Source organism: Gymnoscopelus braueri (genome assembly GCF_963280865.1).
Source record: "Gymnoscopelus braueri genome assembly, chromosome: 1".
Lineage (NCBI taxonomy): Eukaryota > Metazoa > Chordata > Actinopteri > Myctophiformes > Myctophidae > Gymnoscopelus > Gymnoscopelus braueri.
Window position 1 is genome coordinate 20,693,665 of NC_137603.1, and position 144,179 is coordinate 20,837,843.

Genomic DNA, 144,179 nt, shown 5'->3' on the forward strand with positions numbered 1-144,179 from the left:
TGGCGTGTTTTCGTAGTTTTTGGCGAATAACATCGCAATAGTAACGCGTAACGTCAAAAAACTTCCGAGCACATTATTCCCGGCAAAGGCGCACGTTTTGATGTATAGTTTGCCGCGGTGGTGTAAACCGTGCGGCAGTTACGGACGGACGAAGTTTTGCGGCGTGAAATAAATAAATATTAATTATGGCGGAATACAATAAGTGTTTTGCTATTACATGGCAAGCACACTTAATAACGGCAAGGTTTGAGACACTCTAAAATGGGGTGGAAGAACATTCCACAGTTTGGGCGCTACAGCGGAAAATGACCCACCCCCTGGTCTTCAGCCTTGTATTATATTTTTCAATTCTGAAAAATATATTTCACATGCATATTTCAAGATTTGAAAGAATTGTTAAAATAATACATTTTAAAATACATTTTGGACCCTAAGATACATATATATTTTGGACCCGCATATTTTCAGCATACAAAATATATTCTCACCCATATATTATGCCACATATATATATTTTTTGTGAACTTTTTGAATATGGAGAAAAGTATTATGTTTAGTTTTAGGTCAGGTTAAGTGCTTTGCATGATGTAAATAAAATGTAATGTATTATTGATTGATTGATCAATGTATTTAAATTACACTGAGTAATTAAACTCATTTGCAGTGTCGTCGAGTAATACAATACAGTGAAAATTCAACAACATCACAGTTTAAAAATACATTACATCTGGGAATTGGAAAAGAAAAAGGCATACAATACATGTGAGATATAAAAAGTTACAAAAAGAAATCAAGACAGCATTTTTCAGAGTTCTAAAAACAATTACACATTCTGGTGACCTGTTTGGTCACCAGAGTTCTAAAACGACTGAAGGGTACTAGAGTGGTTAATTTCAATGTAGTCTGCAGGTCATTCCATGTGGTAGGACCACAGAAGCTAAAAGCAGATCTACCAAATTCAGAGTTGACCTTGGGCACCTTAAATGTGAGAAAACTACTTGAACGGGTGTGATAGGGTCCAGCGGGGCCCATTCCAAAAAATGATGAGATGTAGCTAGGACAATCTCCAAGTATGGCTTTATATAAGAACAGATGCCAATGCAGTTCTCGTCTCTCTGCCAAGGAGAGCCATCCAACCTTGTTATATAAAATACATATATGTTATATATATTTACTTTTGAACTAATCAATTGTGTTTGTTTTCTGTAGTGCCTGGCTTGTCCAAGCCAATGTGAAGACTTCACTGGAGAGAACTGCAATATCAGCATTGTGGCCATAACAATTGACAACCATTAAGCTGTATGCTCACCCTAAAATACTGACACTCAATGACACTTCAACAACTAATAAAAGCATGATGTTCCATTCTAGCATAATCATTTTTAGAATCTGCCTTGTCATGGGTCAAACATGAAATAAACAGACCTCTTCATATTCACTTAAGACATGGCTGTTTTTTATGTCACTTTGAGCTATACTACTAAATTAATTTAGGCTGTCTAACATTACAACTTACATTGAAGTTGGCATCTTGACATTTTTCAGAGACAGAGTACACAAACTGCAAGTGAAAACCTCTGTGATCTTTCTTTTGGCACTATATTTCATTTATTTATTGGGCACATTTTGTAGATAAAGATGTATAGATGGATATGCAGACTAGACAACAACCATGAGAACATTTTGTGGGGGAATTAGTCTTCAAGATTCAATTACAATAACTTGTCATTGTGCATAATGTGCAAGCACAAAGAAAATGAAATTGAGGCCTCATGTGGTGAATTTGTATTTAAAAGGAGGATCTCTGGCTAATAAGCCTTATATGCATTAATACATTATAATTGCCCTGTATAACAAAAATGTGATGCTCATATTAACCTCAGGAAGTATTACGTTGGTTTTTATTTGCACATACATTCCATAAATTCCATAGAGCTATAGACCACACATGGACAAATTACATCATCAACTTGCATAGGGCATTGTCCCGCTTGAGTAAAAGATGAACTATTTCTAGAAATAAATACATATTTAAGGTGGTTTAAATTTTAAATTTTTGTTATAGAGGGCAATTACAATGTATTAAGGCATATTAGGCTTATTAAGACTTTTAAGACTTCACACTATTTACAAAGAATGACATGAATGAGACAATATGAGATTAGAAATATGAAATGTCAGTGACACAGAAGTAGGCTACAGAATCTATAGGCAATGTAAGTACAGAAAATATAAGCAATATAAAGTATAAAATACAAATATATATATACCACTACTAGGGTGCAAAAGCATCAGCAGCGCAAACGCATAGCTAAAATCTTCAGAGGACATAATATTGTTGGATGACATGTGGTTGGTGGAGATGTACTGAAATTACTTTGGCGTAATTTGAATGAGCCAATTGGCTTTCGGGGGGACCTCTATTGACATGGAAATGAGTGTGGCCCCTTGGAACGCCGGAGGACACGCGTCTGGCCCGCGACTCTGCTCTGCCAAACGGCTGGGCGGGGAGCACGGGGAGGGGTGAGGGAGGAATCCCATATAAAAGAAGGCTATTTCTATCAGTCGGGCACATTAGGTCCACTGTCATCACGTCTGGAGTGACTCATGCTGGACATTCAATCCCTGTTAATGCTGCTCTACTTAATTTGTTCAAGACCTGAAATAGAAAGCCTTTTCAAACTTCATCTATAGGTGTGTGGAGATGGCTTCATCCAACGACACTTTGAATCAGCATTTTGCGCAATGTACGCTTCTGATGATAACAGAAAGCCAGACTTCCACGCCTGGCTCCCAGGGAGAAAGATCAAAAGCGCACCACCACCCGTCCAGACCCACGGACGTGGTGCTGAAAGGACAGCGCTCCGCTTCGCCGCTGCAGCTGCGATGCAAAAAGAGTCCGAACCCGATCGGGGCGGGTCTTCCCTCCTTTCTCCCTCGGCAGCAGCCTGCAGTGGCGTCGGTGACACGCAGGAACGAGCGGGAGAGAAACCGCGTGAGGCAGGTGAACGCGGGCTTCCAGACCCTGCGCCAACACGTGCCGAACGGAGCCGCCAACGGGAAGCTCAGTAAAGTGGAGACTCTCAGGTCGGCCGTGGAGTACATCCGAGCCCTGCAGCTGCTCCTGGACGAGAGCAATAACGCGGTGTCGGCGGGGTTTCAGAGCAGTGATGGAGTGCCGTCCCCATCAGGCTCCAGCGGGTCGCCCCAACACTCCACCTGTTCATCTTCTGTGGAGGAGGGAGCGATCTACGAACATTGGAGCCCAGAGGAACAAGAGATTATAGATTTCACCACCTGGATCCACAGGTAAGCAGTGGTGGAACAAGTAGCCTACTCACATGTTTTGCGTAAAGTAAAACTATCAATCTGCAATGTAGATATACTGTTACAAGTAAAAGTCCGGAATTCAAAATTTACTTGAGTAAAACTAAAGTATTGGTGTAAAAATGTACTTAAAGTACCAAAAGTAGATAACCATTATGCAGAATGTCCCATTTCACAAGTTTAAAAAAAAAAAAAGATCTACAAGCTCACAATGCATTGCGCATTGTGAGCTTGTAGATCGGCTATTTTCAAATGGCCGAAATGTATATAGGGCGGTTAGTGGTTAATGTATGTTTTGTAATCAAAATCAAAATCTACTAAGTAACTAGTAACTAAAGTTTTCAAATAATTGTAATGGAGTAAAAGTACAATATTTGCCTCTGAGATGTAGTGGAGTAGAAGTAAAAGTATTGAAAATTGGAAATGCTCAAGTTAAGTACAGATACCTCACAATTGTACTTAGGTACAGTACTTGAGTAAATGTACTTAGTTACTTTACACCACTGCAGGTAGGTTGTGAAATGGTCTAAATCTCAACTAGCTGACTTGTGTATCTAATAGGCTACTGTCATTACCCAAATCTGAAATACAATATGTGATGCCATGTCTCTAAATAGTGCTTTGTTCATTTTCATTAACCAGATACTGAAAAGATAAGACTGATGAAGTCGACCATTTGGATTTTGAGTCCTGAACAGTGGAGTGGCCATCGGTCATGACAGTCTTGTATCAAGGCTACAGAGAGCCATGCTGGGACCTGTAAGGACTTTCTGGGATTTCCTTTTTATACTGTACAACTACCAACAGCTTATTTATAAATATGTGCATACTGTGCAACGGCTAGTCTAAAATGTGTATACTACTGTGTGTGTAATTTCCCATGTTAATTTTATATGATGCAATTGATAATAAACACTTTTATTTATACATGTTTATAAATGGCACTCTTTTTCATTTGACCAAATATTGTAGTGTGTGTGTGTGTGTGTGTGTGTGTGTGTGTGTGTGTGTGTGTGTGTGTGTGTGTGTGTGTGTGTGTGTGTGTGTGTGTGTGTGTGCGTGAGTGCGTGCGTGCGTGCTCGCTCGCTCGCGCGCATGTGTCTTCTTATACTCCATTTACCCTGTGAATGGGCCTCAGACTTGTGTGGCCTCAGGGTAAAGCTGCTTCTGCCTCCACTGTTCATATGCCATGCAATCAATTTGCATATACTATTGTACAGGTCTGAGGTCTGCAGGCCTCCTCTAGTATGGAGCCTCTCTACCTCTCCTCATCGGTAAGGGTCAGTGAATGGCCTGCAGGGAGCGGTCTGCACAAAACCTCTTTTATATGTTACAGCCCCTTATTCATTATCTACTGCCAACCAGAACACATCTGACCAGGCAGACACTTTGATACAGGTGTTGTGATTGCCATGCAGCCATAAGCATCTTTGTGATGTGATTGTAAAGTAACACTCTGTAACAAACAGACTTAACTTCTATTCGTTTTCTAGCCAACATGATGATGATGTTGCATTTTGAAGGGGGGGGGGGGGGGGGTTATGTCACTGGAATTGGGATGAAAAGGGAGAGAAACCAATATGGTTCATAGATTTTGTCAATGTTATATGTCAGGCTATATGTTAGTATAAATTGCTGTTGTGTTATAGGAAGTGGTGAAAAGCTGGTTACCCTTGGTTTGCTATTATGAAATAACATGCAGTGACAACAAGTGAAAAGGAACATGCAACTGCTTGAACTAATGATATAAAGTCATGTTTCTGTTTCCAGAAATTAGCATAGATCAGACCATAATACCTATTCTGTTTGTTAAAGAGCCTGTTAAGAATTTGTCTGCTAATTTTTGATATTAATGGGGTATTATCTCATTACTGTCCAAGACCCAGTTTTTCTAAATGTATTTCATATAGGACACATAAAAGGTAGAATATAAAAGGTATATTTTTTGCCATTCAATTACACACTGATTTTTGTCAGTAAGTCCTTGACGTTCTTCTGTGTTGTATACACTAAATAGAGAGGAAAATAAAAGTAAGGTGGAAAATACTTTTTTCACCTTTTCAATTATTCTTGGACAGACATGCTGTTAAAAATTGTCAAACAGGTGGCAGGATTATGGACAATTATAAACTACTGACATTAAGATTCTGTAATCTTAAAGGTAGGGTAAGTGATTTGCGTTGGTTAAAATAATTGTTAAATAGCTCTATATTCTGATAGTACTCATTGCTATAGAGTGTTTGTTCAGTATTAGGAGTCTCCTTATCTCTCCACCTCTTTATTAAACAGAAAATGCATTTTCGTTTCAGTTTCAGTTTCATTTCCAATTTTATCCAACCAGGACAGAGAACTCAATCAGGATACAGATTAAACAAGTGAAATTGGAAGTGATGACACTAAGAAATGAGCATGCAAAATTGGAACTGGAACACTATACAAATTAAGCTTAAAAATGGGTACTTTCTCCTGATTGGCTGAGATTTTGACACCTACCGAAAAATTTATTTTCTGTTTATTAAAGAGCTGGAGAGACAGGGAGACATCTGTTATTGAAAAAACACTCAATAGCAATGATTACTATCAGAATTTAGTATTTTAACCTTTTAACAAAATACTTTTTGTTTTAACCAAAAAATATCACTTACCCTACCTTTAATGTCACCTGGAAATCAGGTTCACACGTGCATTTCACATTGACGGCACAGTTTAACCTACTAAATTAAATCTAGTTATTATCTAGTTATTATTACTATTATTTATATATTTCCCCCAAATGCTCACAGAATCAGAATTGATTACATAATAAAGCCCATAAGTATCCAAATCAACCTGAATCCACTCTTCCAGTGGAATCAAGGTTATCAAAATGGAATCAAGGTTATCAAAATGTATACCTTTGGGGTTTTGAAAAATGCAGAATCAACATTCAAGCTTCATGAAAGGTAGGATCGGACCACCAAATGCCAAAGTGAAAGTACTGAATCTCATTGATCAGTTTTTCATACACATTTTCAAGATTTCATCCAATCCTATCGCTACTCTTTGGGGGGGGGAAATGGGCCCAGGCATCCGATTCCAATCCCTGTAGACCGCCTCATACTCCATATCCCGCCTTCTCCTTCTCACTTTGCATTAGCTCTTTGCAAGCGTGGGGCCAAGGCAGCCTTGCCTTGTGGAAGCTGTCGTCCCTGCTTTGTGTGTCTGTGCCCGGGAGCTACCCTAGGGTCGTAGTCTTTGTGCCCCCTCCATTGATCCCTGACTGGGCCATATTGGGGAACCCCCGGATGTCAAAGAGAACAATAGATGGATAAGGTGTTGTTGTGCCCCCTACTCCATATGAAGCAGCCCTGGGACTGTCAACTAGGAAGGGGATACCCCTAAAAAAAGGACATGGGGTGGGTGTTAATGACTATGTTGTCCAATAAATACAGGCATTATGGAATCTCCTAGGGCAAAAAAAAAAGAAGAAGTAACATTGCTAGTTTGCAGGGGGCTTTAGGGTATACCTACATTGTGCTGGTATGTTACAGGGGCAAAGAGGACCGTACGTGACACTGCAAGGAGGCCTGTAAGGTTATACATATGTATGGTATTTTATACTCATTATGACACACTGTGACACAGGATTTTGTGGGGGTAGTCTCTAGTCTGGGCCAGCATGCTAACAGTGAGACTACATGATGATAGATGTCATCTACATGCCACCATACAGCAGGATAGCACTTTCCTACAATGTTAATAGCTTTATGGCTGTTTCAACCAGCAAGTTAACAAATAACAGACAAGCCAGACAAGCCAGACAAGTAGGTAATGATACAAGAAAAAGCAGGCAATAATGAAATAGAAAACCAGCATAGTATACTATACTGGCTTGAAGTGGCTTCACATTCCACATGATCAATTTCATGTGTAATGTTGCAGTCTTTTCTGTCATATTCTGTGATTACTCTGTAAAATGGTAAATGGTGCATTTATATAGCGCTTTTAACCAATGTGCTTTACATAGATTGTGCATTACATTCACCCATTCACACACACATTCATACATAGATGGCGGAGGAAACCATGCAAGTCACCAACCTGCTCACAGGGAGCAATTAGGGGTAACTCTTCTGAGGGAGCCCGGGATCGAACTGGAAACCTCCCTGTCACTTACTGACTCTGTCAGATCATTGGTATGTTTTTACGGTTATTTTATATTTTTGAGCAATTCACTAGATTGAATACCGGACCAAAAAAGTTGTTGAGGGAAGTTGATCCTTTATCTCTGAAAAGTGTGCATTCAGACTTTGGGTTCCCATTATTTAAATCAAGACCACTATTAAGCCTAATCCCCTCTTTCACTCTGAACAGGGCTAATGCAGACTCCCCTGTCTCCACTTTGAGACCCCCCTAATGAGTCTGAACACTCCCTAACGGTTTCCTTATTTGCTTTCACTGAAAGCTATTTAAGGTACTGAATGATTGAAGTCCTGGACCAGGTTTATACCCAATTTATTTTTGCATGTTGAGATCAGTTCAGATAAAATAATATTCAAGTAAAGGGGAAGATTCAGGAGCTGTAGAAGATACAGTTTCTGCACAAACATCTCTGGCCTTTTCTTTTTGTGCAGTAGATCAGATTTTCTCAATGGGAGTGTAACTTTCTATTATGTAAACATCACATTTCTTAGTCCAGTGCTATTTAGATTGAAAAACATTCATCGCACTCACAGGACTAGATTGAACCTATGTGCTTTGGTTATTAGTGTCCGTTGGTATTAATGCAGCTGCCCAGGTCAAGGGACATATTAGTTACATATTCATAAGCCTTATCTCAGAGAACATCACTCTGTTCTCACACACACACACACACACACACACACACGTATAGTCTCAATAATCTCTATTCATGGCTGAAACTCCGGAATCCGTAAAAGCACCTTGTGCTGCACAGTTAAGAGAAGATCAGACTTGCCATTGATATCAGGGGGAACGAGGACAAGGCAGAGGATTAATATTGAATGAAACGGTACCTCCCTTCCTCAAGCTGACACCCTTATCTCCAACTCCCAGGACTTTCTCTTGACAGAGGCCACATCAAGACGGACCAGCGGAGAGTGTTGTATGTTAGCAGCAGGTCATTGTCTGGACATTCTCCCTCCTAACTAGATTCAGTTTGTTTGTTTTTGGTGGCGGTGGTGATGGTGGGAGGGAACTGGCTGCCATTGTGACGACGAGGCTCCTTGGTTGGTGGCCATGGGCCTGGAAGAGCGGCCAAAGTCTTCCACCATATGGACTGCAGACACAATCAAATTACCCTGGGAGTTAAGGAATGGCAGTGGCCCTGTGACTCGCCCGTCCAGCGGGAGGGCGTAGAGGTCAAAGGCAGGGGCCCTGGTCTCTCTGGGTGATAATTAACTAATGAAATAACACGATCATCTTCCGCTCATCTATCTTAGCTGCCGAGGAGCCTTTGAGCCACAGTGAAAGCTAAGGCCATCGCAGCCCCTCTGCGTTATTTGGCTTGTCTTTCAACCTGCCGTCTCTCAGTCAAAAGGCAGGGAGTCTAATCCAATAACCTTTGCTTCAGTGCAAAGGATAACAAACATTAATGTCACCTTTGACGCTCTCTCTTTACTTTCGTATCTCTTTTGATGTTTTCTCAATCTAATTATTATATGGCACTACAGTATCTGTTTCTTTCTTTCTTTCTTTCTGTCTTTCTGGGTATCTCTATCTATCTATCTATCTATCTATCTATCTATCTATCGATCTGTCGATCTGTCGATCTGTCTATCTGTCTATCTGTCTATCTATCTATCTATCTATCTATCTATCTATCTATCTATCTATATATCTATCGCTAGTTGGGTAGATAGCTATTGGATGATGAAGCAGTTAATACTGCAAGCAATGAACCTATGAACCTGCCTGGCTATCTATGAAATTGTGTGTATGCATGTTTGAGAGAGAGAGAGAGAGAGAGAGAGAGAGAGAGAGAGAGAGAGAGAGAGAGAGAGAGAGAGAGAGAGAGAGAGATGTGTACATGTGGTGGGAGTTGTGTGTGTGTGTGTGTGTGTGTGTGTGTGTGTGTGTGTGTGTGTGTGTGTGTGTGTGTGTGTGTGTGTGTGTGTGTGTGTGTGTGTGTACGTGTGCGTGTGCGTGTGCGTGTGTGTGTGTGTGTGTACGTGTGTGTGTGTGTGTGTACGTGTACGTGTACGTGTACGTGTACGTGTACGTGTACGTGTACGTGTGCATGCGTGCGTGCGTGCGTGCGTGCGTGCGTGGATGCATGCGTGCGCGTGTGCGTGTGTGTGTGTGTGTGTGTGTGTGTGTGTGTGTGTGTGTGTGTGTGTGTGTGTGTGTGTGTGTGTGTGTGTAAAGAGAGTGTGCAACTTTTGTGCTCAGTTCTTTGGGGCACGAGGCCAGCTGCTGTAGAGAGTGTGGTGAATTGCTGTATGAAGGACAATCACATCTCCTGTGAAAGACACCCAATAGTCTTTCCCAACTGGCCTATCAATCGCATCTCTGTGGCCACGGAGCCTATTGTGCTTGTCCAAATTAAGGGGACACAGGGCCCCCCAACAACTATCTACTCCACAACAGAGCTGTAAATGATATTTCCCTCTGGTAGGCTGCTTGTGTTTCTGAACATGTACGGGGGCTGATGAAAATTGTTTTATTTCAAAGAATAAAGCACATACAATTTGTACCCTTTGATTGAATCTCCGCAAGATGTTACAAGTACTAATAAAGTCTTTGAACAAAGTCTTACAACCTTTTCATCAGCTCTCATAGATTTAATTATGTCATGATATAACAATCAACAGCCAGCCACAAACACTCAAACTTTGTGAAACATACACCATTTAGTCTGTGGAAATTATGTTCACCACTGCATAAAATATTTGATGATCAGTAATATAAAATAATAAAATATTATGTATAATATATAAATAATGTGTAAAAAAAAAAGAAAATGTATTAAACCATCATTGGTACAGTGATCGTGATTGCAATATTAGCAAATCACTATTGCATCACTTTAATTACATGCCCTTAGACCATTTGGCATGTAAGCAGCAACACAGGATTCTCCACTCCTGGGCAATCTATCAATGGTACGCCAGGTCTGTTTTAGGGCCTTGAGTTCTCCCTCAGGCCTCCACTGTTCGACGCCAGGTTTCTTTCTCAGGTCTTCCTCACTTTAATTTAGCTTCTGGTGTCTATTGAAGGGCAGTTTGCTTTACAAACTGCCTGCAACTTTATGTGATAATCCCTTAATTCCAAGCAGTAGGACAGTCAGACACCTGTTATGCACAGACAATGTAAACAATACCATCTATAACATAACAAGCCTTTTTGAACAAAACTGATTTGTCTTTTGATCAAGTGTTTTTGATCTTTTTAATTTCCCTGTCACTGCCTCCCCCTTCTTGTTGGTCTGGGGAGGATGCCTCTTCTAATACATGACGTCACCACCTGCTTCTTTTTACCTGTCAGTCTGGAGTATACAGTATGTGACATTTAAGGTTGCAATCGTTAATTCGCCAAACCAGCAAACAGCACTTGAGGTTGAATTTACATACTGTATTATGCTGTAATAAGTCAAAATATATGCTCTTTCCACTGTATACTGTGTTTTGTTATCAAAATGCATAATTGTTCACAGCTGTACTATAACACAGAACATATCGTTTAAAGCAATTTTTGGTTCTATTTAGTATAATAAGCCACTGGCTTAGTTGAGATCTATACCTTGATTATTGTAATGATGCATTTAGACTGGTAAGATATTTTAGAGAAATATTTTTTTTCTATCTACAAAGTATCTACATTTATTCACAACAGATTTCTGTTTAAATGAATGACATCATTGGTTGTAGATTTTTTTAATAATACGTAACCCCATACAAGAAGGCTATCTTGTCACAAGCCAGCACTGACCAAAACAAAGCTCTCTGGCTCTTTTCCCCCAACTATTGTAATAAAGCATCTGGCTTTCTCCAATCCATCTCAGTCTTTTGACAGTATCTGACAAACTAAGAGCAGCAGTCTATAGTGGTCACATCAGAGTAACGGTGGGCTGGCCGGACCTGCCCCTCAGCTTGGGAACAGAAAAGGAGTCACTGGTGGCCAATTAAGCAGCAGAGAAAAGAAGAACAGGGGAACTGTCCCACCCCGCTCTCTTCTGACACTCCTTCCTCACTACTATACCCATCACCTGGAGCTGCAGCTAGCCCTGCCAAACAGAGAAGAAACATATACCATATGGATTGTGTGTAGCCTACTGTATGTGTTTGCTATGAATGATGAAAAGAATCACCTGCTTGTATATTTATTTACTGCCATACCGCTCTTGAAAAGGTTTAACTACCATGACTGTGTATGGCTGACACCTAGTGGTCATTATGGATATCAGTTGTATAAGGTGACAAGGGTGGAGAGAAGACTCAAGGCCCAATTTTTATATTTTTATTCTCGCCAGGCCGGAATGGCTAGGAAGCGGAGATTATGTTTTCTCAGTCTGTGCGTGTCTTGGAGTCTGTGAACAGCTACCTCCGGCATGCTTTACCAATCAATCGGCATGAAACTTTGCAAGCACATGTAGGCCCAGGAAGAACCTCTACCTCTACCTCAAATTCAATTCAATTCAATTCAATTCAATTCCTGCTATTATTGTCATTGCAACAGGTGCAACAAAATCACAATTTGCAACTCCAGAATGTATGGACTAAAAGAAAAGTGAAAAAATGGAAAGGAATAATAGCCGACTGAAAATATGCACATTTAAATTGAAAAAAACTACAGTCAACGGTTCTCTCTAGTCTAGGTTGTCCTCACACTATAGGCCTCCAGGGCCTTTCCAGACATCTTGATGCTCCATGAATCTGGCTAGCTCTGTATCTTTCCTTAGTATGTTGACCTCGGTTGCTGTGGGATGGCCGATGCCTCTAACCTCACTCCGTCAAATGGAAGAAGCTTGCGACACAAACCAAATGCAATGCAATGCATGAGATTTCCGGAGGGAGGGGGTGTTTACCAGGCTACGATGCCTCACCATTGTTCCTTGACAGTGACGGGAGACTTTGATGATGTCATAGTAAATTGATTTCCATTTCACTTTTAGTTGCTTGAGCTCCTGTTCTAGTTTTCCCACTTTTTTTTAACCGACAGGCACTGTGGTACAAAGCCTTCAATTTATCAATAATTTAGCATGCAACAGCCACACTTGAGAGGTATCAGAGTTTCTAACTAAAGTCATTTTCAGGAGCTGTTTGGGAATGTGGATTCTTCTCTGCCTTACAATTGAATTGAAGGCACAAGGTGCTAGATGTGGCATGCTGGAAGTCATGTGATGAAAGGTAACTGGTTGAATGGACACCTGAGAACTTTTATTTATTTGTTATATATATTTTTTATATTTACATTTATTTTATAAATGCCAAATATAAAATAATATTATTTGTAATTATATAATATTTTCACAACTGCTTCAAATTGCTGCAAGACCTGACAGTCATTTTGGGGATAAACAAGAAGTTGATGAGCAAATTTAGCTCTGATAATGATGTACTGTGCATGTTCAAATCATGTTTACATTACATTATGTCCAACTATTTTCCAAAGCATACATTTATTCTTTTACATTTTGGAAAGAAATACCCATTTTACCTTGAGGTGCCGACAATGTTTAGATGCCTACTCAACATGTATCCTGATGAAAGTTGGATCGAGTTGACCTTTATTATGGGAGATGGCCTACCTTGATTAGCTAAGCTCTCTTTTTGCTTTTTAACACACATTGACCTCAGCTTTTTCTAACCAAATGACCAAAGCTGTTTGATATTCTATACTTTTAGATTCTTGAAAAATGTAGACCTATTTTGTTATTTAATGCTGTCCTTTATCAAGATGCTAATTTAACCAAAATGTATGGAAAGTTAACATATATAGGCTAATAACAAAATATTAAGCCCAATAAAACATAACAGATCCAGAACGCACCCCTGAGGCATGTTGGAACTAGTCTCCTCAGCCACTAACCACCCTGTACGGTACGTTATTTCCAATCTGTTAAACTACTTTTTTATATTCCCCCCCAACTTTCAGTGACCTTTTCAATCCCTCAGATGTCAAGCACAAACACAACGGCTCTGTTTGCGATAGTGCCCTCTGTTGGCAAATACATATAATTTTGGGGGTCCTTGACATGAAAAAGTTTGAGAACCACTAATATAGCAACATACGTTTTAACTGTTAGCATTTAGGAGACATTTGTAGATGCGTCTCTGGATTGCATGTGTAGCAGGGCGGTATGAATTAATCTATCTATATAGCCAACTACGCCACCTGGGGAGTTGCACCCCAGGAAATATGTATAATATAAATCAGGAAATATGTATAATATAAATCAGGAAATATGTATAATATAAATCAGGAAATATGTATAATATAAACCAACCGCCTGAACATAGATTGCTCCTCACACAGGTTCGTTGGTACAATTAATTTAAAGGCAGAAACGGTGTTTATACAAAGTACAAAAAGCTTTATTGTATTAAAACATCAATAATAAAAGAGCATGACATTCATTAGCTAAAACAATATGATAATGCACGTAATAATAAAACCTATTTGACTATAGGGCCAGTGCTGGGGGTTAAGGGGGAGGATGAGCAGGCCGGCTGACCCAGAAGAGGGGCACCCCAATATGACACAGCAATACAGACCTAAAACGACTTCACACTAAAAGCACAGCAAAGGGGGGGAGGGGAATTACCACAACCCAACTGGGCAGCCGTCACCTGCTCCCTCGCACCAAGGGGTCCCCAGCCACAGGCCTGCAAGACAGGATATAAAGCTTAGGCAGTGCAGGGAAATTTAACTTATATATATATATATATATATATATATATTATATTATTATAATAGGATGCCGTCTGTAGGCCTATAGTCTCACCAAAGTAAACCAAACGGATAAACAATAACACTAAATAAGCAATAATAACAAAATAATACTAAACTAGAAAATGTGCTCCTCGGAGCACAAGTCTCCGCCAGCAGACTATAGCAATTATATTATCATAGCAATAACTAATGACTGCGAGAGCAGCTTCATTAACTTCTAATTCTTGTGATCTGTACCGTTTCTTCTTACTCGTGTTATGTGCTTGTTGATGTTGTCTTTCATTATTTGAATACTTTGACCAGTTCCTTTTTTTCCTTTCGATGTTCTCTTCAGACTCTTCTACTTTTTCTTCCAGAGATTGTAGCAATCTTTGCTGTGTCATATTGTCAGCATTCATGGCTAGTCTTCGTCTTTTGTCATTTAGCGATTCTTTGTCTCTGATTAATTTCATTCTTTCTTTATGATTCTTAGCTCTGTTTAATTGAAGCAATGCTCTGTTTACATTACAATCTATCATATGGGAGTCGTCGTAATTGACTGGTTTGTTCAAATACTTGTCTGTCTTCTTCATCTTCATTGTCTTGAACAGTTTCAGCAGTTGATTGGTGTGTTTGATCTATGTCAGTTTTCTCTAGTGCTACATAATGTATTTGATCAAGGTGGCCAATTGTTATAGTATTAAGACTTCGGCCTTGTTGTGGGATCAATTCAACTCTAGTCCTCTTCTGTGTTACTGTTGTAGATGAGTATGCTTTCTTAGCTTTGGCCTTCTGCGCCTTTGTTTGACCAATGTTACACACATACGCACGAGGGACACACACACGCACGGACGGGTGATTTGGACTAGAAGATACTGTTCCAATCAAGACTGATTGATCCTGTCTTACCTCGCTTCAAAAACGTAAACGGATTTTTGAAGTGACACACCTATTTATAGAATTGTATTTCGTCATGCATCCCTCTAGCCAATCAAAGGCATTGGTGTCAACATATTAACACGTATTAAGACTTCGGCCTTGTTGTGGGATCAATTCAACTCTAGTCCTCTTCTGTGTTACTGTTGTAGATGAGTATGCTTTCTTAGCTTTGGCCTTCTGCACCTTTGCTTGACCAATGTTAGGTGTTCTCAGAGGGACACACACACGCACGGACGGGTGATTTGGACTAGAAGATACTGTTCCAATCAAGACTGATTGATCCTGTCTTACCTCGCTTCAAAAACGTAAACGGCTTTTTGAAGTGACACACCTATTTATAGGATTGTATTTCGTCATGCGTCCCTCTAGCCAATCAGAGACATTGATGTCAACATATTGACACGTATTAAGACTTCGGCTTTGTTGTGGGATCATTTCAACTCTAGTCCTCTTCTGTGTTACAATTGTAGATGAGTATGCTTTCTTAGCTTTGGCCTTCTGCGCCTTTGCTTGACCAATGTTAGGTGTTCTCAGAGGGAAACACACACGCACAGACGGGTGATTTGGACTTACTGAAGGTACTGTTCCAATCAAGTCTGATTGATCCTGTTTTACCTCACTTCAAAAAGTAAGAGCTTTTTGAAGTGACACACCTATTTATAGAATTTTATTTCGTCACGCGTCCCTCTAGCCAATCAGAGGCATTGGTGTCAACAAATTGACACGTGTCACGTGGAGCTTGCCCAATGTTAACATGGCTAACAATGTTTGCTCACACACACGCAGCGGCGAACACCGGTAGGAGAAACTGTAGTAATAATAAAGGGCCATGTTATTATAGTGCCTGCCTGACATAAAATTAACTTGCTCTACTGCGGAGAAGGAGGACCGCCAACGTACCGTTGTGCAGCGTGAACCAACACAGCACGCCCGGCACAAAACGCCAACAAGAGGGGTAGACACACCGGGGCTATAAAGGACACAAACGGTCATGGTCAAGTTCAAGACCATGCACTACGCAGCATAAGACAATAGCATAAACAGCAAGACGGAGAGACATACCTGCGCTGATGCGCGATGTAGATACAGGCGAGCCCAACAGGCCAGCCTGAACTGATAGTGGACCAGTATGGAGACAGACAGCTAACTGTGTTAGGAGGTGCGTTGCTTTAATACTGTTGCCAATCAGCCCACTGATGAGTGGGCGGAGGATGGGCCGTGGGTAGAGTGGGAACCAACGCCCATCCTGCTACACATGGGTTAGAACACGGGTTCTTTTTTCCATTTCCTGAAAAGTATCAGTTTTGGACCAGGTCTCTACCCAACAGCGACGATATGCTGACCAGTTGCTATATGGTGTTAACTGAAATAAGCTAGCCTTCAAATACACATTTTTTATTGAGCCAAATGTAACTTTATTGTGAAACAGCTGAAAGACAGCCAGTCAAATGAAAGGGAGATTAATTGACTCTGTGAGCCATTGTTTGCTTGATTGATGGATCCTTCAATATTTCACTGGTTCCCAAACTATTTCGCTCGAGAGTCGAGACCCAAAAGAGAAATTTGATGTCTCCCGGGACCCAAACTAGTCAAAATAGCCTATTTGTCTAGGAGTTCACAACGTGTCGCATTGTGCCGCGTTGTGAGCTTGTAGAACCGCTATTTTGATTACTTCTTAAAGGTTTGATAAAATGTTTTCTGAAAACAATTGATATTTTCAAATAATTAAAATAAATTTTTGGAGACAAAAAAGAGGGATATTTGCTCGACCCATAAAATGGGTCCCGACCCAGTGTGCAGCTGGTTTAATTGATTAGCTTCCTGCAGGAGCTGATTGAACGACTGGAGGAGGAAGTGACATTGAAGTACGTGAAGAACCTTCTGAAAGGAAAGAACCTGAAGAACAAGGACAAGCAGGAGCAAGCTGCTGCAGTTGTGTCTGAGAATGGACACAGTCTCCACCAGATGTTTGCTGAAGCGGTAAGAATGAACACAGTCTCCACCAGATGTTTGCTGAAGCGGTAAGAATGGACACAGTCTCTACCAGATGTTTGCTAAAGCGGTAAGAATGGACACAGTCTCCACCAGATGTGTGCTGTAGCGGTAAGAATGGACACAGTCTCCACCAGATGTTTGCTGAAGCGGTAAGAATGGACACAGTCTCTACCAGATGTTTGCTGAAGCGGTAAGAATGGACAGTCTCCACCATTCTTCAAAATAGCCACCTTTTGCTTTTATGACACCTTTGCACACTCATGCATCCTCTAAATCAGCTTTATGAGGTAGTAGCCACCTGGAACAGTCTCGAAGAGTTCATAAACATCTATGTATACTATGTTATTCTGGCATAATTGTATAGTATAGACATATAAAGAATAAAACCAATTGATAACAAAAAAAACTGTAGTTTAAAATAAGACTTTGTTCTTAACATGGTGCAACTGTAGATTAAAATAAGTCTTTGATTTTAATAGGGTTCCAAGGAGTTTTGGCTGGCTGACATTCTGCCCAAGATGGCAGAAGTGCTGAAACTGCAAGACCCTGATGCCATTAAGATAGAAGTAGCTGAACTGGCAACACAATACCCTGACCTCAGGTAAACAACCCCTTATCATTTTGTCTAAACCACTGGTTCTCAAATGAATTCAAATATACCCTAATTACGGCGCAAAATGTTCCATTTGTGCACACTCTTAAATATGACCAGATGATGTTAACCAACTGAGTGTAACCAACATCTGAAGTGAACAGAGCTCCTGACCTCCTGGTAGTTGAGTATAGTAGCATTCTTTTGTTATTTAGCAAGCTGCTAGTAGTGGTACCCTAAGTGCTTTTCTATTAGTATTATATTATTAGCTTGTGTGGTAGTCTGTAGTTTATAGTTGTATTGTTTTTGTGCTTGAAGCAGTAGGCTATTGGCACTGTAGTAGTCGAAGTAGTTTCACCCTGTAGAGGCCACTTGATTGCCTTGTGAAGTGTGTCGTTTGGGCAGCACAGCTCAAGGGATAAGTAGACAGGTTGAGAGTGTTCTATTCAGAGTGTAACCAACATCTGAAGTGAACAGAGCTCCTGACCTCCTGGTAGTTGAGTATAGTAGCATTCTTTTGTTATTTAGCAAGCTGCTAGTAGTGGTACCCTAAGTGCTTTTCTATTAGTATTATATTATTAGCTTGTGTGGTAGTCTGTAGTTTATAGTTGTATTGTTTTTGTGCTTGAAGCAGTAGGCTATTGGCACTGTAGTAGTCGAAGTAGTTTCACCCTGTAGAGGCCACTTGATTGCCTTGTGAAGTGTGTCGTTTGGGCAGCACAGCTCAAGGGATAAGTAGACAGGTTGAGAGTGTTCTATTCAGAGTGTAACCAACATCTGAAGTGAACAGAGCTCCTGACCTCCTGGTAGTTGAGTATAGTAGCATTCTTTTGTTATTTAGCAAGCTGCTAGTAGTGGTACCCTAAGTGCTTTTCTATTAGTATTATAATATTAGCTTGTGTGGTAGTCTGTAGTTTATAGTTGTATTGTTTTTGTGCTTGAAGCAGTAGGCTATTGGCACTGTAGTAGTCGAAGTAGTTTCACCCTGTAGAGGCCACTTGATTGCCTTGTGAAGTGTGTCGTTTGGGCAGCACTCCTGGCAGACGATTAGCAATCAGTTGAAGTGGCCTTATACCACCAGCTGAAAGCGTCAGCTTTTAAGCGGCGTCCAGCGAAATAAGGCGACAGGCGACTTTGTCAAAGTCCGACTTCGTCAATGAACGATAAGCTGTATCATTGATTATTGACATATATAGTAGTGTGATAGATATAGTAGTATATGTTTAGTGATCTACAATGTGTTTTCTTCCTATTCCTGTCCTCTCTTCTTCCTGGTGGTCGCACAAACACTGGGTTACACCCAGATGTCGCGACACAACTAATCTCATCTATCCGACTCTTTCAACTCACGTCGAGCAAGTGGTAACGGGAGGGCTTTGGAATTGCCACTCGGCTGTGGTGGAAGGCAAATCTGCTTTCATCTCAGCCTACGCATCCTTGCTCTCCCTTAACTTCCTTGCTCTGACTGAGACCTGGATCAGACCAGAAAACACTGCTACGCCCGCGGCTCTGTCAGATGTGTACTCTTTCTCTCACACTCCCAGAGCCGTGCGGACAGGTGGTGGGGCTGGTCTGCTAATTTCCAGAAAATGGAAATACTCTCCTGTTTCACTGTCACAATTCTCTCCTACCTCATTTGAATTTCATGTGGTCACTGTTTCTCATCCAGTCAAGCTCACCATTGCAGTTGTTTATCGCCCACCGGGCCCTGCTGGTGGCTTCCTGGAGGAGCTGGACCATCTAGTCTCCCACTTCCTTGTCGATGGCTCTGGATTCATCCTTCTGGGTGACTTCAACCTCCCGACTGAGAAGCAGCTAGACCCACTACTTTCGTTTCTCGCCGCCTTTGACCTAGTTATTTCCCCATCTCCTCCTACCCATGAGGCGGGCAACCAACTGGACCTGATCTTCACCAGAGGCTGCTCTATTGCTAACCTGTCTGTCACTCCTCTTTCCAGTGAAAAGGGTAAGAAACTCTCTGATCACTACTTCATGTCCTACTCTCTCTCTCTCTCTCTCCTCTCCCCCCTCACAGCCCCTCCCTACCCACATGATTTCCTCACGTCACAATCTTCGCTCACTTTCCTCAACTGATCTTTCCTCTTCTGTTCTCACTGCTCTCCCTGCCCCTGAATCCTTTGCTCTTCTATCCCCTGATACCGCCACAGATCTTCTTTTCTCTACTCTATCCTCTTCTCTCGACCATCTCTGTCCCCTCACCACCAGGCCTGCACGCCAAACTCCACCTGCCCCCTGGTTGTCGGACTCAGTGCGGACTGAGAGACGGAGCCTGAGAGCGGCTGAGCGCAAATGGAGAAATGGCAACCTCCTGGAGGACCTTCTCACCTTCCAATCTCTCATTTCTACTTTTTCCTCCTCTCTATCAGCTGCTAAAGCTGCTTTTTTCTCCACTAAAATTCAGGCTTCTGCTTCCAACCCTAAAAAACTCTTTGAAACTTTCTCCTCTCTCCTGCAACCACCACCCCCTCCTCCCTCCTCGTCCCTCCTCCCCGACGATTTCGCCAACTTCTTTGACAAGAAGGTGAACGATATCCGATCCTCCTTCCCTCCTCCCCCGGCTGGTGCCCTGCGCACCACCCACACCCGTCTGCCTGCCACCCCCCCCTCTCTACCTTCATCTACTCCTTTCCCCCCCCCCATCCCCTCTCTATCCCACTTCTCTCCCCTCTCCCCTAACGAGGTCCTTCTCCTTGTTACCTCTAGTCGCCCCACATCATGCTCTCTAGACCCGGTCCCATCCACTCTGTTGCAGTCTATTGCACCTGAACTTCTTCCCTTCTTAACCCACCTTATTAACACCTCTCTGACATCTGGCTACTTTCCCTCTACTTTCAAGACTGCCAGAGTCACCCCCCTCCTGAAGAAACCGACACTTGACCCCTCTGAGATCAAGAACTACAGACCGGTTTCCCTTCTATCCTTCCTATCTAAAACTCTCGAACGTGCTGTCTTTAAACAACTGTCCTCCTATCTCCACCAGAACAACCTCCTGGACTCCAACCAGTCTGGGTTCAAAGTGGGTCACTCGACAGAGACTGCCCTCCTGGCAGTGACAGAGTCGCTCCATGCCGCTAGAGCGAACTCTCTCTCCTCCGTTCTGATACTCCTGGACCTGTCTGCAGCGTTCGACACGGTGAACCATCAGATCCTCCTCTCCACCCTCGAGGGGATGGGTGTCTCAGGCTCTGCACTCTTCCTGTTTGCATCCTACCTGACGGGTCGCTCCTACCAGGTGATGCTGAGAGGGTCTGTGTCAGAACCACACAGGCTCACAACTGGGGTTCCCCAAGGCTCGGTTCTGGGTCCTCTTCTTTTCTCTCTCTACACTACATCTCTGGGTGCTGTCATCCACTCCCATGGCTTTTCCTACCACTGCTATGCCGATGACACCCAGCTAATCCTCTCATTCCCCCCCTCTGATACCCAGGTGGAGGCACGCATTGCTGCTTGTCTGGCTGACATCTCGGAGTGGATGTCGACAAACCACCTGAAGCTCAACCTGGACAAGACCGAGCTGATGTTCCTCCCGGGGAAGGGCTGTCCGCACCGAGACATGGCCATCACCATTGATAATGCTGTGGTGACCTCAACTCGGACTGCGAAGAATCTGGGTGTGACCCTGGACGATCAACTGACGTTCTCGGCAAACATCGCATCAGTGACAAGGTCCTGCAGATTCCTCCTCTACAACATCAGGAGGATTCGCCCCTTCCTCACGGAGAAGGCAGCCCAGGTGCTCATCCAGGCTCTCGTCATCTCCCGCCTGGACTACTGCAACTCCCTCCTTGCTGGTGCTCCGGCATCTGCAATCAGACCTCTGGAGCTTGTTCAGAAAGCTGCGGCTCGTCTGGTGTTCAACCGCCCCAAGTTCTCCCACACAACCATCCTTCTCCGTTCTCTACACTGGCTCCCCGTAGCGGCTCGCATCCAGTTCAAAACCCTGGTGCTAGCCTATAGGGCAGTGAAAGGAACAGCTCCTTCTTACCTCCGGGCTATGGTCGATGCCTACACCCCTGCCCGACCACTTCGGTCTGCCACCTCGGGGCGACTGATTGCCTCGTCACTCAAGGGTCCTTCTGGCCGATCCACACGGTCACGACTCTTTTCTGTTCTGGCCCCACAGTGGTGGAATGAACTTCCCACTGATGTTAGGACAGCAGAGTCACTGCCCATATTTCGCCGCAGGCTGAAAACCCACCTCTTCAGGAAACACTACCCTTCCTCTCTGCCTGACCTACTTGTTGTTAACTAGTTGTACGAACGCTTGTTTTCTATTGCTGTATTGTTTATTGGATCTTGTTTAGTCGATACACTTATTTGTTTTAGCTCATGCTCATTTGATTTAGCTATTTTTGTCTCATCTGTTTAAGGAAATAGGTGGCTGATATATTGCACTTTTACCTTAGCGCTAGGTATACTCTTGGTTGCTTGTTTTTGCAGAAAATGCACTAAAGACTTCTGGTGATTAGTAGTTTTCGTTCCCTACCTATGTTGAATACACTTATTGTAAGTCGCTTTGGATAAAAGCGTCTGCTAAATGACTGTAATGTAATGTAATGTAATGTAATGTTATAGTGTAGATTGAGGTTCTAGTATTTAGTTCAGTGATTCTCACTTTTGAAATAAAATGAAGCCTGTATTTTGGGGGGAAAAGGCATACAGTCAGGGACATGCAGAAGGATTTGGAGAGGCAGGGGCTGGAATTTCAAAAGGGCACTTTTTGGATTTTGTTTCACGGACAATTACCATACTTTTAGGCCCAAAAACCCGAAAAGGGTTCACTGCGAGCTTAATGGACTCAAAGTCACGCACCCAACAAGCTTTGAACTGAGCAGATTGGACATTCCGTTCCAGAGATAATGGCCAAAACATCTTGAAAACTGCCACTTTCGCCGATTTTCGATTGCCGATTTTTGGCCATTGTCGCCCGTTTTTCTTTAACAACACGGGCAAGGAAGGTCATACGGAGACAAACTAGATACCTGAGAAAAGTTCACTTTGAGTTGCATCCAACACATCCACTGGCATTTCCGTCGGCCTTACCGTTAGGCCGCTAGGGGCAGTTGAATTTTTCGTCTTTTTTTTTCTTTTTTTAGCGACGGGTAAAAGGGCAGGGGCTCAAGCCACCTTTCATGTCTATGTGTGCACGTGAATGCATACAGTAGTAGCATACAGAAATTTTGCCCAGAAAGGAACGAAGGGATCAATTCCAATAATTTGCACTCCCACCCTTCTGAAATAAATGGGACCCAGGTGAAACATTATCATAAAAATAAATTCCCCTCTGATTTTTAAGAGATTAACAACGGGTTGATTTTGAAAAGATTAACAGTAATGAATTCAACCTTTTCTTTCGGACCCACAGTGTCGAACACGTCTCTGCCCTGCTAAAGTTGAAGGCCAATCTGTCATGCACCAACAGGAGGCTGGTGAAGGATGCTGTGCGGGATACACTGGCTGATATTGATCATCAGGACCACCAGCCCTTTTTCTCCAAAATACCCATCATATCAATGTACCAGAGAATCGCTGCCACTTGTACTGCTTCAAGACCACCAGATAGTCCCGCCCCACAACCAGGTTCTCTAACACACACACACACACACACACACACACACAGTTTTGGTACTTTTACTTTCTTTTTTGTGCTTTTTCACCCACTTTTTCTTCCCAATATCGTTATGCCAATTGATTCCTCCCCACACACATTATACTGAATTACATACAGTATATGGATGTATATAATCTCTCAAGAACAGATTCTGCTCTGCGTTTGAATCTGTCGGGGGGGGTTCGTCAATTCGCGTACGCACTGGCCTACAAGTGGGTAGGGCTGTCCCCGACTCAGGATTTATTGAGTCGAATCAGAGTCGCAGGTTTAATGCAGAATCGACGGAGTCGTTTTATATAAAAAGGTCGCAAAAAAAGGTAGTTTTTGGGGCATTTTTTCAAGTGCTGCTTTAAACCACGTCAACATAATAGTGCAACAGTAATATGAACATTGTTTTAAGCATTTAAAATGAAATAAATCCACTCATTGCCGTGCATATGAGACTTGATGGCTGACATTACATTAATTGACAATAAGATTGCGTGCATAATTGTGAATCGTGTAGCAGAGTTAAGAACAGAGACGAGAATAATGTATCTCTTTGACAACACAAATGCGCGTCATTTATTATTTCTCCACAAACTGTTAATAAAGTATTCAATCAAACAACACTCTTTTCTGTAAACCAACAGCATGAAGTAACAACAGACGTTGACGTAACGGCGACGGGCGATCATCAGTGCGATAAGCCTACACACGAAAAAGTCCTCGACATGAAAAAGTTTGAGAACCACTGCACCACTAGGCAACATGAATAATACAACTAAAATAATAAAATTTCCTTTAAATTAAAACATATGCAAATTGCTAAAAAAGTGCACATTCACTTCACAGTGATTAAAACAAATGCGACCTGCTGTCATCGTTAACAAAGGCTATGATAAGCTTCACCAGCCTGCAACACTAGGCTATGTAAACATAAACAATGTATTATTCATACATTTAGCAAATGAAACAGTTATTTCGTTCATATAGTCATACTATAAATGCACTACAGGCGTTGAAATTATTGTTGTTACTGACCTTGGCACTTGCCCAAAAAAAAGAAAAAGAAAGTGAGAAAGCCAAAGGTCCGTTCTATTTCTTCCCCAACCGTGGCATGTTGTGGGCGAGGAACACAAGTTTGTCCACGTTCTTTGGAAGAAGTGAACTTCGGGTTTTGCTAACAATGAAGCCAGCCTTAGAGAATATTCGCTCCGACGGCGTGGATGTGGAGGGGATGCATAACACACGTCTGGCTGCCAAGGCCAGTTTAGGATAGTGTTCCTCGTTTTTTCTCCACCAGTTCAGTGGCCCGTCAACTTTAGTTTGGTCCTGCAGGTAATTCCTCATTTCGCTCTTAACAGGCTCCTCTTCTTGTTCATCTTCTCCTGATGACATTAACATGAGCATGGCAATCTCTTTCTCCTTTTCTTTTTTTTTCTTCTTTGGAGAAGGCTCCGGTTCCTCTCGTTCCGAATCAGATTCCGAATTGCCGCCCTGAGCACCCTCAGGTTCCGTTGGTTCCTGCCTCATGTCCTGATTCTCCCGAGCCAAGAATTCAGCCAGATTTGTCACCGTTTCATATGCCTCGTCTCGTTTATCATCCGCCAGGAATGACAATTTTTTGAAACGCGGGTCGAGTACTGCAGCTTGCACGTAAATGCTGTTATGAAGTTGTGTCCCTGTTAAGTCCCATCTCTCATCAAACTCTGCAGTAATCTTCACCTTCAGTGCTTTGGTGGCAGCACTGTCATCCTCGCGCACTTGCAGGTGGCGTGTTTTCATATTGATGATCATTGGTACCGTGGCAGACAAGGACGCATTCAGTTCCTGTGACAGTAACTCAGTAAGAGTAACCATGGGCTTCAGAACTGAAACGATGTCTTCCGCGACTCTCCACTGGGTCGATGTTAAGTCTAAATCACGGTGGGCCTTCTTGGAGACGAGGGGGTCTGACAAAACCGCAGTAACTGGCCATCTCTGCTCGACGAGACGTTCCAGCATGTAGTACGTGGAGTTCCATCTTGTTTGCACGTCTTGGATTAGGCTGTGGAGGTTTTTGTCGGTCGCGGACACGGTCACGTTATGTGACTGTCTCTGTGCGTCTTGCTTTACTTTAAGTGCTCCCGTGGCCTTGGCACTTTTTTTGAAATGACTGACCAGCCGCCTAGCAAATCCTATGGTGCGACAGACCGGCTCCTGTTTTAAAGCAGCGTTAATACACAGTTGCAGGGTATGCCCTGCACAACGGACAGATTGTGCTGTTCCCCAGGATGCATCTGCAGCTATTTTGTTCAAACAGAGAGTCATATTGGATGCATTATCATGCACGATAGCAACCCGCTTCTCTCCTGGAATCTTAAATTCAGCCATGACTTCGCCGAGTCTTACCGCGATGTTTTCTCCCGTGTGACTCTCAGCCATCTCTTTAGTTTCCAAAACAAACGCCTCCAGTCGCCAGTCAGCAGTGATCAAATGGGCAGTCACTGTCATGTAAGCTTCCATTCTCTGTGATGTCCAGATGTCCGTAGTGAAGCTTACTGCTGCGGTCTTTCATTTTCTTCATAATCACCTCTCTTGTGTCGTCATATTTTGTTTCAACTGCGTGCATTACCGTCTCTCTCTTCGGGACAGTGTAACTTGGCTCCAGTGTCTTGATTAGCTGCCTGAATCCTGCACCTTCTACAACGTTCACAGGCCTCATATCGAGTGCAACAAAGTCTGCAATGCTGTTTGTAATGGCTCGTTTCCGAGCCTCTGTGAGCGGCGGTCTGAAGTCCAGCGTTTTCTGTGTTAATTTCGGCCCGGCGCTGTCACTGCTGTCATCCTCGCTGTACGTTCCTGGATGGGCCTGACATAAATGTTTTAAATTAGACTTATTATTGTATTAAAATATTAGGCTACAATTATATTGATACTACTACCCAGCTTAATTGAGTAGCCAAGGTCTAATCATGGCCGCTGCAACTCACCCGCGTCAAATGGTTTCCCATAGTTGATGTTGCTGAATGGTACGCAAATTCTTGCTTACAGAGTAAACACTGGACTTTTTTAGGGTCCGTGTCCTTCATAACTTCGAAATGCTTCCAAACTTTTGACCTCTTTTTTTGAGACATGTTTTAAACTTTTCACCTGCGAAGGCTCAAAGCTGCGACCACTCCTCCTCCACTCCTTACAACGCGTGCTTCTCCTGCAAGTGTACCGCGCATGCGCACCCTCCCCTCCCCTTCCCTCCGCTCCGCTCCCCTCCCCTCCCAAAAAAAAGAACATTTTGACGGCTCGACTCAAGGAATGTGGTCGACGTCAGGCTCCTCGACCGACGCGTCGACTCGTCGACTTTTAGGGTACAGCCCTACAAGTGGGCGTGCCTTCAGATCAGGAAGCAGGCCGTGCTTTACCCAATCAAATGTAGTGGGCGGGATTTACGTGTCTGCCGATCCTTCCCCACTAGAAACAAACCGAAACTCATTTAACAATAGCGTCCTCGGAGCAGACAAAACCACCGAAAGATATTCACATTTTAACTTGCTCTTTCATCATAGAAACGAGTGGGCTTATAACCAAAACGATCCATGTTCTCTGGGAGAAGTGGTGTTAGTGTTCCGTGTAGAAATATTGTTAGTGGGAATGAAAACATAGTCGCACCACCGGAAGTGAAAGGCTGAAGGCAGACCAAAACCCTGGTTTCCTTGCGTACGTGTGCTACGTCGACTTCTTCCCAGAGCCAAGTGAGATAATAAAAAACAGCAGAGGGCGCTGTTTTTCCTTTTCATTTGGCGATGGGTTCCCAGATTGGGATGTATATAACTAGAGGTCCGGGCGCCCTACAGCTGCGCACAGGGCTCTAGTGAGGGCTCTCTTATTTTGGGGTTCCAAAATCATGGGATAAAAAAAAACACCTTGGAGTCTTGGGACCCCCACGAAACATCGTTTGGGGTTACAAAAAATCATGGGATATACCCCCCCCCCCCCCGGGACCCACGCGAAACATCGCGGACCCCTTCGGACCCCCACGAAACATCGCGGACCCCTTAGGGGTCCCTCGAGACATCGCGGACCCCTTAGGGGTCCCTGGAGACCCTTGGGGGTCCCTGGAGACCTACAGACACGGCGAAGGAAAACGGAAAACTGTAAAGCCACAGCCACGCATGCAAGATGTTGCACATGAACTCTGCAGCCGCACTGAGGCGCTCCAACACAAACACTCTGACATTAAGCTTCACACGACAAACATCAGCGCCACACTGCTGTTTGTCCAAAACACACAATATCTCCTCTCCCACCGATGTCATTTATCGACAGCCGTACAGACTCCATTTTTGTGTGTGTGTGTGTGTGTGTGTGTGTGTGGGGGGGGTGCGTGTGTGGTGCCTGTGTGTGTAGCGCAAGGGCTGTTAGCGTTAGCTCCCCGTAGCTCACCCACAGTTTGGGTCAAATGCTCTTCCCTAGACTTAGATGGAGGCTCTAAAGGCGTGCATTTACTTGCATTAAGTGGCGTGTGACAACATACAGTTGATGCACGTTTTTTACTCAACAGACACGGGTGCGAGGCTGTCGTGTAGTAGGCTGCTCTGAGATTAATGGAGTGCAAAAAACGAAAGGGAAAGATGCAAACAAATTGTGTGTGTACTTGCTTGTTGGTCGCGCAACATGGAAACCTGGAAACCCTGGGCCTGTGCGGCTCCTCCTGTGCAGAGACACAGGCACGGTTTTAACTCGAGTCGATAGTACAGCGTAGGACCCCGATGAACGACAGAACTGTCCGTCCGAGGCATGGCCGACCGTGCCACAGGTCGCGCATGCGCCTTATTCCCAATTGTAAGATAGGATACATGATTTGAATACAATGTAATGTCTCTTCCCCTTGAAAAGCTTTTAATACAATACAATAAAAGTTGGTCACAAAAAAAGAGTCTGCACATACAGTATGGACGTATATAATACATATCGTTGCTGTCGGGCAGAAACTTTGAATCTTTACATTTATTTTTACGTTTTTCCATATATTAATGCCCTACTTCATCATACAAGAGTGCCACACAAAAGTAGTGAAAATAGCTTAGAGCTTGTACAGTAGATAGGCTATTTTCACTATTTTCAATCGGTTTTAGTTTTGGACTTAAAGAACAAGTTTTCCACCAAACAGCGATATAAGAACGTGGAGCATCTCTCTCTGTCACCAGCAGGACAGCGGCACAGTGACACAGGGGAGCATCTACATGGCAACGTGCCGCTGGAGACAACGGAACTACTCATATGTGGTGGTACAGACCAGGAAGACCAGTTCTCTGACCACCACCACCACCACCACCATGACCTCTGCAGGGCGGTGGCACAGGTAATCACCAGTGGTGGACAGTAAAGGCAACTACGGTAACAGTACATGCTCCAAATTAACCATTAACCAAGTTGACCCCGCCCCTGGTTCCGAACGTGCCATTGGAGGGGTGGGTGGATGGAGAGTGAAAACAGCTCTGTGTGCTGAGGTGACCACCTTGCCGCTTATTATCACCCCACTGCATTTCTAGGAAGGCAAAAAGTACATTATGAATTAACCACTTAAAGGTTATATGACATTCATTTTCACTTTTTTAATGTTTTTGGGGGGTTTTATGACCTCAATTGGACAAAAAAAACAACTGAACTTTGAACATTCAGTGGATTTTCTGTGGTCTGGGGTTTTCTGAATATTTAGGCTGAAAAGTAATCTGTGATTGGCCCCTGGACTTTGATGTCACAGTCCATTAATCCCGCCCCCTCTCCCCTCCGCCCCTCCCCTATCCATTCCTTTGGGGGGGGGGGGGGGGGGGGGGAGCAGAGGCGATGATTGACAGTCAAAATCCCTCAACAGCGACACCCGCAGGCAAAGATGTATTTTTTCATTGCAGTTGAAAAGGCTTTAGAAATCAGAGAGAAAATATCCTGCCATGGATCACTGGAGATTAAAACTTTTAATAAACGTTTGAAGGACCATGATAAATACTTTTGATGTGTTGTAAAACTGAATGTCATGAAACCTTGAAGTCCTAATTCAAATATGGTGAAAATAGCCGATTGACAAGGTCACAACGCATCGCAGATGTTTTTTGTACTTAGTAATTTGTACTTTTGAATATGTAAGTAATTAGCATTCTGAATACTTAAGTATTTTTAAAAGCAAATACTCCAGTACTTCAAGTCAAGCACACATTTGACTGGGCAACTTTCACTTGTACAGTAGTTGAGTAATATTCGACAAGGAGTATATTTACTTTGACTCAAGTACTGGGGTCGAATACGTTGTCCATTACAGGTAATCACCATACCTTCAGCAGGATGGTGGCACAGGTAAACATCTTTGGACAGCTTACAATGCTCCAAAACACTACTGCCACAATATGCTACATCACCGCTATCCTTGCCTCCTTGCACTGGCTCCCTGTAAATCTTAAGATCCAAATTAAGGTTCTTGTAATCACTTATAGAGCTCTCCATGATCAGGCACCCGCATGTATAGGCAACCTCCTCCATTCTTATGACCCCTGCAGGTCACTGAGATACTCAGCTGCTTGTCCCTCACACCAGGCTAAAGACCAAAGGTGTCCAAGCCTTTGCGTGCACTGCCCCTCGATTGCAGAATAATCTGTTATATTAAATAAAACATACAGTATACAGTATAAATGTATAAAAGACTAACCTGTTTAGACAGCCGTTTACTTTGTTGTTTTGTGCCTGTGACTCTTTTATGCCATGTCCTGCCATTTTTTCATATCTTTAATGACTGGGTGTTTGATTGTTTTAGTTTCACTCATTTATTTGCTATATTACTGATATTTAAAATGTATCTGTAAAGCACTTTGTGACTGTTACTGTCTGTGAAAGGTGCTCTATGAATCAAATGTACTTCATTAATAATTACAGGCTCTGGACCCAGGGAAGGGAACCATGGAGGATTTAAAGTCCACCCTTAACGCTCTGCGTCAGGAAGGGAAGCAGGACTGGAGACAGATGCTACAACACAAGCTCCAGAAGGTGGTGGAAGAGAGAATGGACACGGCTACAGTTCCGGATCAGGAGGGACGGTCGTCTGTTCAGTTGGAGATAGACGGGAAGGGAAAGATGATCAAAGAAGACCTTCAGAGGGCGGTGGAGGTGTTGAAGGATGTCTTCCCAGTGGAGATGGATATCTGTAACCTCTTGGCCAGGCTGTACCACCAGGCCTTCAGCTCCACACTGAGGAAGATTTCAGGCTCTGAGCTCAAAGACAAAGACTGCGCTCATGTCCTGCTTTGGGTCAACGATCACTATCCAACGTAAGCCATGATTAATATAAGTATAATCAATAAAGTCTTATTGAATAGATCATAAAATCATCATATCACTTCTAACAGTGTTAGGAAGGGTGCTAATGAGACAGACGTGGGAGGTGGGTAGAGTAGCCAAAAACTGTTAAAGGAGCACTTCACCCTTATTTCAACCTTATCTTCATATAATTGGTCCTCACTAATGCTCATTATAAAATTGCACAATTTCTGTACTCGCTCTGTGTCTCATTGGTGGACTGGACAGTTCCCCTACCAATGACATCATCTGTGAGGATTCCAAGTCAACATAAACTACACCCTTTATCTTCCTGTAAAGTTAGTATGCTCAATAGCAGCCATTGTTCTTGCATTAAATAAAAACGAAAAAAGTTTGAAATCTGAAATCACTGTTAGACTGTTTCTGAACAGTCCACAGCCCTTCTTTGAGACAGAGCAAGGAGACAGAAATTGAACCATTGTATAATGAGCATTAATTAGTATCAATGATATGAAGATAAGGTTGATAATGAGTATATAGCTCCTTTAAGTCAAATTAGTCACCCAAATAATTTCTTAAGAGTAATAAAATTACTCTCTCTGTGCCAGTATACTTAAAAAACAGGAGAAAGACATCAACTATGAAGCACTGGGGAAGCTGTTGCCTGAGGAACTGTATGAACAAATGGAGAGAAAATATCTTACCAACACAAAGGTAATCCATATCTTACCAACACAAAGGTAATCAATATCTTACAGACGCAAAGGTAATCACAGATAGCTTGGTCAACATACAGTACAAAGAGATGCAGTTGTTAATTGCAAATGGGAATATACAGCAGTTAATCCTAGTTAGTGTCATGTCAGTATCATGGTCAGTATCATGTCAGTATCATGGTCAGTATCATGTCAGTATCATGACAGTATCATGTCAGTATCATGGTCAGTATCATGTCAGTATCATGGTCAGTATCATTGTTAGTATCATGGTCAGTATCATGTCAGTATCATGGTCAGTATCATGTCAGTATCATGTCAGTATCATGGTCAGTATCATGTCAGTATCATGGTCAGTATCATGTCAGTATGATGGTCAGTATGATGGTCAGTATCATGTCAGTATTATGGTCAGTATCATGTCAGTATCATGGTCAGTATCATGGTCAGTATCATGGTCAGTATCCAGGGGATATGGTAATTACAATAAGCATATGTTAATATCATCCAGGAGATATAGTAATTATAATTAGAATATAGTTAATACCACCCATTACCGTTAGATATAATAATTATAATTACTGGGCCCATGGAATGTTGTAAGTTGGAATAAAAGGACTGTCTGTAAAAACCTGTACATGGAAAGTGAACAGATTTTGTGTGCGTGCGTGCGTGCGTGCGTGCGTGCGTGCGTGCGTGCGTGCGTGCGTGCGTGCGTGCGTGTATAGGAGAGTGTGCAGACTTACATGGATAAAGTCCTGGAGAGAGAAGAGAAGTCCTGTGAGCCTGAGCGCACAGAATATTACTGCAGTCCACTGGCCACCGATGTAGTTCAGGTAGAATATCCTCAACATTCAAAACATTGTTGTACTTTTTTCCCACGTTAACACAGTTGTTGAAAACAATTGATTCAACATATCATCGTCGATGTTGTCTGGCCAAACCTTTTATGTCCAAAACTGTTACTTTTCAGGAAATGTTAAAAAGAAGAACTTGTGTTCCAAAGCATTCCAATGTAGTTAGTATTTTGTCACAACAAGCTCTTGTTTTTATTATTTATTTATTTTTATTTATTTATTTAACAGGGACAGTGCACATTGATCAACATGTCAGTTATTCACATCCACGTAAATGAGCCAGAGTTAGCCAGAGTTGGCTAATTTTCATCCGTAGTCCCTTAGCAGGCTGTTAAAAAATGGTGGCATAGTTACAGTATTTATACAAAAACAGACATCAATACAGTACAAGACAAATAAACATAGTACAGAAGACAACAGTAAAATATGAGAAGAGACACCAGTGATTAATGGAGCTGATAATTACCCATGATTACAAATTTGGTTAGCTTTAAGCCATCTCTTAACGTTGAGTTTGAAGGTTAGATAGTTGGTCTCTCTTACACTTCGGTAGGGAGACTGTTCCAATGATGGGAGGCAGAGAACAGAGAAGACTGTTTTACCAAACACACTCTGTCTGAATGGTACCTCACAGTCCCCTCGTTAGTCCCCTTGTTAATACTTGTTATTGCTTCAATATTTATAAAACCCACAGACACACTTTCCAAAAAATGTGAAAAGAGTAAAAAGAATAGTAGATCTACAAGCTCACAACAAAAGCATACAAACATGCAGAGAATTCTCTTTCTGGGAAGATTGGAATGTTTCTGACATATCGCTGTCAGGCAGAAACCTCTTATCTCCATTTATCTCCAACGTTTTATGTTTTTTTCGTAAATAAATGCCCTACTTGATCATACTACAGTGTCACACAAAAGTATCTAAAATAGCAGATCTACACCGCGATGCAGCGGTTTTTAGCTTGTCAGTAGCTCTTATTTGAATCCTGAAAAGTAACAGTTTTGGACAGATATGAGATTATTTCAATACTTTATTTAGTTTATTACCTGAATGTTCTTTTTATTAAATGTGTTTACTATTTCTGTGCATTCAGCATATAGACGATGCCATGCAGACAGCGAGGTTTATTTAGGAGGCCAGCAGAAGGGCCAGGCAGTACTGTACAGTACAGTACTGTACCTGCTTAAAGACTTCCTACAACGGTAATATTATATCTAACCTAACATTAATATACTGTAGCACAGTGGTGGATTTTTTTTACTTAAAGCTGCACTATGTAACTCTCCTGTTCTACCCAGGATTTGAACCCGGGGTCTCCTGTGTAAGTGCTGAATTTTCTTTCTTTTTTTTCCTTTACCACTGAGCTAATTAAGCCTGTACTGTACAATTTTGAGGTATTTTTTACTTTATTGGAGTATTTCCAATTTTCAGTACTTTTACTTCTACTCCACTACACCTCAGAGGCAAATATTATACCTTTACTCCACAATTATTTGAAAACTTGAGTTACTAGTTACTTTTGAATATTATTACAAAAACATTAAGCACTTCAGCCCTATATACATTTCGACCATTTGAAAATGGCCGATCTACCAGCTCACAATAGATCTGCTATTTTCGAAAGATTTGTATACATCTGAAAACGTGTGAAATGGTAGAATAAGTCTGCAGAATGCGTACTTTCTACTTTTGGTACTTTAAGCACATTTTTATACCAATACTTCTACTCGAGTACATTATGAATTCCGGACTTTTGCTTGTAACACAGTATTTCTACATTGCAGTATTGATACTTTTAACAGGATCATGCCAAAGGTCGTGTCCAACCTACTGTAGACACAACTGAGTGTTTGTTCAGTATCAGGAGAATCCCAATCCCAGAAAATACATTTTCAGGTGGGACACCAATTTCATCCAATCAGAAGAGAGAACTCCGCTTCAGTTTTGTAATGTTCAGGCTCCAATTTTGTCCATTTCCTGTATCCTGTATGAGTTCTCTCTCCTGACTGGATGAAATTGGTGTCCTGACTTGAAAAAATTGCTAACCCAGTAATCCCCTGTTACTGAACAAACAATATACTGTAGCAATGATCACTATTGCAATATAGAGCTTATTTATTTTAACAATAAATAATGGCATTTTTATCACTTACAGCACCTTTAATAAGTTGCTTTTCACTGTCCTTTTAACGTTCTGTTCATTATCAAATTACATTTCATGACAGATTTAAGACGTTCCATGAGGATGTAATGAAGAGAAGCGGTGCAAACAGCAGAGCTAGAACCATGGCTAACCTCTTCTGTGTACAACAGTTTAGGTACACACACACACACACACACACACACACACACACACACACACACACACACACACACACACACACACACACACACACACACACACACACACACACACACACACACACACACACACACACACACACACACACGTTTAGGTACAGTAAAGTACAGTATGGCTCTTAGATTATTATTATTATATCTACCTCTGCACAGGGAATACATCGATATGAAGACAAGTCTCTTTCCAGAGGAATTAAGAGAAAGCTGTTTGTCAACTGTGGCCGATATGAAACAATCAGGATATACATATCTACTGAACCCCACGCTCACCAAGCTGAAGGTATTCTTTATCTGTTTGGGTCTATAAAATTAACACAGGATTTTACAGAGGTCCCAGACATTAAAAAAAAAACGTTTCAAATGGGGGTCTGTGCCCTAATGCATATCAAACTGGGGGTCCTTAAAACGAAAAAGTTGAATCACTGTGACTGAACAAAACTATACTAGAACCCCAATCTTCACTTTACGATCCTTTTTTCCATTTGGTTCCATTAGTACTCTCTGAGTTACAGACCCATAAGGGTCCATTTGGGCCCCTGGTGGTCCCCGGACTCCATAGTGAGAAACAATGCTTTATACTTTTAGTCCCTTCTCCCTAATGTATGTGAGTTGCTTTGTTCATCATGTACTGTATATTGCAAAAGTATAGGAAATGTATCCATTGTCTATTCTTCTATTACTGTACAGTATCTATTATAATAACTTTTAACTGTGCACGCGCTCTCACACACACACACACACACACACACACACAGACTCAGTACAGAAAAGTGGGACCCCGTAAATGGCGTAAGGATAAAACCGTTTTCACCGACCTGCTGGACGGTTTGGAGAAACAGATTCAGGATCTCAAGGGTCTGAACGAGGCCTGTCATCAGGTAGATCAAACTTATTTCTTCTACTCGGTCTGTGTCTCAGAGGAGGGCTGTGGACAGTTCAGAGTCCCGTCTACCAGTGACATCATCAATGGGGAATCCAAGCTAATAGAAACTGCAGGCTTTGTATTCCTGGAAAGTTGCAATGCAATAAAAGAAGCCATTGTTCTCGTGTTAATACAAATCTAAATAAAAAATGTGAAATCTTGTTGGGAAAAAAAATCATGCGTAACGATGATGTCACTGGTAGACGGTTTTCTGGACTGTCCACAGCCCTCCTATGAGACAGACCAAGTAGAAAAAAAGGTACCATTTTATCATGAGTATTAGTGAGGACCTATTATATGAAGATAGGTTGAAAATCGGTGAAGTCGTCCTTTAACTGAAATAAGCTCGCCTTCAAATAAAAAAAATTATAGAGCCAAATGTAACTTTATTGTGAAACAGCTGAAAACAAATGAAAGGGAGATTAATTTAAGAGAGAAATTTGATGTGTCCCGGGACCCAAACTAGTGAAAATAGCCAATCTATGAGTTCACAACGTGTCGCATTGTGCCTCGTTGTGAGCTTGTAGATCCGCTATTTTGATTACTTCTTAAAGGTTTGATTTATTTTTTTCAGAAAATTGTTGATATCTCAACCCATACAAATGAGTCTGTGACCCAAAAATGGGTCCCGACCCACTGTTTGTGAAATTGTTTAATTGATCAGCTTCCTGCAGGAGCTGATTGGACGACTGGAGGAGGAAGTGACATTGAAGTACGTGAAGAACCTTCTGAAAGGAAAGGATGACCTGAAGAACAAGGACAAGCAGGAGCAAGCTGCTGCAGTTGTGTCTGAGAATGGACACAGTCTCCACCAGATGTTTTCTGTAGCGGTAAGAATGAACACAGTCTCCACCAGATGTTTGCTGTAGCGGTAAGAATGGACACAGTCTCTACCAGATGGACACAGTCTCCACCATTCTTCAAAATAGCCACCTATTGCTTTTATGACACCTTTGCACACTCTGCATCCTCTAAATCAGCTTCATGAGGGAGTAGTCACCTGGAACAGTCTCGAAGAGTTCATAAACATCTATGTAGCCTATACTATGTTATTCTGGCATAATGGTATAGTTTTTCTTACATATAATGAATAAAACCAATTGTTAACAAAAAAAATGCAGTTTAAAATAAGTCTTTGTTCTTAACATGGTTCAACTGTAGATTAAAATAAGTCTTTGTTTTTAATAGGGTTCAACTATAGTTTAAATTAAGTCTTATGGGTTCAACAGAACGGTAGTTTAAAATAAGTCTGTTTTTAACAGGGTTCCAAGGAGTTTTGGCTGGCTGACATTCTGCCCAAGATAGCAGAAGTGTTGAAACTGCAAGACCTTGATGCCATTAAGATAGAAGTAGCTGAACTGGCAACACAATACCCTGACCTCAGGTAAACAACCCCTTATCATTTTGTCTAAACCACTGGTTCTCAACTTCAAGTTTGGGGACCACCAGCGGCCTAAATGGACCCTTTCTGGTCTGTAGGGCCAAGAGTGTACAAAATGGATTCAAATATACCCTAATTAAGGCGCAATGTGTTGGGCAAAATGTTCCATTTGTTCACATTCACACTCTTAAATATGAACAGATGATGTTATAGTGTAGATTGAGGTTCTAGTATTTAGTTCAGTGATTCTCACTTTTTAAATAAAATGAAGCCTGCATTTAGGGAAAAAGGCATACAGTAGTAGCATACAGAAATGTTGCCCGGAAGGAAACAAAGGAATCAATTCCAATAATTTGTACTCCCACCCTTCTAAAAGAAACAGGACCCAGGTGGAAACATATAATACAAATAAATGCCCCTCTGATTTTGAAGAGATTAACAACGGGTTGATTTTGAAAAGATTAACAGTAATGAATTCAACCTTTTCTTTCGGACCCACAGTGTCGAACACGTCTCTGCCCTGCTGAAGTTGAAGGCCAATCTGTCACGCACCAACAGGAGGCTGGTGGAGAATGCTATGCCGAATACACTGGCTGATATTGACCATCAGGACCACCAGCCTTTTTTCTCCAAAATACGCATCATATCAAAGCGCCAGAGAGTCGTTGCTGCTGTACAGAAAGTTGTAGCCAGGACTTGAATTTCCTCATTTGTCATTCGTTTGTTTTTTGTCACCTGCAATACTGTCCACTTGTATATCAGACATGTACAAAGTCCGGTCCAGGATGCCAATCGTGAAGCAGATTTTATATGGCTCGCTGCCTTCCTTACGAAAATGTAGATCCTGTAGTACAGTATCTTGATTTGAAAACACCACTGGACATAGACACCATAATCCTAAATGTAAAATGTGTTTCATATGACCAGTATGGTCATATGAAACACATACAGTGAAGTTTCTGACTGTTAAGGAATTAACCCGAGCAGATACCGTATATTCAGTAGAATTTGAAATGATTCCGAAGTGATTTTTACTTGTGTTGTTTCATTCGCAACATGTGATTTTTTCTTTTTTGTAGTGACCTTTTCACACCTGGTTACATTTGGTTACACTGCTAGTTGAACAAAATACAATAAATATAATAGCAATGCAGTGCATGCATGTGAAAAAAGGCTGGAATTTTGTATTTAGTTTTTGTTCACAGCAGTAGATTAGTAGCTTACATTTGGCAACACTGCCAACAAAAGGCTATTGATATTGCACTGTAGTTAAATAAAATTGTTGTAATGCGATGCATTCGTAAGTGACTTTGTTATGGTCCAGAGTTAGTATGTCAGGAGATGCTGTCAGCCCTATGGTATTTTCATACTTTCAAATATGGCCTCCTTTGAAAAAACGTTTGGACACCCGTGAGTCATATTATGGTCAGCAGCAGCAAAGAATAAGACAAATTAGAACTAGTTCAAAACTGAGCAGCCAGATTGGCACGCCACAATTACAGTATAGCATATTTACCATATTGTTGCTGTTGGGCTCGGGCAGAAACCTTGTATCTCCATATTAAAACTTTTTGTTTTTGTTTAAATAGTGTCATAGTAGAAATAGCAGATGTACAAGTTCACAACGTGTCGTGATGCTTGAGCTTGTAGATCGGCTATTTTCACAATTCTTTTTTTTATAATAAAAAAGGAATGATTGGACATAATAGGCTTCCACCCGACAGCGACGATATCAGGAGGTCATTTAACACTTCCAACCCCAAGAACAAAGCTCCTCAAAGCTCCATTGTTCGATAATGTCCTAGAACTCACAAAAGTCACACACTAAACTCATTTGGCATAAAGAAATGTATTAAAGGCAAACTTAATGCCGCTGACCATATGACTGCCATATCTCCTCCAGGCCGGAGATTGTTTTCTGCCGTTTGTCTGTGAACAGCTAATCTCTATAGGTGTGAAACCTAGCGAAATGCAAATGAAAAATCCCACTGCTGTTCCATTTACCGACTAAACAACAAACTAAACTAAAAATGTGATTATTACAAACTATGAGAGTTTGTAGATCTGCAATTTTTGCTATTGGTTCTATGATAAAGTATATGGGTAATAATACATATTACTGTACATATTACAATACAAGAACAGAAAACAGATCTTTTCATTTTGAAAGCATTTTATTAGTTTAAAATGATATATAGTACAAAATGTATACACCAATACCCTTAAGTTTCTCAGTTCCCCAGCATAAAATATTTCAATCTGTTCAGCTCGTGCCACATATTAGTATCTATAAGATACATTAGATTGTAATTTGCTCATACACAATAGTTGATGACAAAGATATGGCAATAGTACCTTTGTAACATTAAAAACTTATCAGCAATTTTTTGGTGGACACATTTCAAGACTTCAATACAATAAAATTATACATTGTACTGTAAAAGTTGCATTGCAATCTGCCCATATTTTTACAAGATTTTCAAATTCATGTATATCTTTTCATCGAGTATCAACAAAAAAAAAAAGGTAATGATACATGTTTTTTTTTATACATTTATAAAAATGATGTGTGAATGTCAGCAGGCTTTTCCCTTTTTAATACCTGCTGTAACAGAGTTGACATACAACACCGGTTCTCAACGCCTGGTCCGGGACCCCACTAGGGGTCTAACAGTGTACAAACGGAAATAGTTTTGAATCTTTGGGACCCCAATCTAATAAACATTCTCAGGTGTTTATTTAACTCTGAGAGTGTACAAATCCATTTGTACACCCTCAGAGTTGCAGACCCCGTAAGGTTCCATTTGGACTCCCTGTTGGTCTGCGGATCCAAGGTTGAAAACCAGTGACATATAGGTTTTTGTTTTTTAACTTATTGTATTTATTTTTTACAAGGCAACTTTTCATAAATCAATAATAATAAATACTAGACCCTCCGCAGTGATATTGTACCTGTTTATAAACATTTCATATATATATATATATACACATATATATATATATATATATATATATAATATATACTCATAACATATAAACTTGTAAAAAATATCTTTTAAAACTTTTTTTTCCTTCCTAATATGACATATAAAGTGGTGAGGGTAGTTGTGATTTGTGTGATTGACAGCATCTGACGGGACCAAGAAAAAAAACAAAAAAACAAAGTAACAATAGGCATGCATCATCAGTTTCCATGGAAACACAGGGTGTGTGGCTCTTCCAGTTGATTGGCTGTGGCATTTCGCACTTAGCTACCTCGTCCAATGGGGGCTTTGTGACCAAAATGGATCGTGAATAATCAAGTCAAGTCCCGTCGACTTGGCGGTTTCAAACCCGAACCAATCACAGCATGAGTCTCATTGACTGGCGGGACTCCTTGACTCCGCCCCCGGGGTCATGGGGGGGGTCGTCTTGGGGAAAGGTCACCTTGTCCGGTGTGTATTCGTTCCGCTTCAGATCTAAAATACCACAGAAGAAGAGAAGGTCATAACCGTCGCTGTCGGGTAGAAACTTTTCAGGAAATGTTAAAAAGAACCCTTTGTTCCAATGGATCCAATGTAGTTATTATTTAGTCACGAGCTCATGTTAATACTTTTCAACGGTTCAACAGACAAACTTAAGCGGTTTCATTTTCACTTAAATATTGTGGCAACAATAGCAAAAATAGCCGATCTACAAGATCACAACAGGTCGTGTCACGCTGTGAGCTTGTAGATTGGCTGCGGAAATGTGGTAAATTTAGACACTGTTTCTGCGCCATTACTTGCAATAGTCCAGTGTTTTTTCATTTTTGGCCAGGCATTTGCCTAAAGCCTGCCCTGTACATTACGCCGGGCCTGCGTACGCATTGGTTGCTGTGGTAACAACATAGGTGCTTAATTTATCGTTGCTCTCGGGCAGAAACCTCCTATCTCCATATTTTAACTTTTTGTGTTTTTCCGTAAATTAATGCCCTACTTGATCATATTACTGGAGTGTCACACAAAAGTATCAGATCTACAAGCAACGCATTTTGAGCTTGTAGATCTGCTACTTTTGCTATTTTTGGACATATGAGGTTTCCACCCGACACAGGCGTTATACTCTGTCGCGTGACGGTCGCTTGGCTGAAATAGCAGATCTACAAGTTCCCAGCACGGAGCATTAGCTATTTCCAGGCGAGCGACACAATCGTACGACAAAGTATGAATTCATGCTTCAGAGTGTCCAGACTGAGACATGTTTAGAAATCAGATTCAAATCGCATGTCAAACCACCTAGGACACACGGACGGACAACCGGACACACGGACTGGATTCCTTGGATCATGACGCAACTTATAGGCCATGTTTGTGCCCGATTAAGTTTTCTGCCATAGTGCGTTAAAACAGTGGTTCTCAAACTTTTTCGTGCCAAGGACCCCCAAATTGATATGTATGTGGCCGCGGACCCCTACCTGAAAATATGTTGTGCCAGGAACCCCCAGAAGCAAAGATTTGTGTTAAAAAAAGATTTTAAAATGTGCACACATTTTGAAGATTTTTCAAAAAATGCAGATCTACAAGCTCATAGCGCGGCACTCAGTGCCACGCTATGAGCTTGTATATCTGTTATCTGTATCTGTATTAACACATTTTGCTGGGGACCCCCTGGCATCCCCCCAAGGACCCTTGGGGACTTTGAGAACCTGCGTTAAAACACACTTTTTGCTACTACCCCTAGAGATTTTGTCCAAAACTCACACAACTAACGGTGCACATTATCTCTGGGGTCATGTGATCAAGAGTTAGATTTTTCAGATCCCATTCCAAGTGGGTATAAGTTATAACCCAAGTTTGTGGGCACTGGGTAGGCAACCCGGCTAGAGTAGACTTTTCAAGTTCCATGTGTTTTTTTCCAATGTTCATACTTGATAAAAAACCAATCTGGAGAGGTCAAAAATCTGATTTGAACATAACCAGTCTGAACAATAACCTATGTGCTATACCAGTGGTTTCAAACTTTTTCATGTCAAGACCCTATCCTATATGATCCGGCCTAACTGGCCCATGCCCCCCTCAACATAATCCCCCTCATACCCTCTACCCCCAACTCCACCACCTGCAATACTCCCCCACTCCCACAAACCCCATATCCCCCAACTGCCAGCCCACACCTCTCAACCCCCCTAACTCAAAACCCCCTCCCACTTCAGGAGTCCCGAGTTGGTGTTGGCTAGACCACACTCTCGCATCGCAAAGACCCTATCCTATATGATCCGGCCTAACTGGCCTATTCCCCCCCATAACATAATCCCCCATAACCTCTACCCCCCAACTCCACCACCTGCAATACTCCCCCACTCCCACAAACCCCACACCCCCCAACTGCCAGCCCACACCTCTCAACCCCCATAACTCAAAACCCCATCCCACCCCATACCCTCATACCCCCAAATCCCACCCCACCCATTACCCCCACTCCCAGAACCCCCGGTCCCCATGCCCCCGACTAGCACACCACAACCCCCAAACCCCACCCACCCAAACCCTCATGCACCCCCCACCCCCCCAACAGCCACCCCACACCCCATGACTCCAAACCCCATCCTACCCTCATACCCCCCAACCGACACACCACAATATTCTCACAGGGTTGTTGGCTGTCATGGTGTTCACGTGTGATTTTGATCTGCAATTAATAAAAAATCACCACAATGACATTCACATCTAAGCAGCAATGACAACCTCTAACCACAAGTTCAAAATGTTCAACGCCAAATCTACGTTGAACCCTCGCATTAGACCACGGACAGCCTCTCAGAGTTACAGCCCCCTTAAAAGGTCCATTTGATTCCCAACTATCCATCATTTATCTGGGGACCCCCTGGAATAGCCAATTTAGCCAAACTATAAAATCGTTAAAGTGGTTAAAATTATTGTGACACTATATTAACACATCGATTGCCAAGATCGCATTGATGCGTTCTTTCAAATCCATCGCTTGAGTGCCAGCAATTCAAAAGAACGCATTGATGCGTTCTTTTGAATTTTCATTGTTTAATCTGTGATCGCACGGCTCTGTTTATTTCTGTTTAACACTTTCGTTTTCCACTTACGTCACACTCACCCGGAGCCGGATGTAAAAAAAAACAATCATTTCCGGGTCACATTGTTTTTCTCCCGTCATTTTCGGCCAGAATAAGGAAAAACACGTTTTTTCACACGGTATAAAAAACGAACGGACAGCTCAACTTCTATTTTATTTGGTCCGGGTGACTAACAGTCATCGTCGTAGTGTATCACATCGTTTTCAGGCCGATCAGCGGACCAGGGATTGTCGAAAACGTCACATCCTGTGAATGACCGGATATGACGTGGGCCTGTTTGGGAGGGGGCGAGCGAGGTGATCAATGTGTGGATTTGCTGCTCTCTACTGGTGGAACTGTCGTATGTGCTTAACACCATAATCAGATAATTTATTTGAATGAAAAATTACAAAATTAAAAAATTAAAAAACACGCAAATTGCTGGCACAGGGGTGAGTACATTATGAATAAACTCTGGCAGTCAATGTGTTAACAGACCCCACTTTGAGAACCACTGCTATAGGCTAGCGTGTTTCATCTGTTGGGCTGTCAACACTGGAATTTGCTCAGAAGCTACATGGGATTGTCCCTCACCAGGAAGTTTGAGTTTCCTGCAGCAGGAGTTGCAGTGGTGTTTCGCACGGAAGTTCCTGATGGCGTCGTCCCCCAGGTTGGCAGGCCCAAAGATCATGTCATATGACCTACACAGCATCAACACAACAGTACTTTAATAGTAGTAAATACATTCAAATAAAATCAGGTGAAAAGGGTTTAATAAGCAGAAGGGCTGCAAATGGTCTGTAAAAAGGTAAGTTTGGTAATTTAGGAAATTTGCACGATAAAAAAACAACAACATTGCACCTTTTAACTCATTCACTGCCACAATTATTGCTGGCCGCGTTTGCCCACTGCCAGAGATTTTTCATTTAAAAAAAAAAGTACTCAGGAGCCGAGATACAGAATTTTTAAGTTTTAAGTTAACAAGGAAGTGGATGGGAGTGTAGATCTTTAAACAATCATATCTCCTTGGTCTTTGGGTCAAATTTGAAAAAAAAACTAAAAAAAAAAAAAAAAAAAAAAAATTAATTTTTTTGAAAAAAAAAAAATTACGTTTTTTACGTCAGTGGCAGGATTGGTAAACGGGACGAATTACGTTTTTTACGTCAGTGGCAGTGAATGAGTTAATAGTGATCTTATTTTCGGGGGAAATACATATAAAATCAATACTAGGTCTTATGGCATGTTTTGGTTAAAAGCAGGCCACGCCCACTGCATAAAAAACACGCCCCCCTTAAACGCCATGCCCCCTAAAACAGCATGCCATGCCCACACCAAAACCAAACAAGGTTGTTGCACTTTGTAAGTTGCTCTGGATAAGCTGCACTTCCATTTAAATTGAGTTATGGATCCGAGGGACTTTCAAAACCCTATTGCCTCCATCGTCCTAGCGCTTCACTCTCCCTGTACTCCTTTCTTGGCAACTTCTTTCTCGATTGATGCTAGCGACTGACCAAAATATGTCTACTATGCACACATCTGTTGAAAGGTGCAGTCACTAGGTTTGCCAAGCGCTAAAATAATTGTCCCCCATCCTGATGAATATACAAGGTGAAATAAAATAAAAAATCGAAGAATTGTCAAAAGCAGCTAAAATAGCAAATGTAGCACATCACGATGCATCACATTGTGAGCTTGTAGATCGGCTATTTTCAGTATTTTTTCTAATCGGACTAAAGTGATTAAGGGTCCCGGTTTGGGTTTTTGATAAGGTCACCCTACACCAACATCAGCCGCTTCCGAGTGCAACTGGTCCCTGTTTGGGAACACTCACACCAAGGTACACAACAGGCTGACCAATGCAAGGGTTCAGAAAGCAGTGGCAGTTGAGGTAAACTTGCGGCTTTTTGAGCCTGACCCAGAGCCATCCTCAACAAGCTGGGATGCTGAAGATGAGGCACGAGAGTCAGACATCCACCAAGTCCGTGGAGAGGATATGGAGCCCTGAGAGTAGGGGTGCAACAGTTAATCCAACTATCCATATGAAGAATAATCTATTTTAATAAGACTAGACCGGTCTAGTCTTGGACTGGGCGGCGCGCAAGTCGGGATTACTGTACACCCGTTTGTGCAACACTCCACATGTTGTCTGACATGTTAGAGTCTCAGGCTTGTCTCGCATTTTCTCACAAGCCGCCATTTATATTGGCCAATCATTGAAGCCGACGGGTCGGGTTAGCCAATCAGGCAGAGATATGGGCTCCAATGACAACACCTTTGTCATTTCTCATAAATTCCCGTTAATTCTACCCTGAATATTGATGTTAAGTTTGCAAACCCTAGAGCCACATCATGCTTATATGTAATGTCAGACTACTCACCCCTTCTCACCGCTCTTTATGACGGATGGATCCGTCAGAATCTCCCCAACACCTATGAAAGCACACACATATCATCACTGTAACCAATGGTGGAAGAAGTACTCAGACGCATTGTGAGCTTGTAGATCAGGTATTTTCACAAGAGAGTACCCATTTATCAGCTTAAATTGTGTAGTGTTCCAGTTCCAATTTTGTCTGCTCATTTCTTTGTGTCATCACTTCCAATTTCACTTGTTTATCCTTTATCCTTTGTGAGTTATCTCTCCTAATTGGATAAAATTGGTATCCGGCTGAAAATGCATTTTCTGTATTTTAACAAAAACCCTACCTTTAAGTACAGTACTTGAGTATTATGTACTTAGTTACTTAGTTACTTTCCACCACTGACAGTAAACTGTATATACCGCAGGGTTATAGTAAACTGTATATACCACAGGGTTTCTCTCAAGACAAGTCAGTAGACATGGTGGCAAGTATCTTTTGATGGGAGGAGGGGCCAAATGTCAACAGACAGATGGCAGCATAAATCATAATAGTTTCTATAATAACAGAATCACATGGCAGCATTAAGCATATTGTTTCTATGATAACATAATCACAGACAGAAGTTATAATAATAAATAAATAAATAAATAAATAAGAAGTTATGCGATCCCAGCATCATATATTTTTCACAGCAAGGTCAACCTTGACTAGAGGTATGCATAATGAGGCCTTTGCCTTGCATCAAATGTCAACTATTGCATTGGGGATCTCATATAACAAGTTTATTACAAGGCTTGGTTGAATGCTTGATTCTGATGGGTCAATCACTGAATTCAGCAGTCTGTTACTTTTCAATAATGGCCGCCGTTATCATTAACAGACCACTGCAGACAATGCACCTCCATCAATCAACTAGTTGGACTACTACTAGACCTCACACCTAGGACTCGCCTAATCACTGCTCAATTTGTAAGGGTGGGATGGTTCAGGGTAGAGGACAGAGTACAGCAACTTGCAATTGGCCTGGTCTTCAAGATACTCAAGGGACTAGTGACCATGTACCTGTCGAACTATGTCACTAGAGTGAGTAACGCCCATGGGCACAACACAAGAGGGAGCTCCACTGATCGCGTTTCCCCCCAAATTCGGCACAAACATGGGAATTAATGGATTCTACTATTCTCTATTCTATGCATTTCTGGTGATGAGCTTAGACTTTTTACAGGGGCCAGTTACGAATTTAATTTGAAAGAGAGTAAGTAGTCACACTTTTGTATGACTGTTGGTAGGGCGTTCCACTAGCCTGCTAGCGTTCCACATTTTGGTGGCATAGCAGTAGCAGTTTAACCCCTTGTTTGAGCCAAATCTGGGTTGTTGTTGAATGGAAGCCAGGTGCGTGTGGGGCTCACCTTGCAGGTCCAGCACCAGCAGCTCTCCTCTGGTGTACTCGTAGGTCCAGTGGCTGAAGGCCAGCATGGTCTCCTCCAGGAGGTTGGTGGGGACGATCTCATCACCGTTATTATTGTTGAACTTCCTGAACTCTCCGGTGATGCATTCCTCAATGGCGAACCACTGGCCAGCCGAGTGACAGTACAACAGAAACACCTCCAGGAACCTGTGTGTGGACGCAAGAATAACAACGGCCTTCAAAAGAGGGAACACACACACACAAACTCGTCAAAAGCTTTTTTTTCCATTGGTGCGTTTTTTCTTCTTCTTTTTTTCGGATACAGGATAATTGCCCCTAAACATTGTGGGCATAGATATAGAAACCTAGATACCTCATTGGCCTCTGCAGTTCGTTGGAGTGACCTGTTTGGTATGGTGGCCGCCATACGCGCTGTGATTGGCCAGTGCCCGTCCCCCCCGGAAATTGGGGGAACGGGCACTGGCCAATCACAGCGCGTCTTTTCCAGGACTTGTCAGAATCTAGCTGTCCCACCCCCACCTGCCTCTCATTGGCATACTGAACGCCCCTTTCTGTGACGCACGCGGAAATTTCAAGCTGCCCCCCAGGAACAAAAGCTTCCTTGCCCAGGAAGCGGAAGCGCGCCCGCCGTGCCGAAGCTTCAGAGCCAGAGGAGGCGTCTACCTTTATATGTCTATGATTGTGGGCACCTCAATGTTAAATTGGCTTTTTTTTTTTTTTTTTTTTTTTAACAATGCTAATATTTCATGGTCATTATGGCCATAAACAAGAAGTTGAAGGGTAAATCTAGGTCTGATAATTATGTACCGTGCATGTTCAAATCATGTATACTTCAGACCATTTTCCAAAGCATAGATTTATTCTTTTTGGGCGGTGAAACCGCCCCTATAAGTGAGGTTTGTTGGGCGGTGAAACCGCCCCTATAAGTGAGGTTTGGATATTTGTACATCAAATCCTGCGCTGTGATAGGCCAAAATGTACCCCGCCTAACCCTGCACCGTTATTGGCCAATCACAGTCTATTCAGGACTGTGATTGGCCAGTGTCACATGACACATGTGCATAGCCCTATATAAGAAACCATAACTTAAAAAAAACAAAAAAAATGTTTTTTTAAAGTTATGGTTTCTTCCATCATAAAGAGTGTTTCAATAAATGTATTTATTTTTTGTAAATACACTAGCAAGACACCGCCCACGTGATTATTATTTTTTTTTTACATTTTGGAAAAAATAGCCAATTTAGTATCCCTTTCCACCACTGACAGCTCCATGTACCTGGGGGAGTAAGGGATGGTCTTGGGTCTGATTTGGTTGAAGGCAAAGGTCAGCTTCTGAGCAGCGCGCTGCTGTTGAATTTCCTGTAATGACAAACATTTACACAAGGTCACATCAAGTTAAGTTGAGTGTGTGTGTGTGTGTGTGTGTGTGTGTGTGTGTGTGTGTGTGTGTGTGTGTGTGTGTGTGTGTGTGTGTGTGTGTGTGTGTGTGTGTGTGTGTGTGTGTGTGTGTGTGTGTGTGTGTGTGTGTGTGTGTGTGTGTGTGTGTGCGCGTGTGCATGTGCATGTGCATGTGCATGTGCATGTGTACTCTTAGGAGAAGGATTAGACATTTAGAGGTTATGTTTAGGAGTTAGGATTGGAGTTATGCCTGATTTATACTTCGCTATGGGCCAGTGTCGTGCACAGATCTGTTTCTATTTTTGGCTTTATGGTCAGGGTTAAAAATGCCATTCATAAAATCACCTTCCTAAATGATTGATGTCTTCACAGGTATAGTAATACAAATGCATGTGTGTGTGCACACGTTCGTGTGTCTGTCTGTCTGTATGTGTGTGTGTGCATGCGTGTGTGTGTGTGTGTGTGTGTGTGTGTGTGTGTGTGTGTGTGTGTGTGCCTCCTGAGATCCCCCATGAAGTTATACATAGGCCCTCACCCTGAGACAAAGGTGCAGCACGGTGTCATCTTTGTAGATGCTCTGCCAGGTCTGGACCACCTCCGGCAGGAAGGACTTGACGATGTAGAGGTGTCCAGGCTTCAGGATGTCGTACTCAGACCAGGTGCAGAGCACCTTGAGGGCCCGCCGCAGCCCACCACCCATCTCCTCCTTGCTGAGGAACTCGATCTTGGCACAGAGGCCCCGCTGGGCCCAGGAGGACATGCTGTTGTTGATGGTGTTGGGGGAGCTCTCCTCCAGGCGGTACACTGTCACTGGCTCACCTTGAGGGACGCAAAGCACCCACAGGGTTGGTTGTGTCAGGGCTCACAATTGTAGGTATCGTCGCTGTCGGGTGGAAACCTTGTATATCCAAAACTGGTACTTTTCAGGAAATGGAAAAAATCCAAAAATTCCAATGGATCCAATTGGTGTGTGCATTGCTTGTTAGTCGCGCGAAACCTGGCAACCCTGTGGCTGCTCCAAACCTGGCAACCCTGTGGCTGCGTGGCTGCTCTGTTGCAGACAGGCAGAGGCACAGGCACGGTTTTAACTCGACGTAGGACCCGTATGAAAGACGGTGCACACGCACAGCCTCGCATGCACGCCACTGCCAAATGTATAATAGGATATACATGTAAGTGTAAGTGATAACAAATTTGCAAGAGCAAGTCTCCTCCTGCTTTAACTAAAGACAGGACAGCAAGATTATCAACATGAGATTTAAAAGAAAGGTTTTTGACTATACACCTAAATATGTATAGGTAGTCACAATCTCAATGCAAGTCCCTTGAAGAGTTAGGATAGAAAGGAGAACAGCTGGAACCTTCTTTTTGTTAGGGAAGGTTCTGGAATGGCTTTGTTTGCATACAACACCAGTAGATGGAACAAATGCGACTGAATAGTATTGAATGCAGACTGCAGGTTCTTCAAAGCCAGGGCAACATTATACTGCATGTCTATTGAAGCAGGAGGTCTCTCCACAATTACCATCATAATAACTCACTAAATTATAAATTCTCAAGCCGTTTGGTTCGTTACAAAAGTCTCAAATTTAATATATAGCAGGGTCTTACCTCTAGGGGGCACCGGAGTAAAGGGGATACTCTGAGAAAGCCTCATGAGGTTATTACGCTCCACAGCTAGAGGAATAAACACACAACATGCATATCAGGAGAAGACCCACACACAAGCATAATTTACATATATGGAGAGTGCATTACAGTAAGGAGTCTTTACAAAGGGCAGTAACTTTTATTCACCTTGGGTGCTGATTGTTTAAAAAAAAAACGAATTGCCCTTCTTCCTATTTTTACCTAGAGATTACAACAATGGCTGCTAAGTGGTAAAGATTGGCCAGTAAGATAAATAAACTAGCCATCCATTGTTGAAATACTGTTACTGTTAATTTCCAACCCTTAATTTACACTTTACATAATGACGTATAAATAGATTTATAAGTGCTTAAACCCTACATATACTTCAATAAATCAAGTGATTACGGTATATGTGACTCACCTGAGTACTGGTAACTCTCCATGGGCTTAAAGGGGGAGCCGATAGCTGGAGTGGAAAGGAGAGATTACATACAGTACATTAAATGTGTATGCTCAAGCAATAGGCCACAAGAGGCCATGGTTTACCGTGGAGTTTACCACAGCTAAGAGGCGTCGGACGCCTGAGGCGGAATGACGTCGACCCACTTCGCTGTTGTAAACTCAAGGTAAACCACAAAATCATGTGGCTTATTGCTTCTCTAAAACATCCAATCCTCAGAGTTGGGCAGGTGCTGGGCGAAAAACTATATATATATATATATATATATATATATATATATATATATATATATATATATATATATATAATTAAAAATCACTCGCACACTGATGGGCTCCATTGCAGTGCAATAAAACCTGTCCGCAATGGAGCCCAGCAATGTTTGTAACACGAAAAACACAGATACACTGTAGACATGATCTTTTCCAGGTGATTTGCAAAAAGAAAAGTCAACTACAGTGTTTCCAGATGCACATCCTCAACATTAAAACCAACCCAGGGCTGCTTTATATTTCACACAATTCTTTGCATTGAATGAGCATGTCAACCAACGTCAGTCAATGATCTGTAGTGCCAAATGCCTCAGTCCACTTGAGGGACCAACCCCCTGATCCGTTACAGCACCTGCCAGTAGATGGTGTTATTCCACTCCTTTACAAGAAGACCTGTACAACAAATTGCACCCAAGGGTGCAGGTGTTGTGCACCGAAAATAGCCGATCTACAAGCTCACAACGTGCCGCATTCAGCTATGGCCACCCAAAAAATTGACAGTGGCTCACTGCTAGGTGCCAGCTGGGCCTGATTTATACTCTGTCATTTGATGCTCACTTAAAATAGCTGATCTACAAGCTCACAAGTGTGAGGCGTTGTGAGCTTGTAGACGGTTATTTTTGGCGAGCAATTACATTTTTTCATAATGACAGCTGAGAGATACGGGAAATGCAGAGAGAAAAGGGGAATGACATTCAGCATGGCTGGCTGGGAATGGAACGTGGTGCATTATGTGCCCATGTGGTACTGTATGCACCCTAACCACTTGTCTATCGGGACACCCCGACCTTAAATCCTTTAATAGAACACAAATACAATTTCAGGCTCCAGAGTTTAACAAGAAAAGGTTAGTAAATCAAGGATGACTCACAGTCCTTCCTGGATCCCAAGTGGCCATGTCGGGACGTGTAGAGACACACTGCAGCTGGAAGCACACACAAACATTATCATCCCACACACACACAAATATCATTTTGCTTGTAGATCGGCTATTTTCGGCTTCATGATTAGGGTTAAAATGGCAAAAAATGTGTAAAGATTATATTCATAAAATTGTCGTCCTAAAATGCTGATGTCCTCATAAGTATAGTAGTGTGTGTGTGTGTGTGTGTGTGTGTGTGTGTGTGTGTGTGTGTGTGTGTGTGTGTGTGTGTGTGTGTGTGTGTGTGTGTGTGTGTGTGTGTGTGTGTGTGCGCGTGCAGTCAGACTACGTCAGTGACAGTGTTTCTCTTACCATTTAGGGCCTCTTCCCCAGGGGCTCTTCTGAGACACACATGGACACAGAACAAAATAAACATACACTTAGAGAACCAACTAAACACAGGATTCATAATAAACCACTCTATTTTCTGTTTCTTCTTTAGAGCCTGAAGTTTTACGATATGCGTGTTGTATATTTGTATTGCGTGTGTGTGTGTGTGTGTGTGTGTGTGTGTGTGTGTGTGTGTGTGTGTGAGTAGTAAGTAAGTAATTGGCTTGTAAAGCTGCCTTTTTGTTGCAGAATGTTCACATATTATGACATGCCCAAAATAGGGACACTAGGGCAGTGGTTGTCAACCCTTTCTGGATCAGGGCCCATTTGAAAATCTTGAAAGTATTTGCGGCCCACCCATCTGCCCACTTGTTAAGTGGTCAGATGGGTGGTCCGATCAATGGAACTAACGTAGTATTGTTTAAGTTATCTATATCACAATGAAAACTCATTTTTCAAGGTTTTAAAGAAACAATACCATGACATATTTGTTTAAATTAATGTAATATTATCATTAAAATCGTACTGTTTTGCCAAATATTGGGGGGGGGGCGCTTGCAATATCCTCATGGCCCACCAGTGGGCCCTGGTCTACAGGTTTGGAATCGTTGCATTATAGGATGTGCATGTTGTATAGGAGTCACATGTGGTTTCCAGTTCAAACCTGCAGCTGAGACAATGAAATGAAGCTATGGGGAACAGGAACAGAAAACAGGTATTCCACCTTCTGAAAACTGGGACTACGGTTATACACAGAGCCTAATGTGTGGGTTGTTTATGTGCGTGTGTAGGCGTGTGTGTGCATATGGCAGGTGGTGTTTGTGAATAGCAGAATACTCACAGGCTGCTGGCTTGGGCCGACTTCACCTGAACCCTTTCCTGCAGTAGAACGAGAGAAAACACACGTACAGTCAATTACAAAGGCTTAAGTCTTACAGTAAACACCAGTGGTGGAAGAAGTACTCTGATTTGTTACTTAAGTAAAAGTAGACTGAATTAAAAAACGTTACTTAAAGTAAAAGTACAAAATAATTGTACTTAAAAGTACCAAAAGTAAAAGCTCTCAACATGTCACGATGCAAAGCGTTGTGAGCTTCTAGATCTGCTATTTTTAGTAGTTAGAATTGGGGTTTTGTATTAATAATAAAAATAATGTTTGTACATAATTGTGATGTGGGTGTGAAGACTTAGACTGTAATAAATCCTTCAGTTTAACATACATCCTTTTGTGTTCTGACTGGAGTGGACATTCTGTGGAGGTTGCCACCGGTAATAAGTAATCAGCTCATCAACATATTATTAATAATTCACACAATTCGTTAAAATCAGTATTCTGACCAGCATAGCAGCTCTGGGGTCCTCGTGAACAAGGATGTCTTCAGCCGACACTCGGCTCCTCTCTTTCTTTTTCAGAGCTACAGAGAAAGACAAGAATAATCCTAATCAATAGTCGTGAAAGCTGAAATCCATAATTTTGCGTGTGAATAAAGCAGTATTTTCTATTGCAGGCTCTACCTTGTTTACCCCCGGGGAAATTATTTATATTTACAAGCCAAGTAGACATACAGGTTTGTAACCCTGAGAGTGTACAAAGCCCCCTACATGCTTCCCATGCAAAGTAAGAACTAGTTCGGACAGGGTAGGTTAAAACTTTTTTTTCAGAAAAAAGTTCTTAGGTTGGATGGATTATGACTTAATGCATACTAACTCAGGGGCCTTGAAATTAAAAAAGTTTGAGAACCACTGCTCTATTGGCTCAGTGGGGGAACAAAATTCAACAGTTGTGCGGGGGACCCGGGTTGGAATCACCACTGGGCGTGAAAGTTACAGGCCCCTTGTTACCCCTTTACTTACTAGAGTCGGGGTGGAGGAGGGCAGGACTTCTGTCAAACTCTGTGAAGCCAGCGTACGAGTTGACCACCCTGATATGACCCTGACCTTCAGAATGACCCTGAGAGAGACACATTCACGTTAAGGGGATAGGAAGTTCTCCCAACTGTTGATTTTCAGTGTGAAACACATTTTTTGTAGCAGTTATAATGTTAATGAAATATAAAAAAACAATTTCACAGGTGAAATGAGAGAAGACTGAATTACTGGATTACTCACTTGAAATTCAGTGTACCAAGAAAATATATTTTATTTTTGTTCCATTCTTTTTTTAAACTGTGTAATTTATTTAAGACTTAAATGTGATATTTCACAATTGTAATCTTTTCATCCAGGACCTGCAGATGTCCTGTTAAATGGCAAAGCACTGCAGGACTCAAAGAAAAAGGCCTTGATGACAGAGCACACAGTGGTATAGGGACAAAGTAACAGATTCACACACGCACGCATGCACCAAACAGTACCTGTTGTCTGTGGCGTATGACTGGGCTCTGCTGTCTGCTGGAGGTGGACAGGTCTTTAGGAGATGAATGCTGGAGTTCCATACTGTCTCTATGTCCTGAAGAAAATTAAAATAACACTGTGATGAGCTCCATACTGTCTCTATGTCCTGACTACATTAAATAATAACATTGTGTGCACGTCAGTGGTAAATTGGCATTTATTTTTCCAAAATGTAAAAAATATTAACAATTTGGAAAATGATCTGAAGTCGTGTAAAGTATATACACTTTGAAAATGCTTGAACATTTGACATTTAAGGCCTAATATTTCTTCAATTGGTACAAATTGCTACAAAACCTGTGGCTAGCCAGTCATTGTGGGCATAAACAAGAAGTTGAACAGTAAATTTAGGTCTGATAATTATGTACCGTGTTCAAATCATGTATACATTACATTATTTCAGACCTTTCTCTTTTTACACAATGTTTAGGTGGTAGAAATGGTCGAAAATGTGTGGATTGATGTTTGCCACCATGCTTATAGCTAGAATTCACAAATACTAAGATATACATTTCCATAAGTTTGTTTTAGTCTATTTCGAGTACCGCAGTTGTAGGCTTTATATATGAAAGTCTAATAAAAAAATGTCAAAACTTTTTTTTTCCAGAAATAGATAAAATAGCTGATTTGTATTGTGATGCATTGTGAACTATAATGCCATATGATGAAGTATATAGGAATTTGTGGTTAAGTTGAATAGAAAAACTAAATACAACTACATGATCTTTTCAAATCAATTTCCCTTTGATTTCTATATGGCAAAATGGCACCCATGTGGTACAGTACTCTAAGTAGATAAAAACACACTCATGAAGAACTCATGTCCTCATCTTCAAATGTCAGACAAATCCATAACCGATCATATTAATAGGGTAACAAACGTACAAACAACCGATCACTCATGCTCCAGTCAGGTCACAGCCCTTCAGAAACACCCAACAGAGGAACAGAACACACAAAGCCCAGACAAAGACAGACAGAAGCTTGGGAAAGGAAACCGGAAAAGGTCCCCTGGGACCCTGATGATCTAGGGGTCCCATGAGGCCCCAGCACCCAGCATACGCAGCCCTGCGCTTCATCGTCTCAAACCTCTGGTCCCGTTTGGCTCTCTGGGCCTCGGTGTCTTGGTAAGCAGGTCCTCTGACCTGCTCTGCCTCAGTCGGGAGGCCGTTGGTGGGGCCGCCGCTTCAGACGCACTGCCCTTTTTGTTCTGCCGTCGTCCGCGGTGTCTCCTGGGCACCGCAGCAGGGGCTAGGGCACCACCCTGGGCCGATGACAAGGTCATCGGACAGACAGCCTCGGGAGCCAATGGGGCGTCAGCGACTGATCTGCCCTCGTCGTCCACGTTTACCAACCCCCCTCCCCCCTTCCTCACCAGGGTTTCTGCAGGTTCAGGTAAGTTACATTTAAGAACTTTTAAAACTTCTCAATGCCACTCAGACTTAAATTAAAGCACTTAAACCCTAGCATCCCTATTCACGGGGAGGGGGGCTTTGGCCTTGTAGCTGATCTACAAGCACACAACATGTGATCTATTTTCAAAGAGATTTAGTGTAGCAATGATAAATTCATAAAAATAACATAACTGTCGTTCATGGATTTGAACTACCGGTAATATAAAGTGGTTAAGACCACTTTATCAATAACAAAAACATTACAAAATAAAAAATATATTTGACCTGTCTGTGGCATTTTAAGCATGTATTTAAGCCTTTTTAAGGCCTTATTTTTTAAATGCATTCATTTATAGACTTTTTTGTGGGTCCGCAGAAACCCTGCCCACTCCCCTGTCTGTCCTGGCAAGGTTGTCAGTGCAGCAAGCAAGCAGAGAGGGGTAGCAGACACAATGACAACAGTAGAACAGTGGCTCCCAACCATTTTTCCTTGGAACCCCCCTTTCTTACATCTGACACGAGCTGAGAACCCCCACACATACACGCACCCACAAACGCATGCACACGCACACACACACAATCTTGTGCATTTCAAACATGTTATGCACCTATGTACTTCTTGTATGACTAATAGTAATTAGGGCTTTCACGACTACAGATTTTTACAGGTCGACTAATTTGACCCAGTGGTAGTCGACTAGTCGAAATTTACATAAAAAAAAAAAAATGTTTTTTATTTTTTATTTTTTTAGGGGGGCATTGTTTTAATGCCATCCTACTACTATATTACTATTATTATTATCCTCCAGCCCTTATTTTTATGGCGTTTTAAGGGAAGCGCTTCTGGCACAGCAGCGTCTCCAAGGATCCCCATTGCCCAATAATAGGCTTTTATTGGGCATACTTTTGACCCCCTTTTGATAAAAAATAAAGTCAGGAGGATAATAATAATAGTAAGATGGGCCATTAGCGTAAGTTCAGCATGTGCTCTGAAGCAGTTAAGATCACTCTGTTCAGAGCTTACTGCACACCATTCTACACTGCCCACTTGTGGTCAAGGTACAAAAGAGCTAGTTTTCAGAAACTGCAAGTTGCAATGAGAATTTTACTCAAAAGGCCTAGATGGAGCAGTGCAAGTGAAATGTTTGTGGCTGCAAGAGTCAATACTCTCCAAGCTGTTCTTAGGAATCTAATGCACAGATTCATGTGCCGTTTGGATGAGTCTGAGAATAGCATCATTGTCAATATAAATAATCCTGTGAAGTCTTAGGAGACATTGGCTTAACTGCTTGTATTTATAACCGTCCCAATTTATTGTGAAAAGGACTCTTTTTAATTCATGTTTATTGTTGGAGTCTGTATCTGTATGTATCTATGGACCTTGAGTCTGCAATAAAGCATTCATTCATTCATTCATTACTATGGCATTAAAAATATATATATATTCAACTACTCGACTAGTACCAACAAGGTCGACTAGTGGTTATACTAGTCGACTAGTTGGTGAAAGCCCTAAAGTAATACAATAATTTTTCTTTAACCTTTTTGGAAAAACTTTGGAAAATGTTTAACGTTTTTACACGACCCCAAAAATGTTTAAAATGTTGGACTATCTCCAAATAAAAGGCCTCACGTCCTCTTGTGATCTTTGACGCCCCCACCCAAGGGGGGGCCGGACCCCAGGTTGGGAACCACTGCAGTAGATGCACGCACGCACGCACACACACACACAACCACACACAGTGTTCATTCTTCCACCGCTTTCTCTCCACCTCCACATGCTCAGCCTTCCCTTTTATACTCACCCACAAAAGCCCCGAATTCTACCGTGGTGCTGTCTGGCTGGATGGGATGCTGGTACAGCCCAGCGAGGGCCAGTTCTGGGTGGCTGGAGCCGCTGGGCTGGGATGGGGTGCTGCTGACATAAAAATGAGCCCCGGGGGAGGAGGGCACGTTGGGCAGGCTGGAGGGGGAGTCGGAGAGGCCCGGCTCCTGTGGACGGGTCAGCTGCCTCTGGGTGAAAGAGTGGCCTCTGAGACGCAGCTCTGGAGGGGTCAAACCGGCCACTGTGGCACTGTGGGCAAAGGCACCGGCGCTGCCCGAGGAGCCAGCCTCCGCAGCTGCTGCGTGCCCCTGCCCCTGCCCGGCCAGCCCCCTCCTCTCTGGGCTAAGCGTGGGGTTCGGGTTGGGGTCCAGCCCCAGTCCCGCTCTCCGGCTGCTGCTCCCCACGAGCATCCCTCTCCCTGCGTTCCCGCTCCCGAACAGAGACTCCGCAATGCTGCCTCCTGCCTGCGGGAAGGAGGAGGAGGCAAAGGAAGAGCCAAAGTAGGCCCCTACGCTACGTTTGCCCCCTAGCAGAGAGGTCTTAGAAAGAGGCCCGGCGTCTGTGCTGGAGCCGGGGCCAAGGCTGGGGACCACGTTCTTGGAGAGACTGAGTTCCCTGGTGATCTGGTTATGGACGTGGCTGGCTTCAGAGGCTCTCTGTGCCGTTAGGGCCTTCAGCGTGTCCACAGTAAGAGCGGACAGGTCCTGGAGGTGTCCGATCTGAGAGTCCAGTGTTTGCAAAGAGCGTTTGATGAAGTTAACTCTGTTTCCGACCTCTTTTAGCTGGATGCACATTGTCTCAACCCTGCGAGCAGAGAAAGGACATGGATCAGATTTCCACACCACAGAACACAGAGGAACAACACTTTTTAAATTGAAAAATGTGAAATAAGTCATGACTGTCCTGTTAAACGGTGCAGGAGGAACGGTTTAGCAGATCTAATGTTTTATTTAAGTGTATCAAGCCACATAAATACAGTCCAGGCTCACAAGTTAATCTTGGTGTAGTACCGCTTTGATCTTGTTGGTTTAAAATAATGTAAACTCTCAAAGCGGGGTATGGGGACCCCCCTGGGGTCCTTGAGGGGGTCCCCAGCTAAATTAGTCAATATTTGGCACCTGTCTGAAGTGAGGCGTATGCGCTCGTCGCTCCCTGAGTGGAACTGATCGTCTTTCTCGTGGAAGTAGCTCTCCATACACTGCTCCTCAAAGTCATGCAGCTTCTTCTGGTCCTCCTCAGTCAGAAACAGCTCTGTAGGACAGAGGAACACAGCCTTACCATTATTTTACTACAAGTAAGACGCGCGAACGCTGGAAGCGAACGCAGCTCGAAAATAACAATAAGAAGAATCGAAAGGAATGAGCAATTGTAGAGAAGTGGGTGGTACAGTGAAATTAGTGAGAACAGGGCCGCCAGAAGAGTTTGTGAAATGTGTTTGGTAAGTGGAGCTTACTATGCAACCGTGCTCGTTTAGGCATGTTGCAGGCTGTTGTGCATTTTAATCAGAGCATCGTCTACATTCCTGGTTTTGCACTCTGGCGCACTCTGGCGGCTGCACACAGGCAGTGCACGCACGTGAGTCACATGGGGGCGCGAGCCAATGAGAGCGTGGCTGCACACAGAGACACACACACACAACCCGAGCACGTGGGCGGAAAGTGGCATGTCAAGTGGCATGAGCCTGCAGAGAACACTACTAGCCATCATTGTGGTAGGCTTTCATACAAACAGCTGATCTGAATCTGAATGTGAAACCTCTGTGTCAAGTCCAATCTTATCACAGATCGATGAGATAGAATTGTAGCGCAACCCAGTACTTGAGTCAAAGTATAGATATTCCTGGTCAAATACAACTCAACTAAAAGTGAAAGTTGCTCTGTCTAATTTGTACTTGAGTTAAAGAACTGGAGTACTTGCTTTTAAAAATACTTAATAGTTTTTAAGAATGCTAAGTACAAATTACTATATACATTTTCTTTCTCTTCTATTAATGCGTTTTTTATTTATTTACACAAAACATTAATATTTTCTAGAAATCTCCCAAAAATTATAATAGTGAAATGAGCAGATCTACAAGCTCACAACACAGTGCGATGCGTTGTGAGCTTGTAGATCTGCTAACTTCCCTATGTTTGAAGCTACCACGTACCTGCCTTACGTACCCACCAATCTCACATGTCATTTCACATGTCAAGCTCTCTGATGGTTTGTTATTTGTCCAAGAAATGCTAGTTAGTTAATGAATCCATCCAGGAGAGTTACAGCGGTATTGATAATTACCAGACTGTGGTGGACGGCTTATAACACAGTGACTTACTACTAGGGATGCAACAACCTACCAAAAACGCATGATACATAGGGGAAAAAAAGGAAAATAAATGACTAAAATCTGTAGGACACAACAATTCATTTCCCATTCACATGTCATAACATGAGCTGTGAGTGTAATATAGCTGAGTAGCTTTTGAAGTCCGACCATCTGAGGTTAATGAGCTGTACTCTGCTTGTTGGAGGCTCTGTGTCACTTGGTACAGAGTTGGTAGCGCTTGATGACTAAAACATATAATGTCTGAAATTCAGTGTTTGTTTTCCGTGAAAGATCGCTACATTCCATGCAGCTGCCATTCCCAATGACAAAACAAACATAACATAATGGATGCAAGACTGGGGGTGTAAGAATGGGGAATGTGGTGATGGTGGACTTTAAACTTGTGTCACATTGTGCTGTGTTTAGTTTAATATTGAATAAAACTTGCAGTGAGGCTGGAGTTAGCCTGCCCTAGAAGCAAGCGTAGTGCCACAAGAAACTAGGATCCAGGTAAACCAAAAACGTAGCATCAGTCTAAACAATAATACTAAACGCGCCCTCAAAGGCAAACTTTTTATTTATTTAAATTTTAAACGTTCTTTAACGGAATGGGTTCCCAGATTGACCAATTGCTAGCATCAATCGAGGCAGAAGGTGGCAGGAAGCGGTACGGGGAGAGTGAAGTGCTATTGGATGGACCAAACTGGGGTCCTTGAAATGAAAAAGTTTGATAAATCACTGTACATACTTGGTCCGTAGATCCTCTCCTTCTTCCTCTTCCGACACATACAGTAGAAAAGAGAGTAGACGTGGCACAGCAGGATGAAGGGGGGAGGGAGGACAGGCTTCTCATGGTAGGCCATGATGAAATGGTAGCGCTGGTACTTCCACACCAGGTTAGATATGGACTTCACTTGCAGATACACATTACTGGAACCAACAAACAAGAGGATAACATCATGACCACAACACGGGAGAGAACACACTTCTTCCAATCAGCACGGGACAGAACACAACACAAATAGTCCGATCCATAAAGTCAGTCAGTATTGTAGGGCTATTATTAATTCATAAATAGACATAGTCATCGTTGACCGATATGAAAAACATTCAGGAATCAAGGTCCCTTGGCTGCTGGCAGCCTGCACAAGAAATATGATGCTGATGATCGCCTAGATAATAGGCATTTACAGTAGCGTTCCAAGGCGATCAGGTGAAACTAGGCCCTAGTAGTTTGGAGGTTGATCTGCAGACACACAGACAGGAGAACAGACGGGACTGAATGCAATTATTTATGCCTGGTCTAGATAATTAACCACTTATGCCCCATTTTATACTTTAGCGATTCGAAAATTGACGAACTGCAAGCTTGTGATCAGGCTTGTGGTCGTTGTTAGCTTGTATATCTGCAATTTTCGGGCAGGCCCAGGGACCCCCAGGGGTCCTTGAGAGGGTTCCAAGGGGATCCCCAGCTCAATGATCGATAGTTAGGAACCAAATGGGATTTAATCTCATATAGTAGTTCTCAACGTGGGGTCCAGGGACCCCCAGGGGTCCTTGAGAGGGTTACAGGGGATCCCCAGCTAAATAATTGATAGTTAGGAACCAAATGGACCCTTACAGGTCTGTTACTCTGAGAATGTACGAATGGAATCAACTGGAGCCTTACTGGTCCATTTGGTTCCATTCATACACGCTCAGAGTAAAGGGGATCCATGGCCTCTAACGCATACCAAACTTAGGGACCATGAAAATAGACTCATTTGAGAACCACAGTCGTTCATACAGCATTCTAGCGGTCTTTGCGTACACGCCAGGGTCTTACTTGAAGAAGGCGATGAGCAGGTTGACCATTAGAATATATTGTACAAAGAGGTAGACTGCTTGTAGCAGAGGAGTCAGCCACACTCCTGCCGTGCACAGAGGCTTGACCGCTGCCTCACTGTTATTGGCACACACTGTGGAGAAAGGGCACATTATACACATTTATAGAGACACACACAATCATCGACTTGAGGTGTGAGCACGCTGATTTCAAAACAGAAGCTCCATCAGGAGCGGTGCACAGGCAAACAATCGCATGGCTCGACAAAATGGGTTTCTACTTTCTACCATTTGGTTTTGAGAATGAGGGCCGGGTGATACGGACAAAAATCAAATATTTCGTTATTTTTGACCAAATACCTTGACATACGTAGATAATGTGGCGATATTGTGAGTATGATCATTGGTGCTTTCACACAATTTTTATAATCATCAGTAATGCCTCTATAATACCTAAGTGGGGCAAGGCATATAATAGAACGGCTATCAGTCAGGCAAGTTCAGAAAATTGCATAACTTTACTAATACAGTCTTTAATAATCAGCAAAAGATAACATATTACGACGATATCCAGACAATATCTAGTCTCATATCACGATCAGGGTTTCCGCTATAGGCAATGTTTTGGCCGGCCACCGTGACCGGCAAGATTCAACTTTTCTGGCCAAGAGGATAAATTAAATCGGCCATAATATAATAAACGCATATACTGTACGTGCAGTGAGTGAACCACCCAACTGAACACCTTGTTGCATTTAGCGCAGCGCTTCTTTCCACTTTATCACAGATACAATCTGCATTTATAGTGTCCTAAAGCATATCTACTCCATCATGTAGAGGTGTCTCTTGCCAAAAAGAACAGAATAAGTCAGGAGGACAGATGAGTGATCTGCTTGCGTGAATAAACAAGCTTGTCCAAATAATAATAACAATGATAAAATAATAAAGTAGCATTTTCCCAGCCGGCCACGGTGGCCGGCAATGATTATATTTAATGGTCAATTAACATTTAAATTGGTCAATGGCCGGCAAATACAGCCTAACGGAAACCCAGGTCACGATATTGGTATTATGTCGATATACTGCTCAGCAGCCCTACTTGAGAATAATTTGAATTACCATCTAGTTGATATTTAATAACTAGCATTTGGTTAATTTTCCCCATTCGATACACAAAGTGTGACTTGTCTACTGCCCGATTGTTACTTGGTTTCGTGCCGTGTCTTGTACAGAAAATAGCAGAGTTACAAGCTCGCAGCAAGTCACAGCGCGATGTGCGCTTGTAGATAGGCAATTTTAACTATGTGATACCGCCGCGCAAACCAAGTAATAAATTCCCCTTAATAAAAGCATGACGAATGGTCGCTTCCTCACTTCTGATCTAAGCTCATAATGCCTGCGGTGCTGTGGTGAGTGTGAGTATGTGAAACCTCAGGTTGCCAACTCGGGTCATGGAGCAAAGCCAGGTGTTTTGTTCTAGCCTTAGCTTCAAACGCTCCCGATTCAACTGGTGATCACTTAATCGCAGCCTTTTATCCAGATCACTTAACAGTTGAGTCAAGTCCGTTGAATGCTGCGGTGAAGCAACACGCCCTCTGCTGCCCCCCCCCCCACCTTACCCGAGAGACCAGAGTTGGCTCTCTCTTCTCTCTGTGCAAACCTTGTTTTGTGAGACAGAAAGAGACCAATGTTGTCTCTCTCTGTGTGTATGTGTGTGTGTGTGTGTGTGTGTGTGTGTGTGTGTGTGTGTGTGTGTGTGTGTGAACCTTCTGAGAGAGAGAGAGGTTCTCTCTGTGTGAACCTTGTTCTGTGAGACAGAGAGACCAGAGGTGACCATCCCTCTCTCTGTGCAAACCTTGTTTTGTGAGACAGAGACGGAGAGAGAGAGAGGCAGAAGGAGTAGTGCGGGGGCGCGATGATGATTAGGTCGTCGTGGTTTTGATTTGATAGTGGGGTATTTTCAGTGACAATCAGCTGCCATGCTGTGGTGAGAAGCTTTGAATAAAAGCGTCCTTACCATCATAATCTCCCTTACCATCCTCATCAGCCTTACCATCGATTTCATAGGCATACACTTCCCCGTACATCATCCAGTACGGTTGGAAGACCACGTCTTTAGCCAGTGTCCAGCTGGGCTCCTCGTTTGGGTACAGAATGGCTTTCCTTGGCACACCATAGCTCAGCAGGACTATGGCCATTATTACTACAATATAAAACATGTTGGCGACCTGGAACACATGTTAGATGTTATTGCCAGTACTGTATGTAAACGTGTTAGTGTGAAGTGTTAGTGTGAAGCGTTTTAACTTGAGTAGAACATTTCTGTTTTTAATATAGTTCACATACCTCATATAGGACTTCAACTGTTGGTAACCACCAATATGGCTGAGCTAGGGACCCATAATCAGGACTGAATTCTTAAGATTTGTTTTGAAAACCTCCGGAAAAAAACTTACTTTGTAACCAATACACGGGTGGTTTTTGGTAGATTCTGGAAATATTAGACTCAGATATGGTCTCATTATTGTTTCGTCTTAGATGCTAGTATTTTGAGTTGTTTCTCATCTTTTATTTGATCTGTTACCTTATTATCAATATTAAGGAGATTTATAAATGTTAAATTGACAGTAATGACTCTGGATCCCAGACTTCTAATCAATAGAATCTAATGGAATGAAACCTCACCGAATGGAAAGGAAAAATGGAGCCTAAAACAGAATCCACAAGTCAATGTTCGGTTCAAGCAACATTTCAAGCGGTGGCACTGAACATGGATGTGTGAATTCTGTCTTGGTTCAACTAAAGCTTATGATGATGACTGTCTGTACAAAACCCACAACACGGAGGGGATTAGACCTGAGAATTAGTGGTCAGTGACTGATAGTGGTTGGGCTGGTGGTAAAGTCTGGTAGTTGTTAACGGGTTAGGAAAACACAATGCTTACAGTACCTGGTCACAGAATGCGCACGAACAATGCTGTCTAGAGTGCAAACGTCCAGATTAAGATGATCAACCATTTTGTGAACGCACAAACATAGCGACAACTGGACAGTAAAAGTAGTTTTCTATATCGTCAGATAAGCTCAGAACATTCAATGGCATTTGAAGAACTACACTAGATGTAGGGCTGGGCAATTAACCGAAAATATATCGAAACTGATATTTAGAACCGATAACAGACTTAATCTTGCTCATGTAGGATAATCTAATAATCCAGAAGCAGCTTAATTAAAACATTTTTTTTAATAATTTCTTATCCTAAACCCATTAAGACCTGAGGCTGATTCAACATATGCCTTCTAAATCAGTAGTTCTCAAAGTTTTTCGCGGCAAGCTCCCCCAAAATGATATGTATTTGGCCGCGGACCACCAGCTGAAAATGTTTTGTGCCAGGGACCCCCAGAAGAGAAGATTTGTGTTAAAAAATGTATTTAAAATGTTTCAAACACTTTTAAAGATTTTTCAAAAATGTTCAGAAATAGCAGATGTACAAGCTCACAGCGCGGCACGAAGTGACGCGCTGTGAGCTTGTACATCTGCTATTTTTGAGAACCACTGTTCTAAATCCTAAGAGTTTTCTGAAAAACTCGCTATACAGCAATATATACAGCTAAGATCTAAAATGACACAGATGTGTTCCCGGTTTTAATGGGTAAAAAAGCAGAACGAATAGATTTTTTATAATCAACTAATTCGAATTAGTCTGATTAGCCACTTAACCTTGTATTATCCTTTGTCTTACAATGTAGTACAAAATAATTGTGATATTGAATTGAAGTCATAAAGCCCAGCCCTATAAGAAATTATACACATGTATCGTACATGGCTGATGTTAAGGCCAACTCACCATTTTGGCAATCATCATAACGTATGGTCCTGCTTGCTGGTTGACGGCCAGGATATCAAGGAGACGCACGTACCAGAATATGATATTAAGACAATAAACTGTCCTCCCCCCGACAAAAGTGTCGTCTCCGCCCAACCTCAGGCCAAAGCCCAGGAAGAACGTCAAAATGGCCAGAAAGTCAGAAATGTTGAAATAGTCACTGAACCACACTTTGATCTTCTGACTTATCTTTCCCGCTTCAGACATAAACATCTGGAAAGAAAAAAGAAAAAAGAAAAATCAGTATCAGAATCTGTTTAATGGTTTTCTGTTTAATCTGTTGATCTTCCTCAGTCTGAGGAAGATCTACCAGGTTCGAACATCACCTAGGTGGTAACCAAAAAAAGCTTGATCCAGTGTGAGGACCTCTTGTTCTCTTTCAGGTGTTGGGTTGAACCCACCTCTCTGATCTTCTCCACGGCAGCGGTGAAGATGTAGAGGATAACCACCCACTCCTGAGGAGAAGGCCAGTCTGGTGGCATCTTCACCAGAATCACATAGGAGTAGAACATCAGGAAACCCAGGTAGAAGAGCTGCTCAGAGGAGACACACAACCAGAAGGATAAAAACCTAGAAGAAGTACTCAGATTATACAATCGAGGTGGTTGTATTTGGTCTCCCTGCTCTTCTATTGAGACGTTTAGATCCTGTGTCTGGTTTGACAAGGCTGGTTGACACGAGGTACTGCCTGAAGGTCAAGATTCAATTTCACCCCTGAGCAAGCAGGTAGACGCCATCATCTCAGTGGTTAAAATTTCAGCACTCACGCAGGAGATCCGGGTTTGAATCCAGGGTTTGAAGGACAGGAAGCTTATAGAACAATGTACTTTAGTGAAAGTGCAAAAGTATTTCTTTTTTCTTCATTGATCATGAAAAACATACATGCAATATGTGTTTTGCCCAACTTGCACATACTGCCCACTTGCAATATCCTTGTGGCCCACCAGTGGGCAGGTTGGGGAATCGCTGAGCTAAACAAGCCAGACCACCGGTATGGTCCTTTAACACAATACCAGACCTGATGGAAATAAGAACATACAGACTTGTTGTTAAGAAGTATATCATCATAAGCTAGTCCCATATGTTGACACATTGGGCTCAAATACATCAACAAACATTGTTGCTGTCGGATGGAAAACTTATGTGCCCAATACAGTTAACTTTTCAGGGGAAAAAAAAGGAAGAATAACCTCTATTCCAATGAATCCAGTGTAGTTATAATTTAGCCACAAGCCCTTGTTAATGATTTTCATTGGTTAAATATTTATAAAACCCAACATTTCAACCATGTTCAACTGGTGTCTCTATTTTGGCCATGTCAAAATCCACTTAATGTGGATTCAGTCTATAACAGGGGGGAAGTGACTGTTGTTGTGATGATATAAAACAAAACTGAGCAATCCCAGAGTGGGGGCCTCCCTTTCTAAGATATTTATAGAAGAGGTCAACAGAGCCGGTCTCCAAAGGGACGGGATCCCATCAAGGCACTGTGAGGCCAGGACAACATTGCCTGCCTGTTCCGTTGGACCTCTGTGAGTGTGTGAGTGTGAGAGAGAGTGTGTGTGTGTGTGTGTGTGTGTGTGTGTGTGTGTGTGTGTGTGTGTGTGTGTGTGTGTGTGTGTGTGTGTGTGTGTGTGTGTGTGTGTGTGTGTGTGTGTGTGTGTGTGTGTGTGTGTGTGTGTGTGTGTGTGTGTGTGTGTGTGTGTGTGTGTGTGTGTGTGTGTGTAATGCGGTTGTGTGAAGAGAGCTGTGTGGGAGAGACATTTTTCTCTGCTTTCTTCCAAGCCAGATTCACATTTCTCTACAAAACACATTTTGTCAGTGGAGAGAGGAGGGAACAATACCTCATTATGTTGTTGTTTTTTTAAACACTATTTTACAACATTTGTGAATTCAATTGTACTTGTTCTCCACACTTACGTATGCATCTCTGTGCATGGACACAAACTTGACAAGTCCAGTCTCTTGGTGTTAACGTCGTAAGGTCAAACTACGAGGGAAAATTGCCGAAGCTTGACGCGCAAGCTCTGAGATGTTGGGGGAAACACATTCAGGCATTGACGGTATCTCTATATGTGGTAAGTCATTGATTGAGCGCTGCCTGGAGGACTGGCTCATCAGTGCTGAGATCAGGGCTGAGGCAGGCATAGTGTGTGGAGATAAGCCCTGAGCGGGGCTTCATTATGTGGATGAGTGCTTTTCACTGATGCTATCGATACAGCCACAGCACTGAACGGTGCAGCAAAAACAACCGTGTCTGCCCGTTACTTCTAAACAATGATGCCTGGGTCCCTGGGAACCGGCCTCAGGCCTACATACAGGTGTGTGAGAGAGAGAGAGAGAGAGAGAGACTAAAGGCCCTTGCACGGCGGTGCTTACGTAGCAATGTTAGCTATGTTGGAAGTTCACTCATTCAATCCTGTGTCCTGTGAGCACAGTTTTCATTTTTGGCTCGGAAAACAGAGCAAGCAAAGCGGACAAATTCAGCATCTCATGAAAATGTCGAGGACTGACTCCACGTTGCTATACAATCCACCGCCTCGTACATTATACCGTACTATCCTGTATCGTCTAGTCCAACAATAGACCAGACCTCTCACGTAAGCATTAGGTACTGTATACGTTAGTCATATAATGTGGGAAGACATTAGGGATGCATAATTAGTCATATTAGTATCGGCAATATCGTTCTTAAAAATGCAATCCGTATCAAACCAATATCAATATAAAATCCAGAGTCAGACAGAGAACGAGGTGTGATTTGTTTACCGTGTTGGACCAGAACTTGACGATGGGGGCGTGGTAGAAAGCGTAAATCTTGCGGGTCAACGGCAGCTTCCTGGAGCGAACGTGGGTCTCCGTCTCACTCTTGAGCTCAACATGGTCATGCACCCTGGTCTCTTTAAACACATCCTGCAACAACAAATCAACACAACATGAGGAATCTATGCAGAGAGGGAAACTAATGTCACTTACAACTACACAACTTACAACTTCACTCGTGCCGGCAGTCACGGCACGAGTGAACCGTGCCGTGACTGCCGCCTAACATATTTCACAGGTTCTGGATTTGTTTCCATACTCCGTTTCACATAAGGTTCTCAGAACCTAAATTGGGCCCTGCTCAGGGGTCTCTCTCTCGATTGAGAGATTGTGAGAGTGTGTGTGTGTGTGAGAGAGAGAGAGAGAGTGTGAGAGAGAGTGTGAGAGAGAGAGAGAGAGTGTGAGTGAGTGAGTGAGTGAGTGAGTGAGTGAGTGAGTGAGTGAGTGAGTGAGTGAGTGAGTGAGTGAGTGAGAGAGGGGAGGGACCGAGGGAGAGAGGGAAAGTGTGAGAAAGAGGTAGATAGAGAAACAGACATGATAGAGTGAGGAGGGAGAGAGAGAAAAAAGCTGTGAAATAAGAAAGTAAGTCTGTGCGAAAGACAGAAAAAAAAGAGAACAAGAAAATGAAAAGAACAAACAAAAAGAGAAAAGCGGAGGTTGCTGCATCCCACTAGGAGTTAGGACTAAGAGTTTGAATCCTCTCCTGTGCTCCATACAGGCCATGTTCATGACCCTCCTGCACCACAAACAAGCTCAAGCCAGGGCACCTGGCAGCAGGGCTGTTAAACAGACTCCACACGTGCTAGGCTGGTGGTTCCCAAACAATGGCCTAGTTTTATGGGCCCCTTTTGAATGTTTTTAAAACGTATTATTTCAAACGATAAAATAGAAAGAAATCACTTTCTTTTCATTTTTCAAAAGAATTACAGAAATAAAAGGAAATTATCCATAAACATAAAAAAGTAAATAAATTAAGACATACTGAAACTAGCCAATCAACAAGCTTGTAGATCAGCTATTTATGAAATAGGGAAAAAGTAATTAATTCATAATATCATTTTTAAGTGAGGCTTAAACATTTTTTAAGCTAGGCTCCTCTCTGACAGGTGATTCCATGTGTATCAGAGGAAGCATTTGGTTTCAATATCATCCCATAGGACCAAACAGTCCCGTCACCAACCAGCAGGGGTCAGCACTATAGGGAATTCGGGAATTGGCATAACAACTACATTGGCAGAAAAGGTGGGGAAATTGCCAGCAAAATAAATGAAATAAATACAATATAAATAAATATAAAGCGTAGCGAGACCATTTGTATGTCGTCCGGTACATTGTGGAAGTTGTGTTCACTGTCCTCCATGGTCATCTGGTGGTCATCCTGGTTCTGAGGGATGTGAGCCATCTCTGCTTTGGTCTTATACTCCAACAGGAGGATGGCAGGAGGCACCAAGATGCTGAGGATCACCTACACACACACACACACACACACACACACACACACACACACACTAATGATTCTAATAATAATATTACAATAAAAAAATCACACCCTGTGTGAAGTGGGCGGTGTCTTGCTAGCTAATCACAATACTGAATGGAGTCAACCAATCATGTACAAAAAATAAATACATTTATTGAAACACTCTTTATGATGGAAGAAACCATAACTTAAAAAAAACTAATTTATGTTTTTTTTTAAGTTATGGTTTCTTAGATAGGGCTATGCACATGTGTCATGTGACACTGGCCAATCACAGTCCTGAATAGACTGTGATTGGCCAATCACGGTGCAGGGTTAGGCGGGGTACATTTTTGGCCAATCACAGCGCAGGATTTGTTGTACAAATATCCAAACCTCACTTATAGGGGCGGTTTCACCGCCCAAAAAATAATATAGGATTATAATAAAAATCACACCCAGTGTGAAGTGAGCGGTGCTATTTATGAGTTATTAATTTCATCATGCGTCTCGCTAGCCAATCACAGCACTCCTGCGAAGTGATGTGCGAAGTGACGTGCTTACATTTTTTACATTATTATTAATTTCATCATGCGTCTCGCTAGCCAATCACAGCGCGTCTGCGAAGTTTGAAGTTAATTTCATCATGTGTCTCGCTAGCCAATCACGGCACGTCCTGCAGAGCTTAGCCTATGGGCGTGTTTTCCACAGCATGGCGTCACAGCGAAAGACAAATTTTCGTGACGGAAAAACTTTCACCACGGATGGGTCCTAAACCCTCTTATAGGAGCGGTTACACCGCTCAAAAATAGGAACTTAAAGTATACTACGTTGGTTCCATTGATCCAAACCGGAACACAATCGATGGATTATTAAAATAAGCATGCTCTGAAGATGCACGTGGCCCACCCATCTGACCACTGGCACACACATCTGGCTTCCGTGTTAAGCGGTCAGCTGGGTGGGCCACGAACGCTTTCGAGATTTTTTAAAGTGGGCCCTGGAGGGGAAAAAAAAAGGGTTGGGAACCACTGCTCTACAAGCTTCTACTTTGATGTCACGCAGACTGCACCTTATACCAGGAGTTCTTGCGCATGTTGAGGCGTCCCATCCACATGTCGGAGAGCAGCAGCTGGGTGCAGGTGTGAGCCACGAAAGGCCTGAGGTGCGACGACACGGCCAGCTTCAGACACGTGCTGTTGCTCCAGTTCTTCAGCTCGTAGGTCAGCAGCTTCATGGCCATGGTCTCGTCCTGTCTGAACGACTGCTCCAGCAGGTCCACCGCCAGCGTCCCATACTCACTGCAGTGGAGAGGAACAAAGGACAAACCGGTGTCAGGTGCAAACCTTGTACGATTGTCCCAAAACTGTTACTTTTCAGGAAAGGGGGGGGGGGGGAAACCTGTGTTACAATGGAGCCAACGTACTTATTTGGTCACTATCTCTTGTTGATGATTTTCATTAGATAAATATGGATGAAACCCACAGACAGACTTTCATTTTCAATTTGTTTTAAAGGTTTAATGACATTCACTTTTACACCACATTCAAAGTCTTTGTCATGGTCCTTCAAAAGTGTACAAAAAGTTTTAAGTGAAAATTCCATTCCAGTGATCCATGGCAGGTGTTTTTCTCTCACATTTCTAAAGCCTTTTCAACTGCAATGAAAAAAGAAATCTTTGCCTGCGGGTGTCGCTGGTGAGGGATTTTGCCTGTCAATCATCGCCTCTGCTCCGCCCCCCCCAAAGGAAAGGATAGGGGAGGGGAGGGGCAAGGAGGAGAGTGGGCGGGATTAATCGACTGTGACCTCACTGTCGAAGGGCCAAGCTCAGATTACTTTTCAGCCTAATTATTCAGAAAACCCCAGACCACAGAAAATCCACTGAATGTTCTAAGTTCAGGTTTTTTGGGTGTAATTGAGGTCATAAAACCCCAAATAAAACATTGAAAATAAAAAAAGTGAAAATGAATGTCATGATACCTTTAAATAGTGGAAACAGCAGATCTACAAGCTCACTTGTAAATCGGCTATTGTTGCTATACCTTTGCACAACACTCTTGTATGACAAAGCATGGCATTAATTTATGAAAAAATAAACATGAAATATGGAGATACAAGGTTTCTGCCTGACAGTAACATTATAAAACTTGAATCCCCATTCATTTCATCTTAGAGACTTTAGAATGTTAGCCTTAGTGCACACACAGTGTGCTTGTTCAAAGACATTCAAGGTGAGTGAAAGACCTGGACGCTACAGGAAGTTGTCTCCGATTACCAAGCTACACTGATACTCTAAAATCATTTGTAGATGCTTCATATTTCATATCTCATATCAATACTGTGTCCCTGTGTTCTGTTTATATGCTCTTCTCTTGGGAGCATTATGAACCAACTGTGTACAATGTTCATTGTCATATCAAGCTGGTAACCAACAACAAAATACTCCTGTGTTAAAGCGCAAGGACACTTCGGTAGAGTTTGGGTTGGGTAGTTACCCTGTCATGATGTAATTCCATTAGTTGCTCCATTGATTAGAAAATGATATTCCAAAATAGTCTCCTCATAAAATTTTATTGCACAGTGAAACTCTCTTTTAGCACATAGACGAACACAAAGCAGATTCTGATGTAACCAAATCTGACACAGCACTTATTATTATTATTTATTAATTCATGTATTTTATTTGTTTTAAATAAAATGTGAAACTGTGGATCCAGTCCGGTTCTTGATTTTGCAATTCAAATTGCAAAACGGCATTACATTTTTTTAAACCCCCACCATGTCAGCCTTTGTGATGTTACATATTGGCAGAATCAGCTTTGTTTGTGTTAATTTATGTGCTAAAAAGGTGCTAATCGATTTAGTTGAGTAAAAAAATCTGTTAGAATGTTTTCAGGTCGAAATATATTGATTATTCAATTAACCTGTACAAGTAAGATTAAGCAAATTTTCTGTTAATTGCCCAGCCCTACTTTGAGTACTCCTTCAGCTCCTCAGAGGTATCATCTACGACGTCGCTCTTCTTGGCCTCGTAGCACATGGATCGGCACAGCTTGCAGGCCACCAGGGCCTTGGCCATGTTCTCCTCTCCATGCTGCCAGAAGAACAGCGACATCTTCTGCCTCTTCATCAGCACGGCCCACACCAGCAGCTCGTTGAACGGGTAGGGGAACCGCCGCGTCTCCGGGTCGTCGATGTCCACGATCTCCTCCTTGCTCCTCTTCTTGTTCTGCTCCACGTGAGACTCCAGCTGAGAGGGATGGAGGGAGGGAGTTGAAAGGGGTTAGGGTAAGAATTTTTAACTTAAGTTAGCAATATCACAGTGTAAAAATGCTTTGTTAGTCCCACATTCAAATTTCAAAGTACAAAGGTATTAGCATCAAAATAGCGACGATATGGCGAGCCTACTGTCCAGCTGGTTGCAGAATGAGATTACCTTGGGTTTGTAAGGCTGTGCGGTCTTGATGAAGTGATTGTGTCTAGTCTTCTCTTTCTTATCGGCCTGGATGCTGAAAGACTCGTGACTTTTCCTCAGATGAGAGCCTGGACTAGTATGACGACCTGATCTCTGTAAACGACACACACAACAGTGTTAATTTAATTAGGGTGCACAATTATAACCACATAGTTTGGTACACTTGTACACTCTCTGATGGTTAAATTAATTAAATTAATTAAAAGGATTTACTTCAAATACTTAAAACAAAGATTCACAAGACATCAACATCAGAATTCTTTGGTTTATTTGAGTATTAAGAAACATTCAATTATTTATTAATAACGTTCTTAAAATATAAAGATAGGAACAAAGATAGAAGCTATGTATTATATGTAGGCAACATGGGCAGAAAAACCTTTATATTAATTATTGCAGTAGTTGAAAGAGTACACGTATTAATATATTACGCATGCGCACGCACGCACACACACACAGAGTAAACATGAGGACTCTCCCGGTGCTTCTGTTAAGCTCTTGTATCTCATTATATCAATAAAGAAGCGATACGTGTCCAGACAGGTTATCATGTAGATTAGATTAGATTGTCAGGAATGACACGCTAAGGATCATTCCTCTGAACAGTTTTCTCCTCTAGCAGGCTTAGTCCCTGGTAAGATGGCTAGAAGCAAACCCAGCTCAGCAGTACAGTGCTTTATGTGAAACTCATGGGTTTAAAACCACAATGCATGGTACACGCATGTAATGGACCCTTCGCTAAGCCCCACCCACTCCACTCTGTGACTGGTGGTGCGAAGTTAGTCACACCCAGGCCTGGCAGCGCCTGGCAATCTCTGCTTCTCACCCATTGACTTGCATGTTAAATGACGGCTTTTCCCCTTAAAAATAATCGATCATTTCAGCAGCAATAGCTTCAAAATCTCTTCTAAATCTAGTCAACAAGGCCTGCAGTAGGCTATGCACTGGACAAATGTGCATGACATTATTTCAATAAACTAAAAACACGGGAAATGTTAGAGGGAGTAATAGCCATGGATACACGACGGTCATCTGTCTCGACCGTCATGGATGAATTTCAACCTGGTGTTTGCACTTTCTCCATTTATAGCCCGTACATCTACAGAAACGTTCATATTTCAAACATAAAGTGCTTATCCCATGGCCACGGATGTTACATTTATGTACGGGCTCTCAAAAGTACAGGTATCATCCGTATTGTTCAATAAAAAGCATCGGTGGCCATTTTATCCATATGCTTTCAACTAAGCGACCCTATCGGTTGGTAGGTGTATTGCACTCTGATACGTTATAACTCTATGAGAAAATGGCCACCGATCGGATTAAAATGCTTTTTATTGAACAATACAGAATATACGGGTACTTTTGAGAGTCCCGTGCATCATTTTCACATCCGTGGCCATAGGGTAAGCAATTTATATTTGAAATCTGAACGTTTATATATATGTACGGACCGTAAATGGAGAAAGTGCAAACACCAGGTTGAAGTTGATCCATGACTGTAACAGGAGTTTTCATGTACCGCAGGGTAAGACTACAGTAGCAGTTAATAAATAGACGAACAAATGAATGAATATACTTTAACGTGCGGAATCCGAAACAGGCAGCGCTGTGATTCTGAATTTTGTTACGATTACGGTGATTAGTAGCCTATTATTGACACCACCTGGGCGAGTGAGTCGTGTCGTGTAACTTTCTGACAGCTGTGTATGTGTTCGACAACAACACAGCCATATTCAGCCTTGCCGTTTAAGTGCAGATTTCAGCTTAATTGGGAAAAGCAGCCTCCAACGGGTTTGGGTACGTGGTTCATAGTCACCATTGCGTTATCGTGGTATTCCTATTCTTGCTATTATGTTGCAAATGATTGTGTGTGTGCGGGCGAAATAACATTGACAGCTATGGCAGGTGACGAAAGCTTGCCAGACCTATGCCAGGCTAACAACGGTTGCTAAGCTGGCATTGGACAATCGCTTTTGGGGTGGGGTTTAGCGAAGGGTCCATTCTCTTCATTATATGCTGAGTCACTGAGGCTAAAGCGTCTTTCACGTGACAAGAATTGAGCACTGTGTTCAATGCCAATGAAGCAGTGACTACATGACATCACTGAGTGCTGCCAGCCACTGAAAAGGTGTTGCATCATTAGTTGGTTTTACCAACAGTTAATACAGAACAGGGTTTCCTGCAGGAAAACCCTGATCTAGGTGCTACTGGAGGGGGTGCACGTGCCTGCGAATACTCGGGCTGCACAATATGGACATCATTTCATACCTCAATAGCTGCCAAATATCTCAATAGCGATCCAATATCCAATATGACTATGTGTACTTATTTTATGTGTACTTTCTATGTTGCGCAAATGAGGCACCCCAGGGGGCACGTTAGGGGCCCCCGGTGTGGCTATTGTGATGGAAGACCTTTGAACAGTGTTTGTACCAAGTTTGGATCGGAGCGACGGTGCGCATGTGGCAGCCAGGGAAGTGGCTATATTGATGGCAGACCCCTGACCAGTGTTGGTGCCAAGTTTGGTGCGGATCGGAGCGACGGGCGCCTTGTAGGTCTGCATCTTACACTTGTGACGTCTACCGTCCATCTGCCCGTCTGCCGTCGGTTGACCCTCTAGGCAATTTTAATATAGGATTGTGTAGCAGCAATACAGCAACGAACAATTTAGCCATGTTTATACTACGACGTGGAACTTCCATCTGGGACGGCAGTAAGACATGGCCGCTATCGTTTACGTTGAGTGTGTGTGTGTGTGTGTGTGTGTGTGTGTGTGTGTGTGTGTGTGTGTGTGTGTGTGTGTGTGTGTGTGTGTGTGTGTGTGTGTGTGTGTGTGTGTGTGTGTGTGTGTGTGTGTGTGAGTGTGTGTGTGTTTGTGGTCACCTTTAACACAAACTCACCCTGCTGTTGCCATGGAGATTGTTGTAAATGATGCGGAAGCGTTTCCTGGTGTAGTTACACCTGTAAGTCCCGCCCATCAGATACTCGATGACCAGGCCCACGTCAATCAAGGTGATCTTGTAGTTTGGAGGAAGGTTACCCTACAGAGAGTTAAAGGAAACAATGGAAGAAGAATGACCACTGCTGTCTGCTAAGAACTGCTGTCTTAGCACAATGAAATTAATTCCAAATCAACTTTAAGTTGGTTTTGTCAATACATGATTGAATATTGAATATTACATGAAAAAAAAATTACAACAGAATTTTTATTCATTGACTGAATACTTTATTAGCAGTTTGCAAAAATGGGAGTGTTGTCATCTCTTTCATTAGCTCTGGTTAACACCTACGGAAATTAAGCAATGACTCTGCTGAGCTCCTTCTCAAACAACAACAAAAAAAAGTTTGATTAACTGTTAGCTTCGGGCTGTGTCCCGCACTAAACACCACGATCTACAAGCTTACAAAGAGCTTACAGATCTGTTATTTTTCGGTGTGCGACGCCCACGTGCAACTAAGTATAAGTTAAACTTAAGAGCCGATAGGTTACCTGTTTGACATCCCTGACCAGATGAAGTAGAGTTGGATTGTTGGGAGCTTGTTTCTGTAACAGAAGACATGCAGACAAACAGGAAGGAAGAGCTCAGAGCTATGATAAACCATTATTATGTATCCATGTGTTTTAGTGTTTGGAACTTCAATAAAATACCTTGAAAAATATAGATATGCAATGACACTGGGGGGAAACACGACATGATTTCAAGGCATAAAGATTTTTTATTAAAAGATTAACAGCAAAATAATGAACTCAAAAGCATTCACGGCCCACCCAGCTGACCACTTGACACATCTGCCGTGTTAAGTGGTCACATGGGTGGGCTGCATGCATTTTCAGAGCATTTTTATTTTAATGATCTGATACAGATCATTAGATGTACATCCATGTGTTACCGTGTGTGTGTGTGTGTGTGTGTGTGTGTGTGTGTGTGTGTGTGTGTGTGTGTGTGTGTGTGTGGGTAGGTGTGCAGTCAGTGTGTTACCGTGTTGTAGAGTTCCTCCAGGCGGTTGATGGTCAGAAAGCGGTGCATGCTCACACCGTTCTCTATCAGCAGCTTGACAAAATCCACCCTGTCCATAATCAGAGCATCTAGCATGGCCTGTTCCAGAGAACCCACCTGAACGCACACACACACACACAAGACAATACATTTCATTATTACTGGCCTATGAACCACTTAAACCCCAGCATCCATATTCCGGGGGGGAACACTAGCCAAAAATAGCCGATCTACAGCCTCACACGTGACGCGTTGTGAGCTTGTAGATCGGCTATTTTTGGCGAAGGCATTTGGTGTAGACGGGAAAAAGCGGACCATGAACAGAGCCAACTCAGGTCCAGTTTACAAGGTCCGGTCTAGAGGGCTTAAGTCTAAGTGGTTAAACAATTAAACACTTTTAATACAGGCGTCCCCATTTTGGGGATGTCAATAAAGGTGGAATATACTGTATAAAATATAAGAATATTGTATATATTTTCATAGACAATCTACAAGCTTTAAATAGACAACCTACAAGTTCCCAACTCATTGTGGCTTTTTTTTTTTACTTAAATTTTTATCCCGCGATTTTTGTAACCCATTTTTTTCACCCGGTGCCAATTTCCTAAGTGATCCTGGGCGCTACACCAGCCCTACACCAGCACTACACCAGTCCCCCACAGTAGGGAGGCCAGGGCCGAGCTCATGCTTCCTTCAGGCATGAGAGACAACTGACCTTCTTGTCACCTGACAGGGGGGAGTTTCCCTGGTTGGACGTAGCGCGCGGAAGGAACACGTTATTCCAACCAGTTCCCTTCCCCTCCATCAGGCGCCCCGGCTGTCATGGGGGAGGCAGTATAGCGACCAGGATTACTACATGTTTTTGTGAGGGTATTAACTACCCTAGGAGACACGGGGAGAACATGCAAACTCCACACAGAGTAGGCCCTTTCGCCAACCCCACCTAGGGTATGGAACTCATTGTGGCTTGACGTCGATTTTGTATATTTTTTCAGGCTCAAGTGGTTAAAGGGAAGTATTTTTTGGATACAAAAAAACAATAAGGGAAAAAACAGAAAACACAGCCATAAAAACAGGACATGGTTACATTTCCTTGCGTCAATGCTAACCTCAGGGATTCCAAATTTTACATCAGCACAGCTATCACGAGCTTATAAAAGATTAATCTAATGGGGTTTATGTTACACATGTTAAGTCAAGACAAATGGTTTGATGGCAGCCTGCCAGAGTCGAGTCCCTCTGTGCCCTGGCTCCTCTGAGCCTCTGAGGCCGGCTGGGTAGCAGAAGATTCCTGGGGCTTTCTGGACCATTTGAAAAGGTTTTGCGTGAATGTCAAGGCAAGCGAACATCATTATGAAGCATCTGGCCACTCAAACAAGCAAATGTAGGGCAGTGGCTCTGAACATTTTCGCCCCCAAATTGATTGCGGACCCCAGCTGAAAAGGTTTTATGCCAAGGTATATCTGCTATTCAAAAATAGCAGATCTGTTGCACCTAGGCTCGATCGTCGTGGGTTTGAGTCCCGATCCCGGAGACCTTTGCTGCACGTCACTTCATGTCTCTCTCTCCCCATTTCCTGTCTATGTACTGTACTATCAAAGAAGGCAGGAAAAAGACCCCAAAAAAATCTTTAAAAATAGCACATCTACGAGCTCACGTCGCTGGGGACGCACTGGAACCCCCTCAAGGACCCCTGCGGGGTCCCCGGACCCCACTTTGAGAACCCCGGACATAGGGGACGTACCAGGAGCTGCTGGCCGTACACAAACACGTGGTTCTTGGCGATGTCGACGCGGTCCCACGCCAAGGTCAGGACCAGCTGATCGAAGGCAGACGCATTTGTGCCTGAAGAAAAAAGGGGGGAGGGTAAATGAATAAGCATACACACGTGCACAAATCAAGCCAGGTACACTCACACACCATATGAAGACATACACGTGCGACATTAATTGCTACTTAATTAAAGCCATATTAAATTGTGTATTTCCCTCTTTTGTTACATGATGTATTTCTCTGCCAGTTTAGTTGTTATGCCAATTCCCCTTGAACAATAAGCTGAGTTGGTATTAACCCCTACTTGGAAAGGGTGTAGACATCCATGTCACCTTCCATAGCCACTTCTTTCCCACTGTTCAGCTCCCTGCTGAACAGTGGGGCTGTCAACAAATATTCCATATTCAAATATTTGAATGTTGTATAAAAAAATAATCAACGTTTGAACTGTAAAAAAAACTGCCTCACGAGTTGTCGTGAGGCTCTGGACGCATGTACCCTTATGCAGCAGCTGGTCTTGTGAAATCACAGAGCTATTAAGCTGCTTCAATAGAGCACCGAGGTCTGACATCACTGCCGCTAGAGGGCGCTATCCCCCTGGGTCACAGCGTTATTTTTCCTCTTGAAAATCCCATAGGAAAATATTAGATCGCGTCATATATAAGAACTGTGTTCCAGAAATAAACATATCGGCCGGGCGATTTTCTCATATGGATATGAAGCATGAAAAGTACTAATTTATCTAAAGAAAAAAAATACGATTCTCCAAACAAAGACGTTATCAAAACGTTATATAAATCATAAACGACACAGAGTCGCATACCTGACAAAATCGCCAGGGTGGTTTGTTTATTTTTGGAACACAGTTCTTCTTATATGACGCAATCTTAAGATTTCTCTATGGGATTTTCAAGAGAAAAAGTAACGGCGTGACCCAGGGGTAGTGGAAGTGACGTCAGGACATCGGTACTCTATCTACTCTATTGAAGTAGATTGGCTATTTTCGACGGTGTAGAGGGACAAAATGAGCAAACGAAGAACAGAGGCCTGGAGGACCCCGGTAAATGAATAAGCATACTACACACGTGCACAAATCAAGCCAGGTACACTCACACACCATATGAAGACATACACGTGTGCGACATTAATTGCTAGGTACACTCACAGGTACACAGGGTTTAAGTTATTAGCTAACTTGGTGCACCTGAGGGACAGGGTCTGTGGTGGCGGGACTAGTTGAAGCACTTGAGTAAGTAATGAGTTGTCAATAACAAAAAAGTACACTGAATTACCTTCAAATCCCTAGTCTGAAAAGGAGTCAAGTTAAATCTAAACTAAACTTTTTTTTTACACAGCTCCACTTTTTAATCAACTAAACATACTTGATACTGAGAACATACAAATGTATCTTTAACCAACTAAAACTAACTACACAGAATAACTTCTTTAACCAACTAAACATACTACGGTACATACAACTATAAACAACTAAACATATACAACTACTGTACATCCTTAACCCATTCAATCCGGGAAGGCATTTGTCACTTTAGATTTCTTTGGCTATTCAAAAATAGCAGATCTACAATCTCGTGCCGTTTTTTTGAAAAAAACATATGCTGCTATAATCAGTGGTGCTCCAAAATTTCCATGTCAAGGACCCCCACAATGATATGTATTTGGCCGCGGAACCCCATCTCAAAATATGTTGTTCCAGGGACCCCCAGAAGCACAGATCGGAGTTAAATATTTTCGCTTTAAAAGATATATATTCAAAGATTTGCACACATTTTCCACGATAAAAAAATAATAAAATAGCAGATCTACAAGCTCATAGCACTATGACTTGTACATCTGATATTTTTTAATAACCAAAGAAATCCTGACACAGATCTTAAAGGGTTAACCAACTGTGATAAATTGATTATGTATGAGTGGGACGGGGCGGTCAATAGTCTTTGAACAACTTGAGAGGTTTGGTTCCCACCGGGGTGAGTTACTGTTTCACCCTGAAGAATGCGGCTCTGCCGGCCAAATATTTGCCCGTGCGGGCCTTCTTCAGGGTGTTTTGTTCTGTCACAATCCTCAATGAGTCTTTTGAGTATCAGAACCAGTTTCTCCACAACTCTAATCAGTTTGAAAAGGGCACTACGTGAGTGGGGTTGAACACACACATTCCTTCCTTTTGTCTCCAATTAGAGTAATGGGAACAAATGTAATTTAGATAGTATATTGTTTAGACAGATGCCAGGTTCTTGGTTAACCTGGGATCCTCGTTTCTTGAGGCACTACACTGTTCTCTTTACGTTCTATGTACGGTACTGTATGTGATTACCTTGCTTATTGTAAGTCACTCTGGCTAAGAGGGTCTGCTAAATGCCTACATTGTAACTGTTAAACCTCAATTTCCCCCCTCGGAATCAATAATGGTTTATCTGATCATTAAAAAAAAGGAGGAAACTAAATAGTTGCACGCTCTTTTTTCCTGCTGGAGGACATTTCAGTTCATGGCCCTCTTTATTTCCTTCTTTGTTGTAAAAAAAAAAGAAAGAAAAAAAATACGGAATATTGCAGACACAAGCTACCGTAATCATGGCTAAATGTAGGACAGTGGTTCCCAACCTGTGGGCAGGGGCCCACTGGTGGGCTGTGAGGATATTGTAAGTGGGCCCCCAAATAATTAGCAAAACACTCAAAAACTTAATTGATAACATAACATTTTTTTAAAGATTCAAGTATACTACATTATTTCCATTGATCCAGGCCGGAACACAATCGATTGATTTATCATTAAAATGCTCTGAAAATGCATGCGGCCCACCCATCTGACCACTTAACATGGCAGCCGAATAGCGGTCAGATGGCTGGGCCGCGCGAACTCTTTTTGAGATTTTCAGGTGGGCCCTGATCCCCGAAAAGGTTGGGAGCCACTGATGTAGGTGAATACCTAGCAACCCTGTGCTCTCCCCTCAGGAGAGTGTGTCTCCCTGTCTCAGACAGACTGCAGAGAGAGAGAGGCAACAGCATGGAGGCATGCAGGGAAAGAAGAGGAATGACGCTGTTGTTGAAAGAACGCTGGCTGGCAACACGATCTCTTCACACACACACACACACACACACACACACACACACACACACACACAAGCAGAAAGGAATGAGAGAGGGAAAGAGAGGGAGAACATGTCTCTCTCTGTGTGTGTGTGTGTGTGTGTGTGTGTGTGTGTGTGTGTGTGTGTGTGTGTGTGTGTGTGTGTGTGTGTGTGTGTGTGTGTGTGTGTGTGTGTGTGTGTGTGTGTGTGTGTGTGTGTGTGTGTGTGGGTTTCTCAAAACATATCTATATCGATATGAAAACACGACAAGGTCAAGCCAAAGTCAAGATGTTAATCTATAAAGTACAGCAGCATAATGTGCTGCCAGGGGACAATCCCAGGATGAAGAGGCTAAATCGTATTCATTACCACTCCTCATGTTGACAATGAGACAGACACAGTGTTAGTCCATCAGGAGTAATGGGGACACAAAGAGAAGGGAAGATGGGATCACAGAAAACAGAAAGATGAGAAGCACAATAAAAGAGGAGAAAAACTGAAAGAAATGGACAGAGACGCAGACAAAGAAGGGAGGAGGAGAGACACAGTAGACAGAGAGAGAGGAGAGTTGTACTTGACCAACCTTTGAGTAGAGCCCTCAGAATGGCCACATCAATGTCCTGGTGATCCTCTGAGCTGATGTGGAACACAGTGATCTGTTTACAAAGGAGATTCAAACCGCCTGTATTAAGGGTGCAACTGTTAATCAAACTAATCGATTTAATAACGCCAAAGGCAAGTTGCCAATGCCAATGCACATTTTAATAAAAGGCATAAATGGAACGTGAAGTCCAATACGGCTGCAACAGTTAACCACTTTCAACCTTGCATCCCTAGTGGACTGGAGTGATTCAAAAGGATGTGCTATGCCCATCCAAATGGAAGTGGAGTAGAGTTCTCAACGGGCCTGAAAGTTAAGGCCTGGCCCTAACTGGGCCCTACTGGGCCGGCCCGAGGCTCTGCCTGGCCCGAACAATTACCATACGTTTAGGCCAGAAAACCCGAAAAGGTGTCCTTGTATGCTTTATGTCCTCAAAGTCACGCATCCAACCAGCTTTGAACTGAGTAGATTGGACCTTCCGTTCCAGAGATAATGTCCAAAACAGCCACTTTAGCCGATTTTCGATGAGTGTTGGCCATTGTCGTCCCTTTTTATCTTTAATAACACGGGCTATGGAGGTCGGACGGCGACAAACTAGATACCCGAGTTAAGTTCACTTTGAGCTGCATCCAACACATTCACCGCCATTTCCGTCTGCCTTACCGTTAGGCCGCTAGGGGCAGTTAATTTCTTTTTTGGGGGGTAGTATATATTTATATAGAGATTTTTTTTTTTTTTTCACGGAGCCCGAGGCTCGGCCCGGCCTGAATAATTAGCATAGATTTTGGGCCCGACCCGGTCCCAAAACGTTGAGTCGGGTCGGGTTCGGGTGGAGTGTCATCACTGACATAACCAAAAGAACACTTTCAAAAATTATCTGGAGAAAAAAAACATTGTAGATTTTTTTTACCAGTTCTTTGCTCTTCATGCACTCCATGAGTGTCTGGAAGAGATGAAAGGCATCGGCATGGCTAAAGTTGAAGGTTTTCTTGATGGTTGATATGATGTCTGCCTCCACACCGTCAGGTAGACCCCTGCATGGGAACAATTGCATAATGGTGAAACTTGGTAATAATTCATTTTATTTGGTTAGTTGTTGCACCTTGTTTCCGAAACATTAAACGTTTTTTAAAACCTGAAACTCTATACGTAGTTGATCCGAGTCCCTCAGGGCTCTATAGGGCCCCTGATGCTTTCGCTCTACACTAAATATCTTTGCTGAAAATAACCGATATACTGTATAAGATAATATAAAAAATGCCATCACAACGTGCCACGTTTTGAGCTTATAGATCTGCTATTTTCAACTTATGCTTGACCCAGAATAGGGACACTAAGGTTCAAAACCAGAACATCATACAACCCATCTCCCAATTAATCAGGCTCACAGAGAAAATAGAATCACAGGCCATTTAATGTATTCATTTGACCAAAAATATTGTTCTACACCAATCACCATTATTAATAATAATTGTGATTAATAATCATGATTACAGTATTGAGCAAAACAATGGTGATTATCATTTTAGATATAATCGTGAAGCCCTATGCCATAGGGCTTCACGATTATAGGGCCTATGGTATTGCTATAACTGGGTAAGTAGCCTTTGGAACCAATGGTTCCCGAGCCATGTGGCCCATAGGACAGGATCTCTTGTTTCTGCATAGCGTGTGGCAGCTTGATGTACAAGTACACCCCCTGGACATGACGCTAGTAGGTGCAAGTACACCCCCTGGATATAACACTAGATTAGGGACTTACCCCTAATACAACCCTTGATGCTGAGTGCTAAGCAGGGAGGTATTGGGTGCCATTTTGATAGTCTTTGTTTGGTATGACTCAGCCGGGGATTGAACCCCGTTATTGGGGTATTGATATGCATAAACACAACTGTCTGACTGTATTCCATCTCACTACGACACAGGTACAGAATATTGAACACATTATGAACAGCGATCAACTGTCCACAGTAGGTTTTATTGGTGTCCTTTTAGACTACATCTCAGCTCCAGTTGTCCTTGACGCGTGTCTATCAGTGAGTCCTGTAAAACTGGCAATGAAAGCCTCTGCTCCACACTCGCCAAGATAAATCAGCCTGAAATGTATTTATAGTAGGCCTGCTTAGTTGGGAGATCAACATTTTCCGATGCTGACAGCCAGATAACACACAACCTGACAAACTGTAGGTGACAAAACAAAAAAAGAAATGAAAAGACATTATCTTTAACCAAGTCGTGTGTGTGTGTGTGTGTGTGTGTGTGTGTGTGTGTGTACTGTACATTGTATTACTATACTTGTGAGGGCCAAATGTCCCCACAAGTATAGTAGAATTTGAGAAACAGCCATTCTGAGGACAATTTTCCTTGTCCCCACTCCTCACCAGAGAAACCCATACTGTTTTACAGTATGGGTTAGAGTTAGAGTTGTGCCTGATTTATACTTAGTGTGCCAGTGCTGTGCATCGAATATAGCTGATCTACAAGTGTGTGAGCCTGTAGATCAGCTTTATAATAATACAAACATATGGTGTGTGTGTGTGTGTGTGTGTGTGTGTTTCCTACCCTCCCTCCTCGGTCTGTTTGTGTATGTAGGCCAGTATGTCAGCAGCGCGGCCGGTGCCCTCACACACCACCACCGGCACGGGGGGGCTCTCCTGGAGGTACTCCAATACTGTGGGGATCACGTTGGGACCCCCTTCAAAGATGAGGGCCACCACAGGTACACCCTGACCAATACCTACAGTACACACACACACACACACACACACACACACACACACACACACACACACACACACACACACACACACACACACACACACACACACACACACACACACACACACACACACACACACACACACACGGGTCAGATTCATGTCATTTCAAAATAAAAGAACAATCGTGCTCCAGTGCTACATAAATGCAACGCAGTCCATTCTCCATTTTCAGGGCCTAACACTGTCAAGGTAGAGGAAATGACCACTGTTGGGTTATAAGTGTCCATGTTACAAGTATAACGATGTAACATGATGGTGGAACCTGAACGACAAATGTTTAATTCAAAAACGCAAACCTCGCTTCATTTGGGGTTGGATTCATGGACTCAGTACATTGTGTAGCCAGGGCTGTCATGATCATGACATTTTTTGTTGACAATTAATTGTCACACATATTTTGCAATTAGTGATTTAGTTGTGTTTTACTTTTTTTGCATTAAACACTGGAACATATAAAGGAAAAGAAAATATCTGTTTGGCTTTTAGGATTTGTAAACTAAAATTGCACAGGGCTGCCAATGCTCTAATAATAGAATTAAATAATGTACTACAGGCAAAACAAGCCATGCATTTAATAATTTTATACTTAAAAAAAAAATCTAAAATTCTGAAAATCACCGATCTACAAGCTCACAAAACGTCGCATGACGACACGTTGTGAGCTTGTATATCGGCTGTTTTCAACAGATGAATTCATACAGATGAATGGAAACGGTTCTGACTATTCTGCAAGATAATGTCGATTATGTCATATAATTGCGATCAGGTGATTATGTAATAACGGTGACAGGCCTGGGGGTAGCTCTCACTCTGTGCCTTGGCAACGTGGCACAGTGTAAGTGGATGGGTGTGATTGGTGAGGGTTCCCTGGGTGTTAACATGGCCTCAAGGACATTCCTCCCTCTGAACATCGCTGGCATGTGGCCAACAGCAGAGACAACGTTTCTCGATGTTAAAAGTAAATGCTGACCACAAATAACCTTGTAGTCATTATCACAGCTCAATGCAACTTAAAAATCTGTGGTTTAATTTAAGTTGATGTGATGTCAATCTGACCACTTAACAAGGCAGCCGCTGGGGTGGCAACCTGTCAGCTCACAACGCCTCGCAACGCGAGCCGTTGTGAGCTTGTAGATCCTCTATTTTCATAATTTTTGCCTCTTCCTTATATTATTTAACAATTTGGCAAATATTTGACCAGTTTTTATAGTATAATTTGTTGATTACTTTTGATGCAGTAATGGTCTTTTTCTTTTCTTTCTTTTTTTTTGGTATTAAAAGGGTCTTAAAAGTCTCAATTGCCACTTCACTGTCACCCCCCAAAATCACCACAGGTTGAGAACCACTGTTCTAAGGCAGTGCCACAAGAGAACAGTTCATGTGATTACGTCCATTCAGCAGTTATCTTACTTCATCAGTGCCAGACCAACGGACAGACGTCCTGCACATAGCAGACTATGTCAATGTAAATGTTGAGGGGTGAACCCTGGTGATCCGTGATAAATGTACTTCAGTGTGTTGGTTCATTGGAGTGACTATTACAGTGTTTCCCAAAGACTGGGTCGGGACCCATTTTTATGGGTCGTAAGTAAATGTGCCTTTGTTTTAACAAAGGCACTATTTCATAGAAGACCTACAAGCTCAGAACATGTCACACAGTATGCTTGTAAATCTATTTAGTTTTTTTTCTTGGAAAAAAACTATTTATTTTTGAAACTTTTTAACAACTCAAATCTTGTTTGGGGTTCCCTGTCACAATATTTTGATGGAGGTCTGTGGCCAAATTCATCTAAATGTTTGAGGTCCATGAAATGAGAAGGTTTGAGAAGCACTGGCTTTAGCGGTTGGGGTGACAGTGTTCTTACGTGCGTGTATTCTCTGCAGGTGGACATGTTGGGGTGAGTGTGTTCTTACGTGCGTGTATTCTCTGCAGGTTGACGTGCTTCTCCAGCTCTCGGCGCATTTTCACCTCAGAGCCGTACTTCCCCACGGTGCCGTCGTCCACCAGGAGGAAGTGGGAGTGCAGGTTGTTGAGAACGTTCAACTTACTGAGAGGGTTCAGCAGGGTCTGGTACGGAGCCGTTACCTACAGCACAGCAGGGGTACACTGTCAGACAATAAAGTCGTAAACGCTTGGTAATAAACATCTGGCTATTTCCTGATTGTACTTCCTGTCTATATATACACTACATTAACACTTATTAACAACGATGGCCATTACACCAATGCTGTATAAGTTATAAAGTTAGTTGTTTGTTTTTTCATTTCATTACATCTAGTATTATCACTATTATTATATTGTTTTCTTGTATATTGTTTGTATTAAATTGTATAGCTGCCCACGTGCCCATCCATCAGAGCCTATGCATTGTGGGCTGTGTGATTGACCTAGCTTGAGGTGTGTTCTGGAGAGTGAAAAGCCTTGCAAGGCTGTTTACACACAGAATGACATTTTACACAAAAAGACAATTCTATGGCCTGTTCCAAAACCGGTGAGTAAAACTGCAGAACCAATATTTAATTTTGTAGCTATACTTCTCTACTTTAATATGATATGAAATGAAAAAATCATAATAAAAATGCTAACATTTTTAAAGACCTAATCTTTGTCAAATCTAGCCACATTGTATTGCTGTTAGCAAAGTCTTGTGGAACGTGTCACACCAACATTTCGCTGCTTGTTTCGCCTATAATGCCTAAAATAGGGACTCCAGGCTGAAAGTGTTTAAATGAAACTACTAACAAATAATATAGTGTAATTGTATTTCTAATGAAAAGGAGCATAAGCCTTACATCTCTCCCGATGAGATCGTTCCTGTTCTCGATGACCCCCCAGGGAGCGATGCCGATAGTGCAAATTTTCTTGGAGGATCTGGAACAGTGCTCTCTCAAAGCATCGCCCACATGCTTCGCCACACCTTGGGGTAGAGAGAGAGAGGGTACAGCCATCAATAAGGCTTTGTTCACATAAAGCAGGCAAATCTTACGTCTTTCTCAAATCTGATCTTTAGGACTGACTACGAAGTTTGCATGTCCATACTGTGGTTTAAATCTTCAGAAAAATACAGTAAATGTTTGATCTACATGTCAAGTATTTTACACACCCAAAAAACCTCCATAAAGGAGTTTTATAGTACATCAAACTTGGCTCTATCTTTGCCCTCATTTAGAATTCCAGGATCTATTAATTATGCCAATATGCCTGTAGAAACAACCCCTCATATGCCAATATGATATGCCGCTGGAACATAATTCTCTTGTTTTAACCACTGAAGCCCTATATATTTTGTCGACGACAAATATAGATGATTTGCTGTTTTCGCATTTTTGAAAAAAATAGGGTTTTCCCAAAATAGAGATGCCAGGATTAAATGTGTTTAAAAGATGCACTTACAAAGAGCAGGATCAGCATGATCCTGGACCAAGTGAGTGCTAAGTGAGCGTTAAGTAGAATGCTAAGAGAAAACTATGAAGTGCTATAAACTAACTGGAATAGCTGGTAGACCTCAAACCCAGCATCTGTCTAAATAACATACTTGGCATCTGTGGACAGAAAATAATATACACCTGACTAACATAACTAGCATACTGTATATCATTGCTGTCAACCTTGTATGTTGTAGTTATTATAGTCACAAGCTCTGGTTAATACTACACTTTGACTTTCATCAATTCTTCATCAAGACTTTAAAAAAATAGGTTATTAATTTACAACAAAAAAAAACATAAAAAGCAGAAATATGGAGATACAACGTTTCTGCTAGACAGTGACGATATATAGTGTATATATATTTATATATTATATTAATCTAGGGCGTAAGCAATAAGCATCCCTGACCCTCATCTGGGAGCTGTAGCCTGTAAACCATCCCGGTCGCGGAATTCACATTTCATTTTCATTCGCTGAATGAAAATAAAACGTGAATTCTGCAACCGGGATGGTTTACCAGGCTACAGCTTAACGACCACCAGCAGAGAATGATACCAGACTAATTAGTGCATGGGGAGTGTGTTCCAGCTTGGCCAAGGGGTACCACTGAAGAGGCAGGCTTTAGCAGTATAATCACCGCTGTGGGTAATTGACCCTGTGAGAAAATGAATTTAAACACTATGATCACACCGCAATATCTGCACACTGATGCACCATGGCAGCAGACAACGCCTCGACCAGCACAGTACACACACACACACACACACACGCACACATGCAATGACACACTGACTCAGCAGTGTTGGAAAGTAACTAAGTGAATTTACTCAAGTACAGTATTTAAGTACAATTATGAGGTACTCATACTTTACTTGAGCTTGTCCATTTTTTGATACTTTATACTTCTACTCCACTACATTTCAGAGGCAAATTATGTTTAATACACAAAAAAATGTTTTTTTTACTTTGGTACTTTAAGTATATTTTGATGCCCTTTTCCTTTTACTCAAGTCAAATGCTATATATATATATATATACACATATATATACATTTAATACAGAGTATTTTATATTGTAGTATCGCTACTTTTACCTAAGTAAAACAAATCTGAGTACTTCTTCCACTACTGACACACACACGCACACACGCACACACACGCAGGTGTGACAGCATGTGCTTACATCAGCTCAACAAGAAGAGAAAGCTTTGTGGCTGGTAGCAACCTAAATTCACATCTACACCCAGGTGCTGCTTATGTGATCAAGGGTGAAATCCTCGGTCAATCTATAGTGTTTAAATGTATTTAGATTGTAAAGGGAGTAGGGATGAAATGCTCGGCCATGTGGAGACCACTTCCATCACACTCCATTGTTGCATTCACAAACACAATATATCAACTTGAATGTCGTCTCGGCCTCCTGCGGCGAGTAAGAACAATTTTAAGCTAACTTTAGCCGAGAAACACTAGCCAGTAGCCACAGTCTGGTGAGCTGGCACCACCGAAGGTACATGGTAGACGTACATCAGTGTGTGTGTGTGTGTGTGTGTGTGTGTGTGTGTGTGTGTGTGTGTGTGTGTGTGTGTGTGTGTGTGTGTGTGTGTGTGTGTGTGTGTGTGTGTGTGTGTGTGTGTGTGTGTGTGTGTGTGTGTGTGTGTGTGTGTGTGTGTGTGTGTGTGCGCGCGCGTGCGTGTGTGGGCTCTTCCATTACATGAGGACTCTACACAGTGTATAGTGTCGCGGTCAGGCGGAAACCTTATACCTGTATGTCCAAAACCGTTCATTTTTATGAAATAAAATAAAATAAAAACCTGTTCCAACGGATCGCATGGACTTTTAGAGATATAGCCACAAGCTCTATTTTCAGTGGTTTAACCACTTTCAACCTGGCATAGCTATTTGGGGCATTTCATTACAGACAGAGAGACAAAGTGTGACCAATAGCATTGATCTATGATATCATGTATATACATACACCGGTGCTTTCACATCGGTACAGTATATACTGCATGTATATATCTTTATTTGTTTTATTTAACCCATTAAAACCAGGAAAGCAAAATATGTGTCATTTTAGATTTTTGCAGATGTACAAGCTCACAGCGTGTCACTTGGTGCCGTGCTGCGAGGTTGTACATCTGCTATTTTTTTTTACATTTTTGAAAAATCTTGAAAGTGTGAGAACTACTGATTTAGAAGGTATTTGTAGAATGTACCTCTATCTCTCACAGAATACTACAAAACAATGGAACACGACACCCACTGCTTTATACCTGTAAACTGTGATACGTGATTCTGATTCTAAAACAATTTTTTTTAAAAACAATAAAAAAATAAAGACTGAATAAGGAGATACAAGGTTTCCACCCGACTGACGATATCTATTCTGTCGTGGACAAAGGAAAAGAACATAAGGGTTTTTACGACTGTCATGTCAGCATCACTCTCTTTGGCCTCCATTCAAACTCTGGCCCCCCTTCCTGAAAGGGGTGTGTGCCGGGCCGGGCTCATTATAGTTAACTAAAACTAACCAAACTACAACTAAAAACTGAAAAGTAGTATGCCTAATATTTTGGGTGGATATGAAATCTTATATCTTCCAATATGTTTAGCGTTACCAGTTTTAAGCCCTATGTTGCGAAACATTTTCAAACATCTTAAAAAAAGAATGAAATAGCCGATCTACAAGATCACAACACGTTGCGGTGCGATGCGTTGTGAGCTTGTAGACCGATTATTTTCACTATTTGTCTAAGCTTGTTGAATCCTCCTGAATACCCCAAATTACAATAAAATAAATCTAAACCTAACAATAAAAACTAAAAGTAAGCCTTTTAAAAACTATATATATATAAACGAAACAACCAAACCGGCTTCAAAAACGATTCAAAACTAAAATGAAATTGAAAAAATTGGTGTGTGTGCATGTGCGTACCCGTGTTGACCCCTCCGGTGAGTATCCATGCCCCCGTGGTGACAGCGGCTTTGATGAGGCCCTTGCCCACCACCTGCTTGATGCGCGGGTGCATCTCAAAGTTCTGGATGCCTCCATGGACCGAGATGAGGATCTTTGGAAGCTCCATCTGCCATTCCTTCAACATCAGCCTCAGGACGCTCTCCGGCCGCGAGTCATAGGACAAACGTAGATACTGCGGGGAAAATTACAAATACACATGATGCCCAAACAACATACACACACGAGGAATAAAAAGGGTTAGAAGAAAGCAACGAGAAATTATGTTATGTTTTTATGTTTATATAATATAAAACATGATTGTTTGAGTTGCCTTCATGGCATGGTGTAACATTAGTTTTAAGAGATATAGGTATATTCATTATTGTAAAACAGTATCTTTGGCCCTGTTCCTTGATCCTGCTCTAGGATCTGTGCAACCCACTTGTCATCAATCTATCTCTGTAATGACAAAATTGTCCAAAGAAATGGGGTGCAACATTAAAAAAAAAATCCACCAAGAAAAGAAAGTGTGCAATCAGGCGTCATGCGCCGAAAATAGTTGATCTGCAAGCTCTAAATGCGTCACAACGCAATACTTTGTGAGCTTGTAGAGCGTAGAGTGTAAATCGGGCCTAACCTTGGCTCTGTACGAGTGTGAGCCCCCTTGGAAGTTGATGACCCCGTAGGCATCTGTGGGGCTCTCCTCTGTGTGTCTGTCCACAGACCACTCCTCCACCTCTGGCACGGACAGGTTGGCATTGTCACCCAGCTTCACGTCCGAGTACTTAACCGCCAGGCTGGCCGTGAAGCCCTCGTGCTGCCGCACCAGACGACCGCAGCAGCAGCTGGACGGGGAGGAGAAACAAGTCCAAATCACACTGACCACTCAATCAGTGTAGCATTAACACAGTATAACAATACTATATGTATCTAAAACTATTGCCATCAAAATACACTTGCAGTACCCCCAAAAAAAAAGAATCGATGGCTTCAGTTAAGTGAATTTGGCTTGTGGGTTTCCCCAGTGAAAACCAATGAATTCTACTAGCTGGATGCTACTACAGTTCAGCTTTGGGCTTAGCTAAGGAACACCAACAATACTAAGAAGGCATTTTCAGCACCCGAAGTGCCAATTAAGAAACTTCCCAAAATGTTGGAGTAGAACAAATAAGCAGGAGGAGAGAAAATAACAGACTACAATTCCATATGTCATAGTGTTGTTGTTGGTCATTTTTGTAATAATTATTGATTTCTTTGACTTTGAGGGGACTTGCCATTTGCCAAGTCATAAGGAAAGGTATGATCATTTGCAATTTGCATAACACAGGAATGGTAACTTTACACCAAATATCTCAAAAATATCTTAACAGTACAAGACATTATTCCTACAAATATCTTTAGGATAGATCTAGATCAGGGCTTCCCGACCTTTTCTGGATCAGGGCCCACTTGAATCTCTTGAAAGCGGTTGCGGCCCACCTATCGGACCACTTAACACGGCAGCCATGTTTATTTCAATGATCAATCAATCAATCGATTGTGTTCCGGCTTGATCAATGGATATTAGTTCTATTGATCCAATGGATACTTAAAGTATACTAGTAGAATATTTTAAGCTCCTACTTATTGGTATCACTATGAAAACACATTATTAAACTTTTTAAAGAAAATATACCTTGACTTTTTTTTATATTATAACATATATTATATTATTATTATTTATATTAACGTTATATTTACTAATAAAATCTTTGTGTTATTGGCAATTATTTAGGAGCCCACTTGCAATATCCTCACTGCCCACAGGTTGGGAATCGCTGCTCCAGACGCACAGCTTAACGCATTGACTGCCATTGACGTGTTTTGACGCATTCTGGTGTTTTCAGTGTTTACGCTAGAGGGCGCTCTTCGCCAAACTATGAGTGATCCTAGAACTCCCAAAGAAGTGTACACCCGGAAATAACGTGATCACAAACCCAGCCCGGTCTGATCTAATGTTAAAGGATTTAGAAGAAAAAACAATTCTCTGCTTTGTTTTTTTCTGCGTTTTTGGCGAGAACAAGCTATATTCAACAGCCAATAACTAAAGAACGGAGGGTCGTGGTGACACTCTTCCCCCGCGATGGAACCAGAGACACTCCTCCGTCTTTTGCGGCACTCTGTGTGTCGATCGTCCTGGAGCGAAATATTCTATGGCTCTTGAAAGGTTATTAAAAACGCTCCAAAACGCTGGCAAGGGCTGAATTATTTATTTACTCCAGGCAGACAATGAGTTAAGCATACTTTTTGGGAAGCAATCTTTCCTTGGCGTTATGTCAAATCTGGGACCACCCAAGTTTGTCCCTCCCATGTGGGTTCTGTTACCGTAGAGGCGAGAATGTTTACCCTGACGCACAAAGCCTGGAAGCTAATTATTTCCTGAGGAGGGGTGTTGTACACTGAAAGTACACTGTCAAGGAATGTGCATTCACAGGTTTCATTGCAGGCTAATGCGTCCACTAAAGGCCAATTTATGCTTGGAGCGACAAGTGTCGAGCGACGCGTCGCACTACGTGTCTCACTACGTTGTGAGAATTGAGCATTCATACTGTCCACGACTCGCCGACAGCTTTGCCAGAAAATGTAAACCAAGGAAGTGAATGTGGTCCCGTGCGTCTCCGTGGCAGCGGAGCTTACCTCATCTTCAGCGTATCAGAGTATGTGACATTTTATTAAGCATCTGCAACCTTTCTTTTTTTCCAGAGGTACAGGACACCGTCTGCAGACATCCTCCTTTGACAATTAGTTTTAGTTGTGAAGCGTCATTCGCTCCTAGCATAAATTGGCCTTAAGACTCGTAGGGTGATAAACGGGTACAAAATCGGATGGGGATCTAAGAAACACTCACCGCACCAACTGCTGGCAGATCTGGCATCCTGGAAGGCATCTGGAGAAATACAACAGCAATACAGTTTGTTCAAATGCACAAATCAATGACTGCAACTATAAAAAATAAACACCCCTTCAGTTTAAAACCAAATAGGAAAGGGAAAGTGAATTTTTAACTACACTGTGAGGCCCCAGTCACAGGCCTATATTATGGGCAGATCTTCTCCAGAAGGAAATGGTGATTTGTTTGAGGACTCAAGGAAGGTAATCTGTCAACTGTGCTGCTTTCCGGGACAGATTGGCTTTTAACCAAAGATAAGAGTAATGAAAGTCTGCCCACTGCACTGGACTCTCACTTTGATCACTCTCATATGGACATTTCCTTTACCGTCACTGTACACAGTAAAATCCTCAGTGTTCATTTAAATGTACAGTAAGTCATACGTCTTGGTTAAAATAAGTGTTGAATAGCTCTAGATTCTGTATATCAATCATTGCTATAGAGTAATTGTTCAGTAACAGGGGTCTTCCTGTCTCTCCAGCTCTTTAGTAAACACTAAACAGCGAATACATTTTGAGGTCAGAATACCAATTTTATCCAATCCAGACCCAAACCCTAACCCTAACCCCTACTGTGAAATTGGAAGTGCATGATGACACAAAGAAATAAGCAGAACTGGAACACTCTTGGTTGATTGAAATTGGCAACCCACCTGAAAATATGTTTCATTATTTGTTTATTAAAGAGCTGGAGAGACAGGGAGACACCCCTGTTACTGAACAAACACTCAAATTATTACTATCATATTATATAGACTAAAGGTTTAACCTTTTAACCAAAAACAATTAGTTTTAACCAAAAAATATAACCCTACCTTTAACTCTGAAAATGTACAAATGTAACCAAATGGACCCGCAAGGGATTTTTTTGTACATTCTCTAGTTACTACTAGACGAGTACAGGTGTACTTGCCATTTTCAACCTTTAACATGCTCCGCTCTCATTGTGTGTGTGTGTGTGTGTGTGTGTGTGTGTGTGGGGGTGTGTGTGTGTGTGTGCGTGTGTGTTATTGAAAGAATAAATCGCTACAAAATGGATAGTTGCAGCCCTAGTGGCGTGGGATTGTTGCTTTAGTAGGAGAGAAACAGTCAGAAGCAAATCATTGATGTACACAATCAAGTAACTGAGTGACAAATAATGTGGATTTTAGTTATACTTTGCATTTCCAACAAAGTATAACTTCCAGCAGATATGACTAACCCACTGAGCTCTGGAACCTTCCATGGCTGCCTTGTGACATGATGAAATAAAACTAGGCATGGGACGATCATCGTTATCGTTTATCATGAAGAAAAATAACGCTCACAATAATCGTATCGCAGAGATTTTAAATTATCGTGAAATTGTCCTCCTTCATACACTGGGATTAGTTTACTTTTGCCAAGCTGCACATTATCCGCTACCACTTAAACCCTCTATACTTAGCAAAACGAACCAGTGAAGAGCGTACCTGGTCCGCTTTTTTCACTCTACACCAAATCTCTTTGCCAAAAATTTACGAGCTTTTGTCCACAAGACATTTTCATATCGTACCATCCCTATATCAAACCCGGTTGGATTTTTACAAACAACTTTTACTTCTGGCTGCTCTCTCTCGTCTTCAAAAATTGACCAATATATTATGTAAGCTGCTGTCTGTGTGTGTGTGTGTGTGTGTGTGTGTGTGTGTGTGTGTGTGTGTGTGTGTGTGTGTGTGTGTGTGTGTGTGTGTGTGTGTGTGTGTGTGTGTGTGTGTGCACGTGCGTGCGTCCAATGTACACATGGTGGTTCATTGGCCTGCAAATACACTCAGTAAGAGTCATATTTCTAACATAGGTATGACAAATTCCCATAAAGTTCACATAACTTGGAGAAGAACACTTCACAAAAGTCCTTTACTATAATGTGTGTGTGTGTGTGTGTGTGTGTGTGTGTGTGTGTGTGTGTGTGTGTGTGTGTGTGTGTGTGTGTGTGTGTGTGTGTGTGTATATATATAGAGATAGAAACATATAGATATATATATATAGAGAGACAAATATACACACATATAGACATATATATAGACATAGATATATATATATAGACATAGATATATAGAGAGACAAATATACACACATATAGACATATATATAGACATATACATATACATATACACATATACATAAGATAGTGTAATACTCACACCATCTTCTACATAATCCACAGCACAAAAGAAAATCTGATTATTAATAAAGCATGTAATCAGGACTGTCCAATATAAATAAATGGGGCAGGGGGCTCTAATCCAAACACAGAGCGCCTGAAAGAAGTGATGATGCAAGTGTTCATTGCTGGCCCTGCCTCTGCCTATGGCTGGAGGCTGTAATTACACTGAGACACAGACAGAGAAATCATGCGGGAACGGCCTCATTTACGCTGTGCACAGTAGTGGTTAGGCTTTTTGGCTTACCTTGACACAAACACCATACAATTACGCCGTTACCATTTACCACCGTGCCACAAGGGGCACACGCCACACACTCACACACACACACACACACACACATACCTGTGGGGGTCTTTTGACACTGGAAGTATGTACACACATTCCCTCTTGGTGAAAGTGGATTCTATCCAGGGTTTCTGGGACTGTTGAGAAAGACAGAGATGGATTTAAGCAATAGCCGTGTGACCAATTGTCCCGGGAAATCACAGCACTGTTGCACTTAATGCAGCGATTCCCAGCCTCATTGGTGAGGATATTGCAAATGGGCCCCCAAATAATTAGCAAAACACTAAAATTGTGATATAATGTTAACATATAATAACAATAATAATAATACTGTACATGTATATCTACAAAACAATCATGGTATTTTTTTCTTTCAAACCTTGAAAAATGTGTTTTCATTGTGATATGCCCACAGCCCAGCTATCTGACCACTTGTATGCAAGTGCATGTATGCATTTACTGCAGCCATGCTGCAACTTGGACAGGCATTAAACATTTACTTTACAGCCGTTTTAGAATGTTGTCTTGATAGGCAAACATTCGGTGGGAATAGCAGATCTAAAACCCTGAGGGTCCATGGACCCCACTTTGTGGACCACTGATAAACTTGCAATGGTATGACCAAGAAACACTGCCCATCTGGTTCCTTCCTTAATAAAGAGCAGACTTCAAACTCACATCTTGAAAATAAAGACAGATATTAACAAAAAACAATAGTGGACTTCAAACTCACATTTTGAAAATAAATAAAGACATGAACTTAAAATGAATGAATACAAACAGGAAGACTATAGTTGTGTCTCAATGTTAGCCACAACCTAAGAAACGCATCTAACATCACGGTGTGTTTGTACAAGGATTTATATCACAAGAATTTTCAATTACTGCCTCATGCCCTTATTGTTCTTCCAATAAAGCTCAGAGGCACCCATGGGCGATTAGCACCATTAATCCGTCCCTTCACACAGAGGGAACCCTGAAAACCTCCCCATGCTTCTCCTAACAACAGCGCAGAGCAGAGGATTACCCAATCCAGTGCTTTACCCCTTCAGCTATTTGTGTAGTCCAACAACAATGGCATTACAGTAAAACCACCAGACTGAAATGTTACCAACCTGCTAGAATGGACTCATGTCACTTTCTGTTGAGACTAGTGCAACATTATCGCTACAAGCCTCGTATTGTGGTTAACTGGAGCTGGTATGGGACAATAGTCAGAGTGTGATGTCTTCACCTTGCACCATGACTGGCTTCTGTTTGCTTTTATAAACGGTGCTTCAGCTCTCCAAAAGAACTAAAACGGATATAGAAAATATATAGTCCACACTCTGAATAAAGAGAGAACACTGAACCCGTCTTATTCAGAGTGTGGGCCTCTGCTATATTTTTGATACTACAACAGAAGTCAAATAGCCCATTGGTCCAATGCCATAAATGTAACTCTTATTAGTATTACCCGTAAGTTCCCGTAACTAGTGCCACAAATTCTACCCCCCAAAACATTCCCACTTTCAAAAAGGTCCATCATCATCATCACTGTAAAATCCTATGTAAAATCCGTGTTCAAATATCTATCCACAGTATATAGCATTATGCATAATGCCTAACCTTCTATCCATCATTGCAACAACAACAAAAAGTCCCACAGAAGTATGAGAAGAACAGATTATTCCAGTTTCCTTAGCCGTGATTCATTCCAAATGAAAACGCACACTGCATGATGTACCTTGACTGGCTCCTCTTCATCTCTGTGTTTAAGGGCTTTGTACAGGAACATACCAGGGCTCCTTCAAGCATCTCCTGAACAAGACCACAGTGACCGCAGCTTGTCAGGACGACTGGATCATCAGCTACTGGCTGAGCCTCTCTACTTCACTTTCTAACTCTCTCTCCCTCTCTCACGCCGTCTCTTCTTAATCTCACTGTAGCTCTCTCTGACTCTTCCTTCGATTTCCCCACAGGTCTCAAAGTCTATGCCAGGGCTGGTACACAGAGACCCATCGCTCGGTTAAAAGCTGAGCGATCAGTTATGAGGTTGCAGCCTCCTCCAACTCTGTACACTGTTAATCTGTAAGAAGCCACTGATGGGGCCTTGATGAATGTGTCTGGGACAACCTAGATATTATACTTAAGGCCAGGGAGATAGAGAGAGAAAGAGAGAGAGGGAGGCGGAGGTGTGGGAGAGGATTAGGGGATGGGCAGAGGCCTCAATGATTTATACCTAGTTGCCGACTAAAGACACACCACCAACTGTGATTCACATTCACACACACAAACACCAACCTGAACACCAAGGCAGGTAGGCCCCACTGTAGCACTTGTTTTACACAAAGGTCTGGGTTTTGATACATTTTTCATGAGACATCTTTACAAGGGAGGTCTGGGCGAAATGACTTCAAAACAATATCATGAATATTTAAAACTTGTGCCTCGATTATGATTAATGACATTTGTTTTTAATATTGAAAATAGCTACAAGCTCACAACGCATCATGATGCGACATGTGAGCTGAGATCATCTATTTCTGCACGCCACCATTGTACAAAATACTAGTTGATATATAAGACTTTTGTTTTATTTATTTAAAAAACCTGCTTCTTAATTATTCGATTGACTCGGTTAGATGCTCTAAATGTTGGTTTTGATATATTTTCAGTTAATTGCCCAGCCCTACTACTTACTAAAATAACTATTCTCAGTAGCAGGGGTGTATATTACAGAACATGTCTAATAACTGGGCCTGTAAAACTCTGGGTGGGCCTGAGGTTTTTAAGCTTATAGTATTATAATAACTGGTGGGTGAGGTCAAATATGACAATTTTCCACTGTCTATTTGGCCACAAACGACACGCGGAAAGAACAGACCAGGTGTGTGTTTTTAGAGGAGTACACAGTCACTCACTGCTTCTGGGACGCGTCTGGTAGAATCACAAGCATTGTCTAGAGAGGCCACTACCATGTACGGGCTGCCACGGTCCAGCCGGCATGTGGCGCTACCGTGCCGGCGGATCCAAAGTTTTCATGGAACACACACACGGTGGGCCAAGCTGTCAATCTGGGCGGGTCCAACGTAGAGCCACCAATGCTTAGCAGGTGGTGGGCTCTTCACTCAGAACACCAGCCACATATTTATGCTATTCCATCAACTGGCCTAAAGAGGGGTTTCTTTAAATATATTAACCCGTTCAATCCGGGGAACGCATCTACAAATGTCTTCTAAAAACAGGTTTCTGAAAAAACGTATATGTTGCTATAATATCAATGGTTCTCAAACGTCATGTCAAGGACTCCCAAAATGATATGCCTTTGGCCGCCGACCCCATGTCAAAATATTTAGTTCCAGGGACCCCCAAAAGCAAAGATTTGTGTTAGAATATATATTTTCTTAAAGTGAACAATTGTAAGATTTGCTAAATTTTTCACGATTTTTCAAAAAATAGCAGATCTACAAGCTCATAGCGCGGCACTCGGTGCTGCGCTATGAGCTTGTATATCTGCTATTTTTGAATAGCCAAAGTATAAAATAATGGTTATAGCTAAAATCTAAAATGACACAAATGCGCTCCCGGATTGAAACAAGGGTTAAATAAGGGTTCTTCTCATCAACATCACTGGTAAAGCAACGTAACCATTAAGTGACAGGTCTAATTTACAACATGATAGGGCTTCAAAATAAGTATCAAAATAATATAAATCGTAAGACTTGACCGGACATTTTTCTAAACAGCGATCAGGAATCTAAAAGCCTCGAGCAGCCGTACAGCCTCTGACCAGGGGGCAGTCAGTCTTCTCTTCAAGCAGGGTTTCTGGCTATTTTACATATTTCAGTTAAGGTGCAAATTAGGGGTAGATTTAATCAATAAAAAAAAAAGATTTTAATAAAACAATTTTGGGGAAGATATAGAATTTGTTGTGTCACGATCACATCTGTAAACCTACAGTATTCCTACAGAACAGACTACGGCTAACCTCTACTCAAAGTATGAGCTTAACCACGTTCAACCTGGTATACCTATTTTTGGCCTACAGGCTATCATTATAAAAATGGACCTAGTTTGCTTGTAGATCAGCTATTTTTGAAACTTTTTTTTTCTCAAAATTGTTATCCCACGATTTTGTAACCCAGTTTTTTCACCCAGTGCCAATTGTCTAAGTAATCCTGGGCGCTACACTCCCTCTGCCAGCCTAGGGAGAGCCTAGAGCCGAGCTCATGCCTCCTTCAATGCATGAGAGCTAGCAAGCCGCTTCTTATCACCTGACAGGGGAGAGGTTCCCTGGTTAGACGTAGCGCATGGAAGGAACACGTTATTCCAACCAGTTCCTTTCCCCTCCATCAGGCGCCCCGGCTGACCAGGGGGAGGCAGCTAACTAACTGTGAAATAGTGAATGTAAATACTAATATCTGTCAAAACACTGGCAATGTGATATTTGTTATTAATGGTGTGTATCCCTCTTTAAGTCAAAGCTGACTTGTTGTATAGTACAAGGCTTACCATGTTTCATGTTGCAACATATGCTTTATACAAGATGGAAGCATGCAGAATGTCACCTCTCTCTCTCTCTCATTGACATCCTGCCTAATACAACTCAGCGTTAACTGTTAACACTCACTTATTAAAGTGAGTCTAGGTTCTGCCAAACTGTAACCATGGTACCTTAGAATGTCAGGCAACAAAAGACACACACACATACACACACACACACACGCCTTTTTTTGCCCTCTTCCTTCTGGTTCCTCTCTGTGTGCCGCTTACAGGCTGAGTTTTAGGATCAAGCTTTAGTTCCTGTAGGAAATAAAGCTCTCCACCTTTTCCATCTCCACTGGATTAACAATTTAGGGCTCTTACTATTAGAGGCACTTTGTTTACTACAGACACACTGTGTGAAGTTGGCGTGCGTTCTGGGAGAAGACACTCGTTTTTTATTCTAATGCAACTTTACACACACACACATAACACATCGTTCCTGACATACCTTGTATGTCCAAAACAGTTACTTGACAGAAAATGGAGAAAAAAAAGAACCCGTTTTCCAATGGATCCAATTATTAGTTATCATTTAGTCACAAGCTCTTCTTCGAACAATTGTGTCTCGCAGCAAAAATAGCTGTAAGCTTACAACACGTCCCAACACGACAAGAGAAAAAAGAAAAAGAAAAATAGGGACGCCAGGCTGAAAGTGGTTAAACTCAGTCTAAAAGGCCATGAGGGAAAACAAACGGATCAGAGAAATGGATGAATAAAATATTTGCTTTCAAAGACTGGTTTGGGACCCCCCACAAGTGGGTCCAACATGAAGATATCAGACCACTCTAATTCTAGAGAAACTGGTGCAAAAACACACCGTTTCCATTTCCCCTGCGATGCAAGAGGGATGCCCTGAATAAATGTAAGTTTAGTGTTTAAATACAGAGAACATTTAGCAAGATTAGCACTTTGATTAGTTCTTACAAAAGTGCTGTTCTTGAGAAATACAAATTAAATTACTTTGAAAAGGTGGGTCTCCCAAGGCTCTTTGACAGCCATGAAGAGTGTCTACTACAGAACAGAAATGGGACATTAGAATGACAGAAAGGGGGCATGTGTCACTGCTTTGTCTTGATGTTGTTGTTTTTTAACGACGCATTACAATTACTAGAAAAAAGCGCCCTTCGGGTGTGTGAACAATTTCTGTTTGGTTAGCACTGTTGTGTTATTGGGGCAAAAGTAGAGTAATTGTTTAGATAGATGTAGTGAGCAATGCCAATGAAGTTTTTTTTTTTTTTTGTGGATATGATGCGAGTAGAGAATTTGGAGTAAATGTAGCAGGGCAGTTGTCGATGGAAAGGACATAGCATTTGTTGTGACATGGTTTATTGGCATGTAGTAAATGATGTGTAGGGTTGCCTGGTATAAAGACATTTGGGAATCCCTGGCCTATATTGAAAGTGGTCAAGCAGTTTTAAAGATACACAGACAAAGCTGTGAGGTGGGGGCAGTGTGAAGCAACGCTTTTCACACACACACACACACACACACACTTTGTCACAAAGTGGACAAAAGTAAAGTGTTGCCGTTTGACTCTGCGTGTCCGGCGGCCCAGACATGTTTTTCCCGTGATCCCATATGCCTTTATACAGTCTGTTTGGACAACAGACCGCGGTAAGAAGTGAAGTTCTGTCCATGACGTGCTGGTTATTGTTCCGTGAACAGATGCTGAGTGACCGTGTCCGATAGTAGGCTATGTTTGAACAACAGAGCAAAAACTGCGATTGGTTTCAAAGTTATGTCCTCTTGTACGCGTTTTGCTGTTTGGTATTCCTTGAACAGCGTGTGCCGATCTCCAGGCATGCGCAGTAAGTCAGCTCAGATGTTGGTTACAGTATATCGCGCATGAGCAGTAGTCGCGCCTGCGCAGCAGGGTGGGCATAGCATGCAAAAATGTGACGCAATAATGCACTTTCATACAAATTGTACAATGTGTTGTCAAAGTTAACACGTTATTGACACGTTAACGCCGAAATTAACAGCGTTAATATTTTTATCGCATTAAATCGACCATTAAAGGGGGCAAGGTGGCGCAGTCGGTAGCGCTGTCGCCTCACAGCTAGAAGGTCCTGGGTTCGATTCCCGCCAGGGACGCTGTGGGCGCTGGGGGTGTGTCTTCTCCTCCGCGTCACCAGCGCCCATACCCTAGGTGGGGTTGGCGAAAGGGCCTACTCTGTGTGGAGTTTGCATGTTCTCCCGTGTCTCCTAGGGTAGTTAATACCCTCACAAAAACATGTAGTAATCCTGGTCACTATACTGCCTCCCCCTGGTCAGCCGGGGCGCCTGATGGAGGGGAAGGGAACTGGTTGGAATAACGTGTTCCTTCCACTCGCTACGTCCAACCAGGGAAACTCCCCCCTGTCAGGTGACAAGAAGGTCAGTTGACTCTCATGCATTGAAGGAGGCATGAGCTCGGCCCTGGTCTCCCTAGGCTGGTGGGGGGAGTGTAGTGCCCAGGATCACTTAGCAAATTGGCACCGGGTGAAAAAAGGGTTACAAAATCGAGGGATAAAAATTATAGAAATCGACCATTAAAAGGATTTTTTTTCCTTTTTGGACCGTTTGAAGCATCCGTAGATCTAAGCTCCGCATGGCTTCCTGATCTGAACACTCCCTCTGCGAATCTAAACCAATCACAGCGCTTGGGGGGAGGGAAGTTAAGGACAATCTCTATGTGTGGGATTCGCTTATACGGCCATCTCAACCAATCACAGAGACTGACTGGGAACGTGTAAACACGGAAGCGCACTACATGAAAAACACTGGGTAAAGAATGACGTACAGGCTTGTCTAAATACCCAAATTAAACAGTTGTTTCACAGCGGGATAGGATTTTACTATCTGGGGTTTACTACAGACATCTGTAGGACACGTGGATACCTTTTACATGAACGATTAAGGTAAGCTGTGGCTTTATTTAAAAGTGCTCTGTGGAGTTAACCTACTTGCAGGACTGTAATAGCGAGTCTTTTTTTCCCCTCTCCAGTAAAACTGCCACTGTTCAGGCTAATGTAGGCTTTGTTGTTGTTGTTGTTGTGCCACCATGCAACAGTGTTTTTGTTCGTTGTCTGAACAAGTTTTGGTCAGTGAGAGAGGTGCATGTCATCTCCTCTCTGTTCACCGACAGGGCGCAGTCACATTAGGGTTACTATAGTAACCCGACACTGCACGTGTTACAGCCAAATGTATACTTCGTCATACAACGGGGTCGCTCGCAGAAAATAGCAGATCTCCAAGCTCACAACGCGTCGCAAATGCGATGCATTGTGAGCTTGTAGACCTGCCATTATCGACCTGTGACCAGCTGTAAGGCGAAGTATTACTTGAGCTAACGACTGGGGAGCTGTTCTCACATGAATTTGCTTTGTCATTGTCTCCGCCATGCCGAAGGGATGGTGGAGAGTATGTTTTACCCCCTGTCCATCCGTCCGTGTGTGTGTGTCTGTCCGTCTGTCACCAGCTCCCATAGGCTAAGCTTTGCAGGACGTGCTGCAACCTGACCTGGCGGAGACCTGTGCTCCGAGGAGCACATCTTCTAGTTTATTTATTTTTTGCTGCCGATGGTCAAAAGGAATATTTTGGACATATCGCACAACCTTTATTCAAGATATGTCTCGAGATGTTATGCTAGAAACAGATCTGCAAACTCCACTCCACCTGTTAAAGGGCAAGACCACTTTGGTAGAGGTTTGGGTTGTGTAGTTACCTTGCCATGATGTAACTCCAAAGGTGGGCAAGAAATAAAAAATAATTGCTCCATTGATTAGAAATTGATAATTCAAAATATACTCCTCATTGACTTACATTGTACGATAAAACAGCTCTCAAAGTCACTCTTTTAGCACGTAAACGAACGCAAACAAAGTTGATTCAGACAATATAGAACATCACCAAACCCAGTACTGTTTTTTTTTTTTATAAAAATGTCAACTTCCTGTTGATTTTGCCATTTTTAATAAGTAGAAAACCTGGACTGGATCCGCGGATCCGGATCCAGATCTTCAAATAGTAAAATCAACAGGAAGTTGACATTTTTATTAAAAAAACAAACAGTACTGGGTTTGGTGATGCTCTATATTGCCTGAATCAGCTATGTTTGGGTTCATTTATGTGCTAAAAGAGTGACTTTGAGAGCTGTTTTACCGTACCATGTAAGTCAATGAGGAGCATTTTTAGAATTATCAATTTCTAATCAATGGAGCAATTATTTTTGATTTCTTGCCCACCTTTGGCCTTACCCTTTAACCCCTGCCTCCCTGTGATAATGAATGATTGAGAGAGAAAAAAAAGAATGAGAAAACAGCATGCTTATTCTGGATCGATGGATTAAAGTTACAATCTCTTGTGCTTACAGTGACCTCTCGTGCGAGTATAAAGTTCTATAACATTAGAAATTAAACAAATGAAAACGGTCGCTTATCAGGCAATACCAGAACTTATGCTGCCAAGAGGGAATGTGAAAACGGCCTCTCCCATTGCCATTCCAGCAAGTTATGCTATTAATTTAGCTGGAAGAATTCTGGCACTGTAGTGAAAACGTGGCTTAATAGTGTTTTTGGTTGTCAAGGCTAATGTAGGCTTGTTGTTGTTGTTCCCCCATGGAACAGTGTTTTGGTTGTCCAGGCTAATGTAGGCTGGACAACCAAGGACAATGGAGTTTGAAGTTATAATGGGTTTGTATAGGAACTGAAGGGGGCGTGTCTGATAAAATGAATATCAAATATCCAAATACTGAATCAAGCAACTTAAAAACTGTCTGTGGGGCTCACAAAAGCCTGAGTAGACGATAAAATGACCCAACATTTTTCTAAAGTGAAATATCCCTTTAAAGTAGAGCGTGAGGACCTTGACAAGAGCGTTCAGCTGCCATGTTCAGTGGTCATATGGGTGAGTGCATTTTCAGAGCATGCTTATTTTAATGATCAATCAATCGATTATGTTCCGGCTTGGATCAATGGAACTAACGTAGTATACTTTAAGTTCCTAATTATCTGTATCAGAATGAAAACACTTTTCCAAGGTTGTAAAAAAAAAATACATTTGTTTTGCATTACTATTTTGTTTTATATTAATGTTTTTTACATTATCAATAAAGTGTTTTGCCAATTATTTGGCAATATCATGATGGACTACATGTTGGAAAGCACTGCTCTGTGCTGTCCTGTTACATCAAATGCGCAGCCTGTTTCGGCCCAAGATTTTTTTTATTTTTTTATTCCGGTATAGCTTAAAATATGGCAAGTCAGTGCATCCACTCAACTGATAGAAGTGTTATCCTGGTTTAAAGCTGAATTACTTGAAAGCTGGTCTGGCATTGAGCTTATCCTTGTGTATTAATGTGTGTACCAGTGGAAATGCAGTAAGACACATTCACTTCATGTTTGTCACGGGGCCAACTACTAACTAGTGTAATGAGTCTCTGGATCTGCCAACTTGTGCCCTGTGGCTGTACCATGACTGTGAGCACTATGCTGCTGATGTAGAGCACATCATGTGCACGTGACGTGACACCTCCTTCAAACATCTGCTACTCATAGTTATGTGAGCCTATATAAACCTAGGGAGAGATAGGCACAAGCAGCAGGGGACTCTTTCCATATTGTAGCTTCTAGACTAGGGTGACCCTATTTTCAAAAACCCAAGCCGGGACCCATAATCACTTAAATCCGATTAAAAAACAAACAAAAAAAGCTAAAATAGCTGTAATGTGCCGCGTTGTAGGATTGTAGATGGGCTCCTATGCTTGCTACTTTTGACAATTTATTTTTGTTTGTTTTTTTAAACCAGAAAAAAGAAAGAAAAAGAAAACTATCATCACACATTACACAATCAAGAACAGTAGAGGGAGATTATGAAATAACTAGGATACCATTCCCTTGGTCACCCAGGGAGATAACTCAACACCGGCCACTAGATAATAATTACTGGTAAAGTTTGACCAATAGCAAAAAAGCGATGCTGCCAACTTTGTCTACTTTACCAGGCCTTCCCTTAGCCAATAGGTTCAATTCCATCCAATTAGTCAAGACAAAATTATATTTGACATGCGGAACTAGATCAAGAGGACGTCCCACATCTACCTACGTGGATGTACTAAGGAAAGATGCTGGTGCAGAAAGCACAAAGGAGCTGGCCAGATGTATGGAGAACCGAGATGACTGGAGACTCCGATGGAGGGCTCGTCTGAGGACGACGTAGAGAGACTAGGGTTGGGCAATTAACTGAAAATATGTCGAAGCCAATATTTAAAACCATTAACTCACTTAACCCTCTAGACTTAGTAAACTGGACCTGAGTCCTGACTTTTTTCCATCTACACCAAATCTCTTCCAAATCTCCAAAAACAACCGATCTACAAGCTCACAACGCGTTGTGTTGCAACACATTGTGAGCTTGTAGATCTGCTATTTTGGTAGCTCCAGTCGGAACCGCTGTATAGCTCCGAGATGAGGTTCCTCTTTTGTCAGTGCCGTTTTAGCTAAACTTTTTCGCACATTTTCCACTTTACATGTTTCTTACCCCTTTCTGCACATCGTATCCAAAAAGTAAAGGTTTTCTGAAATGCTCTCAGATGTTTTAACTTCTTGCGCTCAATAAAATATATCCAACGAGTTGAATAAAGCGTTTAAATAGCTTCTCTCCTCAGCCGGTTCCATAATATTATGCATTAGAAGATGCAATTCAACATTTGACCAGTAGGGGAATCAGTAATGTTATCTCTACGGACGCAACTTCCGGGTATGTCTTAAAAACATTTAGGAGAGAAGCTATTTTAACGCTTTTTTCAACTCGTTGGATACATTTTATTGCGCGCTAGAAGTTAAAACATCTGAGAGCATTTCAGAAAACCTTTACTTTTTGGATACGATGTGCAGAAAGGGGTAAGAAACATGTGCGAAAAAGGTTCTGCTAAAACGGCACCGGGCCACGTAGGACCTCATCTCGGAGCTCCATAGCGGAGGGAGAGGTTCTAAATGGGGCTACTATTTTGGCTACTGTTCCCCACAGAATATGGATGCTGGGGTTCAAGTGGTTCATATTACTTATGTAGGTTAATCGAATAATCGAGAAGCAGCTTTTGTTTCGTTATTTGATTGAAATTCTTTTTTTTTATAACCAATGAATTAGATTGATTAATTGATTAACCCCTTAACCCTGTATTAAACGCCATATTACAATGGTGGCATTATACAAAAATAGCTAAAATATTTACAAACTAGCAGATCTGCTATTTTCACTATTTTATTTTATTTGACGTCATATCGCCCAGCCCTAAGGGGAACCTATTACCTAACCTTGAACAATGACTATAAGTGAATTCTGTAATCCAGCCACTATGGATGACAGCCAAAATGGTTCGTTTTGTGCCGCGCCAAAGATGCTTAGCCAGTCCAGCAGTGTCACTGTTCAGTGTTCCCTCATAGCAGCCGTGTGACTTTGAGCCCCATGGCTGACCAGGAGGAGTCACAGCGAGTGGAGGGGGAGTGGGGGGTGCTGTCAGTGGGATGACAACTATCAGGGAACACTCCATTCATAAAGTCAACGCTGAGACTGAACTCCCCCCCCTCGGTCCAGAGTCATTGGAAAGCTTTATTGGTCATCTTTAATTGGGCCTGTGTGTGTGTTTGTGTATGTGTGTGGTGAGAATAGATCGGTGTGTAGATAAGAAAGTGCAGGGAGGCAGAACAGAGACTACAGACTGAAATGCAAGAGGAGTGACATGCAAGCACATACATAAACACACAATACATGTGCACACACACAGTCACACCCACACACACACACCCACCCACCCACACACACACGTATGTGCATGCATGCATGCACATAAATACACACAGAGCACAAGACAACACAATGCAGACAATTCCCACCATAATCCCATCTGTTGTTCCATAAGAAGCAGGCACTTATAATAATAAAGCTTGGGCAGATGATACAATGACACATTCCATCAAGTTGATTCATGATTCTAAGTGACTAATAGTCTCAGTAGGTATTAGGGCTGGACGATTGTAGATCCATCGACTATTGTCACTAGTATTTTTGCACACCACCATTGTACAACAAAGTATAACACAGGGCTTTAAAATATTTACTAGAACATTTTGTTGATGCCTTGAAATGAGAAAAATAAAATGTCTTGCTTCTTGGATTAACCTATGAGCAAGATTAAGTGGGTTATTGGTTCTAAATGTCGGTTTCGATTATATTTTCCGTTAATTAACCAGCCTTAGTAGGTGGCCCAAGTTATATAGGCTAATTTGTGATATTTCAACTCCCCACTGTTCCCTCACTGTGTTCTGTTCTTTTGGGTCAACAGGAGCAACTTCCCTGGACTGCGCACACAGCCAGGGGTAAGCTGGGGCATGTGACTGGCAAAGGCAAGCACTGTGGGAAGGTTTGCACTGAGGCCAAAGACAGAGGCCCCTGCATGTTGTAGCGCTACAAAGGACAAAAGGCACCACAAACCGTGTACAACCTGGTTCCAAACCGCAGGTCATCAATGTGTCCGTACACAGACAAATGTGACCACGGTAAGTCCATATCCGTGGCAAATCTTCGATTTTAAAAAAATGAGTTTTTTATTTATTTATTCAATACAATGCTCTCTTGTTCGTGTAAAATACAATAAAAGCACAAACTGTACTGGCGGGACCCAATTATTGAAATACCAAACGGGATAGACTTGGACCATGCTGCATTGATGCCTGTACGGTCAGTGAACGATACTGTACAGTATATAGTGGCTGATTTGCCAGGCAGTCACCAGATTTTCTTTAGAATAGGTAGGACACTATCTACTGATATAATTAATTACTGATTGATTGATTGATTGAATACTTTATTTAGAAAGACATGGTAAAAGTACATGGAAGTACAATTCACAATACAAGGTCCTCTTAACTGGATCGCTCATAAAAGCACTTGCCTTATTTAAAATGAGATCCCTGTGCATTCAAATCATGATGAGATTTAAGAAGACATACAAATATACACTACTATGCAGAACGTCATACAATCAGTACTGATATAATTAATGCAGAAATCATATAATTTTAAAATGTGTAGCACATTGGTACAATATGGCACATTAGGAGGCCACTGGAAAGTCCACTAGAGAGGGGTCATTTACAGTAGTATGTCTGTGTCAAAAATAAAGTTTGACGAAAATGTCTATCACAGGCCGGCATGGTGATGACCTCTGTTCCAAACCAATTCATGATATTTGTATGAACATAACAGGCACAATTGTACAGGATCTAATCAAGCAGAAACGATGCACGTACACTGTAATCTAGGAAACCGCTTGGCTGTCACAGAAAGAAGACATGCAGGGCAACCAACCGAGCAATGCCTTTCTTTCACAGCCTATTCAGACTGAGACTCTCTCTGTCTGGTAACGTGTAGGCTGACAAACATCTTGCACAAAACCACACAGTACAGTAATCAACATGACTGGGAGCACTGAGGTCTACTACGCCTAGGAAAGCAGCAGGAAACAACTCAAACACACTGGGAGGAAAATAGCTATTTCAGTAACACTTTTCCTGACACCACACAGTAATGTCTGCAAAGGTTCATTTAACTCTGAGAGTGTGAAAATATGGCCAATTTGGGTCCATGTTCACACTCTCAGAGAGAGTATTTACTGTGGAAAACATACTGTGTATTATCTTTTTTTTTTTTAAGGTGCTCACACTTATGTAATAATCAAATACGTTGGCTAACATTCGAGGTGGCACAGGGAGAGAATTCAATGGAGCAATGGACCCCAATGGAAACAAGCCATTGCGCTTTCTTGGGTATAATCCTCTTAACAGACCATGTATTGAACTGTACTTTCCTGTGCTTTTTTTTTGCAAACTGCTAATAAAGTATTCAATCAATCAATCAATTACAGCCTGGCTGACTGTCCGGTCTCGAGCGACGTCACAGCAAGCACTTCCCTTACCACTCAAAAACGTGGAGGGGCAGAACACAAAACAACAACTTTGAAGTTGAAAACGACAAATATTTGAGGGAGCAAAAGGCTCCACATTAAATAAATTAAACCAAGCCAGAAAGAAACGTGTTACAGAAACGTGAGGTGTCAGTCAGTCAGTCATTCAGCCCAGTGTGAACATGTCTGTGGGTGACGGAGGAATTATTTACCTTATGGCTAACACGTTTAGCCAGCTGTGCTAACGTGCTAGCCAGCTGTGCTAAACCGTGCCACTGCAAACCTTACTACTACCACCACTGCTGGCTAACGTAGCCAGTTAGCTAGCGTAAAAGTTAGCATTCACCAAGCTAAGTTTAAAGCTAGCCTTGTGCCAAAAAGTCCCACCGTGGGAGCTTTCTCTTTTTTGCCTGTCATGTAACGTTTCCGTTATGTCCACGTTGACACTGTGCTGACCAAAGACTGTAAATAACATAACATGTAAATATGTATATGCTATATAAGCCCACACAGACGGACATACAGCCGCACACTGGGTCACGGGTGTGAGAGTGTGACAGACAGGCAGCATGCATGGAGGGACCTGCCACTCAAGATGACCAGAAAGGGACGTCCAGTCCAGGCCACGGACCCCCAGAACCAAGGGGCTCTTTTGGTTCCTCCTAAACTGTCCAATCATTGAGCTACAAGGAGACCCCCATCATGGGGGTCCTCCCTCACTATAGCTCAATGATTGGATAGTTAGGAGGAACTAGCTGGGGGCTTCCATGGTGGGGCTCTCCATGGGGCACCCCCCATGGAAGCCACCTCACGGACCCCGTAGGGGTCCCCGGACCCCACGTTGAGAACCACTGAGACACAGATCACATAATGTGTTCCCATGCCACACAACGAAGCTCCATTTGAACTGAACCGAACATAGAACGTATTATTATTATGTACCATTCTCTTCACCGTTGAGCTTCAGGAGGGAGATGTGCGTCGTGGCGTGTATCCATCTATCGTGTCGGTGGTGGTGTGCGATGCTGTGGTGATGATGATGGGTGAGCCGGGGCAGTGAGGCAGCAGCAGCGGCGGAGGGGACGTGGTGGTCGGCGGACCCGGCGGAGGAGCAGCAGGAGCGACGTGGATGTAGTGGATGATGCGATGCTGCTGCTGGATGAGGAGGATGCGGTGCCTCGGCTGCAGCAGCTGCTAGGACGTGGTTCTGGGTGGAGGAGGTGGTGGTGGAGGTGGAGCAGAGATGTAGTGGATGATGATGATGGTGGTGGTGTGGTGCAGCTAGTAGTAGAAGAGAGGCTCCACAGACAGAAGATGAACGTAGCTGCTCTTTCATAATGGTGCGACCGGACTGAGCTGCATGCCGGCGGACTCACTGACGCTGCACGCCGCTGCCTGCGTGACGACGACGAGGCCCCGCTGAGTCAGCCCCCCCCCGTGCAGCGTGCATGCGCTACTGTCACGTGACTTGACGTGGGGGGGGGGGGGGGGTGTATGAATCGGTATGAATCTTATTTTTTAACTCTATGGTATCATGAATTGAATACACAGGACCCCAATGGAAACAAGCAGTGCTTTCTTGGGTTCAATCCTTTTAGCATTGTATTTGTATTAAACTGTACTTTATGTGGTTTTGCAAACTGTTCAGGTATTCAATCTTCTAAAATGCGTCTGTCTGTCTGTCTGTCTGTCTGTCTGTCTGTCTGTCTCTGTGTGTGTGTGTGTGTGTGTGTGTGTGTGTGTGTGTGTGTGTGTGTGTGTGTGCGTGTGCGCGTGTGCGTGTGCGTGTGCGTGTGCGTGTGTGTGTGTGTGTGTGTGTGCGTGTGTGTGTCTGTGTGTGAGAGAGAAGAGACAGAGAGGGAGAGAGAGAGGGGGAGAGAGAGAATCTAAGTTGCAGAGTCTAACTCTGTTTTATACATTTCTCTATTCTCATTTAATTGAACATACATCGTTTTGTTTTGTTTTGTTTTGATTGTTGTGTTCCACTTTTGCTTTGGCAATGTAAACAAATGTTTACACATTCCAATAAAGCCCCTTTGAATTGAGAGAGAATGAGTGTGTGTGTGTATATGAGAGAGAGAGAGAGAGAGAGAGAGAGAGAGGGGGGGGGGGGCGACAGGAGAGATAAAGAGAATGGTGAATGGATGGTAACACTTGATAAACGTCACATGTCAATGCATTATGATCTTCTTATAACACTGTATCAAGACCTAGTAAATACTCATAATGCTTTATAACAATAATCATGACCCATTATAAAGCATTCTATAGGCTAATGACTTATATGGTCAATAATAAATGCCATGTAATATGCTTATAACACACTTATAACTGTATAATCACAGGTGTAAGTAAAAGTACTATGTAATCATAACAATAAAGCCTTATAATTCTTCATAATTACTCGTCACTCACTGACTTTTTCTTTTTGCTCATACTTGTAATTCTTTATAATGATTTTATAATGCACTATAATCACTGTTATAATGCGATAGTATGATTATAAGTCGTAAAATTAAGTTGTAAAATTACACTGTAATGCTTTGTAAGAGTGATTATAATACATAATTAGATTAATATAATGTATTACAACTATGATAATTACAAAATGGCCCAAAACAAGGTCTGTGAGTCTCCAGCAATTATGAAAGATTATAATACTTGACCTTATAACTATAAAGAAAATATCACATGGATGCACCATGGGACATATCATCAGTGTTGTAGCCTGGGGTCATAGGGTGTTTCGGGTCTCGGAACAACATACACCCTCGCCCAGGTGACCCAGCCGGGGTTGATCAAGCCCCGACTTACGTCCCAGTAGCCACCCCCGGTCAGTCCTATAGGGAAAGACAGGGCCACTCAGTCCGCTTCTCCGGAACTACTCTGCCGGGACTCGGGGAGGCTCTGGCACGTGGAGGGACTAGGCTCTGTGGGTGGCCTTCTGGCCGGGCTCCTCCGTCGTCTCACCAGGTCCAGGACCTGAGCGCTGTACCAGATCCGTTGCACTACCCCGATCCAAACATTTCCTTCTGGCGTGATGGTACCTTGGGCCGTGGTGGTACTGCAGGCTCCACTTGCGGCTTGCTTGAATGACCCTCCTAAAGGCCTCACCGTGGATTTGTTGGGCTTCTTCCTCACGGAAGACACAGGCTGGGGCGCTGACTCATACTGCTCCCGGATGCCGTCTATAAGTCAGTATTTATGAGTTCTTATAACTATAATTGTGTTATAAGAGATTATAATGCATCATAAGTATGCTTATACTGCATTATAAACATGGGATGCATAGCAAGTGTTACCATTTTTGTAAATCTGAGAGTACATGCAGGGAGGTGGAGCTCTAAAGCCTGATTTCCTATTTCCTTTTTTTTTTAATTAAAGCTTAAAACAACTTCACAAAGTGCTTCACAGTTGGAATCAAAGAAAGTCAGACACCGACATCATCTCTAAATTCAAGAACAAAAGCCTGATTTAATTCAACCTGATTTATACTTTGGCATAGAACCGTGTCACACGTCAGAAATAGCCGAACTACAACTACACACAACAACGAACGCCCCTGCTTCAGCAAGGCGTTGTGAACTAACTGTATACAGTTAGTTCAGTTATTTTTGCCAAGTGATTCCACCGTCCTAATCAGGATCCAAATCCAGGTATCCAGCATGAGAAACATTTCTACCACTCTTCCAAGAAGGCATAGGGGAGATATTGCACTATGAGCTTCAGGCAGTAGCCTACTCGATATATAATAACTCTATGAGCTTACTAGCCACTTCAACCAGTAACCGACACCAGGGTCTAGATTTATCAATGGAAGAGTAGGGAGGGAGCGCACGTCCAACAGCTGCAGATGTAGGCTACCTACTAATTTCTAGTTATATTGTATTAAACACTGTTTGAAATAAGATTTTATAAATAAGGTCCGGATTGCAGCCATATGTGCTCTTGTACCCTTTAAAAAAAACCTAGAAAATGTGCTCCTCGGAGCACAGGTCTCCGCCAGGTCAGGTAGCTATAATATGAGTGATGTCATCATGTCATCATGTGTCTCGCTAGCCAATCACAGCTGGTGACAGACCGACACACACACACACAGACGGACGGACAATATAGTACTGTTCCTGATTGATTCTGTCTTACCTATTTATATTACATATTGTGATGTCACGTGAAGCTTGACCAATGTTAGGTGTTCACAGACGGACGGACACACACACGGACGGACGGAGGGTAAAACATACTCTCCACCATGCCTTCGGCCTGGCGGAGACAATAACTACATAAACAAGGGAACCATAGGAGACCTGGTACTGCCAGACCCCTGGTGGTTGAAATCTGAATGGCCGGACTTCGCATGACGTGTGTGCAGAGGAAAAGAGGGACAGGACAGGAAAAGAGGGACAGACCGACCGACAAAGCCTCATGTAGGCCGACCCCTTGGGTCTGGCAAAAATTTGGTTGTAATGACTTTTTTCACCTCTTTTGTTTTATTTGTTTGTTTGTTTTACGGCGTAGCCGTCTATGTGTCTGTCTGTATGCACACTGCCAGTACACCACAGATATTTATAACTCCACTATTTTCCCCCCCAAACGTTTTATTATTTTTGAAGCATTTAACTTAAATTTTCTTATGGAAGACAACAGTGCTGAAACCATCATCAATTATCCAAACTGTAAATTATGACTTCAAATTCATAGTCAGTGGTTCTCAAAGCTCAATATCTTGATATTATCAGGGATCTCCATACATGGGCATAAAGGGGACATGGACAGACAGATATACTGTAGAGATCGCCATATATGGGCACAAAAGGGACACAGACGGTGCCAACGCCCACATGCCAAAGCCTATACCGCTTGTGCTATAACCACGCCCGCTTCTGTGACGAACACGGAACTGCCTCTCATCTACCAAAAACCACGCCTCGCTTCTGTGACGAACACGGAACTGCCTCTCATCTACCAAAAACCACGCCTCGCTTCTGTGACGAACACGGAACTGCCTCTCATCTACCAAAAACCACGCCTCGCTTCTGTGACACACACGGAACTGCCTCTCATCTACCAAAAACCACGCCTCGCTTCTGTGACGAACACGGAACTGCCTCTCATCTACCAAAAACCACGCCTCGCTTCTGTGACACACACGGAACTGCCTCTCATCTACCAAAAACCACGCCTCGCTTCTGTGACGCACACGGAACTGCCTCTCGCCTACAACAACTGCAGAATTTTCTCACACTGTCTTGCGCTGTCTCATGCAAACTTGAGCCACGAGAGGTACCGCAGAGCGAGCTAAAGTGAGCGAGTCGCCGTGCCGAACGTTGCGAAGTTCTCTTGAGCCGACTCAGCGCCGTTATGTACCGATAGGCACAGAATCGTAAATCATGTTTTGGGGTGAGCGTTTGCCCCAACTGCCACTCAGGAAAGTGGCTACTGACCAATCACAGCTGAGTGGTATAATTGTCCACTACATGTGTAGCCTAAATGTGTATTCCTTTTTTTATTGCAATTAATACATGTATTCCTATTGAGACAAAAAATGTAATCATAGTGGTTACTTCAGCTGAACCTTTGAGACAGAAAGTTTGAGAACCCCTGGTTGGTGTAGACTGTCTGTATTACTTTGACTTCATGTCAAGGACCCCCAAATTGACATGTATTCGACCGTGGACCCCCATTTGAACCGATGTTGTGCCAGGGACCCCATAAGAAAAGATTTGTCAAGATTAAAAAAAGCTCACAACGCAATGCGATCTGTTGTGAGCTTAGATTGGCTTAGAAAATGGTCCTAAAATTCTTGGTCCCTACATTGATGGAACTTCTAGAGATCACTGGTGTCATCCGTAAATGCCCATATGCCCATATATGGGCAAATAAGCGTTGACATGACATGTGCAGATATGACGTCGTGACACGTCACAAATGATCTGTATATATGTGGCATCCCGACCTCATAGCTTTCTGTTTGTCTTTACAATCAACGGGATTATCTGAATATACCTACTAATAGTATAAATAACAGATCTCTCAGATATAATGGATGGTGTTGTAGAGAAACCCTATGGTGGCTGTGAGGGGCCAGATTCCATGTATGTGAAGTTGATCTCTTCAGATGGCCATGAATTCTTTGTGAAAAAAGACTATGCCTTCCTCTCTGCCACCATCAAAGCCATGCTGAGTGGGCCAGGTGAGGTTGCTGACGATGAGGTCAATGAAGTGAACTTGAAGGAGATCCCCTCTCATATCCTGTCTCAGGTCTGCATGTTCTTCTCCTACAAGAAGCGTTACTCCAACCAGGTCGGCGATGCCCCAGAAGCTCCTGAATTTGAGATTAAAAAGGAAGTCGCACTGGACCTGCTCATGGCTTCAAACTTCTTGGATTGTTAAAAAGACCAAGAGAGATAAATGAAACAAAATTGCATGCCACGGTTTCATTTTGGAGTTGGAGAGGAAGAAGGAGAAAATGGTGACGGGAGAGTGAGCAGAGGGCTTTTGGGGAAGACATCTAGATAACAAAGAGAAGCTTGCCTGAGGAGGGGGAGGAGGAGAAAGTGGTGGATGTGAGGGAAGACATCCTGGGCAACCCGTCCCGAAAAAAGGGAACCAGGGGACCTGGTACTGCCAGACCCCTAGTGGTTGAAATCTGAATGGCCGGAAATCTGAATGGTTTCTAAACTACATCACGCTAAGCTTGGCCAATCAAAAAGAGGGACATGTAAGAAAACGTTTTCGTCCATAGATGGACGAAAACGATAGCAAAAGGGGATTGACAAAGCCACAGTAGGCCTGACCCCCTGGGTCTGGCAAAAACGAGTAAATGTCTCCGCCAGGTCAGGTAGGTATGATATGAGTGATGTCATCATGTCATCATGTCATCATGTGTCTCGCTAGCCAATCACAGCTGGTGACAGACGGACACACACACACGGACGGACAAAAAAGTACTGTTCCTGATTGATTCTGTCTTACCTATTTATATTACATATTGTGATGTCACGTGAAGCTTGACCAATGTTAGGTGTTCACAGACGGACGGACACACACACGGACGGACGGACGGAGGGTAAAACATACTCTCCACCATGCCTTCGGCCTGGCGGAGACAATTAATCCAATTATTTAGCTCTTCCCTTCCTACATGTGCTCTGAGACAGTGGTTCTCAACATTTTCAGAAATAACCCCCAAAATAATCATATTTGAACTTGGGACCCCCCACCCTGACAAGCACTTGGAATTGTAGCAGTTGAGGCATTACGTTTAGTTTGACTCAGTTCCACAGATAAATATTGAGCTTGTAGATCCGCTAGTTTTTATAGTCTCAGAGCACAATAAACAAGGCAGGAAGAGAAGAGCTATAATAGGATTTTATTTTTTAAATGTAATCATTTAAAAAAGGGAATTCAATACAAAAGCACATGTGGCCTTTAAGCTTAAAGCTCACAGCAGGTTGACCTGCTGTGAGCTTGCAGTTAGTTAAAAATGACTACAAAAAATGGAGTTATGTCTGAATAGACCTGCATGCAGGCCCATATCCGACCTCAAGCCCACTGAGTTGCCAAATCTTCCCTCGCGCCTACTGTAATAGCTCTCCCACATGCAAAATGTATACAAATATCTTAATACCAATTTGTATCTGATGAGTGATGATACAATCTTATAGTGAGATTGTACTTTAAAAGCGCCTGGGACATCAAAATCAATGTTATCTTATGATATATGCAGTATCTGTCCAAAAAAATAAATTAAAAAAAATGTTTTAACTCATCCTGCATTCAGGTCCAATCATCCAATTAAATTAAATGATATAATATTTATGTCTTTAGTTTTATTAATGTGGTAATGGAGCTTGGGAAAGAACTGGACAATCATTCAAATAACACCAATACCCAAAAAAGTAGAAACAAGTTGTTCTTTTAATGTAAGGCAATGAAATAAATCACGTGGATCAATTATACAAACAAGTTACAGACACCTCAAAAAACAGTTATCAAAAAATCTTAAAGTTTGGCTACAAGTTATCAACACCACCTTGTCTACAAATTAATTAACTGGCAAAAGTTAAGAGTCATAAAGTGCACTGCGGATTAATGCGATCATCAGCAAGGCATCAGTTAGTTTTTTTGCTCAACTGAACTAAACCAGTGGTTCTCAAAGTTGAGTCCGGAACCCCCAAAGAGCCTTGAGGGGGTTCCAGGGGGCCAAATGGACCCTTACAGATCTGTGACTCTGAGAGATATGGGGGTCCGTGGCCTTGAAATTAAGAAGTTTGAGAACGACTGAACGAAACACCCTGTATGTATTGTCAGGCACAAAAATAGCGTACCACTTCAACTCTGGCAGCCCCATTTTGGGCAAGTTGAATGTTCAAAAATTAGTTTTTTTCTTTTCTTCGACACCTTGTGATGCACTGGGAGCTTTTTGTTCTGCTATTTTTGAAAAATATGACAAAAAAGTTATTTCAAAATAGCTGATCGTCAAGCTCACAACGTATATATGCATCATGTTGTGAGCTTTTTAGATTTATTTAAAAAAAAAGTTAAAAATAAATCTTTGAAAATAGCCAATATTTTTTGGGCAATGTTTTTAATTAGCCTAGTTGAAAATAGGGTTTAAGTGGTTAACTATTTAAAAGCATCTGTCAGGCCCATTTACTAAGCATTGTCTATTACAAACAAAACACTGCGCTCGATCCCAGCCATAACTTAACCCACATTGTTCTAAAAACAAAACAAAACCAATAAAAATAAAAATTATTTCCCTTGCTCTGAACATATTCATACTTATTTCCCTTGCTCTGAACATATTAAAAGTCTCCAGCCGATTGTTTCGTTGCTCATCAGTCAAACTCAGCATTTCTCTCCTCCTATGGCGCTCCGGTCAGCTCTTCCCTCTGAAGAACAATTTAAAACACATGAATAAATAGAGGAAATGGAAAAACAATAAATAAATTATAAAACAAAAAGAAATGAAGAGAAATTAGAAAACACATTCAATGTTGGCTCAATAATCATCACAGACATACTGTACTAGGGCTGGGCAATTAACTGAACCAATAGCCAACTTAATCTTGCTCATGTAGGTTAATCGAATAATAATTGAATATATTTGTCTTATAAATTATATCAACGAATCGACACAGAAATAATAGATGTATTTTATAAGCGACTAAATCGATTAGTCTGATTAACCACTTGTATTATACTTTGCTATGAAATAGCCGATTTACAAGCTCACAACACGTCGCATTGACACGTTGTTAGCTTGTAGATCTGCTATTATCACTTTCTTTAATTGTAATCGAGGCAGAAGTTTGAAATAATCGTGATATGGACTTGAAGTCATATCGCCCAGACCTATACTGTACTGTATACGCATATTGTTTGGGACAGTGGTTTTCAAAGTGGGGTCTGAGGACCCCCAAGCATCCTTGAGGGGGTTCCAGGGGGTCTTCCAGCAGAGTAATTTTAATGTCAGTATAATCCAATACACTTGAAATTAGTGTGATAGAAATGATGTATTTACCAGACAGTGATGTACAATTGCAACATTTAGACAATTTAATGCAATTTAGTTTAATTTAAACCAAAACATCAGGGTCCCTAATAAGACATTTGAAGTGGGTGTCCGTGGCTTAATGTCAGTCATCGTGGAGGTCCCTGACATTTTTTGTCAGGGACAAGTTTGAAAACCCCTGGTTGAGGATATATGTCACACTTTAAAAAGGCCCTTACACATCGGGAGCGTGACGAATAAACAACACCAAAATGAATGAATTAATCTCACAAAATAAATGTTCCGGTTGTGTAAGGACCTTTATAATCCCCATGTAGCACAGAATGAGTACAGAACAGCTTACAAGCACTATTACAGGACATTCACAAACACCAACAAATGAATGGCAGTTTTTTTTCCACTGGCCTCCCAGGTTAATACCAAGCAACAGCATGCGGGGGCAGTTATCATCTGGTTGTTAATAAAGGACATATCTATTGGAGTCAGGAGAAACTTAAAATACTGGTTGGAAGACAAGCAGGAGGATGACATTAACACAGATGTCAAATCACAAAAGCACAAGCTGTGAAAGCCAGCCGGACTGCAAGAATAAAGAAATGAAGTTAATGGTGAAGTGAAGGTAATACTTCAGGTCAGGGTCATGGCTTTTAATGGTCCACTGTGGAATGTCCTGGAAAAGTTCCACATGACCAAAGAGACCCAGGAAATTGTTAACGCTCTGGCGACACCTAGTGGTCAAATAAGTGATATGTGCTTGGCTGGTGCAAGTTGTCACCTTCTTCAAATAATGGCCTAACTGAGCCATAAGTTAAAAAAGAATAAACTGAACCGAATATATTATATTTATAAAAAGAAAAATATAAGGAAAACATATTTTGTCGTTATTTTAAGAAGGTGGCAAAAGTGTTTTTCCAAATTCCAAAACTTCAAATTTTGGTTATGTGTTTGAATATCTTATTGACCACGGAAAAGAAAAGAGTTTAAATGTCAACAGAAGAAAAACAGACAAGATAATGAGTGAAGCTGGTGAAGGTGGCATTAAGCGACACTGTAAGGGTGCAGGAGGGGAAGAGAGGTGCAGGAGTGCAGGGGGTGGGACTGGGTGGAAGGGAAGGAAGCACACCTGCTAACAAAGGCTCCCTGGATGAGTCCAGCACCTGGTGGAGACGAAGCCAAGTCAGAATGTCATCACGCGCACACACACACACACAGATTATACACACACACACACACACACACACACGCCTTGATGGCATGCATTCATGCACTTACGCACCACCATGCCAAGTTATTTGTATTTCTTAGATGTCTTGCAATTTCCCTGTGTTTCCAAGACATGTCAGTGTACTCTGCATTAAATGTGTAGACTCCTGCCCACCATCCTGGAGACTGTGGTTATTGCTCTAGTCTACGGTGCCTCCGGCTTGGCCGGGCGCTCCAACAAACACAATTGGCTGTGTTCTCTGTTGCCACTAGGTTAGGTTGGTCAGGGAGCCTGTTCAGTAGGGAGCAGAACTGGGAAGGATAGTGTGTTTGTTCCTCAAGATCATACGACACGTTGAGACGCGACTTCGACTTTTACTGACAGAAAGTGGACTTGCAAAAATCAGAAGTGGTTAATGCCCTACTCTGTAGTATGGCGGTGTGGCTTGCTGAAAATAACTAATCTTCAACTGACAGTACAGCCTGATCTACAACATGTCAGTTAGAATTGTCAAGAACCTGATCTGATTTATGATTAAAAAGGTGAACTCCTCGTGGATTGGCCCTCGTCTGCACTACATTATTCAATTCCTCCTACTCCCAAAACATTTCACAGATTGCAATGTGCTCGCTGAGGGCCATGCAGTGAGTAAGTGAGTGAGTGAGAGGATAGCAGCGTAGTGCTGTCATACAGTGGTTCTCAAAGTGGTGTCCGGGGACCCCCAGGGGTCCTTGGGGAGGGGGGGGGATAATAATCTTGAAAGTATTGGAAAAGGTTTTTTTTACACAAATCTCCTCTTCTAGGGGACAAAACATTTTCAAATGGGGGGTCCGCAACTAAATACATTTGTAGGTCCTTGACACGAAAATGTTTGAGAACCACTGCTGTTATGGACAGAAACGGCTGTCGTAGATATAGTAGATATGTCACAGACAATCACACTCACACAACTCAGAGTCTCACATCACTTTCAGAAACAGTCGAGGGTCTCTGCCTGAATCATATCGTCGCTGTTGGGCAGAAACCTTGTATGTCCATATTTATTTTTTTGGTACATTAATAACCTACTTTGTCATACTACACTGCAAAAAATACCGATCTACGAGACAAGTTTTTTTCCACAATTATCGCGATTTTTGAAGTGAAATTTATAAATATTGAACCAATGAAAAGTACGTTTGACTAAATAACTACATTGTATCGATTGGAACACAGGTTCTTTTTTTTTACATTTTCTGAAAAGTAACAGTTTTGGAAGGTTTCCACCTGACAGCGACGATATAGTCACTCAATTCAGAGTCTCACATCACTTTCAGAACACACAGTAAAGGGTCTCTGTCTGAATGTCTTCTCACCTCATAGGTGGTTCCTGCCCAGAACTGCTTCATCTCACCCCTGCGCCAGGCCACCAGGGCAGAGGCCACCAGGGTGAAGGGCACTAAGTAGAGCAGCGCTGGCTGACCCATCCCTGAGAACAGCATCACAGCGAAGGTCACCACCATGCCCAGGAAGTAGGCTATGGAGAGAGAGAGACACACACACACACACACACACACACACACACACACACAATGAATGAATGTCCAATTCTTCCTGTAGTAGGGACAATATCCCCCATTCCTCAACTGCAATACTCACAATAAACTTGAAGCTTTCAGGAGAGATATTATCCTACATGATACAGCAATATTATATGGATATCAACAACCAGCATAGCACTCAACGATCTTTAGCCCTATTCTAGGCATCTCATAGAAAGAGAAAATAGGCAAACATTCAATGAAAACAGCCGATCTACAAGCTCGCAATGAGACTCATTGTAAGCTTGCAGATCGTCTTTTATTTTGGCAAAGAGATGTGGTGTAGAGGGGAAAAAGGAGGGGTCCAATTACGGACCCCTGGGGGACATCGGGCAAGCATATAGGGTTTAAGAGATTTAGAATCACACCTGTTTTATTATCAGATAAATGCAGTCAGTATTGGTGGAACAGCTGTGAGAAACATGGTCTGTACTGTGACTTACCAATACAGCAGGTGACAAAGTAGACCTTCCTGGAGCTGTTGATCCACACATCAAACTTGCTGCAGTATGCCACCAGCAAGCCTGCTCACCAGGACGCAATAGAGAATGAAAATGAATTCTTGGAACAGGTCAGACCACCATAGTTCCTGGTACAGAATGTTCATCAACTGACTTTTATTCAATGGAAAAGGGCCATTAAAAAGGAAACCCGTTTTCTTCTAAACAGAACTTGCCCTTTGTTAAGATATTTGAATTTCCCCTTTTTTTTATGGAAACTGTGGTTTGCTGATACTGTTCAACTTATGACATAGTTGAACAGTATTCAGGATGGTCCCATTGTAATAATATGATCTAGTCTGGGGGGGGGGCTAGCTGTCTGGCCATGTGACAGCCTTCACTCCTCCTCCTTATGACCATGTGACAGCCTTCACTCCTCCTCCTTATGACCATGTGACAGCCTTCACTCCTCCTACTTTGAGTAAAGTGTATAAAAATTAACTTCATGTATTCAGGACACTCAATCATCTCGCATGCTGGAAGGTGGTTGTTCTCTAGGGATCTCTATTACATTGAATTGAATATCTCATCACATCTTGTACTCTCCTTATATTTTAGTATAAGTAATAGTATAATTATTTATTCGTTGTGACCAATAAATGAAAGTATACTATGTTAGTTCGTATGATTCAAGCCAGAATACAATTGTTTGATTTATCATTAAAATTAACATGTTCTGACCACTTCACAAGGCAGCCGAAAGGTCAGAACACTTTCAAGATTTTCAAGTGGGCCCTGATCCAGAAAAGGCTGAGAACCACTGAACAATGTTTGACTTTCTCAAGTCGCTCCGTCGACAAGAACAAAAGACAAGGAAGAGGAGAAAAGGTCTGCTGGCAGCCGTCAGGTGAAGAGAGGACTGCAGCCACCAAAGTTGACAAGATCACCCTTTGAATGAGAAGTTTGTTTAGTTTACCTGGTACGATGATGTCTCCATAGCCCAGGATGGAGAACTGCATTCCACACAGGTTCTGAGCCCAGGCCGAGAATCGTGGGACTCGCATCACCACAGGCAGCTGCAGAGAAAAGCTTTGTCAGCTTGGTCTTTAATTAAATGTACAAATCCATGTCTATGAAAGGGTCTAGGGCTAGGCTATCTGTTTATAACGTATTGTATACATTAGATAAAATTATATACAGTACACTCTTGAACATATGTAATTGGACAAAGATAATTTGTCCCCATGTACTGTATTAGCAAGAGGAAGACAATAAGGGCGGGCAAAGCAACAGCAAACATGCTTGCAGTGTACACATCTGTCATTCACTCCTAAGCCAAAAATATCCGATCTACAAACTCACAACGTGTCACGGTGCATTGGATTGTGAGCTTGTCGAATATTTTCTTCCGTGCGACACTGGCGAGCAACAAAGTAAAATCAAGCATCCAAACAAAGCTAATAACCAAGCTAGCTACAGTAACCAAGTTAATAACTTTTCAATGACAATGAAATGGAGGAAGTGAGTGCTTTGCTAGCATGTTTGTTGTAGTAAACAAGTGCTTCGAGTGCATCTCTAGAAGATATAAATACAGTCAAATATGAAAGATGGGCACATCACAAACTGTATCACACATGTATTATATGAACAGATTAATTTGAATTAATTTAATTTGAATTAATTTGAAAAGCAGGAAATTATTAATTTGTCAACAAGCTCCAGTAATTAGTCAATTGGAATTGTATAAACCACTTTCACAATCCCCCCCTTCTATATGCTGCTTTTGGGATAAATATCCCATCCAGGCTTAAATCCATAACAATCTACAATCTTTGGGTCTAATGTGTCCCTCAGCCCTCCCCACCACAGGGTGGCGCACACAAAACACAGTGGATGGGTAAGGAGGTACACCTTACTTTCTCTGAGGGAGCCTGGGGTTCAGCAGCGACCTCCACCTCGTTACCGTGAGCCTAGACAGGCCCCCCCACCCAACCACAAGGTGGGCACAGTTAGTCCAGAATTCACTCCCACACACACACACACAACTGTGACACCGAAGCCAGATTCCAATACCTTAATTTCTGCCCACTCGCCACTCCACACTCCGTCCTCCAGCGTGACCCTGAAATGGTTTGTGTCCCAAATATCACTTTGCTTTTGGAGGAGCTGAGAGCGAGTGGAGGGGAGGCTTCCCAGGTGGTTTGGAGCGACGATCAGCGAATGTACATCAAGTGTTCACTTAAGTGAGTTTACAGTCAACTTGGCAGAAGTGTTGACTGACTATCTGTTTTGTAATTGGATACCGCAACGGACTGACTCTTCTCAATATGAAGGATACTACGCTGTCTGGGAGATGGGATCCAAAAGCCATGCCTTTTATTGCGGACTTCAAATTTACTTCAAAGGAACAAAGCGTTTGATCTGCTCATATTCTAATAATGTAAAGATAAGTGCGTGTGTATCAACGGTCTGAGAGTGAAGTGTCCCACTTGATTAAACTGGAAGAGATACTCAAGTGCATATATCTGAATAACAGTGATCAAAGCTACTGAAGAAACACATTAAATAATGGTTTGATCTTTATTTACACAATCATGCTGTTTGTTGTGCATGGGTGTGGGAGAATGCAAGTCCTACAGCCCTAAATTAAGAATATTATCGACAAATACAGTGTCCAATATACAACAGGACATCTGGAGGATGGAGGAGGTGAGCAGGCAGAAATGTGAGTATTGAATGTGGCTATCGGTCCAAACTGCTCGATCCCTCCGGATTAGCAGCTAATCCTTGCCTCCTTGCACTGAGGCGGGACAAAGGCGTGAGTGGAGGGCGCGAGTGTGGAAGTTAGAGTATTGGAATTTGGCTCAAGTGTTCAGCCAAGTTGTTAATAAAAGCCAGTGCGTTTTCAATGAAGAGCTCACAAGTCAAAAAACTCCAAAACTATGAAAAACATTGCAAAACAACAAGCTGCATTTGATTTGAATTAATAGATTTTAGTCTGATTGTTTTAAAGAGAGAAGCAAGGCATTGACGTACCTTCTCTCCAGAAGCATCAGGGCCCAAGGCCACCTGCACCATGATGCTCACTCCATTCTGTGGACAGAGAGGAAACACACAACATCATCATATCTCTATTAGAGCTGGGCGATATGATTACAAATCAGTATCATGTTTATTTCAAACTTTTGCTTTTATTACGATTAATGAACGATTGTTTATACACTTTTGGTTTACACTGCCCTCATAGTTCTTCAACGAGGTCTACAAGCTTCTTGATTATTCGATTTGCCTACATGAGCTAGATTAAGTTTGTGAGTGGTTCTAAATGCCGGTTTAGATACATTTTCGGTTAATTACCCAGCCCTAATCTGTATCACATATTTATCACACTTAATTCTACTGCAGTTAACAATGACAATGGCTAAAATGTGGAATAAAGTAGATATGACATTATACTACTGTTGAACTGGTTTATTACGCTTTGTGACTCATTGCTATTTTAATTCTCTCCCCAATTTAAAACACTATACATTTTCCCAATGTATACTGTGGAAACATTTTGTTCGGTGCGTTTTACCTATATGCCACGCAGATGGCCAGGCTCACACAGCTGATGTATCTCACCTTGATGTTTTAATGGTTTCTACTGTCATACCTTAGTGAAGAAGGGAGTGATGAAGACGAAGAAGACATCGTATACGAGCAGGAGGCTGAGCAGAATCACACAGATCTGGAGGAGTAACAGTTTACACATGAATGAGTCATCACAACTATAATACATCTGATGAGTCATTACAACTATAATCTAACACACTTTGATATGTGCTGTTAAGCACAAGAGACTATACACACAAAGGACTAGCTTTCCATTTCCTTTTTTGTATTTTAAACCATGAACATTGACCCCGTTATATTTATCATAATTGATAAATAAGATGTGTTTTTCTTTCCTTCTTTCCTTGAAACTGCAAATAAATACATCTAATATGTAGGCTTTTAAATATTTGATTTGCTGGAGATGCATTTCTTCATATTTACAATTGCTTTCCTCTATTAAGAACGTCAGCACAGACATACTGTTATGACAAATGCAAGTTTCACAGAATTGTGAAACTTTATAAGGTATAAGACATGATATAGATGGTAGACTCAAATTGCATTTAAATACTGCTGATACTGCTAATGCCAAGGACACTGGCACAGGTCACTCTACAGCTCTTGAGGTGACATCTATTGTGGTTAATTCATACACAGTCGTAGGACAAGGTACACAGACATCAGGCATTAGATGGTGGTATGACAGGTATAGTAAAGGTACAATACATATCAGTCAGGTACCTTGTAGTTGGACAGTGAGATGGTCTTCATGAAGTTCAAGCAGAAGGCAACACCAAGGAGATCTTGCAAGATCCAGATCCATCTAGGAGGAAAAGTCAAACACATACAGTATGACAATACATCCACATCCTCTTTTGGAGTTTAGGTGCCCTCTAGTATAGATCTTTTTGTTTTATAGTTTTTTAAATCAATTATCGTTGCAGAAACCTTGTATATTTCAACGGGCCAAAGCAAGAATACCTGGCCCAGGCCCAGACAGCGGGCGTAGCGGTCCAGGCACTAGGCTGCTAATGCAGCCTGACAGCATGTCGCGGGTTCGAATCCCGATCCCAACAACCTTTGCTGCGTGTCACTCCCCATCTCTCTCTCCCTATTTCCTGTCAGTCTACTGTATACTATCAATAAAGGCAGAAAAATACACTGTGCCTCGGTCGAGCACCTGGGATTTTTCATCGTTTATGTGCATGCTTTATTTTCTGTTTATTTACTGTAAATTTACCCCATTTACCCCACAACAAGAATGCTCATTATGCTTTTATCCATGTTGAGATTGTATAACAGTCACGAATCAGACAGCAGCCAGGGGACACTGTGGTTTGGAAGGCCCTCCAGCGATGTGTTGGCCAGAGAACAGACACAAAACACTTGTTTCTTTTTGTATCCAAGAAAGAGACCTTGAACAATGCAAGATGCTCCAGATAAAAGCTTTTTCTCCCACATCTTTTTAAATGAACTAAAGGTCCTGTGAGTGCAACATTCAAGGCTGTGGCCTGCACAAAATGATATCACAAGCATTTCTAGTATCTGCACCTGCAAAATTTGATTACACACAGTACTTATCATCAGTACGCTGTTACACCACATAAACTGATACTGTACAATGGCTTTGCATTGATGACAACAGTGACCAGGTATGCTGTGTTTTCACTGCCAACTTTCCCCCTTAGACTTTTGGATGACATTTTTCTCTTGTTAGCTAGATTCTAGCGAAGGCACGACCTCCATCGATGTGTTGGCCATAGAACGGACTCCCAGACAACAGACACAACACTGGTCTCTCTCTGTATCTGAGAACAAACCTTGAGCAATGGAAGAGCTGAAGATAATATTTTTTCCCCCAGCACACACATCTTTATCTATTACCTTTATAGCAATATAATAGTTAGTATTGTATATAAGACAAGTTTCAAGTTTCAATTCTTAAATTAGCCTTTAACTCATTGACGCCAGAGTTAAAACCTCGTTCATAGCTGCCCTTGCCAGCGATTTTCGTGTTTTTTTGTTTCGTTATTTTGTTATTTAATTCACATATAGAAAGTCTAGCTGGACAATTGAATCGTTTTGATCGTTCCACCACTAGAGAGCAGCACATACCAGCTTGATCAGCTCGCTGACACACTCGCCCACCCCCACACCCACTCACACAGTCAAACACATGAACCGGATGTGAAATGGTCTCAGATTCTCTGATCGGCGAAAATTACGATGTGATACACGACGGGGATGACTGTTCGTCACCCAGACCATAGATTATAGGAGGGGAGGTCTCCGATCGTTTTTTATAGCGTGTGAAAAACCGTTTGTTTCCCTATTATGGTCGAAAATGACTGGGGGGAAAAAATTCAAACCGGAAACGGAACCCAAGTCATGAAACCGGATGCAGTGGTGGGTGGAGTAAGTGGAACCTGAAACTTAGACTGATTCATTACAGAATAGCGTGATCAGAGCATAAAGATCAATAAAGACCATAGATCGCATTAATGCGATCTTGGCGGCCAGGCGCGCTATTTATTAGATCGCATTAATGCGATAATGGCGGCCAATGAGTTAATTATGTTCTGGCCCACCATCTAATGGCTTAGAAAAACTTTACCCAAGACAAAACTTACTAGCCAACCCCCCAGATTCTAGTCACTCAAGCCAAACAACTATTCCACAATCTGAGCAAATAGAGCACAAGTTATAGCTCTATATGCTATATAGTCTGCAACATACACCCCTGAAAGCGCTACAAAGGAAGTTGAACCGGTTCAACGCTTCCAATGTACGATGTATGACGGAAGCATTTGAAAATTGTGTGAGTCAACACTCTGTCTGGAGAGTCTACCCAGATTCACACTCCTCATGGCTCTCTAGGACCTAGAGTAATGAGGAGTCGGAATCTGACTCACACCAAGTCTCCCTGCCCTCAGTTTCCTGTCTCTCTTTATTTTCATATCTAAATATAGAATAAAATGCCAAAAGAATAATCTCCTGTTCACTGTCATTGGGACGGCCCAGGGATTTGGGCCACAGTGACATCAGCTTGTGGTTGTGGTTCTTTCATTTGAAAATAAGGGGTAGTATTGTTCACGTTCTAGACTGTATTGTCATATAATGGAAGAATGACATTTTGTCGCTGTCGGGCGGAAACCGTGTATATATTTTTCTGCGAAACCGTCGATACAACCAGTGGTGGAAAGTACAGTAACTAAGTACATTTACTCAAGTACTGTACTTAAGTACAAGTTTTAGGTACTTTTACTTTACTTGAGTATTCCAATTTTTCAATACTTCATACTTCTACACTACATCTCAGAGACAAATTAGTTATTTTAACTCTACTACAATTATTTGACAGCTTGTTACTACCGGTAGTTACTTTATAGAGTTCGATTATTATTACAAAACATACATTAACCCCTTAAGCCCTATTTTATACTTAGGCTATTTGAAAATAGCTGATCCACAAACTTTAGATCTGCTATTTAAATAAAATATTTAACAAAAGGTTGAAAAATTTTGTACTTTTAATTTGGTAGTATATTTTGACTTCAATACTTTTCTTGAATATAGGTCTTTTACTTGTAACAGAGTATTTCTACATTGTGGTATTACTACTTTTACTTAAGTAAAACATTTGAGTACTTCTTCCAGCACTGCATACAACAAAGTATAAAATAGTGCTTTAAATGATGACAAAACATAAAAAGATGAAATATGAAGATACAAGGTTTCTGCCCAACAGCGACGATTTGTAACTTCTACGTTAGGTTGGATATGTCTTTTTGGGAGACTTGAAATATCTATATAGCACACAACAGCCTCACATGATGTTTGGAATCTCAGATGACAAGCCACAGGTTTCAATTCCATAACAGTGACACACACGCATGCGCGCACACACACACACACACACACACAGGGTGTTGCAGTGGTAACGGCGGGCGGTGAGCTGAGCCCTTTGTTTTTAAAAACAGTTTCCAGTTTAACCAATAACCACTTCCTTTTTTATGACTTAAGGACTCAAGAAATTCCCCAGAGGCGTGGGAGGACTGGCATGCACCGCATCTGTGTGTGTGTGTGTGTGTGTGTGTGTGTGTGTGTGTGTGTGTGTGTGTGTGTGTGTGTGTGTGTGTGTGTGTGTGTGTGTGTGTGTGTGTGTGTGTGTGTGTGTGTGTGAGAGACAGAGAGAGGAAGGCAGGCAGACAGACAGACAGACGGCAGTATTGTGAGTCAGACAGACAGACAGTACCTGTCTTCATTCCTGTAGACTCCCCAGACTACAGCTACACTGATGCACAATGCAGCCAGGATGAGAGACCTCACTGAGAATGTCCAGTTCCTGATGGAGAAACTACACACACACACACACACACACACACACACACACACATTTATATTACTATAGACTTGTGAGGACATCAACATTATGGTGGTATAGTATTTTACAGAAAATAGCTCTACAAGCTCAAAACACGCTGCAGTGGTATGCATTGTGAGCTTGTAGATCGGCTGTTGGGCACGACACTAGCAAGCAGCAAAGTATAAATCAGACATAACTCTAGTCCAACCCCAACCCCTAAACCTAACCTCTAAATGCCTAATCGTAATCCTTAAGCGCAATACATACTGCTTCCAAGTCGACACCGGGGTTCAGACAGGTTTTCCGAACTATAGTGCGTAGAGTCAGGACCTCTGGAGGTGCACGAGTTCCGTGAAAAGGTTCCCATCCGAAGTTCGGAATGACATCAATTTGTTGTTAATATCACTTTCCGAAGAAAAGCTTGTACGGCGGAAGGAGTATGTATTGCACTTAACCCCAACCTGAACCTTTACCTGATTCTAAAACTGAGTTTTTTTAACCATAAAACAACCATTTATCTTGTGAGGACCAGGAAAACTGTCCTCACAATGACTATTTCTCACATTCTACTGGACTTGTGGGAACATTTGGCACACAAACACACACACACACACACACACACACAAGATAGGAACACACACACAGAGGTTATAGTTTCTTGCCACATTATTATACAGAAGCTAAACAAAATGTTTCTTATGTGCCCGTAAGTTTGTTTTTGTTGGGTGTGAAAAAGTTATAAAACATTTACAGAGGCACGTAACCGCTTAAACCGAGTATATTTCTTCGCACGACAAAAGGCAAAAAAACCAGACGATCTACAAGCTCACAATATTTTTTTTATGTTTACCTATAATGACCCAAAAAAGGGACACAAGGTAGTAAATGGTTTACCCATTCAATCCGGGAACGCATCTGTGTCATTTTAAGATTTCTTTGGCTATTCAAAAATAGCAGATCAACTATTTTTGAGCAAGGCAAGGCACCGAGTGCCACACTATGCTTGTAGATCTGCTATTTTTTTTAAAGAATCGTAGAAAACTTTGGCAAATCTTTGCATATATATTCTTTTAAGCGAACATTTGCAACAGTCAAATGTCTCAACAAATCTCTACTGTTGTCTCAATAAAACTACTGTTGCTATATCAGTGGTGCTCAAACTTTTTCTTGTCAAGGACCCCCCAAAATTGATTGAATGATTTTGTCGCCGACCCCCATCAAAATATGTTGTTCGTTCCAGGGACCCCCAGAATCAAAGATTTGAATAAAAAATGTTGTCACACACACACACACACGTTCCCGGATTGAATGTTTTTTTTTTTTTTTTTTTAATGAGTTTTTTTTTTGGAAGACGTGCGCTCGTACCTTATAGTGCCACAGCCCAGCAGGTCCATCACGGCATCCAGACAGCTGAACAGTGCGGTAGCAGAGGCCACACAGAATATGGCGATGATGCCATACACTGGAAAACACACACACACACACACACACATTAAAGAATGATCGATTCAAACAAGAATGTACAATTACAGAAGCATGTCAACCAACATCTCAACCAGTCTAAGTGGGAATATGTTTCACTAACCACTGGCCACGCCAACCCCAGCAAGAAAGGCCACGTTTTTAACCACTTAAGCACTCTCTTATATTGTTATGCAACGTTGCGTGGTTAGAATTGTCGATCTACAAGCTCACAATGCATCGTGAGAGAGACACATCGTGCCCTTGTACACCTGCTATTTTTTACCTCACAAAAGCTATGCATTGCCCTAACCTTAACCTCCCCAAAAAGCCTTTCATCACCTGAGAGTCGTCGATCACCTGGGAGGTGTCGGGCCGTGGTCATTGGTGTCATAGATATGTCACAGGCTGACCACATAAAGTCTGAGATCCACATTGGAGCCACGCTGTTCCCATGTGGATCCCGATATCAGCATGATTAAATTATGTATAGATATTTTTTGTTTATATTCGCCTATAATGACATGCCCAAAATAGGGACGCCAGGTGGTCAATTCAAATATCTGACAGGACCATACTACTCACCGAGGACATTGTAGAAGAAATACATGAGGACCAGCATGCCACACATGAGAGCCACAAAGAAGATGACTTTCCAAGGAGAGAACAGGAAGACATCACCGCTGTCTCCTGCCTTATCTGCTCCACCTCCTCCTCCACCTCCTCCTCCTAATGCTCCTCTGCTCAACCGGTCTCTAAAAAGGAGACAAACAAAGATGATGACTTTGAGAGGAAGAGTAGAGGAAGACATCACCGCTGTCTGCTTCATCTGCACCTCCTGATGCTCCTCTACCTGTCTCTAAATGAAACATACAGAGATCCTAGACCAGTGCTTCTCAACCTGTGGGTTGGGACCCCCAGTGGGGTTATTTGGGGGGGTCCCCAGATGACAGTGAAGTGACAATGTAAGTACTTTTAAGACCCTTTTAATAACTCTAAATAGAAATTAAAAAAAGAAAGAAAGAATACAAAGAACGACCAAACTATACTATAAAAACTGGTCAAACATTCTGGCCAAATTGTCAAATAATAGAAGTAATAAATAAATTGTGAAAATTGCCAATCTATAAGCTCACAACGCCTCGCACCTCGAGGCGTTTTATCTGTGGAACCGAGGCAAACTAAATGTACATTCCAAGTGCTTGAACTGGGGGTCCCCAGTTCAAATATGATTATTTTGGGGGGTCGAAGCGAGAAAAGGTTGAGAACCACTGTTCTAGACCAGTGCTTCTCGACCTTTTCTGGACCAGGGCCCACTTGAAAATCTCGAAGGCGTTTGCAGCCCCCACCCATCTGACCAATTAAAGTTGTCAGACGGGTGCGTGCATTTTCAGAGCATGTTTATTTTAATGATCAATCAATCGATCGTGTTGCGACCGGGCTCAATGGAACCAAACGCAGTATACTTTGTAAGTTGCTATTCATCTGTATCACAATGAAAACAATTTTTTCTTGGTTTCAAAGAAAAAATACCATGTTTTTTACACTAACGTTAAAATCTTTGCCAATATTTGGTTATTCGATTTGTTGACATCTAACTATAAAATGAACAAACCTCGGTTTGTCCATCGGTCCGTTAGTCCGTCCGTCCGTCTGATCCGCATTTCTCTCCCTCAGTGGGTTGAGCAATTGATCTGAACTTCCACACGAGCATTGACCATTAACATAGGAAGACAGTGACGGAGTCCAGTTTTCACTTTCCCCAAATTTAAGCTGTTTATTATTTTTTGTGAACTCTTCTGTAGTAAGCAACGGACTTCCTGAGTTATTTATTGTGCATGCGTGGCCACGGGCTATGGCCTCTGTTGTCACGGATACGGTCCCCGCAGGCTATAGGATCTGCTCTGTTGTCACGGGTACGGTCCCTGCCATTTTATTAGCATAAATAGCGTAGCTGGATTTCTCAAGGTTTGGGTGCGCACATCCCCATGTATGGACTAGTATATAAGAATATATACGTACTTCTCGATTATTCGATTAAATTGGTTATTAATCGCTAAGAAAATAATGCATACCGTAGTTGCAGCTCTAAATGCAATACACCTGGTAAGCGGGCTATAACAGCAATTGATCCATAATTCGCTGAGCTTGAACCTGTCTATTATTTCAAGTTCAAATATTCTTGTAGTAAGAGCTGGAACGTAACCACATAAGTCCTATTTTATACTTCATCTTACCTCTCACACGCCCCGCTCCAGTAGCCTCCCAGAGCCACGGTGACGATGGCGATCAGCAGCATAACAATAATGCTAGGGTCAACCTGAGGTGGCCGTGGAGCGTACAGCTGGGCTTGCATCACCCCACCAAACACCTGAGCACACACACACACACACACACACACACACACACGCAGCATTTGCATTTTAAATAAACCAAACGAAACCAACCGACTAAAAGCAACGGAGAGCGCTACAAACAGGAAGTAGGTTTTATAGTCTATGTGAACAAAATGTTGTCTGTGCACACAAAGCACATCAACACATATTTATTTCTTTATTCTAGGGAGGGTTGCAACAGTTAATCAATTTAATCGATTGCGAAATATATATATATTAATTTTTTCTTCTTCAAAAATACCAAAAATAAATGATTCCAAGCTCATAATGCATCACACTACATAGGCATATTTTATTTTGCGGGACACTGTTGATTATAAAAAAAATCAAATGTGTTTTTTTCCACGTCGATTTGTAGATATATACATTTTCTTAAACATTATTAAAAAAAACTGTGAGAGAGGACTTACCCGCTGTGCGTCCAGGAAGTCTCGGTACCTCATCAGAACCACGGGCACATGGATCTTATCATACGCTGATTGATTGGCTGATGGAGTGATCTGCAAGAGAAAAGGAAAATCAGTTAGAACTAGAATAAATTGGTTATATAAAATACAAATCTGTCATTTCTTTTGTATACCTAGTACAAGAAACACCCACTCATTGACTGATTAATAATAATACATTTCTGAAAGGTTTAGAAAGGGTAAAGTTCTAGACCAGGGCAGGAGGAATGTCATAGAGGCCGTGCCCCCTCAATTCATTGTCTTACGCCCTTCGAAGAATGATATGCCCTGCGAACACTGTGGCCTTGATCCCCCGCCCAGATTAAATTCTTGTTACTTTTAATATGGCACTGTGGTGTATATTGTTTCAATATGTGACAACTGGAGATAGCATGAACCAGGGCAGGTATGTCATGGCCACCGTGCCCCTCAGTCTGTATACCTGCTAACACTCCCGATTCAAGCGGAAGGCTTCCTCTGTTTAACTCTTTCCCGATTTCATACACAAACAACCCTGCCTGACATGCATCGCTGGTCACTGCTCAGTTTCCTGCTGAAAAGTGAGAAGTGCTGAAAAGTGAGAAGTGGATGCAACAACAGTTCCCAAAAAGAGACACGTACACTTCTGAATTTTGGTTCTTTTGGTACGAGACCTTCTTTCTAACCCCTAATTAATACATCCGTATTATTCTAACCACTAGACAAATGTGCATGCATACACGCAGTCGCAGGCATGCACACACGTGCGGCGGCTGCGGCCGCACACGCACACACACACACACACACACACACACATCCTGCGAATGCAGAACCACACACACACACACACACACCAAAGTCCAAGCAGTCCAAGCAGTCTTTTCCAGGCCTGTTCAAGACATAAGAATTTAATTAGGACAATACAGTAAAACAGGGAATAAGAAGGGGAACAAATGTTCAAATACCTGATATCATGACACACACACACACACACACACACACACACAGAAGCATCCTACCAATGTTTCATTGCTGACGAGGATCAGAGCCGCTGCTCCCAGGTCCTGGGCCACTCGAGCCTTCTGGCTGAACGCACAGTCTCCTCTCATCACCGCCAGGGCCTTGTCCTTCACCATGCTGGGAGTGACCCCGCTGGCATCACATAGCAGAGTCCTCGTCTGGTTCACCACTGCATACTGCTCCTACGAGGGGACAATTTAGTTACAATTTAGCAAATGGGATGGTGACACTGCAGAGAGGAGAATCATGGATGGAAAATAGGGACGTCTCACACACTACACCAAGGACAACAGAGGGTCGATCACATGAAAACACAAAACCATCACAATCTTCATGCAGGGTTTCTGCAGGTTTAGGCAAAAGATAGATTTAAGACTTTTTAATGCCACTCACAATTAAATGTAAACACTACATGTAAATCCCTATTCTAATTCTGGGGTTGAAATTCGGACAAAAATAGCCAATCTACAAGCGCACATCACATTGCAATGCGTTGTGAGCTTGTAGATCGGCAATTTTCGGAGAAGAGATTTAGTGTAGAAACTATAAATTCACCCCCAAAAAATACGTAGCTGTCGTTCATGGATTTGATCTAAGACCAATTTATAAATAACAAAAAAGCACAAATACAACATAAGAAAATAACTCCTAAATCTTATTTTGCCTGTTTTAAGACCTTTGAAGCACCTTTGTTTGACTTGTTAATAAGGATCAACAGAAACCCTGTGCATGGATCAGTTCTTTAGACTTCCCATTAGATGATCATGTAGTCAGACAGGTAACTGAGGGTGTGTGGCAAAGCAGGGAAAACGTAACTTACAGCAGATTCCAGGGTCTCCGACAGGTTGCTCCACTTGTTATTGTACACTAGGCAGTACTCTTTATCAGTAGATCCATTTGAAATGTGCAATATGGCCTCTTGGCAGTTCATCTGTTAGGAATGAAGCATACATTAGTCCAAGCCAAATCACCGACATGGGTCAGAGGTTACAGCAGACAACTCAACCGAATCATGGAACCACTTCAAGTGCTATGTGACCTAGCAACAGATGATGACATGCTAGTCTGCATTGGGGGAATTCCTAGACAGTCAAAATCCTATAGCCCAGAGAGACGATACCTCGTGCTGTACTGTGATTGGCTCCTTGGTGTTCACAATAGCAGCTGATTATTGAAATAATATTCACATGATATATGTAGCCAACAGCTTAATATGACTGTGACATAACAATGCAATATGAATGACGTTGATGAAGATGAATACATCAGACATTGTCCACATAATGTAATCTACCCTATGGCCAGCAACACCGACAGAGGTAGTCTGGTTAGACAACTTATACAGCATATCCTCGCTGTCGGGTGGAAATCTTGTATATGTACATATTTTTTCCAGGAAATGGAACTAAGAATCTGTGTTCCAATGGATCCAATGTAGTTATTAGAGTATTTAGTCACAAGCCCTTGTTAATACTTTTCATTGGTTAAATATTTATAAAATACACAATCAAACTTAACCACTTTCACTTTTACTTTTAAAATGTTTCATTGGGAAGAGAGAAAACAAAACCATATTTTCAAAAACTCCCCCCTGCACTCAAAAGGAGTTGTTGACTGACTGGCTTTCATAGTGGGAGACAAACAATGGCCTTGTTGGACAAAAACATTGCTGAATGAATTATTTCCTGCCTCCCCTCTTCCAAGGAAGGACATGTCTTTCTTTTACAGCCTAGTGGTTCTCAAACATTATCATTTCAAAGACCGACAGTTTGGTAGGGATTTGGGCCACGGGCCCCCCATGACTCTGAGATTGTACAAAAATGGAACCAAATGGACCCATAAGGGAAAATGTTTGGTTCCATTCCATGTATACAATCTCAAGAGTTGCAGACCTAGAAGTATCCATTTGGTTCTTAACTATCAATCTGGGAACCCCCAGAAACCCCCCTAGAGGACCCCTGGGAATTCCTGGACCCCACTTTTGAGAAATACTTGTCTAGACAGGGTCTGAACATTCTCTCCCTTTCTTTTATGTGTGTGTATATTCTGTGTAAACATTCATTACCTTATTTGGGAAGCCTTGCCTGTCCCTGCAGCCACACTTCAACTTCAGACCGTGACCCCCAAAATAGTCATATTTGAACTCCCCCCCACCCTTGGAATTGTAGGAGTTGAGGCATTTAGTTTGATTCGGTTCCACAGATAAATATTATGAAAATAGCAGATCTACAAGCTCACAGCGAGGCGGTGTGAGCTTGTAGATCAGCTATTTTCACAATTTTTGCCCCTTACTTATATTATTTGACAATTTGGCCAATGTTTGACCACAGCAGGGAAATATATCAGCTAAGCTTTTAAATAGAAGAGTTTGAAGTACACTTGGACAAATACCTCCGGGGCTGTATGGGATCTACACACTACACATTCATAACTCCAACTTACAAACCAACAGTGGTGGAAAAAGTACTCACAAGGTGAGCTTGTAGATCGGCCATTTTGGGGCTGAAGTGGTTAAGGTATATTTTGTAATCAAAATCTACAAAGTAACTTAGTAACTAAAGTTTTCAAATAATTGTAATGGAGTAAAAGTACAATATTTGCACCTGAGATGCAGTGGAGTAGAGGTAAAAGTATAGACAATTGGAAATACTCAAGTAAAGAAAAAAAAACTTGAGTAAATGTAAACTTTACAGCTGCAAGCCGATGGCTTAATTATCGTTAACATTTTATAGCAATTATAACAAGTTCACCCAATGGCACATTAACGAATTCATCAACTAGTATAGTTTTTGTCTAGATTACCAGCCCACCGGTTCTTGATGAAAACCAACATAGTGACGAACATAAACACGTCAACATAAAGGGCCTGTTTTTGACCCAGATTTGAGCAAACATTATATCAACTTACCTGCGACGACAGGAAAACAACCGATAAAATAACGACCCCCAACATTTTAGCCATGTTGGTAACATTCACGGCTGAACAATTCTGTCCGCATTAAAATCAATTAAACACTTTGTTTAGAATTGAAAGTGTGTGTTCTGCCTCTTTTGATTCACCAAGTAGCTACTCGTATCTTCTTCATTGTTGTACTTCCTGTATTAGCTGCTGACACGTGACACGGCTCTGTGTAATGTGTACAACTTGAAGGACTACAAACGTCGCGGGAAGTTTAGTTCATTCTGTGCGCGAGTAGCCCGAAGGACTACAAAGGTCATGGGAAGTGTAGTTCACCCTGTGCACAAGCAGCCCAAAGGACTACAAAAGTCACGGGAAGTGTAGTTCACAAAACGTGTTAGTGAGGGGTTAAACACAGCCTATGGGTTAAACCCATATATTATAACTCTATGGTTAAAGCCAGTAGTTCTCAACAGTGGTGGACAGTAATTATAACTACAATTCCTCGACTACTGTACATTAGATTATCTGCACTGTATCTGTAGCCTACTTTACTATCAGTGGTGGAATAAGTACTCAAATGTTTCACTTAAAGGAGTAGTTCACCCCCCAAATAACTTTTTTTCTATTAATTACTCACCCCATGGAGCCTTGAATTCATGGATATTTATTTGTTTTTGTCGCATTCCTTCCTTTATTATTTGATTATAATAAATTTAGCCCCATTGATTCCGGTAGGAGACACAAATGCATTTGTGTCTCCTACCGGAATCAATGGGGACACATTTATTATAATCAAATTATTGGCTTAGGAATGTGACAAAAACAAAAAAATATCTATGAATTCAAGGCTCCAGATGGTCAGTAATCAATAGAAAAAAAGTTATTTTGGGGGTGAACTACCCCTTTAAGTAAAAGTATCAATACTGCATTGTAGAAATACTCTGTTACAAATAAAAGTCCAGAATTCAAAATGTACTTGAGTAAAAGTACAAAGTAAAAGTACTCATTTTGCAGAATGTCCCATTTCACAAGTTTCCAAATCTCAGATCTTTGAAAATAGCAGATCTACAAGCTCAAGATCAGCTATTTTCAAATAGCCTAAGTAATAGGGCTGAAGTAAAAATCTACAAAGTATTACAAGTAACTAAAGTTTTCAAATAATTGTAGTGGAGTAAAAGTATAATATTTGCCTGTGAGCTGTAGTGGAGTAGAAGTAAAAGTATTGAAAATTAGAAACTCCTCAGTAAAGTAAAAAATCCTCAAAAGTATGTACATAAGTACAGTACAGTACAGTACAGTACAGTACAGTACAGTACTTGAGTAAATGTACCTAGTTCCTTTACACCACTGACTTTACTCAATGTATCTTTATGTTTTTCACTCCTCTACATTTCAAAGAGAAATATTGACTGCTTTTAACTTTTTTTGTTTTATTTCTAGGAATAGAAAAGGGGAGAAAAGAATTTGAACAAATGTGGAAAAAAAATAATAGGCTACTTTTCTTTGGTACTTCAAGTATTTTGTTGTCAATATATACATGTAGCCTACTTTTACTCCACCATTGACCGTGCATGTCATCCAGGCAAACATTTTCAAAGATCTTCAAAAATAGCAGATCTACAAGTTTATAAATAAAAAAAAGTGCCATAGATATGACAATTATCATTTGCCCTGCACGTCGATTTTTTTCCCCTCAGCAATAGTAGGCCTGTTAGAAATAGAATTCTTAATTATAATGTTTACAGACTGTAAACAGGACATCTTTAATGTATACTACAGTAAATTACAGTAGTATAATTAAATTAAAGATTTCCTGTTGGCAATTTTATAAGGCTTTGCCCTCATGTGGTCAGCGTTTGCCACTGCACTGCTGCAATTGCGTCATTGTTTGGCAACAAGTGACAATGAGCAAAATGACTGTATGTTTAGCCTGGTAATTATTAACATAATTAGGGTTATATGTTAATGAAATGTGTCTTCCACTTTACCATCATTTTGATACGCTAAAATGACGATGTAATCTACATGTGAATGTTAAAGGTAGGGTAAGTGATTTTCTTTGGTTAAAATAAGTGTTAAATAGCTCTATATTCTGATAGTACTCATTGCTATAGAGTGTTTGTTCAGTAAAAGGAGTCTCCTTGTCTCTCCAGCTCTTTATAAAACAGAAAATGCATTTTCGTTTCAGTTTCAGTTTCATTTCCAATTTTATACAATCAGGATAGAGAACTCAATCAGGATATAGATTAAACAAGTGAAATTGGAAGTGATGACACTAAGAAATGAGCAGACAAAATTGGAACTGGAACACTATTAAAATGAAGCTTAAAATGGGTACTTTCTCCTGATTGGTTGAGATTTTGACACCTACTGGAAAATGTATTTTCTGTTTATTAAAGAGCTGGAGAGACGAGGAGACTCCTGTGACTGAACAAACACTCTATAGCAATTATTACTATCAGAATATAGTGCTTTAACCTTTTAACAAAATACTTTTTGTTTTAACCCAAAAATATCACTACCCTACCTTTAAGCTAGCTAGCTTTTATTTACTTTGTATTCAACTGACATTAACTTTATTGAGATATGTGGAGTTGGTTGGTATTGGTAATCCTGGGTTTAGTTTTTCATAGTTTAGACACTTTTAGTCCACAGTGCAACTTGTTGTATTGTAGTTTAATGACATCTGGTTTCAATGCTATCCAGAATGTTGTATCAAGAATGATAATATGAATTTGACATTTATAAAAAAAATCCAGCCAACAGTTCTGATAGTCCCTCCCTACTATATAGAGTATATAGTTCTCATTCTGAGTTTTTCCCTTTCTCCCTACTATATAGAGTATATAGTAGGGAGAAAGGGAAAAAACTCAGAATGAAAAATACACAAAGAGTGAAGAGAAAAGGGCTTTGGGACTCCAATAGATTTAAGATTGATATTGTGTTCAGGGGGACATTAAACATCTTAGTTAGAATTGGAAGGTTCCTGGTTAGATGGATCACAGGCTCCCCCTGGGTTAGTGTCAAAGTAGCCTGAGGCTACGAGCTCAATCCATGGTCTTGAAGGGCGGACCCAAACACAGCCGCCTGGATTTGTGCGTGGCTTCCTATTGCTTCACCAATCTATGTCCCCGCCTCCCCTCCCCTCCCCCCCTCGGCCTGTGCACGGAGCACGCTGACGTCACCAAATTTAGAGCGACGCCCCTCTGCACTCTGATTGGTTAGGAGATAACAAGGTCCAAGACCATCGTTCGTGCATCGCTCCCCCAGGCTTTTTTTCTTTTGTAACAAAAAAAAAGCCTGGGTTTCCGAGGCTAGTGTCAAAGTGTCCTTGAACAAGACACTGAACCACTAACTGAATACTCCATCGTCAGCAGAGTAAACTGGTGCCAGGTTCTCTGGTCTGGGCCCAACAGAGTGGATACACCTGGTAAACATTAACAACTACCATTTAATAAAAAAGAAATGCCAAAATGTGTCGAAATCTTTTGAAAATAGCCGATCTATGAGCTCACAACGCGCTGCTTGCACAGCACGTTGTGACTTGTGAGCTTGTATATTGGCTATTTTTGAAGGTAACCAGAAGGGTCGCCCCAAAACACGCTTGCCCCCATTTTTTTTAGCGGACTCGCCCCTAACGGCGGACCATTCGCCACGCCGGTGCAGAACACTC

General features: G+C 42.0%; 5 protein-coding genes across 13 annotated transcripts in view; 3 read left to right on the forward strand and 2 right to left on the reverse strand.

Moving 5' to 3' along the window:
- Positions 1 to 1,536, forward strand: part of LOC308090978 (malignant fibrous histiocytoma-amplified sequence 1 homolog) — a 21,151-nt gene extending 19,615 nt beyond the window's left edge. For 2 of the 3 annotated variants that reach the window (XM_080436249.1, XM_080436250.1), the window contains exon 16: positions 1 to 1,536. This exon is cut by the window's left edge and continues 3,929 nt beyond it. Coding sequence is in view for 1 of the 3 variants with exons in the window: in XM_080436251.1 (XP_080292377.1) it covers positions 1,210 to 1,235 (26 nt within the window). In the remaining 2 variants the exon portion in view is untranslated. The other variant, XM_080436251.1, reaches the window with a different exon arrangement.
- Positions 1,537 to 2,758: 1,222 nt separating this feature from the next.
- On the forward strand, positions 2,759 to 35,409 carry LOC308087846 (uncharacterized protein; the record flags this gene model as incomplete). The annotated part of the gene is made up of 11 exons (XM_080432049.1): positions 2,759 to 3,309; positions 16,956 to 17,118; positions 17,613 to 17,734; positions 23,112 to 23,326; positions 28,526 to 28,677; positions 30,240 to 30,631; positions 31,229 to 31,334; positions 32,065 to 32,172; positions 33,287 to 33,395; positions 34,419 to 34,511; positions 35,310 to 35,409. 9 exons carry the CDS (start codon positions 2,759 to 2,761, stop codon positions 33,323 to 33,325), a joined length of 1,848 nt encoding a protein of 615 aa, XP_080288175.1. The 3' UTR covers positions 33,326 to 33,395; positions 34,419 to 34,511; positions 35,310 to 35,409.
- Positions 35,410 to 39,002: 3,593 nt separating this feature from the next.
- Positions 39,003 to 112,978, reverse strand: trpm7 (transient receptor potential cation channel, subfamily M, member 7). 5 transcript variants are annotated; one of them, XM_080428844.1, is made up of 42 exons: positions 98,852 to 99,163; positions 97,183 to 97,262; positions 94,614 to 94,652; positions 92,364 to 92,571; positions 91,706 to 91,919; positions 88,135 to 88,259; positions 87,256 to 87,427; positions 85,124 to 85,298; positions 83,472 to 83,595; positions 82,544 to 82,616; positions 78,843 to 78,943; positions 77,081 to 77,215; positions 76,591 to 76,644; positions 76,001 to 76,141; positions 73,059 to 73,190; positions 72,595 to 72,872; positions 70,695 to 70,923; positions 69,473 to 69,628; positions 68,110 to 68,253; positions 65,742 to 65,873; positions 65,302 to 65,553; positions 63,508 to 63,682; positions 61,456 to 61,588; positions 60,379 to 60,560; positions 58,441 to 58,573; positions 57,303 to 58,126; positions 55,193 to 55,486; positions 54,064 to 54,158; positions 53,564 to 53,660; positions 53,048 to 53,124; positions 52,551 to 52,588; positions 51,692 to 51,720; positions 51,329 to 51,382; positions 50,147 to 50,191; positions 49,705 to 49,770; positions 48,629 to 48,912; positions 47,972 to 48,054; positions 46,676 to 46,881; positions 45,282 to 45,333; positions 43,498 to 43,604; positions 42,467 to 42,506; positions 39,003 to 40,315 (listed from the first exon to the last, which is right to left on the reverse strand). In XM_080428844.1, exons 1-41 carry the CDS (start codon positions 98,900 to 98,902, stop codon positions 42,490 to 42,492), a joined length of 6,006 nt encoding a protein of 2,001 aa, XP_080284970.1. In that variant the 5' UTR covers positions 98,903 to 99,163; the 3' UTR covers positions 39,003 to 40,315; positions 42,467 to 42,489. The 5 variants fall into 5 exon arrangements, with proteins under 5 accessions (XP_080284970.1, XP_080284969.1, XP_080284968.1 ...); XM_080428843.1 differs by lacking the exons at positions 42,467 to 42,506; positions 98,852 to 99,163 and adding an exon at positions 112,538 to 112,978; XM_080428842.1 differs by lacking the exon at positions 42,467 to 42,506 and having other exon boundaries at positions 51,692 to 51,717.
- A 4,659-nt stretch (positions 112,979 to 117,637) lies between these two features.
- LOC308085475 (elongin-C-like) lies at positions 117,638 to 117,988 on the forward strand (the record flags this gene model as incomplete). The annotated part of the gene is made up of 1 exon (XM_080428637.1): positions 117,638 to 117,988. The coding sequence occupies one exon, from the start codon at positions 117,638 to 117,640 to the stop codon at positions 117,986 to 117,988; it is 351 nt and encodes a 116-aa protein (XP_080284763.1).
- A 1,509-nt stretch (positions 117,989 to 119,497) lies between these two features.
- Positions 119,498 to 140,708, reverse strand: sppl2a (signal peptide peptidase like 2A). 3 transcript variants are annotated; one of them, XM_080438360.1, is made up of 17 exons: positions 140,513 to 140,708; positions 138,425 to 138,535; positions 137,604 to 137,786; positions 136,570 to 136,659; positions 136,001 to 136,134; positions 134,349 to 134,518; positions 133,668 to 133,764; positions 132,192 to 132,293; positions 128,678 to 128,759; positions 127,995 to 128,069; positions 127,376 to 127,432; positions 126,256 to 126,309; positions 125,316 to 125,415; positions 124,343 to 124,423; positions 123,675 to 123,835; positions 122,239 to 122,272; positions 119,498 to 120,492 (listed from the first exon to the last, which is right to left on the reverse strand). In XM_080438360.1, the coding sequence occupies exons 1-17, from the start codon at positions 140,564 to 140,566 to the stop codon at positions 120,449 to 120,451; spliced, it is 1,629 nt and encodes a 542-aa protein (XP_080294486.1). In that variant the 5' UTR covers positions 140,567 to 140,708; the 3' UTR covers positions 119,498 to 120,448. The 3 variants fall into 3 exon arrangements, with proteins under 3 accessions (XP_080294486.1, XP_080294488.1, XP_080294487.1); XM_080438362.1 differs by lacking the exon at positions 126,256 to 126,309; XM_080438361.1 differs by lacking the exon at positions 122,239 to 122,272.
- Between the last annotated feature and the right edge of the window lie 3,471 nt (positions 140,709 to 144,179).

Bases quoted from the DNA above. Each gene is read 5' to 3' on its own strand.
- trpm7 (XM_080428841.1), bottom strand. From the start codon at position 98,902: ATGTTCCTGTACAAAGCCCTTAAACACAGAGATGAAGAGGAGCCAGTC. The intron at 87,428-88,134 runs GTAAGGCTTATG...GCTGTGCTGTAG, and splicing joins ACGATCTCATCGGGAGAGAT to GTAACGGCTCCGTACCAGAC. The intron at 49,771-50,146 runs GTGAGTCACATA...TTATTCCTCTAG, and splicing joins GGAGAGTTACCAGTACTCAG to CTGTGGAGCGTAATAACCTC.
- sppl2a (XM_080438360.1), bottom strand. From the start codon at position 140,566: ATGGCTAAAATGTTGGGGGTCGTTATTTTATCGGTTGTTTTCCTGTCG. The intron at 133,765-134,348 runs GTGAGTAGTATG...TGTGTTTTCCAG, and splicing joins TTTCTTCTACAATGTCCTCG to TGTATGGCATCATCGCCATA. The intron at 125,416-126,255 runs GTAAGGTGTACC...TTTTCTCTGCAG, and splicing joins CCCAGGCTCCCTCAGAGAAA to CTGCCTGTGGTGATGCGAGT.